At 44.3% G+C, this 139,875-nt stretch overlaps 1 protein-coding gene across 3 annotated transcripts; it reads left to right on the forward strand.

Moving 5' to 3' along the window:
- Positions 1–39,972: 39,972 nt before the first annotated feature.
- On the forward strand, positions 39,973–119,240 carry LOC117365120 (zinc finger FYVE domain-containing protein 1-like). 3 transcript variants are annotated; one of them, XM_033955098.1, is made up of 11 exons: positions 39,978–40,344; positions 46,273–46,774; positions 47,342–47,559; positions 48,981–49,084; positions 55,007–55,115; positions 56,244–56,341; positions 81,868–81,985; positions 94,927–95,097; positions 102,089–102,260; positions 109,754–109,855; positions 116,447–119,240. In XM_033955098.1, exons 1-11 carry the CDS (start codon positions 40,234–40,236, stop codon positions 116,677–116,679), a joined length of 1,938 nt encoding a protein of 645 aa, XP_033810989.1. In that variant the 5' UTR covers positions 39,978–40,233; the 3' UTR covers positions 116,680–119,240. The 3 variants fall into 3 exon arrangements, with proteins under 3 accessions (XP_033810990.1, XP_033810989.1, XP_033810988.1); XM_033955097.1 differs by having other exon boundaries at positions 39,979–40,344; positions 109,751–109,855; XM_033955099.1 differs by lacking the exon at positions 94,927–95,097 and having other exon boundaries at positions 39,973–40,344; positions 109,751–109,855.
- Positions 119,241–139,875: the final 20,635 nt, after the last annotated feature.

Genomic DNA, 139,875 nt, shown 5'->3' on the forward strand with positions numbered 1-139,875 from the left:
AAGAGCCCTAGCCATTTTAGCCTTTCCTCATAGGGAAGTCACCCCATCCCTTTTATCATTTTTGTTGCCCTTCTCTGTACCTTTTCTAATTCCTCTACATCTTTTTTGAGATACAGCAACCAGAACTGCATACAGTGTTTGAGGTACAGCCATACCATATAGCGTTACAAGGGCATTATAATATTTTCATCTTTGTTTTCCATTCCTTTCCTGATAATTCCAGCATTGTTTGCTTTCTTAGCCACCGCCACACATTGGGCTGCACATTGATTAACCACCTTTATGAAGAGATAATAATAATTTCTATAGTGCTACAAGATGTACACAGCACTGTACACATTATACGCAGGTACTTTCTGTCCCTAATGGGCTCACAATCTAAGTCATAAGGAAAAATATAAGAATATCCATACTGGGTCAGACCGAAGGGTCATCTAGCCCAGTATCCTGCTTTCAGCTGTGGCCAATTCAAGATTTACAACCCACCCACCCTTTTTATGAAGCCACATTAGGGTTTTTTTTTATCACAGGCCACGGTGGTAAAAATTCCGATACTCATAGAATTCCTATGAGCATCGGAGCTTTAACCACCACAGGTGGCAATAAAAAAAAACCCTAACGCAGCTTCATAACAGGGGGGTTAATAAGGTGGTGTACAGTTTAACATAAAACTTACAATTTTGTTAAAAGCATAACAATAGTAAAATTACCAAATAAATGCAGTACGGGCTCCTTTTACAACGCTGCAGCAGCAATTCCTGCGCAGCAAATGCAACACAGACCATTCAGTTCCTATGGACTGCTTCACATTTGCTACCACAGCTTTGAAAAAGGGGCCCTACATGAGATCAACTTGAAAACAACAAATTGAAACCTAATAATAGAACTACCATGAAACTAACAAAAATATGCATATTTAACAGCACTGCATTAAAATAACAGAGATATAATATGATGTCCGCATAATATTCATGAAACACCTAATAAACACGCATTAGAACATTCAGACATCATAGATATGATGTCAATGCTTTTCTACAATATAGCTTATCTTATAGTAGAGGGGACAAGAGTAGTTATATAGATGGGGACAAGATGGATGGTACAGTCGGTTGGGATAAATAGATAGATGGCTAAACTCAAGGCAAGTTCTTTGTACAGTTAAACAAGATATACGGAGCTGGTCTAAGTTGCAGTGTGTGTAGTTCGCTAGTCCAGGTGCAGAATGAGTGTATAATCCAGGGGTGGGCAACTCCGGTCCTTGAGGGCAGGAATCCAGTCGGGTTTTCAGGATTTCCCCAACCAATATGCACGAGATCTGTTCGCATGCACTGCGTTCAATGCGTATTCACTGGGTAAATTCTGAAAACCCGACTGGATTCCGGCCGTCGAAGACCGGAGTAGCCCACCCCTGGTATAGTCAGTCACCATTCTCCTCTTTTAACAAGCCGCGGTAGAGGTTTCTACTATGGCCTGGAGCGCTGAATGCTCTGATGCTAATAGAATTCCTATGAGCGTCGGAGCATTTAGCACCCCGGGCCACGGTAGAAACATTAGAACATAAGAATAGCCTTACTGGGTCAGAACCAATGGTCCATCAAGCCCTGTAGCCCGTTCTCACGGTGGCTCATCCAGGTCACTAGTTCCTGGACAAAACCCATGGAGTAGCAACATTCCATCCTGTTTGCTTTTTTGCCTGCTGCCGCACATTGGGCAGAAGGTTTCATCATATTGTCTAGGTCCACAGGGGTGTCCAATGTCGCTCCTCGAGGGCCGCAGTCCAGTCGGGTTTTCAGGATTTCCCCAATGAATATGCATGAGATCTATTTGCATGCACTGCTTTCAATGCATATTCATTAGGGAAATCCTGAAAACCCGACTGGACTGCGGCCCTCGAGGACCGACATTGGACACCCCTGGTCTAGGATAACACCCAGATCCTTTTCTCAGACGCTAACCTCCAAGGTGGACCCTACCACGTCTTAGTAAAAGAGGGTCCATGTGTATTAAAGGCTTGGGAGAAGAGCCAGGCATTCACCTGCTTTCTGAAGTAGAGATAGCTCTGAGATAGACATAGCCCTCTTGGGAGTAAGTTGCAGAGTGTGTGGGCTGCTCCTGAGAAGGTTTGCTGGTGGGTATAGAGACAGTGATGCTCTTTGAGAGGACCTTGGAAGTCTCAAAGGTGTGTAAAGGGCTAATATTTTCTCAGCCCAAAGTTCTCAGCCCAAAATTGGGGCAGTCTCCATTGAGGGCTGTACTACTAATTATTTCTGAAGGGCTACCAGTCATACGTAGCACTGTCTGTACACGTGGAGGAGCATAATCAAAAGAAATGTCTAAGTCCGATTTGGACGTAAAGGCGCTAGTCGCCCAAAGTTGGCAGCGCCAAAATGTCATAACAACATAAGAATAGCCTTACTGGATCAGACCAATGGTCCATCAAGCCCAGTAGCCCGTTCTTACAGTGGCAAATCCAGATCCCCAGTACCTGGCCAAAACCCAAGGAATAGCAACATTCCATGCTACCGGTCCAGGGCAAGCAGTGGCTTCCCCATGTCTTTCTCAATAACAGACTATGGACTTTTCCTCAAGGAACTTGTCTAAACCTTTCTTAAAAGAACATCTAAATATATTTTTTTTCCCAAAAATCATCTGTATGTCCAGGCGTTTGATCGTCCAGTCTGCCAGTACGTCTATCTTTATACAATATTCTCATCCAAAAATTCATCTAAGTCCCAAATGCCCAGAACAAGACCTTTTGGACATGGGAGGGGCTAACATTGTGATGGACTGGCCATCCAGACATAGCAACAGAGCAGTGGGGACATCTTACAGGGCACTGCTGTGAACTTCACAAAAAGGGTGCCACTTAAGCATCTCATCAGAATTTATAGATTATGATGAGCCCCCCAAAACAACTACTAGACCCACCTGTCTACAACCTCAATAGCCCTTATGGCTACAGGTGGCACCTCTATGGTAATACAGTAGGGTTGGGGGGGGGGTTTGATGGGTTCAGATGGTCCACCATGAATGTAGTGGTTAGAGTGGCTTATGGGCCTGAGTCCTCCTCTCTGTGGTTCATTAGCCCACCCTTGGAAAGCGGAGAACAAACAGCAAAGGATACTCTGGTGTTCAATACCTTTTATTAAGTATCAAGACTCAACATGATCGTGTTTCGACCCACAATGTGCCTGCCTCAGAAGTCTAAATATTTATAAAAGTAAAACATAAACATAATAAAATAACATATTAAAATAGCATGAATAATCAATAAAAAACATGCATATTAAGAATTATAAAACAATAATGATAATGAATGTATTGATGAATAATGAAAGGTATAAACTATAAATGCTGGACCAACATATCATACAATTTTATATCCTGCATCAAATCTAAAGTAAAAATGGTCATTAGAAAAATAAATTGATTAGTATGACCTTTAAAAATACCCAAAATAATGTACATACATATGCATCAAATATGAAATAAAAATTGAGGTCTTTTGTAGATTTTGCCTTTTATCTGTATCTTTATTTTCCGTTGTTTTACACCCACACATCCGGGGGGGAGCGGGGGGAGGGGGGTATATCTTTTGTTTTGGTATTATTCCTGATGGTAATGATAGATGGGGGAGGGAATTTTTATTTTTTGTATAGATATTGATTGATTATAAGTGCTTGGTTGATTATCATTATTTGTATATAAATTGTATTGCACTTTTTGTTGGCATTAAAAACTAAATAAAGTTCAAAAAATACATGAACATCAACCAGCTAAAAACACATATATTGAAATTTACAAAATGAAATTTTTGTCCCACATTATTAAAGTAAAATAATAAGAATTTTAAATAATAACATATAAAACCCATAAATACAATGTACATTGTAAGCGAACACAAAGGCCAACTGAACCAATGCCATAAAAAATAATGCTGTTGAAAAAAATGCTGTTAAAAAATAATATAGTAGTTAGAGTGGCTTATGGGCCTGGGTCCTCTGCTCTATGGTTCACTTGTCTACCCCCCAGACTACTTAAGCCACCTCTGTGCAGCTGTACTAGGCTTTCCTATGCCAGGTGCTGATGTTCTGGAGACAGGTATGTACGTTTTTATTCCAATTTTTATGGAGGTGTGTGGGGGGGGGAGGGGGTCAGTGATCACTGGGGAAATGTGTGGGGGTCTGAACTTTGTGTCTGCAGTGGTTATCTGGTCACTTTGGAGACCTTCTGGGCACTTAACCTGTTTTTGGATTGCCTAAGTCACAACGTATAAGTTCTGTCTAGGCAGTCTCGTTAAACTTTTGATCGGCTAAGTCTAGGTCAGCCCACATCCCGCCCTAACTGTTTCTACAAAAACGCCCCTTTCTGCTCTGGGCGCACAGCGGGATTCAGAGGTCTAAGAAGTCTCTGGATACGTCTAAAAACCCGTTTTGATTATTGGCACTTTGACAACCTGTCTTTTAGGTCATCCAAGTGCCAACTTGGGCGGGTTTTTAGACATATTTTTATTTCGATAATTGAGAGTCCCTTAGTCCAGTGATTTTTCACTTTTTCCATTCCATATTTTTCTGATGGAATGAAAAAAGTGGAAAATCACCAGACTAAGCATTTAGCCCTCAATAAAGACTGCCTCAATGTTTTTTGGTTGGGCTCACAACTTTTCAGTGGCCCCTCATACTGTGGCCCATTTTATCTGAGGACCCTAAGCTGTCCTATCCTACAAATCAGATGATAAAGGCTAACTAGAGTTAAAGGTACAGTCTCAAGACTTTTAAAATCAGCAGCACTCAGAACTGAAAATAACATTTTCAATAATTTGATTGATAGCTACAGGGGTCCTTGAGACTCTTGTTCCATTCTAGTTTCAGTTTAATGTGGGATGGTGGTATTGTTTTTTTTCAAATATAGCTGCTGCCAACAGTATAATTTCTTTTTTTTATTTTGTAACTTTGTGCTAATTACCATTTTATGGTGTGGTTAATCTCCCCTGATTCCAGATTACCTCAATCAAGGACTAAAACACAGGTTATGAAAAGAATAAAATGAATACATTTACAGTAGGTGACTGTATACAGTCGCTCAAAGTATAACAAATAAGATTAGAGAGTTAGATGATTAGAGTGCCTGCACTAAACAAAGATACTGACATAACAGGCATCTCAGAGATCCAGAGCTACCAAATTTATCCATTTCAGGAGAGAGAACGAGAGAGAGAGAGACTTTGTGGTCAGTCCTGGATTTCTGCCAACCACACCTGATGCATTATGGGACCTGCAACACTAATTTCAAGGAATAGAATCATGGACTACAAATACTACACTGCTTTGGGATGTAAGTTTAATAACAGAACTGGCCAAAAAGACTCCCTCCTGGAATGGTTAACTTGGCAACTCAGGAGACCTGGTGAAAAAAAAGATAACCAATGGAACACTGTGATACCAGAATACAAGAGTCATCAAAATGGCGGAATACATAATAACAATAATTTATTGTTTATATACCGCCAAAGCCAAAGTAGTTTGAGGCGGTTTACAACAAGATGAGCGGGACATTCAGTGAAAAAAAACAATGAAGTCTTTGAGTACTTGAATATTTGTAGGGAGGAAGGGAGACAGAGTAAAGTCACATTGTAGGGGTGGTTTACAATAAGAAGGGCTGGATATTCAGTGAGAGAAAAGCAGTGAAGTCTTTGAGTACATGAATACTGGTAGGGGGAAGGGAGGCAGAGTAAAGTCACATTGTAGGGGCATCTAGTACAAGTAAGTGAGATGCAGGGAAAGGCTTTAGGAATTCTTGGTCACAAATTGGTTAAACAGGTTGGTTTTAACTAGTTTTCTGAAGTTGAGGTAGGATGAGGAGTGCTTGATGCTGCTGCTTAGCCAGTCGTTCTTTTGACTTGCTTGGAAGGCAAGAGTTCTGTCAAGGAATCTTTTGTATCGGCAGGTTTTTATTGTAGGGTGGCTAAAGTTTCAAGTTTCAAGTTTTATTTAAATTTGATGGTTCGCTTAATATTTCTAAGCGAATTACATAAAATGTACAATTGGAGTAAAACATTAAAAATATTAATAAAATTTCTACAATAAATAACACAGGGCAATTTCAGACTGACAATACTGACAGATACTACAAAACTGGAATAAGGTGGAGAAAACGTGAGGGAAAAAGTTACAAAATTTTGATTCCTAGTGCGGAGAAAAAGAGGGTTGGAGGGGGGAGGTTAAGAACATTAGGATTTGGGTACAAAAATTCTGGAATTAAAATTTACATGGAAGGATAAGAATTTAGAGGTTAAATGCAGCTTTAAAGAGGAATGTTTTTAAATTATTTTTAAATGAGCTAAGATCTTTAGTATTTCTAATATACAAAGGAAGGGTATTCCAAACAAGCGGTGCCTTAACTGAGAAGATGTCGTGGCGTCTCGTTCCTATTGTTTTTAATGAGGGGACCATTAATAGATTTTGTGTATTAGATCGGAGAAAACGATTTGAGGTTTGTGGAATTAGAAGGCGATCAATGAACTGTGGTTCATTGGTAGTTGTTGTTTTAAATACTAGTAGAGCTATTTTGTATGTTATTCTTTGGTTAATAGGTAGCCAATGTGAATTTATTAGATAAGGCGTTACGTGGTCGTATTTCTTCCCGTGATGAATTAATTTAATGGCGATATTTTGTATAATTTGTAGTCGCCTTTGTTCCTTATGTGTTATGTTTAAATACAATGAGTTACAATAATCTAATTTTGAAATTATGAGGGAATGGACTAAAATGTTTAGCGATTTTGCCTCTAGATATTTAGACATTGACCGGATTAACCGTAGGCGATAAAAGCAACTTTTAACGATATTATTGATATGTTCCTGGTAGGTAAATTTGGCATCTAGTATTACGCCTAAGATCTTTAGAGATGGTACTAAATCGATTGAAGTGTTTTCGATTAAAAAAGGAGTGGAAAGCTTTAGGTCCTGTCTAGTTGGAAAGAGTAGTGCCTTTGACTTGGATATGTTTAAAGCTAATTTATTTTGAGTAAGCCAGTTTTTAATTTTTTCTAATTTTTGATTAATTTGAATTACTTCATTGGGATTTTCTGGGTTAACTATGTGAATTAATTGAATGTCATCTGCGTAGGCGTAAGTGGTAAAACCTATGGATTGACTTAAGTTAAGTAAAGGAGCTAAGAAGATGTTAAATAATAAAGGAGATAGAATTGAGCCCTGAGGGATTCCATAGTTGTGAGAAAAAGGATTAGAAGATGCATTCTTGAACCGTACAGTGGATATACGACCAGATAAAAAAGAAGTGAACCATTGAAGAGATACTTCACTAACGCCTATGGATTGTAGTCTGTTTAAGAGAAGGGAATGATCGATAGTATCAAATGCAGCTGATAGATCTAAAGAGAAAAGAATAACTGAGTTATGGTGATCCAGATTATATATGATGTTTGTCGTAAGTCCAATTAAAGAGTATTCCGTATTGTGATGTTTCCTGAAACCTGTTTGATTGGGGTGTAGTATGTTGGTGGAATTAACAAAATCTGATAGCTGATTGAAGATCACTTTCTCTGTGATTTTTGCCAAGAAAGGGATGTTAGCAATCGGGCGATAGTTAGTGGGGTCGTCGATACTAACTTTATGATCTTTTATTATTGGTAATATTAATGATGCTTTCCATTTTTCCGGTACTTTCCCGGAAGTCAAACTTTTTTTAATTAAGGAATGGATATAGGGTCCAAAAGCCGAAAAGTGTTTTTTTAAGATTGCCGGGGGTATGGTCTCAAACGTGGAGTTTTTCAGATTTAAGTTTAGAATAACTTTTTTGATTTCTAATAGTGTTGGAATGTTGAAGTTAGAGCATTTGGCGCATGGGATTTTAGAATTGTTAGTTAAATCAGGGGGGTTTGTATTTTGGTTAGGAGTGAATTTATTTCTTATATTAATAATTTTATTACAAAAGACATCTGCCAATGTTTGAGCTGAAAGTTTTGAGCTATTGTTATCATGTCGTGAATTAGAGTTAAAAGATTTCAAAATGGAAAATAAAATGGATGAATTTCTAGCTATTTTAATTTTGTTTGAATAGTAATTTCTTTTGGTTTTGTTAATTTTATTTTTGTAGAGTAGTGCTAGATCTTTAAATATTGTCAAGTTTGTAGTAGATTTATTTTTACGCCATTTTCTTTCTGTGGACCTAAGTTGTCTTTTGATGAGTTGGAGTTCTGATGTGTACCATGGGTTTTGAATTTGTTTATTAGTTATTGTTTTGTTGATTAAGGGAACCTCTTTTTCTAATAATAATTGAATTGTTTTGTACCATGAAGTAAGTTGAACCTCAATTGGATCAATTTCTAACAATGGGGGTCTTAGAAGAAGAAAGGATTCAACTGATGAGGTTTCTAATTTTGAGTAGTCGCGATATGTTATATTCTTGATTGAAGATGTTGAAATTATTTTCTTATTTAATGTTAATGTAAATGATATGAGATGATGGTCAGACCAGGGAACTGGCGTGTTTGAAATATTAGAGTAATTATGATAATCATTTTTTGTTATAAGAATCATATCCAATATGTGTCCTGCCTGGTGAGTTTGATCTTGAATTAAAGGTTCAAGGTTGAGAGTTTCAGTATGATTTAAAAGTTCTTTGGTGAAAGGATTAGAATGTTCGTCGAAGTGAAAGTTGAAGTCTCCTAAAATTAAAGGATTTTCAGAGGAAGAGCTGAAGTCAAAAATCAGAGTTTGTAAAAGAAATAAGTTATTCTGATTTATTGGTGGAGGAATATAAAGTAAAAGTATTCTGCGTGTAGACCTGGTGAAGCAATCTAGTTTAAAGTGGGAGACCAGGTATAGAGGGGCCAGACCAAGAATGGATTTGAAACAAAGGCAGGCGAATTTGAACAATACTCTTGCCTCCAGGGGCAACCAGTGGAATTTTTGATAGTATGGGGTTATGTGATCCCATTTCTTTATGCCAAAAATCAATCGCACAGTTGAGTTCTGTATGATTCGGGGTCTTTGAATGGTTTTCTTGAGAGACCCCAGTTAAATGATGTTACAATAGTTGAGTAGGTTTAAAATGGAGGATTGCACCAGTAAGTGGAATGATGTTGTGTCAAAGTACTTTCCGATGGTGCTTAGTTTCCATAGTATCGAGAATCCTTTTTTGATCAGTAGCTCTGAGTGCATATCTAGAGTGAGATAGCGGTCCAGTGTCACTCCCAGGATTTTTATGGTATTGACAATAGGGAAGTTCTGTCTATTCAGAGCTATTGTAGTATCTTTGATTTTGTCATTTGGGCTTGCCAGGAAGAATTTGGTTTTTTCAGAGTTGAGTTTCAGTTTGAACTCTGTCATCCATGTTTCGATTTGTTTTAAAATTAGTGCTAGATGATTCTTTGTCTCAGGAGTCAGGCTTGTTAGGGACAGGACTATGATGATGTCATTGGCATAGATGTAAAATTTGATTTTTAATTTTTGCAGTAGATTCACCAATGGGGTTAGGTAAATGTTGAACAGAGTGGGGGATAGGGGGGAACCCTGTGGGACTCCGCATGGGTTTACCCAGCTGGAGGATTGGATATTGTCACTATAGACTCGGTACGATCGTTTAGTCAAGAAGCCTTGGAACCATTTTAGTACATTGCCTGAGAGACCAATTGTCTCCAAGGAGTCAATTAGGATGGTGTGGTCAACTAAGTTGAAGGCACTGCTTAGGTCTAACTGAAGGATTAGTGCACTAGAACCTTGGCTGAATAGATTCAGGAGGGAATCCAGTAATGAAGCAATAACCGTTTCCGTGCTGAACCCGGATCGAAAACTTGATTGGTTGTCGTGAAGTATGCTGAATTTGTCCAGGTGTGTTACTAAATCCTGGTTTACCAAGCCTTCCATCAGCTTTACAAAAAAAGGGAATGTTTGCAATGGGTCTGTAATTAGATGTCAGCTTGATAGATTCCTTGGGATTTTTTACAATCGGTGTGATTAGTATGTGACCTAACTCCTCGGGAAATGTGCCCGACAGTAATAGGGAGGAGAGCCAATTGTGTAATGTGGCTTTGAAGGTGACTGGAGCAGCTTTCATGACGTTTGGTGGGCAGCTGTCTAATCTGCAGTACGAATTGACGTATTTTGAAAAGAATTTGCAGAAGTGATTCCAGGTAGGGATAGAAAAGTTGTTCCAGTACATGTCTACTCTGGGTTCGCCTATGTGTTGGGCGACTGGGTAGTTCAGATGGTTGGCTGTAGAGAGTGGTAAGTTGGATCTTAGGATATTGATTTTGTTGTTAAAAAATTCAACCAGCACATCAGCTGGTGGTGGGGAGTCTGTAGTGTGGCGTGAAAAGGCCTGCATATCGTAGAGATTGTTAACTAGTTTAAATAGGTTCTTGGTGTTGGTGTTGGGATAGTCTATTTTTTTGCGTAGAAATTTGTGCATTTTGTAGTTATAAGTTTTTTGTATTCTTTTAATTTTAGTCTCCAGTTTGTTCTTTCTATGTTATCATCAGATTTCAGCTATTGTCTTTCCAGTTTTCGTAATTCTCGTTTCACTGTTCCTAGCTCGGCGTCGAACCAGCCATCTATGTTTTTGTTTCTCATTTTTCTTAGTTTGATGGGGGCCATCTTGTTTAGAATCTGCATGCTCGTTTTGGTCCAGGTGTCTATAGAGAGGGAGTTTGAGTCTGATGAGATATTATAATGTGACCAGAATTCCACTGGATTTACCAAGCCTCTGGTGGCTGTCATTTTCCTAATCCTTTTTTTCTCCATGGGTTTGGTTGGGGAGCGTTTGGTTTGCCAGTTGAATTGGAAATTGTATAAACGATGGTCTGACCATAGAGTATCAGTCCAAGTGGTTTGGTGCCAGAGCATTTTGAGATGGGCTAGGGCTTTAGAAGAAAAGGTATTAAATATTGAAAATAATATTAAATATTGAACTAAGGCCAGTACTGGGCAGACTTGCACGGTCTGTGTCTGTATATGGCCATTTGGGGGAGGATGGGTTGGAGAAGGCTTCAATGGCTGGGAGGGTTTAGATGGGATGGAGTAGGTTTTAATGAAGATTTTGGCAGTTGGAACCCAAGTACAGTACTGGGTAGAGCTTTGGATTCTTGCCCAGAAATAGCTAAGAAGAAAAAATTTAAAAAATTTAAATTGAATCAGGTTGGGCAGACTAGATGGACCATTCGGGTCTTTATCTGCCGTCATCTACTATGTTAGGTAACTAGATCTATTGATGTCCTTTTAGATGCGTTCTATCAGGGGGTGGCACAAGGAAGTCGAGAGAAGTGATAAAGGATAGTAATTCTTTGGTGTCACCCTGCTCTACCTGCTCTAGGTGGATGTTCAAGTCACAAGTCAGTAGGTTGTAGGGGCCAGCAGTTGAGTTTGTAAAGAGGAATTCAAAGAAGGTGTACTTGGCAGAGGACCATTTCTTGGGAGGAATGTAAAATAGCGTGATGATTAAGGCCTCTTCTAATTTGTCTGACCAGAGTTTGCAGGAAAGGATTTCAATGTCCACTAAGGAATTCGAAGCTATGATGGTGGATTCGTATGAGTCTTTCACAATGACGGCTAATCCTCCCCTTCTTCTGGGTAGAGAAGTGATTTTGAACCCAGGTGGGAGGCACTCGCGTATGATGATGTCATTGTCAGCGATCATCCATGTTTCCGTTTAAAGGATGAAGTCAGGGTTGGTCTCCTCGAGCCAGTCCTTGACCAGTTGTGACTTATTCCTAATAGATTTGATATTAAGGTATAAACCTTGGACCTTATGAAAGTGGGGGGACTCAGTTGTTGCTGAGAAGGAGACTTTCCTCAGCTTCCGCTGGTATTTACGGTGAGGTCTGTTAGGTTTACGTGAGGGGGGTAAGACCGGGATTTGAAAAGGGCCCTTTACTGAACAGTTATGAATGAATGGAGGGGCAGGTCTCTGGGGTTCTAAGTTGGAGTGACGGAGTCTAGTGAGGATTGGGATTGGTGTGGAGTATTTGTAGTAGGACCAATAAAACATGAGATTGGGATTGGTGTGGAGTATTTGTAGCAGGACCAGTAAAACATGAGAAATAATATTAAATGTTAATTTATATGGAAACGGTGTTGACCTGGTACGATATATTAAGAGTTGCACAGAGTCAAGCAGAATGCAGTTTCTTCAGGAAATAAACTGGATTCTGAAAACATGCATGACAGGGAGGAGTATAGCAGTGGGGGTTTACACTATCCGCCTGACTGGGATTATGAAATACTAGCAGAGATTAAACAGGCTGCTAAACATGGAAACACAATAATGACTGTGTGATTGTCTTATCAGAGCACGTCAGGGAGCTTAAATGTCTAGATGCCATAAATAACTGCTTCGTAGGGCAAGCGGACCTAGAACTAACAAGGTGGGGGGATGGGGGGTACTAACTGAGATCTAATATTCATTGGAATGCAGGATCAGCAGCAAGGGGCTTGGCAATAGTGATCATAAGGAATTCAATCTGAGGTAATCACTGGAAGGAAAATAATTAAAACTATTGTAATAATATTTTGCTTAAACAAAAGAGACTATGATAAATTTTGGGAAAGTAGCTCTTTTCAATTCTTTCGCAAAACTTTAAAAACTGTTTTGTTTGCAAAATATCTTGGAAACCATTCACGTTAGTGTTTTTTTCCCTTTGACTTCGTTTCCTTTCTCCTTCTTCTGTTTTTTTGGTATCATTTTAAATTGTTGTTAACCGAGTCGAGCTCCATATTTGGTTGATGACCCGGTATACAAAGCTAAGGGCTCCTTTTACTAAGCTGCGGTAGCGTTTTTAGCGCACCCTGCAGATTAGCGTACACTAAACCCCGCGCTATGCAGAAAAAACTAACGGTAGCATTGTAGCGCACGCTGAGACCACTAGCACAGCTTAGTAAAAGGAGCCCAAACTTTTAGTTTAGTTTAGGGAATTAGAAGGAGCAGCTTTATAAGAACATAAGAACATAAGCGTTGCCTCTGCCGGGTCAGACCAGGGGTCCATCGTGCCCGGCAGTCCGCTCCCGCGGCGGCCCCCCAGGTCCATGACCTGAAAGTGTTCCCTACCTAACCTAAAATATCCATACCCTATTCGCTCAATGTCCTGTAAGGTAAACCTCTATCTGTACCCTGTTATTCCCTTTGCTTCCAGGAAATCATCCAGTCCCTTTTTGAACCCCAGAATTGTACTCTGTCCTATCACCTCTCCGGGAAGCGCGTTCCAGGTGTCCACCACCCTCTGAGTGAAGAAGAACCTCCTTGCATTCGTTATGAACCTGTCTCCTCTCAGTTTTTCTGAATGACCTCTTGTTTTAGTTGTCCCTGCTAGTCTAAAGAATCTGTCCCTCTCCACCTTCTCTATGCCTTTCATGATTTTATAAGTTTCTATCATGTCCCCTCTCAGTCTCCGCTTCTCCAGGGTAAAGAGCCCCAGCCTGTCCAACCGTTCGGCATATGAAAGGTTCTCCATACCCTTTATCATCCTCGTTGCCCTCCTCTGGACCCTCTCGAGTATTGCCATGTCCTTCTTGAGGTATGGCGACCAGTATTGGACGCAGTATTCCAGATGTGGGCGCACCATTGCTCGATACAGTGGCAGGATAACTTCTTTTGTTCTGGTAGTGATACCTTTTTTGATAATGCCCAACATTCTGTTCGCTTTTTTTGAGGCCGCTGCACATTGTGCCGCCTGCTTCATTGTGTTATCCACCAATACCCCCAGATCTTTTTCTTGGCTGCTTCCCCCGAGTACCCTCCCTCCCATCGTATAGCTGTACATGGAGTTCCCCTTCCCTATGTGCAATACCTTACATTTCTCCACATTGAAGCTCATCTGCCATTTTTTTGCCCACTCACTCAGTTTGTTCAGGTCGCTCTGCAGTTCTTTGCATTCCTCAACAGTTCTGGCCCTGCTGGAGAGTTTTGTGTCATCCGCGAACTTGATAACTTCGCACTTTGTCCCCGTTTCTAGATCATTAATAAATATATTGAACAGCAATGGTCCCAGCACTGACCCTTGCGGAACACCACTTGTGACCCCTATCCAGTCAGAGTAGTGCCCCTTTACTCCTACCCTCTGTTTCCTGTCCGCCAGCCAATTTTTGATCCATCTGTACACGTTCCCTTCCACCCCGTGACTCCACAGTTTCTTCAGTAAGCGTTCATGGGGCACCTTGTCGAAGGTATTAAAAGTTTGAAAGTATTAAAAGTTTGCAAGAGACGTGTCTCCTACAGACTTTCTAGAAAGCCCACACAAGGGGCCAGACTCTAAACAGAGAGCTGAAAAAATTGACACCAGAAACCCCCCCCCACACACACACACACACACACTGAGTGCTATTCCATAAATTATGCCTAAAGTTATGATTTATAGAATGTGCATAGCGATCGGCCCCATATCTAAAATTTAGGCAGGAACATTTATGCCACTAAAACCTGTCGTAAATACCAGCTAGGGTAACCAGGCTATCCATTCCAGAAAGGGAGACTTTTTTTTTTTGGCTAGGCCTGGTTTTAAAACTACATTCCAAAGCAGTGTAGTATTTGTAGTCCATGATTCTATCCATTGAAATCAGTGCTGCATGTCCCATAATGCACCAGGATGAGGCTGGCAGAAAGTCTCCCTTCTGGAATGGGTAACTTGGTCACCCTAATGCCAGTGCCTACATTCTGCATCGATTGGGTGTATTCTATAATAGTGTGCATAATTTATAGACACACTCACGGCCCTCCCATGGCCAAACACCCTTTTCAGATCTGCGCATTAGAATTTTTGTGCACCACTTTATAAAAAGCTGTGCACATAAATTCTAGCTAGTGCCGATAATTTCTGTTAGTGAGCAATAATTGGCTAATAAAACAATAAGGAGAAAGGTGTTCCACTAGTTACAAAAGAAGAAAAAGCATCTACACTTTTCCCTCCATATTCGCGGGGGTTAGGGGCAAAGCCAGCCCACAAATATGGAAAACTCACAAATAACTATTTCTATGTACTTGCCCAGACTCTGCTCAGTTTTGCACTCTTCGCTACCCGCCTTAGTCATCCGTACTGCGCTTTCTCTTTTGCTTGTCTCGGCGGCGCCTTCCAGCAGCTGTGTAAAAATCCAAGGACTGTTTCTAATTCCCCCTTGTGCTGCGGAAGGAGGAAGGGAGGGAGAGGGAGGGCGGAAGCTTTGCTGTTTGTCACGCACACCTCAGCCCTGTTCCAGGAGCAACCTGTCCATCAAGCGAGTTACCACAATGAAGGGGGCGGTGCCAGGGGTGGTTGCTGGCCAATCAGAAGAGGTGCTTGACAGGTGCTTGAAAATCAGAGCTTTCTGCAAGCCAAAGGCAAGAGTAACAGCATGCCGTCTGACAGCCAGGCCATGGAAAAGTAAGTTTATTATTGTGGACGCGGGACTGGGAAAGCCATCAAAACAAAAACCACGAATAATTGAAATCGCGAGTGTAGAAACCGCGAATATGGAGGGAAAAGTGTACCAGCTTGGCTAGATGGTGCTGTGAAAGAGGACACTAGAGCCATAGAGGTGTCTTTTTAAAAATGAAAGGCAGGACCTTCGTGAAGAAAACATAAAGCTACCAAGTTTCTAAGTTTTATTTAAAATTTGATATACCACTTAAAAAGTCATCTAAGCATTGTACAGAATCATAAAGAGTTAAAATCTTGGGGAGACATAATTAGACAATAACAGTCATAAATGACGCATTGAAACAAGAGGGATAGGGGGAGAAATACAATTTGCAATAGGAGAGAAGAACGATAAAAGTCAATACAGTAGGTAGGGAGTATGCTCTTCCTTCTTTGGGAAGTCTGAAGTTTACTTATCATAATCATCCATAAATAGGAAGGTTTTTAAATTTACTTTGAATTTGTCAATGTGTGTCTCTTCCTGAAGGTGAGGAGGTAGAGAGTTCCAGAGTGTAGGGGCGGTAACTGAGAAGATCCTCTTTCTGGTGGTATCATAGAAGAGACGGAGTAGAGAAAGGGATATTAAGGAGATATTGGTTATTGGATCGGAGTGTTCTAGATGAACAGTGTAGGATGAGTAATCTGTCTATAAATCCCGGGGTGTGTGTTATTTTAGTCTTGAAGGTAAGCAATAAGATTTTGTAAGTGATTCTGTGGGTAATTGGTAACCAGTGGGATTTTATTAGTAGTGGAATAACATGATCAAACTTTTTTTGCGTTGTAGATTAATTTGACAGCTGTGTTTTGAATAATTTGTAATCTTCAAAGTTCTTTATGAGTTATTCCTTGATATAGGGAATTGCAGTAGTCAATTTGTGAGATCACAAGGGAATGTAATGGAATGTTAAGAGATGAGGCTTCTAATAGACTGGTGACTGATCTGATCATTCTTAGTTGTAAAAACGTTTTCTTACCACTGAGCTTATCTGTTGATGGAAAGTTAATTTATCATCAATAATAATCATAATAAAGCTGTATAAACACTGGCAAATTTGATGCAACCCCATCAACAATGCAAGTCAAGAGAAAACCAAAGTTATAAAAAAATGGTTCAAGTATGTGAAAAAAAAAATATGAGGGAGTCACTTGGGGCGTATTCAGGGAGGATAATACCATAGCAGAAAAGCTGAATTAATTCTTTGTTTTGGTCTTTGCTGTGGAGATTCCCATGCCAGAACCATTTATTGTTGGCAGTGTCTGGAAGAGGTGCTAGTGTAAATTAACAAACTTACCCCCCTGCCTTTTACAAAAGCAAAGAAGAGGATGTTAGTGCTGGCTGGAGCACTCAATGCTTTGTGCAGCTCCAATGGTCATTGTGTTCCTGTGAGCGTCGGAGCAGCGCAGAGCATTCAGCACGCCAGCCAGCGCTAAAAACCTCTTCTGCGCTTTTGTAAAAGGGGGGAGAGAAGGTAAATAATAGCAGTTCACTAGGATCTGATCATCCCATATTTCTTTTTTTTTTAATATTTAAGTATTTATTGAAAAGAAACTTTTATATTTAACAATGCTCAAAGGCAATACAATATACTCAGTAGTATATATATACATCACAGAATATCATGTACAAACAGCAGATTGAGATCGCTATATGAAAAACAAGATATTATCATGTCAAATAAACAAACTCCCACATCCCCAATGTCCCAGCTTAATACAAGTTCCCCGATCATCCACAGTCCCCAACCCCCACCCCCACCCCATTCTTCCGGCAGACGACAAGGCAAGGGTCCCTAGAAGGTCCCCTACAGAGCATCCAATAATTCTTCCAACTTCCTCCAGGTATGAAGATAAACGGTATAGTTATGTCGTCTCTTTGCTATGGCTACCTCCATCTTTCCCATAGAAAGCAAACGAGACACCCATATAGCTTGAGAGGGAGCTTCCACATTTTTCCAGTGGTTGGCAATTAGACATTTCGCAGCTGCTAAGCCCCATCTAAGAAATTTAGTCTGCCAAGAATGATCCCTGATGTTATATAAACCCAAGAGACAACTCCTAGGAGAAAGAGCAACACATTCCCCCAGACATTCAGACAATGTACTAGTCACCACCCTCCAGAAGGGCTGTATGAGTTTACAATCCCACCAGATATGCATAAAAGATCCCCCTTGCAGTCCACATCTCCAACATAGGTCAGGCACTCCAGGGTAGATTCTATGCAGACGTTCTGGCGTATAGTACCATCGCGTCAGCACCTTGTATGCATTTTCCTGAACCAAGGCACAGGTAGAAGCTTTATATGCCTCCCTGCAAATCATTTCCCAATCTTTATCAGACATCCGGATGCCCAGATCCCTCTCCCATGCCAATCTAAAAGGGTAAGTAGCGGGTGCATATCCCCTCTTGAATTGATAGATCACCGACAGAGGTTTAGGAGCTTTCTGCAGCAACAACCTGAGATTTTCCAAGGGTTCCTTATCTAGCTTTAGCCCAGAACCCCAACCCTGTGTTATGATAAAATGCCGAATTTGTAAATATGCAAAACAGTCCCCATCTGGTAAGTCATAGTGTTGTTGAAGTATAGGAAATGGAATTGGCCCATCCTTTCCAATGAGATCACGAAACACTCTTAACCCCTTCTGATACCATCAGTGAAAGACCCTGTTATCTCTGCCTGCTGGAAATAAAGGTTCATGTTGTATCCCCGCCAATGTTGAAACCAAAGCCCCGTCACCCATCTGTTTACGCGTTTGGCTCCATAATCGTGCCAAATGTTGCAGAAAGGGATTAGACATGCTCTGGACCCACATACGTTGTGCCTCCGATGCCCACATCTTGCCATATTTCTAAAAAAATTTAATTATGTTTATTCAGGCACTTATATACCACCTTTTGCAATCCCATCAAGGTGTTTTTTATATTCAGGTACTCTAAGCAGTGGCGTAGTAAGTAGGGGCCACCCCTGGTGCTTTCACGGAAGGCACTGGCACCTCTCCTCCTCTCTGCCCCCCCCCCAGCGTATCTCCTTAAATGTTTGCCTCTTGGGATCAGGATGTGACATCAGAACGGAGTCACGACTGGCGTGAGCAGCAGGTGAAAGGTGTTGCTCGTGCAGGCAAATATTTAAAGAGGGGGGCAGGGGGCACCCCAGTGCTGGAAAGAGTAGGGGTGGGGTGTTCCAGCAGTGGAAAGAGTGGAGGGGGTGCTCAAGCGGTGGGGAAGAGTGGGGGGAGGGGTGCATAGTGCGACAATGCAGGGTGCCGGGGTGGTCATTATGCTGATGTCCGCACATGCGTGGATGTCCTCCAGCTCCCAACCCAGTCCTCAGGACACAGCTAGCCAACAGGTTGTCAGGATAGCCACAATGAATATGCATGAGAAAGATTTGCATACAAGGAAGGTAATGCATGCAAATGTATCTCATGCATATTCATTGTAGATATCCTGAAAACCTGCCTGACTAGGTGTGTCACGAGGACTTGGTTGGAAGACCCTGAATTAGGGCGGTAGTATATTGTGGCAGCTTGAGAATGGAAAAAAAAAAAAAGCTTTTCATACCTCTAGCATGTTCCTTATGGAAGAGAATCAAGAATTTGATATATTCTGTTTCTATGGATTTAGCTCATTCCTTTTCATTGGTAGCTCAAGCCAAGTTACATTCAGGTATATAAGCATTTCTGTCCCTGTTTCTGGCCAGTAAACATCCCATTTAAGAAACTGCTTGCCCTGGATCGGTAGCATGGAATGTAACTACTCCTTGGGTTTTGACCAGGTACTAGTGACCTGGATTGGCCACTGTGAGAACGGGCTACTGGGCTTGATGGACCATTGGTCTGACCCAGTAAGGCTATTCTTTTGTTCTTATGTTCTTATGTACTGAGGTTTTATGGAAACTCTGTGTAACACCATCATGCAAAAAGCACGGAATCACAAAAGTAGGATTGCCAGACGTCCGGGAAAACCCGGACATGTCCTCTTTTAAGAGACTTTCCAAAACCTGGCAATTTGGACGGCCTTCAACAAGCATGCGTGGAGGACGTCACACACATCTGCGCATGCTGCACGCAGCCCGGAGTTCAGGAAAATAGAGATGGGGCTTTTTGGGGGCGGGACTGGAGGTGGAACAGGGCAGGTTGGAGGCAGAATAAGGCGGGGCTAGGGCAGAACAGGGTGAGACCATGCATCTAGGTTTGTCCATTGTTAAATATGGTAACCCTACCCAAAAGGTACAGAGAAGGGTAACCAAAATACCGAAGGGGATGAAATAACTCCGTAGAGGGTGTAGAGAGTGCGAGAGCAAGTGAAGGTTCAAATGAGCATGCCAAACTCTATAGAAGTAGCCTAATGGGTAACATAGAAACATAGAAGATGACAGCAGATAAGGGTCATAGCCCATCAGGTCTGCCCATTCTACTGACCCACCCCCCAAGTCTACGATCCTAGGGATCCCACTCCTGGTGACAGGTTCCCTTGGCTTAACCCTCTAAGGGATCCCACATGGGCATCCCATTTGCTCTTAAATTCTTGCACGCTGTTTGCCTCGATCACCTGCACTGGGAGCTCATTCCAAGGGTCAACCACTCTCTCAGTGAAGAAATATTTCCTGGTGTCGCCATGAAATTTCCCGCCCCTGAGTTTGAGCGGATGCCCTCTTGTGGCTGAGGGTCCTTTGAGAAAGAGAATCTCTTCTTCCATCTCGATACGGCCGGTAATATACTTAAACGTCTCGATCATGTCTCCTCTCTCCCTACGTTCGAGTGAGTACAGCCGCAAATTTTTCAGCCTTTCTTCGTACGATAGATCCTTGAGCCCCGAGACAGTGGATTGAGATCCAGGGGAACTGGATTCAACTCCCACTGCAGTTCCTTGTACAAATCACTTAGCCCTCCGTTGCATTATGAACAAAATGATAAACCAGATAGTTGGGCTTTTTCTGCCTTCATCTCCTGTGTTACTATGGAACAGAAGGTTTGTTTGGCTGAAGTGTTTTCAACTTATATTATGATGGTGCTGCCTTAGCAACTCTGTTTTTTAAATTTCCAGTGCCACCCATCCCACTTCCTGCTTTTATAGACCCATCAGTGGGCAGAGATCAGATTTTCCTTTCTTAATGGTAAACAATGTTTGGCAAAGGGAAGTTGGAGAAGCTTTGGAGAAAAAGAATAAAAGCATTCTAGGTAGAAGTAAAAAGTTATATAGAGACCTTCTACATATCCCCATAGCTAGGGTGACTTTAACCACCTATGAGCCCTCCCTGGACAAACTTTTGTGGATGCCATCTCCATCCTCTCTGGTGCAGTACCCTTTCCCCCTCCCTCCCAGTCCAGGAGCGCAGCTTCCTCAACCCCCCTGCTAGCTGTGTAGTCTGTGCTGCCAATGACTCTTTTCATCCTACCCTTTTTGATATGACTTCCTGTGCGGGAGGGTGAAGTGGCACTAGAGGCTGAATCAGTTTTAATTTGAGAGGGTGAGAGTGAGGGGGAGTGGGAGAGGGGATCAATGCTAATTTGGGAAGGCTAAGAGAGGAAATCCTCTCTCCCACATCCTTCATTCACTCCTCTCACTGATGAGATCCCATCCCCCTAGTGATTCTTTCTCCTCTCCCCTTCAACCCCCCCCAAAAAGATCAAAATAAATTATCCAGACATATAAGAAATCTCAGAAAGTAACCAGCAGAAGGAGAATGAGAAGATATAGTGGACCATCAGGTCTTCAGGGGTCATCTTGGGTTCCAAGTCTCAGAGTGTTTTGCTGTTTGTTTTTTTCAGGTTTCTTTTCCATTTATTTCCACTGAAGTGTTGAAGAGGTGAAATAAAATGTTTTGTTTTGGTTTTTTACATTTCCTGTATTTGGGAATAATTCTATATGCATCTCCATGTATCTGTTTATAATTTGTGCCAGCAGCGTGCCAGATTTTAAGGCAAGATGGGACAGACATGTGGGATCTATCCGCAAAGATAGATAGGGAGGGTTATTGGAGTGGGCAGACTTGATGGGCCGTGGCCCTTATCTGCCGTCTATTTCTATGTTTCTATGTAAATGTATGCATTAATGCTAAATGTGTGCATTTTTAGTGTGCATTTTTTTCTGTACTAAAATTTCTATGAATACAGGAATAAGCAAATAAAAACCTATGCTAAAGTCAGTGTGCTTAATTATATTACTTCCCCCACTCCCTTTTTACAAAACTGTAGCACAGTTTTTAGTGCCGGCCACAGCGGTAACAGCTCTGACATTCATAGAATTCCTATGAGTGTCGGAGCTGTTATCGCTGCAGGTGTACAATTTTAAAAAGGGGGGAGGGGGAGTCAAAAAGAGGGGGGTGAGATTGAACCCCAACTTCTCTGAGTCACAGCCTGATGATCTAACCGTAAACCTCCACTGTATACATGATACTGTAGAACCATCATTGCTGTCATTTTACTGTGCTATGTTATGCACTTCCTTGTGTGGCAGTTTTTCAAAATAGTAGGTGATAACTTGTAATAAGTAAACACTGCCTGATATTGTTATGTATTGTATACATTTGATCAAATCTGCATAATATAAAAGCCATTCTGTAAACAATTCCACCTTAGGCCCTCTGCTTATGTTACTGGTGGAAAGCCACAGTTGAAGGGATGGGGATAAACGCTCAGTTTCTGAATAGTAAAAATAGACTTCAAAGCTCATATAGCACTGTTCCTCATCTATAGCTACAGAATTATATAGATATTGATTAAAGCTGGGGTGACATTGAATTTTCCATTGGAAAATATTATTTCACACACCCTTTTGTCACAAGCCTTATTATGGACCATGGAGGGTCAATTCTCTTGAGAAGTGGAATTTTTTTTTTTTTTTTGGGAGGGGGCTTTTTATTTTCTTCTGTATTTTGAGTATGTGATAGGAAGACTTCTCTGCTGCTGTATATTTAATAATCCAGATGTTCTGCCAGCAGAGCTGCAGTGCCACCTACTGACTGGAATTTGAAATGCCTTCCTATCTGGGATGAAAGGCAGGGATGAGCTCTCCAACATACAGTAGCTGGCTAGTTCTAGTTTTTGCACTAAAAGGATAATTATATTCTTTCATTGTGAAACCGTTCCTGTGTGACAAGGTGTTCACAACATTAAATTGCAAGGAAGGCATCAAACAATATTGTGATCAAAGAAAGCAAATAAAGGTATTATTGCACGGTCAGACCCCATCCTGATGAAACATTTTTATTATATGAAATGCTTCAGTCTTGTGATTCTTGTTTCTGAGCTGAATATTGTGACTTAAGAGCTGAAATACAGAGCCTTTAGAACTGGAAGGCTCATGGGATAGGGTTACCAGATTTTGTAATAAAAAAAAGAGGACACAAGGCCCTGCCCCATTCCGCCCCTGGCATCGCCCCATTCCATTCCTCAACCCTGGCCTCACACAAACCTTGTCTCTTCGGGGCCACTTCTGAAGGGCATCTGTGCATGTGTGCATGCATTGCAATAATGTAACACGCATGCATGTTACATCATCATGCCACATCTGTTCCTACGCAGATGCCCTCTAGATGCAATCCTGGGTCCAATGGTTTTCAAAACCTGGGTAAACTACCGGGTTTTGAAAACCCATCTGGATGCCTGGACAGTCTGCTAAAAAGAGGACATGTCCAGGTAAATCTGGTAACCCTATCACAGGATGGGCACAGGGATATACACAGCCTCTAGGACTTGAGGACATAAGAGATGAACATATAGATTTAGATCATGTCACTGGAGGACTCAGTGGATGGGCACAGGGACACAGAGCCCTGCCACCTCTAGGACTGTAGAGCTCAGGGGATGCACAAAGAGATACAGAACCTCTTACCTCTAGTACTTACAGGTCTTCCAATCTACCAACTTCATAGGTTTCAACTTGTTCAAAACCCTGCATTTTGTCTTCTATATCATTGTTTTAAATCTGACCACATTACCCCATATTTAAAACAGGAATATGTTCTCCCCATATCATATAGGATTTAAGTTAAACTTTCTTTCCTTTCAAATCCTCTCCGCAGGCCTACCATCTTTTCTAGCTAAGTTTCTGCTCTCTTCCACAAAACAGAGGAGCCTTCACTCTTAAAAAACAAAACAAACCCCCCCCCCAACTTTTTGAGTATTCCATCTTTTAGACAGGTGTTCCTAGACATCCATAGGAATGCTTGTTTTTCTGTTGCTGCTCCTACTCTGTGGAATTCTCTCCCGTTTTATCTTAGGACTGAATAATCTGCTGCAAACTTAAAATCTCAGCTAAAAGCCTACTATTTGGCACTATCATTTGACACACTTTCCTCTGATATTTGATTAGTTTTAACCTGATCTATACCTTCATGGTCCTTTATGAATTTTAATTAAGGAAGCTAACCCATCCATTTGTTCTATCCTTACCCAACTATTCTGGATAAATTGTAATGCTTTCCTATACCTTGTTTTTTCCTTATGTGCCAGTATGTTTTGTGTTGATTACCTTCATCCATTCTGTTGCCTTCAGGATCCTCACTGCAGATTGAATTCTCAAGTAAAGTTCTGGGTGTCATTATAGAGTCAACACTTTCATTCAACGACCATCTTAATCCTCTGGCAAAAAATGTTTCTTTAGTCTCCATATGTTGAGGAAAGTGAGATCCTGTTTCCTTTAACAACATTTTGCTGTCCTTGTTCAATCAATCATCCTTTCGAGGCTGGATTATTTAAGCTTGACCAAGAAAAACTTTCAAAGACTTCAACTGATCCAGAACACTGCGGCTAGGCTGATCTTTGCAAAAAGTAAATTTGATCAAGTCTCTCTGCTCATGCAAAAACTTCATTGGCTTCCAATAATTTCCAGGGTTTATTTTAAATGTGCCTGCCTAAGATTTAAGATCTTGCCTGGCATCCTTCCTCCTTTAATTCCCCTGTCTTGGAATTCTGTAAGATCTGACATTACCAGATCTACTCAAAGATTTAAAACTGTCCTTTCCTATGTTGAAAGGCGTGACCTACATTGGCAAATTAGGGAAGTCTCTACTTTTCAAAATTACTGAGCTGTGGAATAATTTTCCTATTCAGCTGCGTAATCTAGGCTCTTTCCAACCATTTCGAAAACATCTGAAAACTTGGCTATTTTCAAAGTTGTAAATTCCGCTCCTCTCCATACTATTCCAGTTTCATATTGTATCTGTTCTCTTTTCTAATTTCTTGTAAACCATGCCGAGCTCTACTGTTATAGAGAAGATGTGGGTTTAGTTTGTTTTATAGTTACAATTCCCTCCTTTGTCTCTTCTTTTGCCCTCCCTTTTTTGAAGCCGCGTTAGGCTTTTTTTTTTTATCGCTGGCCGTGTCAGTATTAGCTCCAATGCTCATAGGAATTCTATGAACGTTGGCGCTAATACTGCCACGGCCGGCGATAAAAAAGCCTAATGCGGCTTCGTAAAAGGGGTGGGGGTAGGGCTACCATATGGCTCCAGAAAAAGGAGGATGGATTGAGCTGTTCGCCTGCTCCTGCCTTTTGCCTGCTCTCACCATAACTGACATCTCTAGGGCTCTCAGGCCACCTCTCTTCCTCCGGGGCTCGGCATGTGAGCGAGCTCAGCCCCCCAGAAGCAGCCGGGAACCCTCCTGAACTGCGGCAGTTGAGTCGTTCGCCTGCTCCTGCCTTTTGCCTGCTCTCACCGCAGCTAACATCTCCAGGGCTCCCAGGCCACCTCTCTTCCTCCGGGGCTCGGCGTGAGTGCAAGCTCCGCCCCCCAGTAGCAGCCGGGAACACTCCGCTAGCTTCGGCCATGAATAGGAGCGACCCCCACGACCACCACCGCCATCGGGAGGCCATGGTTGGTCCGGACGGCACAGTCATCGAGGCGCCGCAAACGGTCAGAGAGGCGCGGGCGGTGCCTGTCCACAAAGGAGACAGATTCAGCGAATTTGGCATGCAGGAGGCGAGTGTGAATGTTTTAGACGAGTTGATGACCAGAGACACTGGATTTGGGGCTTCCGGTTTGCTGACAAGGATCGGATGACATCTGGAGAAGTTTGGCAGCCAAAGCAGTGAAGTCATTTCAAGCTGGACTTCAGTCTTGACTGTTTTTGTTTTTTATTTTTCACTTTCTTTTTAGTTTATGATATATTTTAAATCTCATTCATTGTTTTGCCACTTGTTTTTGTTTTTATTTTATTATTTAAATTTCATTTAAATTTCCCCAGAATTCTATAGTTTCAACGGTTCTCCCTTCTGCTTCTATTTCCTATCTCCCCTCTTTTCAACCTTTCAAAGTCCTTTAGATCATTGTAGTCTTATTAGAATGTTTATTTTCTTATTTTTCTCATGTCTCTATTTTTATTTCTTCATTACTCTACTAATTGTCATTTTCCCAGGTACTTTAGTTAGATTGTGAGCCTTCGGGACAGTAAGGGAATTTCTAAGTACCTATCTTACTTATAATTTTAATGCACCCTATTGTCTATTTTCTGTAAACCGCTTAGAATCCTAACGGAATTTAGCGGTATATAAGAAATAAATTACATTACATCCGGGTTTTACTTCCATTGCTTTCAATAGAAGTAAAACCTAGATGTTTCAATATGTCCTACTTACTTCCATTGCTTTCGGTGGAAATAAAAATCAGATGTCTCAAGCTGTCCTCCATTTTCTGAAAACAAAAATTCCACAACCAACAATAGCAAAAATCGAAAGAAAAATGGAACTCAAAATATAAAACTAAATAAATATACCCTCAGTTATCTAACATATTCAAAAAGTTAAGAGCTATAACGAATTATTCCATAAAAGGTTAGATGATCTGTGGCAAGGAGAAAAGGCCTCAGACCATATGTCCATTTCACATGCCAGCCTAATGGCCGTTTAGCCAGTACGGACAGAAGTTTCAATCACTGGCCTTCCTCCACCACCTCCAATTAATGTGCAAAATCACACTTTATACTGTGCTTGTAATGTATAAATAATACAAAATGTAAAAATCCACTTATCTTAGTGGTATCAGGCAACTCGTTCTAGAAACTGATTCTAATTCTGATTCTGACGAGCTCATTTCAGAGAATCAGAACAAACATCAAGTACTTGCAACAGCAGAACTGCGTTTCAAAGGCTCACTTAGCCCGTATCTTCCTATGAAAATGTTTGCATAATGGCGTCTGTGCACAAGTACCCGACGCCACGGGAAATTTAAACCCTGCCACCTTTTCCGGAAGCCATATGGTAACTCTAGGGGGGGGGGTTGTTAAATTGTAAACCACATAGATGTTACTCCTTTGCAGTCTATCAAATAAATTAAACTAAACTAAACTTAGAGAATGGACCCACCCAGGGACATAGAACCTGTCACCTCTAGGACTGGAGAGTAGAGAATGACACGGTGACAAAATTCATCACCGTCCCCGTCCCCGTGGATAACCGCGGGAAACCATCTTCATGTCATTCTTTAAGGAGAGAGGGAAGAATCGGAGTATGAATGGCCACAACCACTGACCCACAAGCTTTGCTTTGAAGAATGCTGGTGTAGAAAGACTGAGGATGAAACAGACACTACAGAATGACAGTCTCTGGTATCCAGAGCAGATATTGTGATGTCATAATGCCTCATTCCACCAGTGCCTAAGAGCCAATCACATCAGTGATGTCACAATGGCTTCATTATCCTTGGCTCACATAAGAATCAGAGTATGAATGGCCACAACCACTGACCCACAAGCTTTGCTTTGAAGAATGCTGGTGTAGAAGGACTGAGGTTGAAATAGACACTAGAAAATGACATGGGATTATTTCTCACGGTTATCCGCGGGGACGGGAACGGTGATGAATTTTCTCACCGTGTCATTCTCTGCTGGAGAGCTCAGGGGATGGACACAGAACCTGTCACATCTAAACTAAACTAAACTAAACCTTAGGTTTATATACCGCATCATCTCCACGATCGTAGAGCTCGGCACGGTTTACAGGAGTTGAGAGAGAAAGGAACTCCAATGAAGGTTAAAGGGTATAGAGAAAGGGTATAGAGAAAGGATGATTGGGGGGCTTACGATGCCAAAGATGGGGTGAGTATTACATTTTTGAAAACAGCCAGGTTTTCAGATGTTTGTGGAAGAGTTGGAGAGAGCTCAGGGTCCAGAGGGGGGAGGTAAGGTTGTTCCAGAGCTCAGTGAGTCTGAAGGGGGGGGAGGTCCCTAGTTTTCCTGCGCGGGAAATGCCTTTTAATGAAGGAAAGGATAATTTAAGTTTGTGAGTGGGTCTGGTGGTATTAAGATTTAAGGAGTTCCAGGAGAGTGGGATGAAGGGAGGGAGGATGCCGTGGAGGATTTTGAAAGTTAGACAGGCGCATTTAAAGTGGACCCTGGCGATAATCGGAAGCCAGTGGAGCTTGGACAGGAGCGGTGAGACATGGTCGAATTTACTTTTTGCGAAGATGAGCTTGGCTGCGGCATTCTGGATCCGCTGAAGTCTATGAAGGCTTTTCTTGGTAAGGCTTAGGTAGATTGAGTTGCAATAGTCCAATCTGGACAGGATGATAGATTGGACGAGAACAGTAAAGTGATTTTGATGGAAATAGGATCTTACTTTCCTCAGCATGTGAAGGCTGAAATAGCATTTTTTTTGCCAAGGAATTGAGGTGGTCGTTGAAAGACAAAGTGGAGTCGATGATGATGCCCAGAACATTGCTTGAGGACGCCAGCTGCAGGGTGGAGCCAGAGGACATGGGGATGGAGGTGGGGAGTTGGTCAAGTTTAGGGCCGAGCCAAAGTAGTTTAGTTTTGGACTCGTTCAGTTTCATTTTGACAGTATGGGCCCAGGACTGGAGGTTCGTTATATAGGAGGATATGTTCTCCGAGAGGTTGGCAAGGTTTGGGTCGGTCTCGAGGAGGACTAGGATATCGTCAGCATAAGTGTAAATTGTTTCTAGGGGTGATAGGTGGAGGAGTTTAAGGGAGGACATATAGATGTTAAACAGGATAGGAGAAAGAGGTGAGCCTTGCGGGACTCCACACGTTGTTTGCCAGGGAGCGGATGAGGTGCCATTCATGTTGACGGTAAGAGCGAGAGAGTAAGAATTTAGAGAACCAGTCTAAGACTGTGGAGTTGATGCCTATCTCGGAGAGTTGGTAGACTAGGATGTCATGGTGAACAACGTCAAAAGCAGCGGAAAGGTCGAATTGAAGGAGGACGGCAAACTTATTTCGAGAGTGGAGTAATTGGGCCTTAGAGATTAAGGAGGTCAGTAGGGATTCGGTGCTGAAATTGGGACGAAATCCATATTAGTAAGGTAAGAGGATAGAAAATCTCTCTAAATAAGATGCGAGTTGGGTGGCAATGATGGACTCGAGCAACTTGGTTAATAGAGGGATATTTGCTATTGGGCAATAGCTGGATGGTGTGGAGGGGTCTAAGTCAGATTTTTTCAGTAGAGGGGTCAGGGCAATATGGTCCATTTCTGGGGAGAAAAGGCCCGAGTGTAAGGCGGAATTGATGAGTTCGGTAATAGAAGAGATGGCCTGCGCGGAAATTTTCTCATATAGGTAGGAGGGGAATGGTCCCAGCAATAGTGAAAACTATTTCCAAGCGCTGACAATTAGGAGAATCACTTGATATGATTCAGATGTCTCTGTAGCCCACCATACATTCTTCACATTAAAATATTACTGCTATCTCTATTACCAAAGGGCCTTGAGAATTCAGGACAAAACAGAACTGCTCCCATCCCTACTGTTATTACTTACCATGTCTAAGTGCTTCTAAACATATGCAGCAGTGTAAGCAAGGCCGGGAGAGACAATCGCTGCTTGACAGAACTTGCAATCTAATCGAGAGAGACAAACAGGACAAATAAGGGATGATGGAGTTGTATGTGTTATGAGAATGATTAAAACAGCATGGGTACGCAGCGCTGTACATTTAACATTCAATAAACGGTCCCTGCTCAGAAGAGCTTACAATCTAATTTGGACAGACAGAACATCTCGGGGTTAGGGGATATTCTGGTAGAAGGAATGATACAATGAATTTGTGTATCTGACAGTGAGTGGGAGTTAAGAGTTGAAAGCAGCTTCAAAAAAAATGGGCTTTGAACTTGGATTTGAATACTGCTAGAGACGGAGCATGGCGTACTGACTCTGGGAGCCTGTTCCAGACATATGGTGGGGCAAGAAAGAAGGGACAGAATCTGGAATTGGCAGTGGAGGAGAAGGGTACAGATAAGAGGGACATACCCGATAAATAGAGTTTGTGGGGGGGGGGAGCATAGGGGGAGATAAGTGAGGAGAGGTATTGAGGGGCTACAGAGTGAATGCACTTGTAAGTCAGGAGTTTGAACTGTATTTGGAAACGGATGGGGAGCCAATGAAGTGACTTGAAGAGAGGGGTAATGTGAGCATGACAGCTGTCATGGAATACCGTAGTAGATAATGCCAAATTAGTTAAGTAGTACTCGAAAGGGTCCAGAGAAGAACGATTACTCGGACATAGTACTACTCGAAAGGGTCCAGAGAAGAGCAACAAAATGATTAAGGGACTGGGGGAGTTGCTGTACGAGAGGCTAGAAAAACTGGGCCTCTTCTTCCTTGAGAAGAGAAGACTGAGAGGGGACCTGATCGAAACATTCAAGATATTGAAGGGAATTGACTTAGTAGAGAAAGAGAGATTGTTTATCCTCTCCAAGGTGATGAGAACGAGAGGGCACTCGCTAGATTTAGAAGGGAAATGATTCCGTACAAACGTAAATGTCAGCCTAGCATTGCTAGCAGTCAGCATTTTCAGTTGGCCTAACCAATGTCAGCAAAGGCCTATGGGAAATTATATCAATCTGACTCTGGGATGTTGATGCAGATAGACCCTAAAGGCTCCTGCACAGAATTCACATACATTAAGCATCATTGCTAGCAGTCAGTAAGGAAGTTCTTCTTCACCCAGAGAGTGGTAGAAATCTGGAACGCTCTTCCAGAGGCTGTTATAGGGGAAAGCATCCTTCAGGGATTCAAGACAAGGTTGGATAAGTTCCTACTGGAACAGAACATACGCAAATAAGGCTAGACTCAAATAGGTCACTGGTCTTTGAACTAAGGGCCGCCGCGTGAGCAGACTGCTGGGCACGATGCACCACTGGTCTGACCCAGCAGCGGCAAATCTTATGTTCTAGTATGGTGACACAGACAGATACTGGAAAAGCATGTGTAACTATCTTAAAAAGTGGAGGGTAATTTGTAGGACATGCTTTGTAAAGAGATGTACATGTATTTCATTTGCAGCATAGGAGAGTGTGGCACAGTGGTTAAAGCTACAACCTCAGCACTCTGGGGTTGTGGTTCAAACCCATGCTGCTCCTTGTAACCCTGGGCAAGTCACCTAATCCCCCCATTGGCCCCAGGTACATTAGATAGATTGTAAGCCCGCTGGGATAGAAAGGGAAAAATGCTTGAGTACCTAAATAAATTAATGCAAACCATTCTGAGCTCTCCTGGGAGAATGGTATAGAAAAATGAATGAATAACAATACATAGTAAAATTTATACAACAATTATTCATGGTATGTGTCACATTAGGAAAAAAACTTGTACTGTAATTATGACAAATTGTAACCCATTAACTGTATATTAACTTGTAACCCGTTCTGAGCTCGTTGGCGATAGAAAACAAAATAAATAAATATGAATCGTGCATCTATGAGATGGGAGAGGGAGAGATGAGATCTTCTGTCCACCTAGCTGGGGTCCAGGACCATCCAAAATCGGGTGTCTGGTCACGCCCCTGGCCCCAGGTACAAAAACTTAGATTGTGAGCCCTCTAGGGACAGAAAAAGTGTCTGCATATAATGTATACAGTACTGTGTGTCTCTAGCAGTGTTATAGAAATGGTTAGTGGTAAAAGAAGTAGGATTGCTAATAGGTTCCAGAAGACCCTATTAGCGAGCAAGCTTTGTTAGCACTCTCTGGGGTCCTTTACTAAGGCACACTAATGGTTGGCATGCACTAAATTCCATGCAGCTCATAAGAATACAGTGGGCTGGGCAGCTAAATCCATTAGCATCCTTTAATAAAATTGACCCCTCTGTAAAGAGGCCAGAAACTCTCGATCACCCACATATAAGGGTTTGGTGGAATCATTCTTTCAGAAGGCTTGTTTTTTATTCCTTTATTTAGCACTGACAAAATGTACCCTTTTTCTCCAAATTGCTCAGGAATTACATAATCGCATTTAACGCTTGGCTAGATGTTGCCTAGTCTATTATAGTCACCTCAGCCCTGCCTCCTTGTTCTGAAGATGTTGAACAAAGGATCTGTTTTTTACCTATTTGCCTTACAATGGTGCTTAGCATCTTTTGGATGCCTCGCTGCATTACCCTGTGGCACAGAAGTGTTCCCTTAGCAGATACTGTATGTTTTTGGAGGGGGTTTTCTGCCCAGAGGTTTCACCTCTTTGGACTTTCAGCTTTGGCAGAACCAGAGTTGAGATCAAGTATAATAAGCCTTCATTTCCAGCTTACCAGGGATTTTCTGCCTTATTCATCTCACTCAGCTAGAGACCACAAACCATAGCTCTCTCCAAAACGTTGCAAATGTGGACCCTAATTCTAGCTACTAGGCATTGCCATTGCACTGTGGCTGTGCTGTCTCCTATGTACCCCACCCAGATGGGCTGTGAATGCTGCCTCTGCAGAATTGCCAGCCTCACCCAACCTGGGTTTGAAAAGACCTGAGCTCAGAGCAGATACCTTTATTTAGACTGGGGAGTAGAATGCAGCCTTACAAAGTCCTGAAGTAAAATATTCTTATGCAATTCTCTCTGCAGACTCTACAGAAGATCCCCATAGGTTAAGGGTGCCAACTGGATCCAGCTTTGCAGTGCATGCTGGGGCTTGAAGTCTCACTTTTCTAATGGAATGCAATGGGGAAATCAGAACTAGAAGTTCCTGCACTCAAACAGGTAAACCCAGGACTGTGTCAACCCTGTCCTACAAATCTGGATCCAATTGGCAGCCTTACTATAGGTGGAACATAAGAATTGCTATACTGGGACAGACCGAAGGTTCGTCAAGCCCAGTATCTTTTTCCAACAGTGGCCAACCCAGGTCTCAAGTACCTAGCTAGATCCCAAGTAGCAAAACAAATTATATGCTGCTTATCCTAGGAATAAGCAGTAGATTTCCCCAAGCCATCTCAATAATAGTCTATGGACTTCTATTTTAGGAAATTATCCAAACCTTTTTTTAATCCCCGCTAAGCTAACTGATTTTACCACATTCTCCAGCAACGAATTCCAGAGTTTAATTACATGTTGTGTCAAGAAATATTTTCACTGGTTTGTTTTAAATCTACTACTTAGTAGCTTCATTGCATGTCCTCTAGTCCTAGTATTTTTGGAAAGAGTGAAGAAGCGATTTACATCTACCCTTTCCACTCCACTCATTACTTTATAGACCTCTATTATATCACCCCTGATCTGTCTCTTCTTCAAGTTGAAGAGCCCTAGCCGCTTTAGCTTCTCCTCATAGGGGAGTTGTCCCATCCCTTTTATCATTTTTATCGCCCTTCTCTGTAACTTTTCTAATTCTGCTATATCTTTTTTGTGATACGGCGACCAGAACTGCACACAGTATTCAAGGTGTGGCCATACCATAGAGTGATACAAGGGCATTATAACATTTTCATCTTGTTTTCCATTCCTTTCCTGATAATTTCTAACAATCTATTTGCTTTCTTAGCAGCCACCGCACATTGAGTTTGGGTTTCAACGTATCCTCAACAATGACACCTAGATCTTTTTCCTGGGCAGTGGTTCCTAACACAGAACCTAGTATCATATAGCTATAGTTCTGGTTCCTCTTTCCCACATGCGTCACTTTGCACTTGCTCACATTAACTGTCATCTGCCATTTTGATGCCCAGTCCTCTTGCAATTTTTCACAATCCTCTTGCGAATTAACAACTTTAAACAACTAGTGAGATAATTAAATTTGCTAATGACACAAAGTTGTTAAATTGCAAGAGGATTGTGAAAAATTGCAAGAAGGTGGGATGTGGTAGAAGAGTATAGAAACAGAAATGCTAAATTACCCTATTTCAGGTTGGAGATTTTGAGACAGTCCCGGATTTCTGACCCCTTCTGGTGAATTATAAGACTTGCATCATTGGGCAGGATAAAGTACTACAAATCCCACACTACTTTAGGATATAAGTTCAAAACCAGGACTGCCCAAAATATCCAGCCAGAACTGGGTAGTATCTCTAGAGTAAGGTCTATGGAATTGCAACAGCAGAGATGCCAAGTTACTCAGTCCCAGGATGAAGATTTTGAGACAGTCCTGTATTTCTGACCACTTTATCTGATGCATTATGGGACCTGAAACACTGCTTTCAATGGGCAGTCACTTGTTTACTCCTTCCAAAAATACTAGGACTAGGGAGAACATATTGAAGCTACTACGTAATAGATTTAAAACAAATAGGAGAAAATATTTCTTCATTAAATGTGCAATTAAACTCTGGAATTTGTTGCCGGAGAATGTGATGAACGTCATTAGATTAGCAGGGTTTAAGAAAAGTTTGGATAACTTCCTAAAATATAAGTCCATAGGCCATTATTAAGATGTATATGGGGAAATCCACTGCTTAGGAATTCCTAGGATAAAGCAGCATACAATCTGGAACCCGTCGTCAGGATATGTTTTCTGTAGTAGCACCTCAACTCTGGAACTCTTTACCTTTACACTTAAGAGAAATAAATAACCTAAACGATTTTAAAAAGAATTTAAAATGCTTTTTATTTAAAGACGCTTTTAATATTTAAAATTATCCATGTGCTCTTTTTATATATCAAGATTCGTTATATTATTGAATTCTTATTTTAGTATATAATTTTTAAGCTAAAATTTCTGCAATTTTTATGATCTTTGTACCTTATAACTGTTAATTTGTAATTTTATATTTTACTATTATGTTTTTTCTTAAAACTTAATGTATAAATTGTTAAATTTTTAATATTTTATGTTATTTACTGTTTCAATATTGTGTTTACATATAAACTGTAATTCGCTTAGAAATAATCTAATTAAGCGATTAATCAAATATAAATAAAACTTGAAACTTGAAACTTAGGGCTCCTTTTATCAAGGCGCGCTTTGGGGGTTAGCGTGTCGGACATTTCATCACCCGCTAACCCCTGCAGCAAGCCAAAAAACTAACGCCTCGTCAATGGAGGCGTTAGCGGCTAGTGTGGAAGGCGGTTTAACGCGCGGTATTCTGCACGTTAAACCCCTACCGCACCTTGATAAAAGGAGCCCTTATTCTTTGAGATGTTGCCAGGTATTTGTGACTTGGGTTGGCCACTATTGGAAACAGGATACTGGGCTTGATGGACCTGCAGTCTGTACCAGTATGGCAGATTTTATGTACTTATGATCAGGCACTACGAATCCCGCACTGTTTTGGGATGTAAGTTTAAAACCTGGACTTGATCTATAATAAACTGGCAAAGTGTGCTTGTTCACATTCTTAAATGAACGGGGATTTTCAGAATGGTATATTAATAAGGGCTTCAGCTTGAACCCATTGATATTCCCTCCAAGCAGTAGAGTGAGTCTATCCTTGTGTGCTTTAAATCCTGGCATGCTTTTAATAATAATTGTATTCTTATATACCACCATACCGAAAAAATTCTAGGCGGTTCACAACAAGGTGAGCTAATACATGGGATACAGATAAAATACAAATTAGAATAATAATAATAATAACTTTATTTCTTCTATACCGCCATAATCTTATGACTTCTAGGCGGTTCACAGTGAAGAGAGCTGGACAGTCAGCGAATTACAGAATACAAATGAATCCCAGAGCTGATCTCATCGCATTGATCATGGACTTAAAAACAGATAAAGACTGAAAACATTTACATTATAATGCAGAAAATACCGGCATGGCAGGGAAAGAAGTAATACATAGGACAGATAAAATACATCAAGTTGAATATAAGGAACTTGATTGAAAAAATGAAGCAAAGTGCTTTAAGATACCAGCCTATCAAAGAGTTAACAATTTTCTAAAATCAAGATAGGAAGCGACCTCTTTTGGCTTCTTTGTGGGTCCTGGCATCCGCTTCCAATATAACCCTGTTTCATCCACATTAAAAATTTGCTCTGCCAGGTAACCCTCCACCTTGATTATTTCTTCTAAACTATCAACAAACTTTTTAGCTCCTTCCTCATCCACACTCGCTGCTTCTCCAGTCAGCCGAACATTATGCAACTGGAATCTATTTTTAAGCTTCTTACACCAACCAGTACTTGCCACAAATTCTTGACTGTAGTCTTATCCAGTATGTTCCTTTAAAGTCCCAAACAGATTTCTAGCCTTTGACTGTACTGTAAAGAGGCTTAAGGGCATCCGCTTTTGAATCTGATCTTCCATCCAAATGTTTAAAAATTTCTCCATTTCATGGATGGGCCCAGTACGTTGCTTCGTAATCACTGTTGACCGCAAAGGTGCAGAACCTTTCACAGCTTCACAAATTCTATTTTTGTCCTTTATAATAGCTGACATAGTAGAGTGTGATAACTTTATATCACATGCGATCGCATTCACTTTCTTTTCTCCTTCATACTATTTTATTATCATCATTTTGGTGTCCAGATCTATGGCTTTTCTTTCCTTTTTGGAAGGCTTCGTTTTCATTTTTACTGCATGAAATCACCAAAATAACAAGGCACAAGCTCACGTGAGGCAACACCCCTGTGTATGTTATCACGCTGCTTAGCGAGACTTCGGAGAGCGGAAGTTGCGTCGTAAGGTTGAACAGTTGTAACTTGGATAGGTTGTAAGTCGACGACTACCTGTAATATGTTAAATATTATACCCCCATCTTTTATTAAGCCACAGTAGAGGTTTCTACCGCGGACCACAACACTAAATGCTCCAATTCTCATAAAATTCCTATGAGCATCAGAGCAGTGTCGGAGAATTTAGCACCACGGCTCAGTAAAAAGGGGGATAATATGTTTGGGCCTCTTTTACACAGCTGATTACCGCAGGTTGGTGTGGTAAATGCGCCAAAGCCCACAAGGAATTAAAGAGGCCCTTTGGTTGTACCACAGAAAGGTAGTATACCAAATACATGATACATATCTATACTTTTTTATTTGGACTAACTTAATATCTGTGGCAAGCTTTCCACAGTTATCCTGTTTTCATCAATGCACTAAAGAAATGACGCAGTTATAACGGGGTTTAAAAAGCAGAGACTCATATGGGTCTTAAGCTAGCTGCACATTCTACACAGAGTAGCCACCCAGTGGTTAATGTAGTGCCCAGAGAACTGGGTTTGATTCCCACTATAGCTCCTTGGGACTCTGGGCATCACATAACCCTCAATTGTCCCCAGGTACAAAATACATAAGTACTTGTATTTGATCTTAACCATAGAAAGGCCGTATATCAAGTCCCAGTGGTGTAGTAAAGGAAGGCGGTCCGCATGTGGCCCTTCCCTTCCATTGTACTTCTTTAATGTTCATGGCGCATGCAGCAACACCAACACGCTGCTCACGTCAGCATCGGCTCTTCCTCTGATGTCACTTCCTGGACCCCCGTGCCTAGGAAGTGACATCAGAGGAAGAGCTACGTTGACGCAAGCAGCAGGTTGGAGTTGCTGCTCGCACCGGGAACGATAAAGAGGAATGGGGGAAGGGAAGGGGCGCGCCCGCACGTGTGCTGCAGGAGAGGGCAGGGAAGGAGCAGATAGGGTGGGGGAGAGGTGCATTATATGGCTTGGAGCATGGATAGAATCAGGGACTGTACATAACACAGTACAGTAAGATGAACAGTGCATGCTCACTATTTGCTGAGGTTAAGTTCCTAGAAAACCCCGTGAATACCAAAACTGCAAATACAGAAGCATTGATCCTATGGGAAAAGGGGGATTAGGTTCCCGTGCGACCCTGCTTGGAGTGGAAAGGGTAGATGTGAATCGCTTGTTCACTCTTTCTAAAAATACTAGGACTAGGGGGGGGCATGAGGTGAAGCTATTAAATAGTAGATTTAAAACAAACCGGAGAAAATATTTCTTCACAGAACGTGCATTTAAACTCTGGAATATGTTGCTGGAGAATGTGGTAAAATCAGTTAGCTTAGCGGGATTTAAAAAAGGCTTGGATAATTTCCTAAAAGAGAAGTCCATAGGCCATTATTGAGGTGGCTTGGGGAAATCCACTGCTTATTCCTAGGATAAGCAGCCTAAAATCTGTTTTACTACTTGGGATCTAGCTAGGTACTTGGAACCTGGGTTGGCCACTATTGGAAACTGAGTTTGATGGACCTTTTGGTCTGTCCCAGTACGGCAATTCTTATGTTTTTATGCTTATTGTACATTTTTGGTGCCTAACACCATAAAGTCATCATTTTGTATACTCTTCTTGGAAAGAACAGCTTGTTTATTATATTCTGCATTTTTGTGTAAAAGTATTTTTATACATTATTTTTTGTAAAAACAATCTTTTGGTGTAACTACTCATGCAGAGCTCTCTGAATATCTTTGGCCTCGTGGGAACACACTCTGCATGCCCATGAATAGGTGAAAATTTGATTTCAAGTTTCAATAGTTATTTATAAACTACTTATTGTCTAAGCGGGTTTGCATTCAGGTACTCAAGCATTTGGCTTTCTCCATTTTGCGCGAATAAGCAAAAAAATGTCTCATGAAAAGCAAAATTGGGTCACGCTTTATTTTATGTGAACTCATAAATACGGAGCACGCAAATAAAGAGCGCAGTGCGCTTTTAAACGCGGGACTGGTTGAGAAGTCTTCCTCCTGGAAACGGGCAACTTGGCAGCTCTAATGCCATTCCAACTCAGTAAGAGGGAATGGGGGGTGACAAATAGAAGCGATGCCACAGTGCAGTTCAGCGTTGCCAGTTTGGTGGTTTCCTACCCAATTGGGCTACTTTTTAAAGCCCTCGGCGGGAAATAAAAGGCTTGGGTGGGTGGTGGGAATGTGGGCTACTTTGTGAGGCAAATGAGCTATTTTGGGCAGGTGACGGTTCCGGACCTCCTATTGCTGAGGTTTATTGGGGGTGTTTTTTCATTGGCTCAGCTGCAGCAAAATGGGCCAATCACAAATGACCTTAGGAGCTCTGAGGTCGTTTGTAATTGGTCCATTGTGCCCCAGCTGAACCAATGAAAATTCACAAATCTCTAGACCAGTCCAGCAGGGATATTCCCTTGCTGCGATCAACTCAGCGGCAACATGATCCTCCAACTGAAGGAGTCTGGGTCTGGATTTCCTGAGTGTTGAACTAAGTTTTCTCTTTAATAAAATGCTGAATTATGTTTAGCTGCAGACCTAACTTATCTCATGTTCTAGCCTGCCTGCACTGGGTGTTTTAGTTTGGGCATTTTAGCTTCTTATGGTTATCTCAGCATACACAATATTGTATTCCGCCCTCCTGGACATGTAACAGAAAGACTGCAGGGCTTAGATAAGTGACCTGCTAGTGTAAGCTTAGGACCAATGATTGTTAAGAAAAGTAACACGTGAAAAGTTTTTTCTAGAATTCAGTTGTATAGCCAGAAAAATGAATAAATATCTCTGTAACTTCCTGGTTTTGGGACTTCTGAAGCTGCCAACTTGGTGCTCGGGAGTCGCTTTCTTCAAGTCTATGATTATAGTGTCTGAGTGACCTTTCACAACCAGCGCCTGCGACATGGACGCCGGTTAGAGAATTGTGGTTGTTAGGCAGGCTTAGGCATCTAACACAATTCTATATAGGACGCCTGTGTGCAGTTTCTGTAAAGCTGCTTAGGCGGCTTCTGAGACTGGGCGTCCTATACAGAATCCGTCCCATTAAGCCCAGAAGTTTCCAAGTTTATTTATAATTTTTTATACCGCTTAATCATATTTCTAAGCGGTGGACAGTAGCTTTTAATTTTGGGAAGGACTTTTATGTTGTGCTTGGTTTTTCTTGCGTTTTTCCTGAATGTTTTTGCATTTGGTCTTTTGTACACCATTATGGACGCTGTTTGATAAATTAGAGGCGTTTCCAGCAGCAATTGTTTGGGCTACTTTTTGCCATGAGTTGGGCTGGAAATTTAGTTTGCCATCCGGCAACCCTGGACTGCAGGGTCTTGTGCTGCCAACCTCTCTGCTTTGGATTCGTACATGTGAAAGGTCACTTTGGGCAGCCAAAAAATCTAGAGACTTGAAGAAGGCACAGATAGTTTATTAGCATACGTATGTGACTCCCGAGCTCCAAGCTGGCTTCAGAAGTGCCGAAAACAGGACGTTACAGAGATATTTATACATTCTTCTGGCTATACAACTGAATTCTAGAAAAAACTTTTCACGTGTTACTTTTCTTAACAATCATTGGTCCTCAGCTCACACTAGCAGGTCACTAGCAAGTCACTTATCTAGGCCCTGCAGTCTTTCTGTTGCATGTCGTTTATGCTGAGATAGCCATAAGAAGCTAGAATGCCCAAGCTAAAACACCCAGTGCAGGCAGGCTAGAACATGAGATAAGTTAGGTCTGCAGCTAAACATAATTCAGCATTTTATTAAAGAGAAAACTTAGTTCAAGACTTAGGAAAACCAGTCCCAGACTCCTTCACGTGCACCTCAGGTTTCCTTTAAGCGCCTTTTCTGCAAGGTCCCCTCTCTCTGCCTTGCTCTGCAGTGGCCCGGGCTGACGCTAGGTGCTGCTCTTCTTACGCAGAGACTCGAGCGAGCCGGGGCTTGTGGGAAAAAAAAAAAAAAAAGCAAGCAACCGCGATGGAAAGTGAAAGTGAGCAGCAGGAAAGCGTCCCGGAGCAGCTGGGCTGATCGACGCTGAGCTTCCCCCCACCCCCGGCCCCCATACCATGTCTGCACTGCTGCTGACACAAATGAAGCCCCCGTCCCCGGGAAAAGCACAGCTGGAGGAGGAGGCGGGGCGCAGCTTCCTGCTGGTGAACGAGAGCGAACATTTGCAGGTAAAGAAACTGGTCAACATGGGTTTGTTTTGTTTTTTTTTCCGCTGGCAGCCACTTGAGGCTTCCGTTTGCGGCTTCAGTCCACCCCCCAAAAGATGCAAACAGACGCCTTCCTGTGTGGCTTCGTGTCTGTCGTCTGAATCCTCCCCTAGACCAGGGTTTCCCCAGGGGCTGTCCTAGACGCACTCTTAAGACCGTAAGATTTTCAAAACTGGCACTGTCAACTCAACATGCGCGTGAGAGATCTGCCTACACTGGATGCTCCATGCGTGCAAACCCTTCTCATGCATATTCGTTACTGGTATCCTGAAAACCAGGCCAGTTAGATGTATCTCCTGGACAGGGCTGGGAGACTGTTCTGAAGCATAGTTACTAGATGGGATGTGGGGGGGGGGGGGGGGGGGTTCCAAAAATATTTTGATCACACCTAACTGGTTTGACATTCTGAGAGAAATAATCCCTGCACCTCCCACAAGAAATGAATGCAATAGGAAAAGGAATCAAAAAGCCAAGGAGTTAATATCAGCCAGCATTATTTCTGGATAGTCAATGCTGGGCCTCGTCAGGGCAACAGTATTGAATATCCAAGTGTATACTATCTCTTAGGTGGCTAAGTGTGATATTCAGCACTGTATAGGACTAACTTTTATGTGGCCTGATTTAACTCCTAAACTTAGCTGGTTAAGTTCTGACTCCACCTCTAGACCACCCAAAAAAATAGCACTCTGAGTTTAGCAGTCTGGAGATATTCAGCAGCTCTCGGAGCTGGCCCGGCCAGCTCAAGATACGGTGCCCGAGCCCATGTCCCGCTCCTTGGTCTATGCTCGTCCCCAGCCAGATCCCTCTTCTGATTCTACTGACCTATCCCAGCAGGATGTGCCTTCAAGGGGGTGGGGGGGGGGGGAGTGTGGCATAGTGGTTAAAGCTACAGCATCAGCACCTTGAGGTTGTGGGTTCAAAGTAACTTCAAATCCAAGCTGCTCCTTGTGACCCTGGGCAAGTCACTCAATCCTCCCATTCGCCTAGGTACTTTCGATAGACTGTGTGCCCGCTGGGACAGACAGGGAAAAAATGCTTTAGTACCTGAATAAATTAATGTAAACCATTTTCAGCTCCCCTGGGAGAACAGTATAGAACATTGAATAAGTAAATAGACTAGCATCAGAAGAGGGAAGTGTTGATACCAGCCCTCCCCCCTCACAGCTGGCCTATGAAACCACACCCAGGCAGGATAGCAGCATCAGGAGAAGGAGGAAAGCGGTCAAGCTGCAGGGTAGCTTAACTTATGAGCCAGTGACCTCACGGCCTTGGGCATTTAGCGCCACCGCCCTGGGCCAAAGCCTCACCTGGTCCATAGGTTAAGCCAGCCCTGGCAGCACTAACCAGTGAAGTAGCACTGAATATCAGTAGATAACCCCAAACAAGCAATTTAACTGGCCAGGAGCTGTGTCTGTCCAGTTAAAATTGCTTTAATTATCAAATCCAAAGTGTTCAAAAATCATCCTTCCCCATTATTCTGTCACCCTGCTTTCTACTAGGGATGAGCTATTTGCTGATAATATTTATTTTATTCACAAAGCTTGACATACCGCAAGAGGGGCCAGTAATGGCTTCTGTATGGTTAACCACCAATTTTAGTAGAAAGAGTGAAAAAAATAGACTGAATTCTTCTTAAAGAATGTGCCTTCTTTCCTCATTTTGCACGCATGCATGATGGTTCGTGCATGTGCAATCTCCTGATGACATTTGTTCTGGAATAAAAAAAACAACTAGAATAAAATGATATAACATTTTTGGCTTCTCTTTCCTGCTTTTTTCTGCTTGGAGCAATTACAGAAAGCCACACCATATATGCTACAAGCTGTAAAATATGTTTTATATCTGGGAAAAAAATGCTTAGCATACCTGGCCCGAAGCATTGATGAGCCACTCACACTGTTATCCTGTTATGATTAGCCAGGAGTGGGCATATTAACAAGAGCAGTACAGATGGCTTCAAATACACACTGGGGGTGGTGGTATTTGTTGTTCACAGGGCTTGGAAAATTACACAGGAGCAGCTTCCAAAGATCTGCAAAAGGATCATTTGGTGATGAACTTCTTTGATGGAGACAAGCTAAGTATTAATACTTTGGAAATACTGAAATGCTGCCTTCTTTGGAAGAGAAACCATGATGTTTTGGGGAAGAAATTAGAAACTTAACTATTTTCCCAATATGACAAAAAGATTAGATGGGATTATAGTGAATGAAAGTGGATAGAAGGATTGATATTAACATTTTAATTTAGGGCTCCTTTTACAAGGCCACGGTAGAGGTTTCTATCACAGGCCGGTGAGGTAAATGCTCCAACGCTTTACTGCGGTTTTGTAAAAGCCAGCGATAATTTTCTATGATGATGATCCCCTCCCCCCCTCCCCTCCCTTAGCTTCCCCGCCCTCTTTCCTTCCCACCCAACCTTGTCGCTGCATGTAACTGATACATTTCGGCAAAAATGTTCCAACATATCCTTCCTCGTTGCTTTAACTCGGATAAAATGTTGTAAATCCGTGTTCAGATCGGATCTTAATTAATTGATGTGAACCGCCTAGAATTCATTGGATATGGCGGTATACAAGAACATAATAATAATAATAAAATGATCAGTGAGGAATATGGATTATGATCTGGGATTGTTAGTTAAGGCAAATTAAGTACGTATTCTGTTGTACAATATTCTCTTTTCTTTTGTAAATCACTTAGATACTTATTGTTAGAGGTGAGACATAAATCCCATTTTAAACTAAAATGCAGGGCCAGCTTAACTTATGGACCAGATGAGGCTCTGTTCTAGGGCGCCAGTGAAAAAGGGTACCAAATGTTTGGGCCAGTGACATCACTGGCCCTATACGTTAAGCCAATGGTTCTTTCCCCTCCCCTCTTGCGTGGATATAGAACCTCTTCTCCTCCTCCTGCCTCAAGTCCAGCAACTCTTCTTTGGCTTCCCTTAGAGCTCCTGGACCAGCAAACCTGATCTTCACCAGCCCAAATTGAACTTGCTTTTTCCCTCTGCAGTATCCCACCTGTGCGTAAATAGGAATTATGTCAGAGAGAAGGAACTGGCTTGACTCGAACAGTGTGTTACCACTGCTGCTGCCAGTGAAGAACAGGTTTGCTGGTCTTGGAGTGCTGAGGGAGGCTGAGGAAGAGGTGCTGAGCTCGCAGGATGGGCAGTGAGGTTCTGGACCTTTGTTGGGGAGAGGGCAGCAGAGGTGCCAGCCCTTGGGTGAGGGAACAGGAGAGGGGGGAATATCAGACCATAGGAGGTAAAGAGAGGAGGACATGTCAAATAGTGGGGAATAGGAAGAGAGGAATACATCTGTTAGCAGGGGAAGGAGAAATGCTGGACTGCAAGGGAAGGGACGTGCAGGTGGGGGTGGGGGTGGGTAAAACCAAAATTTGGTTAAAGGTGCCACAGCTTCTTGAATCGGCCCTGCTAAAATGAAATCATCACTAGTAGAGGAGCTCCACTTTAATTCCTGGTTCTTGTTTTGTTCTTTTTTTCTTTCCTGTTCCTGGTGTTTTCTCTCTATGGTTCCGAAGTTTGGTTCCCAAATTTGATTTCTCCTCTTCCTCTCCAGCACTTTACCATTCTCTCTTTTCTAGTGCAGTAGGTGTGTCATTCTGGACAGTAGGGTATTCTCCCCATGCTCATGAGCCGTGCAGAAGGAATCCATTCCAGGTTTTCAGCTCCTCCTCCTTCTTCTGAGGGCTCTGCTTCCCCCTTCAGTTTTTTCTTCTGCAGCGAGCCGGAAGGTGTCTTTCTGATCTGCTATTTCTTTATTATTTTCGGTATTTTTTGGTTTGTTTGTTTTTTTTTTTGCAGCTGTTGGTGCACTAGAGCTCCCCAGTGAGGGAACAATGCCTACGTGGAGAAGAAGCAGTCTTTGGGTCTGCAGCCAGCAGGTTAATCCCTTGGGGCCCTCTTTGGCCAGCCTGCAGAAACTATTGTGAAGCTTGGAGTTCATATCCCTAGTAGCTTAGCTCACCTACTAAATCGCAGGGGTTTGAGTACAGGCTGTCTGGCATCCGCAGAGGGCTTAGTGGAGCTCTTCAGGGTGCTGGCTGCGATTTCGCCTCCCCTCCTTCGCGTGCATTGTTCCATGGGGGTTGAGGATCAGTCCAACTAGCAACTCGAAGATCTGGGCATTTTGAGGATTGGCTGGCTGAGGCAGGGATTTTTCTTCGAGATCCAGCTACTTCTTAGCTGAGACAGGTTGCAGCACCTTCAGAGCACATAGTGAGTAAGGCTATTTCAGCCTATGGGCAAAATTCTATTCTTATTTATATTCTGCACTATTCTCAATAGATTCTAGGTGGACAACAATAATTTAAAAAAATATTGTGTCCAAAATTTTAATTAAGGTATTTTTGAGCCATTTTTTGGTGCCAAGATGCTACCATGGCGGCCACCTGGATTTCCCCAATTTTTTTTTTTCCGAAGTTCTCCAGATCCTTCAAATCACCTCGTTTTGCTTCAAAACTGGCAGGGATGACATCTCAGGATCTTTTACCTCTAATTCATGCCAGTTTTGTTCTGGATGGACACCAGAAGAGTGCCCTTGTGCTATGTGCTGCGCAGCACATGAAGGACAGGTGGGAGTGTCTGGCTTAGCCTCTCCTTTGGTCTCTAGGGCTGAAGAACCTTGGGGGCTGTCTACCATGAGGAAATCTCTCCCGGAGCCCTGGAACAACAATGTACCTAAGCATAAGAGCATGGAAGCCGTGAAGCTCAAGAGATATAAGGTGGTGTTTGGCGTTTCATATCAATTAAGAGGTAAGATTGCCAGCGTTCTGACCACAGTGTCAAAAAAAAAAAAAAAGGGCAGAATTCTGAGAAAGCTGGATGTGAGGAGAGTCCTCTTATATTATCCGCAGGTCATCAATGAGTTCTGACTGTCGGACCATCTATTTGTGCTCATCATTAAAGCTAGATGTGGTAGACCAATGTCTAAGACTACCATCTCAAGATGTATATGGATGGCCATTTCGTCGGCATATATTGCCTATGGCAAGGAATTGCTGATCTCCTTGAAAGCACATTCCACAAGAAGTGCAGCTTCTTTGTGAGCTATTTTGCCTGGTGAGGTTCGTGGGGCAGTGACATGGTCCACTCTTTATACATTCTACAGAGTGGACAAGGCAGCACAAGAATACACTGTCTTTGGGTCCTCAGTGTTACAAGCAGGTGCAGAGATCCCACCCTAGATTTCTGGGACTGCATTAGTATGTCCTTACTATTCAGAATGACACACTATTGCACTAGAAAAAGAGAATTAGGTTCTTACCTTGCTAATATCTTTTCTAGTAGATAGGTGTGTTATTCTGGAACCCCCACCCCGTCAGTGTTTACTCCGCCTGCCTGCTGTCTCAATCAGGAAGTTTGAGTCAAAACTGAGATTTTGATATCAGATCTTAAGGATATGAAGAATAATCTGTTGCTATAACACATTGGGGGAAATATTTCCGATTTATTTCGATGTTTCGATTTTTCAATTAAAATGTTTAACATGTTTGTTTTACTTTCAGAGCAGACAGATTGGTAGTTCAGTGAATCACCCCTATCCCTCCTTCTTAATGTGTTCCTATACAGGGCTATTGCCTGCTTTGGTACAAACTTAAGGGGGCAGCAGAGCCCTCTAGAGAAGGAGGAAGAGTTGAAAACCTGGAATGGATTCCTTCTGCATGGCTTGCAAGCATGGGGAGAATATCCTACTGTCCAGAATGATACACTATCTATCTCATAATTCTGTCCTTTTTCATACTAGAGGTGTGCGCATGCAGTGGATGTGTTATGGTGGCTCTAATACATATTTAACTGCACTGGCTGATATAGCAAAAGCCTGGAGTCACTTTGTGTCTTATTTCTGGGGGCGTGGGTGTTTTCTAGGTAAAGGAAGATGAATTTCTTGAGAAGCTTGGCTGTCGAGACCACCGTCCTGTTAAAGTCCTGTCCATATTTGGTAACACTGGAGATGGCAAATCCCATACACTCAACCAGGCCTTTTTTGGCTGCCAAGAGGTGTTCCGGACCTCTCCAAGCCAAGACTCCTGCACTGTAGGGGTGTGGGGTGCCTATGACCCTGTCCTCTCTCTCATCCTCCTGGACACAGAGGGACTCCTGGGAGCCACAGAGCGCCAGAATCAGCGAATGCGGCTGTTGCTGAAGGTCCTGGCTGTGTCAGATTTGGTGGTATACCGCACACGGGCTGAGCGGCTGCACAATGACATGTTCCAGTTCCTGGGTAGTGCCTCCAAAGCCTACCTGAAGTTCTTCACTGGGGAATTGAAAGCACTGGTGAGCCGCTGCGGTCTGGAGGTGCCCCTTTCCAGCTTGGGACCAGCAGTCATCGTCTTCCAGGAAACCACTCGGACCACCCTGCTGGGGAATGGTAAGTGGCACAAGATCCAGTGTGTTTTAGTGTCATATGTTCATATGCCCCAGGATGCACATGTTTTCCAGACTGGAGGGAAATCTCAAGTTACCTAGAGTGTTATCTGATGTGACATGGATGTCTGGGCCATCGAAATATTGTTCAGGCCATTTTAACAGGGTTGGTGATCCTGCTGAATCGCCACTGGGGGAGAGAGTGTCCCGGTCACTATGCAAGAGCAACATCTTGGTCAGATATAGGTCCCTTGTTTGCCAGGCTCTGAATGAAGGCTAAGGGCATTGGCCCTCAGCCCCAGAGCCAGTTAAGCAGGAGGAAACTTCCAGGTCAAGAAAAAGAACCCTGAAGGGTGAGAAGAAATGGAGACCCTAGAAGGTCAGCTGAGAGGCAGAGAGGGCAGGGGATAGATTTTGGATTGTAAATGACAGATTGGGGAACATGAAGGATGTTCAGGGAGCGGAAGTATAAGCATTTACTCAGGTTGCAGCAGGGACAGAACTATTTGTAAATGGAAGGAAACAGTTCTGACTCGCTGCATGTTGTAAAATTCTTGACGTATTTTTGCAGGCAGTGGAACCCCAGGTGCGGCGGAAATGCAACTTCAAAAGAGGTTCCATGAGCTGCATCTTTCTGCAGAGGCCTTCAGCTCTGTGCGCTATGTCGGAGTCCAGACTGTGGTCCCCCCAACAGACTTCCTGGGGCTGCAGGTGGTGATCAAGCAGCAGACGAGGGATACGTCCACCCGCTCTCCCAGGCCTCCGAGTGTTGTGTACAGGGCCTTAAAGGTAACCAGGGCATTCATTTCTGTGTTAATGCCAGTACTTCTATCAAACATTGATTTATCCAATATGACTGAATTTTAACACACAAGCATTCGCATGACCCAAGTAAAGATGAAGGCAAAATATCAAACCCTTCCCCTTCCTCCTTCATGAACTAGAGAGTTGCATGGGAATAGAAATTTCACCCATCCCCAATGGAAAACCCATCCCCATCCCTAACCACAAAGATTCTTTCCATTTTACCTATCCCTATAATTAATCTCCTCCATCCCTACCTGTGCCCGCTAAAGTCAACGCTATTACTTACTTGCAGCCCTCCATTTCTTCCTGACCCCAACAGCCTCCCATGGGTTTTTGGATGGTATCCACTATTCAACCAGTGAGTGTTTCAGGCTTCAGTCTTGTGTTCCCGCTGCATCTCTCAGTGAATTTCAGGTCTCATTCTGGCATCAGCAGAGATTTTGATTACACTCCGTGGGAATCACATGGCAACATTTTCTGTTCCTGCAGGAATCCCACAATCCTCATTCCCATGTAGCTGTCTATTGTCAACTTCTTCTTCCTTCTCCTATTTATCCAAAGCATGAAGATAGTTCACAAACATTACTGTACTAGAACAGACTGAAAGTCCATCAAGCCTAGTATCCTGTTTCTAATAGAGCAGTGGTTCCCAACCCTGTCCTGGAGGACCACCAGCCAGTCGGGTTTTCAGTATAGCCCTAATGAATATGGATGAGAGAGATTTGCATATAATGGAGGTGACAAGCATACAAATCTGCCCCATGCATATTCATTAGGGCTATCCTGAAAACCTGACTGGCTGATGGTCCTCCAGGGCAGGGTTGGGAACCACTATAATAGAGGCCAATCCATATCACATGTACCTGGCAGGATCCCAAAGGAATAAAATAGATTTAATGCTGATTATCGCTGGAATTAACACTGGATTTTCCCAAGTCCATCTTAATGATTTATGGACATTTTTAGGAACTTGTCCAAACTTGTCTTAAACCCTGCTATGCTAACTACTTTTACCACATTTTCTGGCAATGAATTCCAGCGCTTAATTATTTGTTGAATGATGAAATATTTCTCCAGTTTGTAGCAGAAAGGGCCCTTTCTGTCAGTGTGCCCTCATAGACAGTCTGACAGGAAGTTCACACAGGAGGAGAGATAGACAGGTAAATGTTCAGTGACTCACAGACTTTATGCTTACTGCCATTACTGAATACAAGTCACAGTAGAGGACTCCCATCCTGCAAGGATGTGACCCTGTATGGACTTAGACTCATGAGCAGATGAGGTTGGACCTTTATGGACTGATCACTTTTTTGTCTGTTGGTAGTCATCAGACATTGTCCTACAGCTCAAACGAAATGAGAGAAGGTGCCTAGTTCTGCTGTTAACACACTCCTGTTTTTCAGGCCCTGAGTGACAGATTTTCAGGAGAGATCCCGGAAGAAGTGGGCCTGGTGTCGTTCTTCCCTGATGAATATTTCACATGTTCCTCCACTTGCTTGAGCTGCAGGTAAGTTGGCTCTCAAGCCTCACCTAAGGCACTGATACGGTTGCAAATTGTTTAAAAGGTTTGTCTTCCCTTGGAAACTAAATTCAATAAAACACTCTGTGTGTGCCCACTCCTGTCTGATTCCTGATGCTTCTGCATCCATTTCTGCCTATTACTTGGTCAGTGGTCTTCTTCATAGAGCCTCTTTTGAAAAGCCTTCGGGCTAGAGTAGATTTTAAATGTTTGTGCCTGGTTTTTAAAATATTTTATGGTTTTACTTCTGGAGTTAATCATTTCTTTGGTTCAGAATTATTCAAAGAAGTGTAGCGTGCAAATCTGACCATACATACAGGCTGATGTTTCCGTCTTTTAAGGGTGTCCATCGAATAAAGACTTTTTCTGCCCGTTCTTTTTCCTATGTGGCAACTTCTTTATGGAATAGGCTGCTTTTTTTTAAAAAAAAAATTTTTTTAAGGTTTCTTTATTAAAGATTTTTATATACACCATATACAGTAATCAGAGCATTTTGGAAAAAATATTCTCGATACAGAGCCATGATTGCAAGCAATATATCAGCATAAATCAAGGAGTGGAAGAAAAAAAAAAGAATGCAGTGATTCCCCAGCCCCGCCCCCCCCCTCCCAAGGGTCCTCCTCCGTTGCCAAAGATACAGGAAAAAAAGAAAATTGGTCAAAGAAAGACATTTAGGGGTCCTTTTACTAAGGCGCACTAGCTGTTTTAGTGCACGCTAAATATTAGCGCACTCTAATACGTCCATAGGATATAACGGACACGTTAGTGTTTAGCGCGCACTAAAAAGGCTAAGCGCACACCTTAGTAAAAGGACTCCTATAAAATGCCATGTGCCTAATTGGGGATTGCTGTTGCTGGACTTCTCACCAAGAAATGAATGAGTCCCAGATTTTATAAAAAGGCGCCATACGATCAGTCAAATTGGTCATCAGGAATATATAGTCCAATTTGAGGCTTGATTCTCCAGTTGCGTACTTATTTGTTTTTTGTTGTTTTTTTTTAAATTCTTTATTGATTTTGCAAACTTCAGTAGTGCAATAAATAAAATGTAACATATAATAATACACTTCTCCCTCCCTATTCGCAGGGGTTAGGGGCAGAGCCGGCCCGCGAATAGGGAAAAATCGTGAATAACTTGGCCGGCTCTGCCCCACCCCCTGACCTTACCTGGTGGTCTAGCGGTGACGCGGGGCAGGAGCGATCTTCCTACACTCCTGCCCCATGCTGTGAGTTCTCGTGGTCTCACGAGACTACAACAGGGAGTTCCTGTTGTAGTCTCGTGAGACCACGGGAACGCAGCAGTACAGCTCTGCATGGGGCAGGAGTGTAGGAAGATCGCTCCTGCCCCGCGCCACCACTAGACCACCAGGTAAGGTCCATGCTCCGATCGCCCCCCGCTTGGTCTGATCGCCCCCTGCCACCTCTGATTGTCTCCCTCCAAGTTCCGGGGCTGTTTTTTTTCGATGCCCATGGGCAATTCTTGGGGGGGGGAGGGGGGCTGGGGAAAAAACGCGGATAATCGAAACTGCGAACATCGAAACCACAAATAGGGAGGGGAAGTGTACAATAAAAGCACATTCAACTTACACTTATTTATAGCCAACCATTTACTCCCACCTACCCACTCAGTGATTATTCAATAAAACACAAAAACATAAATTATCGCAAAAACCTTACCCTAATCCAATTAATGATATCCTCCCATCCACCCATCCCCCACAATGTAAATACCCAAAGAACAAAATTAAGACAGAAATAATCCCCCCTTTCCCCTCCCTTCCCTGGATGTGCATGAAAGCAAACAAAAACTGACTCCTAATCAAAGACCTACTATAGTGAAGAAATGTAAGATGTCAGTGGACCCCAAACCAATCTAAATGAATTACTGTGCCCCAAACTATCGGCATTCATTCTTTCACATCTATAGTTGGAGCATGGATTTGCCCATGAGAAAGGGAAATTTAAACGATCATAATTCTTTCATTTTCGGGTTATCATCTGGATGGATTCTTTTTTTAATGTGAACTATTTTCTAGGGAAAATACGATATACAGGACTGAAGATTAGACTAGACTAGCATGCAGACAGACTTAAAGATCTCAGTATGGTAGAACGGCAAGAGAGGGGAGATATTGTTAGGTGCCATCAACTCGTGCTCGAGTCCTAGCGACTTGATGAATTGCAGATCTAAAAAGAAATTGGTTTTGTGTTAGTCTGGAAAAGGTCCTCCAGCATCATCCCCATGGTTGTTTCCAACATGTCCAGCCATCTGATTGCAGGTCGCCCTCTTCGCCTAGTTCTTTCGATCTTCCCAAACATGATGTCTTTCTCCAGTAATCTCTCTCTTCTGATGGTGTGACCAAAATAAGACCGTTGTAATTTCATTGTTTGGGTTTTGAGTTACATAGCTGGTTTGATCTCTTCCAGAATTGATTTGTTAGTCTATGACATGCCTAAAATCCTTCTCCAGCACCAAAGCTCAAATGAGTCAATCTTCTTTCTGTCTTGTTTCCGTAGTGTCCAGCTTTCGCATTCATAACCGACCACTGAGAAAATGAGTGCATAGACAAGTCTAATCTTTGTTTGGAGTGTTACCTTCTTGCTTTGAATACTTTGAGAGCCTTCATTGAAGATTGACCAAGTGTTAGTCTGCGGAGTATTTCCTCCCTGCTGGTTGCCTCTTTGTTTACAAAAGAGCCCAAGAGATAGAGTAGAAGTTGTAAAGGATTTCAGTCGCCTTCAAGCTCAAAATCTTCACCATTTTCCGTGTTCATGATCTTTGTCTTGTTTATGTTCAGTTCTAATCCCATCTTTGACTTTTCTCAGAAGATACAGCATGTCTTCTTTGCTGCTGGTGATTGTATCATCTGCATAGCGCAGGTTGTATATATTTCGGCCACCAACTTTGAAACCAACACTTTCTTCTTCCAAATTTGCTTTTCTGAAGATGGTTTCACTGTACAGGTTGAACAGATAAGGTGACAAGATGCATCTTTGTCTGACATCACGTTTTATTGAAAACCAATCAATGTTGCTGTATTCAGTTCACACTGCAGTTTCTTGATTTTCATATAGGCTCTCTATCAGCTGAGTTATGTGTTTGAGTATTCCAATTTGTTCTCCATAGTTTATTGTGATCCACACAGTCAATAGCTTTGCTGTAGTTGATGAAGCAAAGGGGAGAGAGATACTTAAATACCTCTTTCAACTGGAAAGAACCTTTGAAATGAGGAAGGTGAAGGTGAAAGGGGATAAAAACATAAGAATTGCCATATTGAGACAGCCTGAAGGTCCATCAAGCCCAGTATCCTGTTTCCAACAATGGCCAACCCAAGTCCCAAGCACCTAGCTAGATCCCAAGTAGCAAAACATATTCTAAGCTGTTTATCCTAAAATAAGCAGTGGATTTCCCCAAGCCATCTCAATAATGGCCTATGGACTTCTCTTTTAGGAAATTATCCAAGCCTTTTTTAAACCCCGCTAAGCTAACTGATAAGAACATAAGAATTGCCGCTGCTGGGTCAGATCAGTGGTCCATCATGCCCAGCAGTGCGCTCCCGCAGTGGCCCCCAGGTCAAAGACCAGCGCCCTAACCGAGACCAGCCCTACCTGCGTACGTTCTAGTTCCACAGGAACTTGTCTAACTTTGTCTTGAATCCCTGGAGGGTGTTTTCCCGTACGACAGCCTCCGGAAGAGCGTTCCAGTTTTCCACCACTCTCTGGGTGAAAAAGAACTTCTTTTCATTTGTACGGAATCTATCCCCTTTTAACTTTAGAGAGTGCCCTCTCGTTCTCCCTACCTTCGAGAGGGTGAACAACCTGTCTTTATCTACTAAGTCTATTCCCTTCATTATCTTGAATGTTTCAATCATGTCCCCTCTCAGTCTCCTCTTTTCAAGGGAGAAGAGGCCCAGTTTCTCTAATCTCTCACTGTATGACAACTCCTCCATTCCCTTAACCATTTTAGTCGCTCTTCTCTGGACCTTTTTGAGTAGTACTTTGTCCTTCTTCAAGTACGGTGACCAGTGCTGGATGCAGTATTCCAAGTGAGGGCGTACCATGGCCCGGTACAACAGCATGATAATCTTCTCCGATCTGTTCGTGATCCCCTTCTTAATCATTCCAAGTATTCTGTTTGCCTTTTTCGCCGCTGCCGCACATTGCGCAGATGGCTTAATCGACTTGTCGACCAGTACTCCCAAGTCTCTTTCCTGGGGTGTCTCTCCGAGTACTGCACCAGACATCCTGTATTCGTGTACAAGATTTTTGTTACCAACATGCATTACCTTACACTTGTCCATGTTAAACTTCATTTGTCATGTCGCAGCCCATTTCTCGAGCGTGTTTATGTCCTGTTGCAGGTCTTTGCAATCCTCCTGCGTCTTTACTACTCTGAATAACTTCGTATCATCTGCAAATTTAATCACCTCGCTCGTCGTTCCAGTTTCCAGGTCATTTATAAATATGTTGAAGAGCACAGGCCCAAGCACCGAACCCTGTGGCACTCCACTGGTGACGCTTTTCCAGTCCGAGTATTGTCCATTTACCCCCACTCTTTGCTTTCTATCTGCCAACCAGTTTTTGATCCATGTGTGTATTTCACCCTCAATCCCATGGCTCGCAATTTTTTGAAGTAGTCGTTCATGTGGGACCTTGTCAAACGCCTTCTGAAAATCCAGATATACAGTGTCGACCGGGTCACCTTTGTCTATCTGCCTGTTAACTCCCTCGAAAAAGTGCAGCAAGTTCGTCAAGCAAGATCTTCCTTTGCTGAAGCTGTGCTGGCTGGTTCTCATCAGATTGTGTCCGTCAAGGTAGTCATTGATGCGATTCTTTATCATCGCCTCCACCATCTTTACTGGTACCGAGGTCAGACTCACCAGCCTGTAGTTTCCTGGATCTCCCCTCAAACCTTTCTTGAAGATCGGCATAACATTCGCCACTTTCCAGTCTTCTGGAATCCTGCCCGATTTGATCAACAGATTGGCTATTAGTTGAAGCAGTTCAGCTATAACCCCACATTTCACCACATTCTCCAGCAATGAATTCCAGAGTTTAATTACATGTTGTGTGAAGAAATATTTTCTCTGGTTTGTTTTAAATCTACTACTTAGTAGCTTCATCGCATATTCCCTAGTCCTAGTATTTTTGGAAAGAGTAAACAAGCGATTCAATTTACCCTTTCCACTCCACTCATTATTTTATAGACCTCTATTATATCACCCCTGAGCCGTCTCTTCTCCAAGCTGAAGAGCCCTAGCCACTTTAGCCTTTCCTAGGGAAGTCATCCAATCTCTTTTATCATTTTTGTCACCCTTCTCTGTACCTTTTCTAATTCTGCTATATCTTTGAGTTATGGCGACCAGAACTGCACACAGTATTCAAGGTGTGGCCGTACCATAGAGCAATACAAGGACATTTATAACATTTTCATCTTTGTTTTCAATTTCTTTCTTAATAATTTCTAACATTAAATTTGCTTTCTTAACAGCTGCCACACATTGAGCTGAGGGTTTCAACGTATCCTCAACAATGCCACCTAGATCCTTTTCCTGGGCAGTGACTCCTGACAGAGACTCAGGAGTAATCTAAGAGATACGAGAGGCCGCTGAAAAGTTCTCAGCCTAACCAACAAAGCTGGGGCAATCTCCATCACTGGACTAAGTGTATAGCCCTTGATGGAGACTGCCCCAACTTTGTTGCTTGGACTGAGAACTTTTCAGCGGCCCCTCGTACTTCTTTACAGAAAGGATGGTGGATGTATGGAACGGCCTCCTGGTAGATATGATCTCTAAGGGAGAGGAAAGAATTGTAGAGCTTAGTAGTTGGGTAGACTGGATAGGTGTATTGTCTTTAATGCCATAATTTTCTGTGTTTCTGTGTCAGCCTGTCTCTGCCTTCCTCTGCTAGGGTGCGCTGCAAGAATGGAATGAACCACCTGAAGGATGGCTTACCCCACCAGGCTGATGGCTTGTGCCACTTTACTCATCAGTATAACAACAAAGTGCTGATATGCAAGGTGAGGGCTCTGGGCACTGCAGGGGATGAAAGTGTGGGGGGAGGGAAAGCACCTGTTGCAACAATAAATGAGAGGAAACAGATAATTGAAATACAATGCACTGTCAGATAGAACTCAGGTGGATTAATTAGGGAAGGCGCATGATCATATTTTAGAATGGTGATGTTATTAGAGGATACCGCTTGAACATCCTGATCTAGTTCCTCTCTGCAGGAAAGTTTGATTTCACTTCTCCTTCCCCCCCTAGGTTTCCCCACAGGTAAAGGAAACAGGTGATAGTAGTACTGTAAGTTGAAATGAAATTTTAAAAAAATAACTGAAAATAAGGAGCCTAAATAATGTATGTCAAAACATTTCTCTTTATTATGAGAGGGAGCCTTTGAAAGGAATAGCGACCAATTACTCCAGCAGCACACCAAAAGCCAAAAAGTTTATTTTAAGCCAAAAATAAAATCTGTGCTGTCCAGTGCGTCAGTCTGGTGACTGGTGACGCTGTTTACTAGTGATTCCTAAGCTGGGTTCCGTGAGCTCTTATCACAGGTTCCCCAAGTTAAGAAGCTGGCGGTGTGCTTCAGCCACCAACACTGGCATTCTCAAACTGGCTCAGTTCAGCAGTGCCGGTGTCGATGGCTGAGACACGCCACTGACTTCGTGCTGCTCAGGCTGCACAGGCACATGCCTCATTGGCTAAGTCAAAGCAAAGGTAGGCCCCACCAAGGCAGCCCAGGGTATTTGGGGGAAGGAGAAAGATTCTGCATTGAGGGTGTGGCAGGAGTGTGGTGGGGCTGAGAGAGAAGGGGAGATGCCAAATTGAGGGTGGGGTGGTGGGAGGGAAGAGAAAGGGAAAGACATTGGATCCAGAGATGATGGAGGGAGAGAGAGACCCCGATTAAGGAGGAGGGAAGAGGGATGGGACTTGGAGAGGGGGAGTGGGGGGCAAAGGGAGCAGAAACTGGATGGGACTCGAGGGGGGATCCTTAGTGTCTGAAAAAATATTTTCAGGGCTCTACCATTGTAAAAAGTTTGACAGTTACTACTGTAAACAGAATAAGAGGTGGAGAAGTCAGTGAGTGAAGCAGTCGGATTGGCTGATATGTTTTTGATGTATCCCATTCCCTTCTTTGTCAGAAATGCTACGAAAGAGGTCGGGAGGTCATTGTGATTCCTAAAACGGTGGCATCCAACGACAGCCCTTGGTTGGGACTAGCAAAATATGCATGGTCGGGGTAAGTGTGCCACCGTCTATGTGTAAATATATGGGGGGGGGTTCATTTGAATGTTTATTTCTCCAAGCATGTGTGTATGAATGGCTATCTACCTAAATATGACAACTTAGGCACTCAATTTTTTTCAACTACAGTGGTGCCTCACACAACGAACTTAATCCGTTCCAGGAGCAAGTTTGTTATGTGAAACGTTCGTTGTGTGAAACGCGTTTTCCCATAAGAATACATGTAAAACAAAATAATTCGTTCTGCAGCATAAAATATGCTAAGATGACATAAAAAAAGATAAATTTTTGGTTATTATTTTTATTTAGATACATCTAAAAACATAATTGTTTTTTAAAACAACACACATTTTTTAAATTTAAAGACAGACTAAGTAGAGTCTAATTTTACAGTGAGAGGGCAGAGTCTCAGCGGCAAAAACTGGGACTTAACTGTTCATTTTTTTTTTTTTTCTACCGTGTTTCCCCGATGATAAGGCAGGGCCATCAAATAAGAAAGCCCCCCCTTTTTAGAAAAAAATGTAAAATAAGGCACCCCCCCGCAAATAAGCCACCCACCGATACCTGCGCTTACCCGAATCGGGTGGTACGGTGGGTGACTCCGTGTGGTCCCTGGCACCCCCGACACGATCGGGGCAAGAGGGAGCTCAAGCCCTCTTGCCCCCCCGACTCCCCGACACGATCGGGGCAAGAGGGAGCTCAAGCCCTCTTGCCCCCCCCCCGACTCCCCGACACGATCGGGGCAAGAGGGAGCTCAAGCCCTCTTGCCCCCCCCGACTCCCCGACACGATCGGGGCAAGAGGGAGCTCAAGCCCTCTTGCCCCCCCGCCTCCCCGACACGATCGAGGCAAGAGGGAGCTCAAGCCCTCTTGCCCCCCCGACTCCCCGACACGATCGGGTCAAAAGGGAGCCCAAGCCCTCTTGCCCCGCCGATTCCCCAACTCCCCGACAATATCGGGCCAGGAGGGAGCCCAAGTCCTCCTGGCCACGGCGACCCCCTAACCCCACCCTGCACTACATTACGGGCAGGAGGGATCCCAGGCCCTCCTGCCCTCGACGCAAACCCCCCCTCCCCCCAACGACCGCCCCCCCAAGAACCTCCGACCGCCCCCCCAGCCGACCCGCGACCCCCCTGGCCGACCCCCACGACACCCCCAACCCCCTTCCCCGTACCTTTCTGTAGTTGGCCGGACAGACGGGAGCCAAACCCGCCTGTCCGGCAGGCAGCCATCGACGGAATGAGGCCGGATTGGCCCATCCGTCCCAAAGCTCCGCCTACTGGTGGGGCCTAAGGCGCCTGGGCCAATCAGAATAGGCCCGGGAGCCTTAGGTCCCTCCTGGGGGCAGGGCCTGAGGCACATGGTCGGGTTGGGCCCATGTGCCTCAGGCCCCGCCCCCAGGAGGGACCTAAGGCTCCCGGGCCTATTCTGATTGGCCCAGGCGCCTTAGGCCCCACCAGTAGGCGGAGCTATGGGACGGATGGGCCAATCCGGCCTCATTCCGTCGATGGCTGCCTGCCGGACAGGCGGGTTTGGCTCCCGTCTGTCCGGCCAACTACAGAAAGGTACGGGGAAGGGGGTTGGGGGTGTCGTGGGGGTCGGCCAGGGGGGTCGCGGGTCGGCTGGGGGGGCGGTCGGAGGTTCTTGGGGGGGGCGGTCGTTGGGGGGAGGGGGGGTTTGCGTCGAGGGCAGGAGGGCCTGGGATCCCTCCTGCCCGTAATGTAGTGCAGGGTGGGGTTAGGGGGGTCGCCGTGGCCAGGAGGACTTGGGCTCCCTCCTGGCCCGATATTGTCGGGGAGTTGGGGAATCGGCGGGGCAAGAGGGCTTGGGCTCCCTTTTGCCCCGATCGTGTCGGGGAGTCGGGGGGGCAAGAGGGCTTGAGCTCCCTTTTGCCCCGATCGTGTCGGGGAGTCGGGGGGGCAAGAGGGCTTGAGCTCCCTCTTGCCCCGATCGTGTCGGGGAGTCGGGGGGGCAAGAGGGCTTGAGCTCCCTCTTGCCCCGATCGTGTCGGGGAGTCGGGGGGGGCAAGAGGGCTTGAGCTCCCTCTTGCCCCGATCGTGTCGGGGAGTCGGGGGGGCAAGAGGGAACCAGGCGGAGAGAGGGCAGTTAAGCGCAGTGCCTGCGCGGAAGGATGCAGGTCGGGCGACTTCGTTGTGTGAAACGAAGTTCGTTGTACGGATCAAGACATAAAGTTCGTTGTGCGCAGCGTTCACTGTGCGAGGCGTCCGTTATGCGAGGCACCACTGTACTGTGTTTCCACCAAAATAAGCCCTAACAGGATTTTTGAGGTAGGTCTTAATATAAGCCCTACCCCAAAAATAAGCCCTAGTCCCGGGATTCGCCAGCCGTTCCCCTTCCCTCCCTCCCTCCCATCCCTTTTGCAGCAGCACCCTTGAGCGAGACCCTCCCCCGAGCACCCACCCCACCATGCAGCTGACCCCCATCCTTCCCTCCCTCCCATCTGAACCCCGCCGACCATGACCAAGTTCTAGTACATACCTGCCTAAGCAGCATCGGGCCGGCAGCACTCTAAACAGGTTGATTCGGCCCGTGAATTCACTCTGCTGCGTTACTGATGACACCATCAGTAACACAGCAGAGTGAATTCACCGGCGGACAAGGCCAAAGCAGCCTGTTTAGAGTACTGCCGACCTACGCTGCTTAGGGAGGTATGTAGGGCTTGCTCGCGGTCGGTGGGGTTCGGATTGGAGGGAGGGAAGGATGGGGTTTCGGCTGTGGGGGTGGATGCTCGGAGGGATGCTCGTTCAAGGGTCCTGCTGCACAAGGGATGGGAGGGAGGGAAGGGAAGCTGGGTAAGGGTCCTGTTCACGAGGGATGGGAGGGAGGGGAGGAAAGATGCTGCATATGTAGGGGAGAAAACAGAAAGAGGAAGAATTGGAGTGAAGGAGAGGAAGGGAGAGATGACATGTACATACCCCAAAAATAAGACCTAGTGCGTTTGTTGGGCCTAAAATTAATATAAGACACTGTCTTATTTTCAGGGGAAACACAGTAGCATGCCAAATTGTGCATGCAATTTATAGAATAGCACTGCATGGCATTAACTGCCAATAATGGCCCTGGAGTGGCTTTAATTGACACCAGTTTTGCAGTGATGCACATAAGTGACAGGCCGAAGTTCATAGCGCATAACTGTAAAGGGGGCGTTAACATGGGAGGGGCATGGGCAGGTCAGACACATGTTTACATTTGTAGAATACTGTCAGTTGCACACACAACTGACAGCATTTAGGGGTGGATTCTGTAACTGGTGCTAATATCGGTAGCTGCCTTAAAAGTAAATCGTGAGAATTTGCGGGAGCCAGTCAAAGAAGCCACTATGCGCCGAGCAGAGGAACGTTAAAGCACACTCCTGCTCAGTGGCAGAAGAAACCAGCCGCGACTGGCCGTGATGGCAGTGGGATGGGAGCCGGAAATCTCGTTCCTGCCCACTGCACCTCTGGACCACCAGGCCAGAGGAGGTAGGAGGATGGGGCAGAGTGCAGAGCGAGCGAGCGAAGGGGCTGGATGCAGAGTCTGACAGGGGAGGGAGGGAAGGGGGCTATATGCAGAACCTGACAAGGAGGGAGGGAGGGAGGCTGGGTGCAGAGTCTGGGGGTGAGGGAAGGGGGCTGGGTGTAGAGTCTGGGGGGGAGGGAAGTAGGCTAGGTGCAGAGACTGGCAGGGAGAGGCTGGGTGCAGGGGATAGAGAATTGGGAAGGCTGGGAGGACAGATACTCAGGGGTTTGGGAAAGACAGATACTGCACGTACTAGGAGAGGATTGGGAAGGACAAATGCACGGGTTGGGGGATGGTTAGGAAAGGAGGAAAAGAGAGATACTGCACAGGTGGAGTAGTGGAAAGGAAAAGAAAGAAATGCTGCCGGTGGGGGATGGAAAAGGAATGGAGGATTGTTGAACATAGGTGTGTGGTGTGAGAGGGAAAGAGAGATGATGCATATGAGTAAAGGAAGAAAGAGGGAGAATTGTTGGACATAATAGTGGTGGAGAGGAGGGAGAAAGAAATGTTACACTGGGAGGGAGGAGAGATGACCGAAAGAAAGGAGAGATGCCAGACTGCAGAAAGGAGAGGAGAGAGATGTTAGACCTCAGGAAGAGGGAGGGAAGGAGAGAGAGATGCCAGACCATAAGAGAAGAGAAAGATTCCAGGCTATGGGAAGGAGAGGAGAAAGATGCCATATGAGGGGGGAAGGGGGAAGACAGAGATGTCTCAACAACAATTTTCTTGACCTATTTCTCACTCTCTTCTCTTTTCAGGCCACTCATTTTGTACCTCTTGTAATCTTTTGTAAACCGCATAGAACTTCACGGTATTGCAGTATATAAACTGTTATTATTATTGTTATTATTATTATTATGGGAGAGGGATGAGATGGTGAATAGGGATGGAGGGGAAGGGGAGACAGAAGGAGGAGATGGTGTACAGCAATGGGTGCGACAGGGAAGAGATAAGAAGAAATGTTCCTTATGGATAGATGGGAATAGGGGAGAAGATGGTACACATGGATATGTGGGAAGAGAAGGTATGGAAAAGTAGATTTTGAGAAGAAAGCAGAAAAATGGAAGAAAGTTGAATGTTAAAAGTTTTGTGGTTTATTTTTTTTTTTAATTCTTTGTTCATTTTTCATCTTACAAGTGTTTCAAGAAATAACATTTGAATTTAAAAACATTTGGAATTTTATTACAATCAACTTAAATAAATGAATTATACCCCTTCCCTCCCATCCTTCCCATATCATATACATTCACATATATTATACAATATAATCCTTCCCAACATTTAATAAAGAATCAGAAATCCCCCACCCCTATCCCATCATATCAAATGTATTATATTATTGTATTATATTATTAAGGGAAAATGTTAACTACTTATTACAATAATCTGTTAATGGTCCCCAAACATCACAAAATTTACCAAAATATCCTTTTTATGTAGCTAATATTCTTTATAGATGTATATAGATGACATTGTATATAGATGACATAAAGAATTCCACCAAAAACTGTAATTTAATCTGCTCCAATTTTTCCAATTAAATGTAATCTGTTGAATGGCAACTCCGGTCATAATAAGTAAAAGCTTATTGTTTTTTGATGAAATCTGACTTTTTGCTCTCATTGTCATGCCAAATAAAATAGTATCATATGTCAAGGCTACTGGATTTTCTAACAACCTATTTATTTGGCCCCAAATTGATTTCCAGAAAGCCAAATTAAAAGGCAATAGAACAGTAAATGATCTAAAGTCCCAGCCTCAAGATGACAGTGCCAACATCTATTTGACTTAGAGCTATCTAATTTTTGTAAACGAACAGGGGTCCAGAAAGCTCTATGTAAAAGAAAAAACCAAGTTTGTCTCATAGATGCAAACATTGTACATCTCATCCTCCAAGACCAAATACATGCCCATTGAGACACCGTAACTTGATGCTTGATCTCAATGCTCCAAATGTCTCGAAGACCATTTTTTTGTTTTTATTCATAAGTCCAGATATTAATTTATACCACTGTGCAGCCTGGGCTCCCTCTTGCCCCGATGTCATCGGGGGGGGGGGGGTGTCGCGGATCAAGAGGGCTTGGGCTCCCTCTTGCCCCAATGTCATCGAGGGGGGTCGCGGTTCGATGGGGCAAGAGGGCTTGGGCTACCTCTTGCCCCGATGTCATCGGGGGGGGGGGGGGTTGCGGTTCAACGGAGCAAAAGGGCTTAGGCTCCCTCTTGCCCCGATGTTGTCGGGGGGGGGGGGGGGTCGCGGTTCGACAGGACAGGAGGGCTTGGGCTCCCTCCTGCCCGGATCATTGTAGGGAGGGATTCTGTAACCGGTGTTGTTTTAGACAGACACCGGTTACAGAATCCAGCTTTTAGGCAAAGGACTGGCTCCTCCTTCGCCTAAAAGCTCTTGTTTTGTACGTTTGGGGCTTAGGCTTTTTTTAGGTTGATTATATGGTGTAAGTTTAGACGTAGTGGTGGTCTGGGCGTTTAAACAGCTGAACGTAGAGGCAGGCCATTATTTTAAAAAAACCTCCTTTTGGACGCTTTTTTTTTTTTATAATGGACATTTTCCCTGCTTCTACTTTCAACGTTTAAGGCCTTAGGCCAAAAGGGGACTTAGACGTTTTTTTAATTATGCCCCTCTAAGGCTATTCTAGCGATTTTACTCATCCAAATAAATTTTGTTAGAATACTATTTAATTTTTTGTAGAAAGACCCCTGGAAAAAAACTGGTGGTATACCCATTTGGTAGCAAACCACAGGCAAGTTTGTACTCTCCCCCACCAGGACAAATGTAGAGGATTCCATTGCTCACACATTTCTATTACCTTCTGCAATAAAGATTTTTCATTTACTTTCATTGTGTCTTCCAGCGTATTTTTTTATCCATATTTCTAAGTATTTTAGTCCATCTTCCTTCCATACAAAAGGAAATGAATTAAACAACCCTTTTGCACAATATACATTTAATGGAAGAACTTCTGATTTACTCCAATTTATCTTATATCCTGAAAATTTTCAAAATTTCTTAATCAAATCAAGTAAACATGGAATGGTTGTCTTTTGGATTTCTCAAATGAAGAAGAATATCATCTGCATATGCAGAGACTTTATATTCTCGGTCTGAATAAGGAATACCCTGTATCTCCTTTACCTGCTGAATAGCTAACAACAAGGGTTCCAAAACAATATCAAAAAGTAAAGGAGATAAGGGACAGCCTTGTTTAACTCCCCTTTGCAACCTAAAGCGTTCTGAAAAATTATTGCAACAGGGGAGCTATATAATGTTTGAATCATTTGTATAAATCCTGAACCTATACCAAACCATTCCATTGCTTGATACATGAAGGTCCATTCTACACGATCGAAGGCCTTCTCTGCATCCAAGGACACAGAAAAGGCCAGATCTTTCATGGCTTGTGTTAAATACAACATATAAAAGGGAGAGCCTTAGCCAATCGTAAAGCCAATGTCTTAGCTAAAAGTTTACCATCTACATTAATTAAAGAAATAGGCCTGTAATTTGAAACCAAAGTGGGATCTTTATTTGGCTTTGGCAAAACTATAGTTAATGATTCTGCCGTAGTGCCTGTAATACAGCCCTTATTTAGTTGAGCCCAGTGGCGTACCAAGGGGGGGGGGAGGTCCGCCCCGGGTGCAAGGCCCAAGGGGGTGTACTGCTGGCCACTTACCGGGGAATAGGCTGCCACCGGGGAAAGGCTGCCATTGCCGTCATTAGAAAGAAGCCGGCGCCAAATTCTCCCTCCCTGCTTCTCTTCCCCGAGCCGAGCAACTCTAGCCGTCCAACGTCAATTCTGACGTCGGAGAGGATGTTCTAGGCCAGCCAATTGCTGCCTGGCTGGCCCAGAACGTCCTCTCCAACATTAGAATTGACATCGGGCAGCCAGAGTTGGTCGGCCCACGGGAAAAGAAGGAGGACGAATTCGGCACCGGCCTGTTTCCGATGGCCAGTGGCAGCATGGTGGTGGTAGCGGCGGTGGCATGGGGGAGGGAAGGGAGAAAGAAAGAAAGAGGGGGGGAGCCAGGGTGCCAGAAAGAAAGCAAGGGGGTAACAGGGATCCAGAAAGAAAGAAAGGGGCAGGGTGAAAGAAAGAAAAAAAATGGGGCATGGGGAAAGAGAGAGAAAGACAGACATAGAAAAAGAAAGGGGGCATGGAGAGAGAAAGAAAGAAGGGGGCAGGGTGAAAGAAAGAAATGGGGCACGGAGAGAGAGAGAAAGACTGACATACAGAAAGAAAGGGGGCATGGAGAGAGAAAGAAAGAAGGGGACAGGATGAAACAAAGAAAAAGTTGGGGGAGGGAATGAAGTCTGGAGGAGAGGAAGCATACAGGAGGCTGAAAGAAGGGAAGAAATATTGGATGCACAGTCAGAAGAATAAAGTGCAACCAGAGACTGATGAAATTACCAAACAAAGGTAGGAAAAATGATTTTATTTTCAATTTAGTGATCAAAATGTGTCCGTTTTGAGAATTTATATATGCTGTTTATATTTTGCACTATGGGCCCCTTTTACTAAACTGCAATAGCAGTTTTTAGCGCAGGGAGCGTCAAGAGCAGCGTGGGGCATTCAGCGCAGCTCCCTGCGCTAAAAAACGCTATCGTGGTTTAATAAAAAGGGAGGGGGTATATTTGTCTATTTTTGTATAGTTGTTACTGAGGTGACATTGCATAAAGTCATCTGCCTTGACCTCTTTGAAAACCCGTGGAATATAAATGATAATTAACATTTTCTCTGCGTACAATGTGCTTTGTGTTTTTAAAATTTGATTGTTGGTAGATCATTTTGACTTGGCCACGAAGGTAACGGGGAGGGAAGGAGGGGAGCTGCTGAAAGACTAATAGTAATCCTTGCAGGCTTGACTGCAGGGAATTATTTTTGTAAAATCATGTTTTGTTATGTGACTGGCATTATTTAGACTTTAATTTCTATGAATGAATAGAATGAAAATGATATAAAATTACTTGCTTGTTTTTATGTGCGTGCGCTGAAGGAAAGTGGAGATAGAGTGGGCTGAAGACACTGAAGGGAAATGGGGAAGAGAGAGTGGGGAGAAGACGCTGATTTATAAATTGACAATTGTACAGAATATTGTTTCTTTTTATACTTTAATATAATAAGTTCAATATAAAACAATTCAAGGCTTGTGTGGATGGAATCAGGTGGTTTGCGGGGATGGGGACTGAGCTTACGGGGATTAGTCCAATAAAATGGTATTTTCTTATTTCTCATTATTTGTTTTATTTTTATTTGTTAATTTGTAAAGTGGTGATTGTTATGTATCAGTTTTTCAAATTTACATCTACTGTCTATATTTTGCATAGTATTAGAGGACATGTATTACTGTTTTTGTGGTGTTGCATTGTATGCAGAGTCTGGTTTCTTGGCAGTTCAGTTTAACTTTTGTCTACATATTTCTATTTTTAGTTTGTGATTATTCCATATTGGGTGAGGGTGTATCTATGTTCTGTGTGTATGAAAAGAACATAGTTTTCAGTTGGCATTGACTGCAGGATCAATTGACTGGGCGGGATCTGGCTTGTTTAGTTTTACAATGTATGTGTTGGTTTTCTAGTGCTCAATGCAGTGTTTATAAGATGCTGCCTTTTCCTAGGTACACTCTTGTTGTGCGATATGTAGATTGTTACTAAAAATCATATTTTTCATATAGATGGGGGTGGTGGTGTCAAAAAATGATGGGCCCCGGGTGTCACATATGCTAGGTACGCCACTGGTTGAGCCTGATATAAATTTAACAAATAAGGCAATAGGGTATTTTGAAAAGTCTTATAAAACTCTACCGTAAAAACATCACCACCTGGAGCGGATCCAACTCTAAGGGATTTCAAAGCTGTTTGCAATTCTTTTAGTGATATAGGCTCTTCTAACCTTCCTTTTATATGTTCAGGAATTTCAAAATTCTAAATCATCTTTTCATTTATCTAAATAAGGCTCAGAAGAATAAAGAGCTTTATAAAAATTTAAAAATTGTTTTAAAATAGGTTCAACTTGATAATTAGTATCCCCTTTCTCATCTTTAATGGTAATTATTTTTGTTCTTTTTTTTTTCCTTTAAGATAATTTGCCAATAGTCTTCCCGCCTTATTTGAATTTCCATAATACAAAGCTTGTTGAGAAAACAAATCACCCCTTACCAACTTAGAAGAAATCTCATTATATTTACATTTAGCTTTTAAAAGATTCTGCAATGTAGAATATTCCCATTTATCCATCAATTTTGTTTCTAAAAGCTTAATTTCTTGTAACAGATTGGAAAATTGTTTGTTGACCTGTTTCTTAAGATATGCTGAATAAGAAATAATTTGTCCTCTCATGGTTGCCTTAAAAGCATCCCATAAGATTTCCATAGAGATTTCTTCTGTGGCATTGATTTGAAAATATTCATTTATTTTAAAAAGAAAGTCTTCACAAAATTTTGGATCCGCAAGCAATGTATTATTAAATCTCCATATAGGTCTACTAATATCCTGATCCGTAATTTTAAGTTCAGCCCACACCCCTCCATGATCAGATAAAATAATTGGATCTATGGAGGCTTGTGTTATCTGTTGTAATTGGTTTGAAATATAATCTGTTGTAATTGGTTTGAAAATATAATCTATTCTTGAAAAGGATTTATGAACATGAGAACAAAAAGAAAATTCCCGCCCATCAAAATGAAATATTCACCATATATCTTTTAAATCACAAGACTGTGCAAAATTATCCAATCCCAATGATTTCATGATTTTACTAGGTTTTTTATCCATCCAAGGATCCATTACAACATTAAAATCCCCAGCCACTACTAACTTAGAAGTAGCCACTGGTAGTACCATTTGTTGTAGAGTCTTAAAAAATTCATTTTGGTTCGAATTAGGGGCATATACATTGAAAAGCGCCATTGTAGTACTTCCCATTCTCATTTCCACATGTAACCATCTTCCTAAGGGATCTGAAGCCTTTAATTTAAATGAAGCAGTACATTTTTTATTAACTAAAATAGCGACTCCAGCCTTTTTACCAACAGCAGGGGAAAAAAACAATGTTTAACCCATCCGCCTTCCAGTTTCTTAGATTCTACATCTGACAATTGAGTCTCTTGGATATAACAAATATCCACATTTTGTTGTTTTAATGTTTTTTTTTCTCTTTATCGGATGGTTGAGACCATTAACATTTAATGAAAAAATCTTAAAATACATTATACCATTTATATTTGAAACTTAAAATTATTATCCAAAAAGGCAATTTATAATTGGTGCTTAATAAATATACATTTTCCCCAAAAGTAGTATCCAAATTATAATCCCACTTTCCCAACAAACCCAACCCCCCATACCATCCTCCCTTCCCTCCCAATAGTGAAAGCTTAGAAACGTAAATTGAGATCTGGTACAAGAGACTCCTTACAAGCTATCTTAACATATTATTTAGCTAAATTTAATAAGCTAACCATTTTATCCACTTTAACTTTGATTCTTAAGAAATCTAACAAATTCAACATTCAATCCCTTCATTAAAAATAAACAATTAAAATTAATCAACTCGTCAATGAAGTTAATAAATAAATATCATATTCAGAAAAATAAAATCTTATATAATTTATTAAATTCATTTTCCAATATGAATTAATATTGATTTATATCTATTTTCTTCTAATAAATTAGTTATATATTTCCTTCAAAATTAACTTAAATTTTAAGTATTGGGGGTTTTGTTGTTGTTTTTTTTAATTTTTAAGGTTTTAATCCATTTTACCTCTTCTCATGTACTAATTCCTAATCTTTTCCAATACTTTACCTAAGAATGCTTTTAACTTAATAAAATTATGTATTCTAATCTATCCTTCTGGAAATTAATAATATCCATTCAATCTCTATTTTACTTTCCTGTATGCAATTCATTAATTAGCGTTACATATGTTCCTTAAGATCTATTTAAACAATCCAGCAAGTTATAAATATGAAATTTTATGATGAATATTTATATTCAAAGATTAAAGATTAATTAATTAAATCAATAAATAGAATAAATTTATATCAAGATCGTTCACTTCTATAAAGATCCAAACATACATTACATAAGTGAAACATCAATCACAGTAAATTTGAGAAGATTAATATTTTAAACCCAAGTATATGTGGTATATCCAAATCAGCGCAAACAACGCCAGCAAACAAGAGTACGGCGCAAAGCTGCAGGAGTAGGAAAGCCATGACAGCGCATGGGATTCAAGTTCGACAGTCATCCGATACGAGCGAGAGTTATGCGCAAGCAGCTGGCAGCTCTTTTAATCAACTTTCAGAACACTGCTCACAACATATTTTCAAAGATGAACCCAGCCTCAACAACTTTCATTAATTTCATTCACAATGAAGAAGAGCTTTTTGTCACAATCGAAATGAATTACTCAGAGTACAATTCTTTCAAGATTCTTCTCTTCTTGGCTTAAACAGAATCACAATATATAACTGACGATTTCATGAACATTTGTAATTATTTTCCACTTCACCATATAAATGCTGCAAACTTTAGAAATCCCGCAATAGATCTTTTCCCATCAGCTTTCAGAACACCAAAGATGATTCTTCAGGCAGAAGTTAAGTTAAGATATCCAGGCCAGAATATTTCTCCAGGACACCCCCCCCCCCCCCAATCATTTTGTCATTGAGCAAATCCAGCCAATCAGGTCATTGACTAATATTTGCATACATTCTAAACCAATCCAAGACCATTCATAAGTACAATTACTTTCCCATTCAAAAACCTGAAAGGCTCAACATATTTAACTGTTATGTAGCCTGTTTAAATCTCCACTTCTTAAGAATTTATTATGTCAGAGTCTCCGTTTTACAAAACAGAGCAAATCACTCTATAATAGGTTAAAGGAAAGGAGCGTGAATTTTTCCCTCACAAAGATCTTTTGTTAAGTCAACCCACCACACTTAACCGAATCATCTCTGCATCTTTTAGATCACTCGTGCCAAGATTCAAATAATATCAAGTTTCAAATGAAGCAGTCATTCCATTATCACTGTCACTTTTCCTTCCGTTACTTTCCTCCACGATGTTTCCACAGTTCAGCCACATCACCACACAAAATGCAAATGTAACAAATAGTCCAAATTATAAATTAAGAATTAAGTAAAATAAAAATATGAGCTCTAGTGAAGATCCTTATTAGGTAGACATAGGCTGCTCGCACTGCTCCAAATACTCTTGCAGTTTTCTTGGATCAACAAAATGTAAAGTCTTGTTTGCGTGCATGACCCTCATTATTGCAGGGTACATTAAGCCAAATCTAGCACCCAATGACCTCAGCTGTGGACGTAGATCTAACATTTGCTTCCTTTTTATTGCTGTAGCCTTAGTGAAGTCAGGCACTATATGGATCCTCGAGTCCTGACATTTCAGATTCTTATTTTCTTTTGCTAGTTGACAGATTTCTACTACATGCTGGTACCGTAGCAGTTTAAAAATTAGTGTCCTGGGTCCTTTCTGTCTGTTTGTTCTTTGCGCCAGGATCCTGTGCGCTCTCTCGATCTCGAACGGGATTTTTGTTTTAATCGGTAATATTTTTAGCAGGAACCGTTCAAGAAAAGAAATTGGGTCGTTCTTCTCTACCCCTTCTGGTAGCCCAATAGTCCTTAAATTATTCCTCCTTTTGCGGTTAAGACAGTCTTCAAGATCTCTCTTTACCGACTCTATTTCCTTTTGATCTATCTAACTTTGCAGTATTTCTGTAACTATTTGATCTTCCTGTTTCTCCAATTGGTTTAGCTTTATATCGACCAAGTCCATTCTCTTAGTAAGGCAAGCAACTTCATCAATAACCACTTGTAATTGTTTAGCATTATCTAAAACGATTGCCTTAATTTGTCAAAGTTCTGTTATAATATCAGGATTTTCTTTTTCTTCTGTTGGCAATGGAACTTTGGACGGAGTTGCCGGCTCTGGTTTTGATCTTATCCCAGGACAAGCAGGCAGCATATTCTTAACGTATGGGTGACGTCACCGACGGAGCCCCGGTACGGACCTTTTTAACTAGAAAGTTCTAGTTGGCCGCACCGCGCATGCGCGGGTGCCTTCCCGCCCGACGGAGGAGTGCGTGGTCTCCAGTTTCTTCGTTTCCGCGGAGCGAAGAAGACGCATGTGCTTTTCAACGGCCGTTGAAAACTCTCATTTTGCCTTCCCGCTCGCGATTTTTGATCCACTTTTGGTTCTATTTTTATCTTTTGACTTCATTCTTCAAAAAAAAAAAAAAAAAATTCTTTTTCGTGTCTTTTTCTTTATTTTTGCAGCCGGCCCCGGCAGGGCCTGTTGTAATCATCCAAGCCTCCGGGTTTGATTTCGCGGAGGCCGTGTTTCCCTTCATGCCCCCTCAGCCGGGCTTCAAGAAGTGCCAGCGGTGTGCACGCCCGATCTCTCTAACTGACCCACACAACTGGTGCCTTCAGTGTTTGGGTCCAGAGCATCGGGCTGACACCTGCACCCGCTGTGCTACTCTCAAGAAACGCACTCTTAAGAACCGGCAAATACAGCAAAATATTCTTTTCGGTACCGGTTCTACCATGGATCAGGCCCCGACGTCGACGGCACCGCCTAAATCGGCACCGACCACATCGACACCGCCTGATCCTCCTTCGGGGTCGATAGCGCCAGGTAAGCCGGCTAAGAAGCCTTCCACTTCCCTTGAGCGACCTCCAGCTACAGCGGTGACCCCGGTCCTTCCGACGTCCCGCCGATCCCGTAAACGCTCCGCTCCGATCACGGTGAGTGCCTCGTCATCGGCCTCCTCATCGCCGGAGCGTCGAGCAGCACCTATGGTACCGAAGAAATCTAAAGCGGTACCGGTGCCCCCATTGGAGGACCGAATCTCGGCCATCCTCCAGGACAAGCTTCAGGAGCAGCTACAGAAGCAACTCCAACAGCTCCTTCCAACCTTACTGGCACCGCTCCTTCCGGTACCGGTCCAGCCCGAGCTTCGCACCGCTCCACCGGTATCCACTCCATCGGTACCGTTGAACACATCCATGCCGGTCTTATCTGCTCAGCCTACACTTCAGACTTGCTCGGCAGAGGACCCTTCCCAGGCCCCAGATCGACGCCGGTCGTCTCGGGATCGGGATCGGCACCATTCCTCCAGGGACAGGGATCGACGCCGGTCTTCATCCCCCGGCACCGTGTCCATGCGATCTGGCAAGTCCCTTTCTAAAACCCGCCATTCTGAGCCGGCTATCAGGGACCCAGACCTATGGGAACAATCCCCACTCGGTACCGAGGAGGATGCCTCTTCTACAGATGAGGAACCCTCCATGGCTGAAACCACTTCTAAGCCCGAGCAATCCTCCTTCACGAAGTTCCTTCGGGAGATGTCCGCGGCTCTCTCCATCCCCCTTGAGTCCGACTCTAAGAAGTCCCAGGCCTTTTTAGAAGCTTTGGACTTCGACCAACCTCCCAAGGAATTTCTTAAACTTCCTGTACATGATATCCTACGGGAAACATTTTATAAAAATTTGGAAACTCCACTTACTGTTCCAGGTGCCCCTAAAAAACTGGACAGTTTATACCGGGTCATCCCTATTCCGGGATTTGACAAACCCCAATTGCCCCATGAGAGCCTCCTTGTAGAGTCCACTCTCAAAAAATCTCAGGGCTCCAGCGTTTATGCCTCCACCCCTCCTGGCAGAGAGGGAAAGACAATGGACAAATTTGGAAAGCGCCTGTACCAGAATGCCATGCTGGCTAACAGAGCCAACAATTACACCTTTCATTTTTCATTTTATATGAAACACCTGGTCCAACAACTTTCTGCTCTAGAAAAATATGTACCTGAGCGTAAGGTCCCGCTCTTCCAACAGCAGATTTCCAACCTCCTTCAGCTCAGAAAATTTATGGTGTGCTCGATTTACGATTCCTTCGAGCTTACTTCACGAGCCTCCGCACTGGCTGTGGCCATGCGACGCCTAGCCTGGCTGAGGGTGTCTGACCTTGATGTGAACCACCAGGACCGTCTCGCCAATGCGCCCTGTCTTGGTGACGAACTTTTTGGGGAGTCTCTTGATACCACAACACAAAAACTTTCGGCTCATGAGACCAGATGGGATACCCTCATTAAGCCCAAAAAGAAAACTCCACCTGCACGACCATACAGGCCTCAGTCCTCTTATCAACGTCGATTCTCGGCCAGGCCGCTGAATCCTCCTCACCAGCAATCCCGCCGGCCTCGTCAACAACAACACACTCAGGCTCGTTCTCAGTCTCACCAGGCGACCAAGCCCCCGCCTCAGACAAAACCTCCTCAGCCCTTTTGACTCCTTTCTCCAGGGCATAGCCAGTCTCCAACCATCGTTGCCTCTTCCTCAACCGATCGGAGGCCGCCTCACCATTTTTCTCCAACGCTGGGAGGCCATCACATCAGACCTGTGGGTTCTCAACATCGTCCGTCACGGATACTCACTAAGGTTCCAGACTCTCCCTCTAGACCATCCTCCCGTAGAGTCTGCTTCTCACTCCTCCCAAACTCCACTCCTCCTCAGGGAGGTCCAATCCCTCCTCCTCCTCAATGCCATCGAAGAAGTTCCTCCAGACCAAAGGGGTCAGGGATTTTACTCCCGCTACTTCCTGGTACCCAAGAAAACGGGAGATCTTCGTCCCATCTTAGACCTCAGGAACCTCAACAAGTGTTTGGTCAAAGAAAAGTTCAGAATGCTCTCCCTGGCCACGCTTTATCCTCTTCTATCTCAACACGACTGGCTATGTTCCCTGGACCTCAAGGAGGCCTACACTCACATTCCAATCCATCAGGCTTCGCGTCGCTACCTCCGATTCCAGATTCAAAATCACCACTATCAGTACAAGGTGCTGCCATTTGGTCTCGCATCATCACCCAGGGTGTTCACCAAGTGCCTGATTGTGGTAGCGGCTTTTCTCAGGTCCTACAACCTACAAGTGTTCCCATACTTGGACGATTGGTTGGTGAAAGCGACTACATCTCCGCTTGTGCTGCAAGCCACTCATCAAACCATCTCTTTCCTCCATCTCTTGGGGTTCGAGATCAATTATCCCAAGTCGCATCTGCTTCCTACGCAGCGCCTGCAGTTCATCGGAGCAGTTCTCGATACCAATCAGATGAGGGCGTTCCTTCCTGCCGACCGGCACCGGACTCTACTTCACCTTTGTCGGCAGGTGCTCCTTCATCCATCCATCCCTGCTCGCCAGATCATGGTCCTTCTAGGCCACATGGCCTCAACAGTCCATGTGACTCCTCTGGCACGACTCCACCTCAGGATACCTCAATGGACCCTTGCCAACCAATGGTCACAGACCACGAATCTTCTTTCTCATCCCATCTCTGTGACATCGTCTCTTCAGCAATCTCTTCAATGGTGGTTGAACTCCTCAAATCTCTCCAGGGGACTTCTCTTCCATCCGCCTCCTCATTCCATGGTCATAACCACGGATGCTTCCCCCTATGCATGGGGGGCCCACTTAGGCGATCTCCGCACCCAGGGACTTTGGACCCCTCAGGAGCGTCAACATCACATCAACTTCCTGGAGCTCAGAGCCATGTTTTATGCTCTCAAGGCTTTCCAGCATCTCCTCTACCCTCAGGTTCTTCTCCTGTGCACGGACAACCAAGTCGCCATGTACTACATCAACAAGCAAGGCGGCACCGGATCTCGTCCCCTTTGTCAGGAGGCCCTCCGAATCTGGACCTGGGCCACAGCCCACAATCTTTTCCTCAAGGCTGTCTATATCCAGGGCGAACAGAACTCCCTGGCCGACCAGCTCAGCCGCATCCTGCAACCTCACGAGTGGACCCTGGACCCTCCTACTCTCCACTCCATCTTTGCTCGCTGGGGCACCCCGCAAGTGGACCTATTTGCAGCTCCTCACAACCATCAGCTGCCCCAGTTCTGTTCCAGACTCTTCTCTCCGCATCGTCTGACCCCAGATGCATTCCTACTCGACTGGACGGATCGGTTCCTCTATGCCTTTCCTCCACTCCCTCTGATGTTGCGGACCTTGTTCAAGCTCCGCAAGGACAGGGCCACCATGATTCTCATCGCCCCCCGGTGGCCCCGACAGCACTGGTTCTCCCTCCTGCTCCAGCTCAGCTCCAGGGAGCCCATTCCTCTTCCTGTGTTTCCTACTCTGCTTACACAGCAGCATCAGTCTCTACTGCACCCCAATCTGTCTTCCCTCCACCTGACTGCTTGGTTTCTCTCGGGCTGACCTCTCCAGTTACCCTGTCTCAGCCTGTCCGTCGCATTTTGGATGCCTCCAGGAAACCCTCCACGCTCCAATGTTACCATCAGAAGTGGACACGGTTTTCCTCTTGGTGCCTCCTGCATCATCACAATCCCACCTCATTGGCGGTAGAGACCATTCTGGACTATCTGCTCTCTCTGTCCGAGGCTGGTCTCAAGTCTACCTCAATCAGAGTCCACCTCAGTGCCATCACTGCTTTTCATGAGCCTATCCTCGGAAAACCTCTCACGGCTCACCCTCTGGTTTCCCGCTTCATGAGAGGCCTCTTCAACATCAAACCACCTCTACAGCCTCCTCCTGTCGTCTGGGACCTAAATGTGGTTTTGTCAGCCCTCATGAAACCTCCCTTTGAGCCTCTTGCTACTACTTCGCTCAAACTTCTCACATGGAAGGTGCTTTTCCTCATTGCCATCACCTCTGCCAGGAGGGTCAGTGAACTGCATGCACTGGTCGCCGATCCACCATTCACAGTTTTTCACCATGACAAGGTGGTTCTGCGTACCCATCCTAAATTCCTTCCTAAGGTGGTTTCAGCTTTTCACCTCAACCAATCGATTGTATTGCCTGTCTTCTTCCCAAAACCCCATTCTCATCCTGGGGAACAGGCGTTACACACACTGGATTGTAAACGTGCCCTTGCTTACTACCTTGACCGTACCAGGGCCCACCGTTCCTCTCCTCAACTTTTTCTGACCTTCGATCCCAACCGTCTGGGTCGTCCTGTCTCTAAACGAACGCTGTCCAATTGGCTTGCTGCCTGTATTGCGTTCTGTTATGCTCGGGCCGGCCTGTCCCTGGAAGGACCTGTCACGGCCCATAGGGTCAGAGCTATGGCTGCTTCTGTGGCTTTCCTCCGTTCCACACCTATTGAGGAAATCTGCAAGGCGGCCACTTGGTCTTCAGTTCACACGTTCACTACTCACTACTGTCTGGATACCTTCTCCAGACGGGATGGACACTTCGGCCAATCTGTGTTACAAAATTTATTTTCCTAATGGCCAACCATCCCCCCTCCCTCTCTGTTAGCTTGGAGGTCACCCATACGTTAAGAATATGCTGCCTGCTTGTCCTGGGATAAAGCACAGTTACTTACCGTAACAGGTGTTATCCAGGGACAGCAGGCAGATATTCTTACGACCCACCCACCTCCCCGGGTTGGCTTCTTAGCTGGCTTATCTTAACTGGAGACCACGCACTCTTCCGTCGGGCGGGAAGGCACCCGCGCATGCGCGGTGCGGCCAACTAGAACTTTCTAGTTAAAAAGGTCCGTACCGGGGCTCCGTCGGTGACGTCACCCATATGTTAAGAATATCTGCCTGCTGTCCCTGGATAACACCTGTTACGGTAAGTAACTGTGCTTTTTGACACTGCCTGACCCGGTTCCTCCTCCAACCAAATTGTTTTTGTTTTGCTTGCCCAATGCCATAATCAGTTGGATTTGACACTTTTAAACTTTAAAAACTAATTTTTGTAGCTTATCTTCTATAAATAAAGCTTGTCTTCATAGAGCTATTGCTTTACCCGACCATCCTGTTACGTGTCCAAGCCACGCCCCCTGAATGTTAAAAGTTAATGCTAAAGATGGATGTATACTAAGTCAAAAAGATTTGGGGTAAAGGTATAAAAATACCTCAAAAGGAAAATAGGGAGTGAAAAAGTTTATGTATATAACTAGTGTTTAAGCCCGTTAGATTAACGGGTGCTAGATGTCTCCTGCTTTTGAACTTGGGCAGGGGCAGAGGCAGAGCCGGGGCGGGAGGGAGTGACGGTGGGAGAGCAATTTCAAAGCCTCAGCAGCGGCGGCTCCTTGACCAATCCGCGCTTACAACGTCCACACACTTGCGGTCTGGCTGGCTCCCCCACCAAAGCCCTTCGCAGCGGCAGCCCCTCCCGCATCCGTCCCCACGTCCCAAGCCTCTCCAAAGACCGGCTCCCACAAAAATGGCACCCCTCTGTCCAAAGCCGTGGCAGCAGCCTCCCTCAAGACACATTTCAAATCTGACATATTGTAATCACAAAACAGAAAATAAAATTATTTTTCTTACCTTTTGTTGTCTGGTCATTATTCATATCATGTAGGGGTCCCAGGCTATGGTTGGCTTTTGATAACTCGCTTGCCAGGGCCCCTTCTTTCTTCTTCCCTCCCTCCATCCCGGCAGCTGAAGACAGGCACCTCCCCCAGTGGTCTGAGACAGGAGGGAGCAGTTAGGAGAGGGTCTGAGGGCAAAGAGGGGCTCAACAGCGCACAACCACCTTTCCTTCCCTCCCTCCATCAAGTGCAGTGCAGCTCCACCAATGTTAAAAGGAGCCGCGTCGAAATCGGAGGCCTGCCACTGCCGTAGCACATTCCCCTCTGCCTTGGTCCCGCTCCTTCTCTGACATATGGGACCGCGGCAAAGGGAACGTGTTACGGTGGCGGCAGGGCTCCAATTTCAAAGCAGCTCCTTTTAACATAGGCGGAGCTGAACTGAAGGGAAGGAACGGTGGGGCCGGGTGAGGAAGGCCGCCTGCTAGGTAGGGGGACAACAATGGTGCTTATGCTCAAGCCCCTGCCGCAGCTCCTCTCTCGATCCTGGTGCGGTTCGAGAGAGGAGTCGTGGCGGCGGCTTGAACATAAGCGCAATTGTTGTCCCCCTACCTAGCCGCGAGGCTGCGGCGGGGTTTCCATGGCAACCCGATCGCGGATCTCAGTGTAGGGCCGGGTCTGGCGGCGCCGTGTAGGGCGGAGGCGGGACCTCAGCACTGCACCGCCGGGCGGCTCACGCCGCCGGCCCCCAGGAGCTCGAGGCCGGTTGCGGACATGCCTGGCGTGGCATAGTGCAGGAGGAGTGATCGGTGGCGCGAGGTAGAGAGCAGGTGATGACAGTGATTGGTGGCGCAAGGTGGAGAGTAGGTGATGATGTAAAACGCGCGCATGCGCACTCGTGTTTTCGGGATGGATCAGGGAACACGTTTTTTTTAGTGCGCATGCGCGGCCTAGCATTTTATTATATTAGATGTCAGAACACTACCCCAAAAATATGCCTAAATAAAGCTTTAATAATGCTATACATATGTAAAGATCAGCTCAGAGACATGGAGGGGCTTTTTCAGAAGGGAACCCCCCCTTTTTTTTTACCACCTAATCATGGCAGAAAGGGAAGGAGAGAAAAACAGCAAATGGATAAGTTAAGATACACAGTTAAGAGCATAGACAGAAGGAAGTGCAGCCAGAGACTGGGAATGATAGTTTGAAAATCACCAGGCAACAAAGGTAGGGGAATGATTTTATTTTCAATATAGTGATTTAATTATGTCAGTTTTGAGAAATTACCGTACATCTGCTGTCTATATTTTGAACTTTTCAGGAAGAAATGCATTTGTTTCTATTTCTCTGGGGGTTGTACTACATGCAGAGTCTTGCATCTTAAGGTTTTGTTTGTATATATTAGTACTTTAGTTTCTGGTCCTGTATTTTCATAGGGGTTATCTGTGTTCTTCATGTGTGACCAAGGCTAGGTGTTCTGGTAGAAATGAATGTTGAGAAACATACAGTGTGCTTTGCGTAGTTTAATTTTGTGGTTAACCATTATGTATTGTTAATAAGATTATATTGTGTGTATATATGAAAAATGAATGGAAAAAATGGTATTACAATTAGTACATTATGGGGTGGGGTCTAGGGTGGAGCTTGCGCCCCCCCAAAAAAAACAAAAAAGTGTTCTGCTGCCTATGTTCTAACTTATCATAAGGGATCCATCCATATGAAGATGAGCACTCTATAGAGCAAGGGTGTCGAACTCAAATCACATAAGGGGCCGAAATCTAAAACGCAGGCTGTCATGGGCCGGATTTTTTATTAACCGATACTTTGCTGACGTGCAGTGTGGGCCCCAGAGTCGGTGGCGGCTCCGATACTCACAGGACTTCTGTGAACGTCAGATCAATCGCCGGCACCAAAACCCATGCTGCACGCCAGCAAAGGAGGGGGTTAGTCTTAGTAGAAGTATAGGGATGCAACCTCTCCAACCCCATGCCGGCTACAAAATAAATAAAAAATACTTTTCCTTTCTTTTAGGTCCTAGTTCACGATTGCTGTCTAACACCAGCTCTGGCAGGATACATATTTCAAATCTGACATATTGTAATCACAAAATAGAAAATAAAATTATTTTTTCTACCTTTTGTTGTCCGGTCATTTTGCTTTTGGTCCCAGTTTCTCTTTCTGATTTTGTCTATCTTCTAATTCTCTTTCCAGTGACTGCTGTTCATTTTTTTCCTCCTCTTCTCTCTTTCTCCAGTCCCTGTCTCCAACATATTGATTTTTCCCTTTCAACTTTTCTCCTTTTTTCTTTTCTTCCTCTGTCCACTCAAATCGTGCCCTCTTTCTCATCCTTTTCCTTTTTAAATTTTCAGCTACCTATCAATTTCCCATCTTCTCTTATTTTGTAGCTCTCCCATTTCCCATCACACTCCTTTCCCAGCTTCCTATTTCCTTCTATCTCTCCTCCTCTCAGTCCAACATTTTACTCCGTCTCTTTTCTGTTGTTGTTGTTCTTCCCTCCCCCCTTGATGCTAAACAATGAGATGGAAGGAAAAAAATAGAGACGCTGCATCTCTCTCTCCCTTCCACCCGCAGGCCTAACATTTCTCCATCCCCTTCCATCTCCAGATTCCACTTCTCTCCCTTTCTCTTCCCAACTGCCCCCCATCCCATCTCTCCCCCTGTCTGCCTGCCTGCCTCCCTCCCCCAGGTCCACCATTTCTCCCTTTCTTTTCCCAACAGTTCTCCCTTCAAATAACTTTTTCCCTCTTTCTCCACAGTACTCAGGTCCAACCTCTCTCCTTTCATCTTGCTCTCTTCACAGCTCGTCATGCCTTTCCCTCCAGCGCTGGTCCGATGTCGCTCCCAGGCCGGGGAATCTGCCAGCCTCGGCGATTCGAAGTGCTATGCGTGGCTCCTCCTCCTGCTTTTTGCTTGCCGCGGTCTGTCTCCAATGATGCACAACTTCCTGTTTCCGCCCAGGTAGACCACGGCGGACGGAGGGCAGGAGGGGGAGCCATGAACAGCATTGCCAAGTCGCTGCCGAGGCCGGCGGACTTTCCGGCATGGCGGCAGCGCCGTTGGACCAGCACGGAGGGGAGGACATGCTGGGCTCAGAAGGGGAAGATCGGGAATGTTGCCGTGGACCACGTAAAAAGGCCAGGCAGGCTGGATTCACCCCGCAGGCCTTGTGTTTGACACATGTGCTATAGAGCATCATTAGACAGTGTCAATTGGGAGTCACAAGCTTTCTGTGGCCACAGAAAGGTTGGTTAGCACTATTCTACCATTTGTCATTTAAGACGGACAGATATTATCTGATTGACTTTTTGCCTCTCTGGGGCCAATATATTCTAAGTAATTTAACAGGCCAAGAAGATTCAGTGCAGATGCACAAATATTCAATGGCACTCAACCAGTTACAGCCCAATTCTATAAACGACACCTAAAACAGCGCATGTCAAACTTCAGTTAGGCACCATTTATAGAATCGTGCCTAGCTGGTAGGTGTCCTAACCTTAGGTGCATCCTATTTATGCCAGGGTTTTCTTGGCCTAAATAATAATAATTTATTGTTTATATACCGCCAAAGCCAAAGTAGTTCGAGGCGGTTTACAATAAAGAAGAGATGGACATTCAGCAAAAAAACAATGAAGTCTTTGAGTACATGAATATTTGTACAGAGTAAGGTTACATTGTAGGGGCGGGTTTACAATAAGAAGTAGGTCAAGGCGGTTTACAATAAGAATGGCCGGTGAATTTGAACAATACTCTTGCCTCCAGGGGCAACCTGTGGAGTTTTTGATAGTAGGGGGTTATGTGATCCCATTTCTTTATGCCGAAAATCAATCGCACAGCTGAGTTTTGTATGATTCTGAGTCTTTGAATGGTTTTCTTGAGAGACCCCAGATAAATGATGTTACAATATTCGAGTAGGTTTAAAATGATGGATTTGACTAGGAAGCGGAATGATGTTGTGTCAAAGTACTTTCTGATGGTCCTTAGTTTCCATAGTGTCAAGAAGCCTTTTATGATCAGTAGCTCTGAGTGCATATCTAGGGTGAGATAGCGGTCCAGTGTCACTCCCAGGATTTTTATGTTATCAACAATAGGGAAGTTCTGTCCGTTCAGGGTTATTGTAGTATCTATAATGGAAGGATTGGTAAATAGCAGCGCCTACCAGTGCCTAAGTCGAAAACAGAAGCCTACATGCCAAACACTTGCACGATCCGCCCCCTAACCCCGCCTGCTTTCTGGTAGGCGCCTTGGACTAGGAGCCTACCTGAAAGAGGTAGGCGCCTACCGAGTTACATGTCTACCATCCAATTAATTTTAATTTAAGCCAATGATGAGGTGCTAATTGCTTGTTACTGGTGCCAATTAAACTTTTTAAATAATTAGATCAGGCACCTAAATCGGCTAGGTACACTAATCTATGCACTTAACTTTAGGAGAATTTTATAGAATCTGGACTTTAGTGCTGCTGAATATTAGCATTAACTGCCAACTACAAAAGCAGCCATTTTGTGAGCAATCTGGGGGTGGAGTCATCACTTGAATATCGGCACTTAACTGTATAAGGCGACCACATACTGTAAGCAGGACCACCTAAAACACAGTCCTATCTTTATGCAGTTCATCTTGCTCTGTTAAGTACAGTGGTGCCTCGCATAACGGCCGCCTCGCACAGCGAACGCTGCGCACAACGAACTTCTTGTCTTGATCCGTACAACGGACTTCGTTTCACACAACGAAGTCGCCCGAGCTGCATCGCTTAACTGCATCGCGCTACATATTTTAAACCTCCCCACGCCGCCACCGCATATGTTTAAACCTCCCCCCGCCGCCACCGCATATGTTTAAACCTCCCCCCGCCGCCACCGCATATGTTTAAACCTCCCCCCGCCGCCACCGCATATTTTTAAACCTCCCCCCCGCCGCCTGGGCCTGCGCTGATCTCTGAATGGCTGCAGTCAGCTCTCGCGGGACTCACAAGAACTAACTGCAGCCAGCTCTCGCAGGACTCACAGGAACTAACTGCAGCCATTCGGAGATCGGCATGGGCCCACACAGGCGTGCAGAGGAATTGCTCCTGATCTCTGCGCTTCTGGCCTGTACGCCACTGGCTGGGAAAGATGGGAGGAATTAAAAAAGGTACTGGGGAGTATGTGGGGGGTGATTATAATACACAGCAAGGATCAACAAAACCCCTGTCTCCCCTCCCCTTCACATATATCCCCTCTATATCATGCTAACAGCTCTAACAAGGTAAATTTATCTTTTTTTATGTCATCTTAGCATATTTTATGCTACAGAACGAATTATTTTTTTTTACATGTATTGTTATGGGAAAATGCGTTTCACATAACGAACTTTTCGCATAACAAACTTGCTCCTGGAACGAATTAAGTTCGTTGTGTGAGGCACCACTGTACTGACTATTTCACTTCAACATGTAAGTTTTAAGCAACCACATACAAGATATTCAGTGCCAGTGCCTGGACATGGTTCAGTATTGAATAGCCAGGCTTAAAGCTGACCACCACCAGCTGAATATCAAGCCCCCTCTATTTTTAGTTTGAGGTGGGCTAGGCGACCATCCTCCCCCACAGGTTCTTCTTCTGTTGCCCTGAACATGCCAGTGCCTGTGTCTCCAAGAGACTAACATATATGTAATTTTGATGTTTAGGTACGTGTTGGAATGTCCTATATGTGGCATCATTTTCCGCAGCCGACAGTACTGGTATGGTAACCAGGATCCTCAAGGTTCTGTTGTTAGACAGGAAGTGCGGCACATATGGCCAGGGGTAAGTTTTCTCTCTGCAAGGGGACTGAGGGTGCTCCTGTGTTGGGTTTTGGGTTCTGTGTGATCTATTACATGGTGTGGAGGAGAAGATGCGAGAGAGTGATGAAACTGGAAAGGGGATGTCTTATGGCAGTGTATCTCAAACTTTTTAAGCTCCGGCACACTAAACGGTGCAAATGTTTATCATGGTGTATTATAATTGAAACCAACAAAAAATTAAATTTGAGAGTTATTTGTATAAAGTTCTTTAAACCATGTATGGGCAATTGTAACAACGGTAAAACTAAAGCATATAGAATAGAATTGCTAATCAATGCGATGGTTGAGGCTTGTTTTTGAGTGAAAATTAATTCAAAATGCAGCTCAATAGTCGACAAGCAAACACGCATTTCATCATCTATCATCTACAGTTGTTCTCTCTTTTATTTTTCTTTATTTTTATTCATTTGTTACTAATTATATAACAAACTCAGAAATATCAAATTACAACCATCAACATAAACATTGTAAAGAAGAAAAATAAAATCATTCAACGATCTAGCCCACATTATCTGGCCACAAGTACCTTTCCTTTAGCAGATTAAATTTAACTCCTTAATAGGCAGAATGTGGCACCTATATATTTCTTCAATTATCCTCCCTAGTAGGAAAATAAAACCCCAAAAATATTAATTCTAGGATACTGTCTGGACAGGTTTATCTTTTAGAAAACCTTCTAACTGGACTGGATCTAAAAAGACGTATTTATCACTTGCATATGAGATAAGGCAGGGGTGCCCACACTTTATGGGCTTGCGAGCTACTTTTATAATGACTAAGTCAAAATGATCTACCAACAATAAAATTTAAAAAAAACACAAATCACACTGAAAGGCAGAGAAAATGTTAATTATTCATATTCCGGGTTTTTTCAAAGAGGTCACAGCAGATGACTCTATGCAATGTCACCTCAGTAACAAAATACAAAAATAGACAAATACACCCCCTCCCTTTTTACTAAACCACAATAGTAAGTTTTAGCACAGGGAGTTACGCTGAATGCCTCGTGCTGCTCTCAATGCTCATAGGCTCCCTGCGCTAAAAAACGCTATTGCGGTTTAGTAAAAGGGAGCCATAGTGCAAAATATAGACAGTAGATATAAATTCTCAAAACCGACACATTTTGATCACTAAATTGAAAATAAAATCATTTTTCCTACCTTTGCTGTTTGGTGATTTCATGAGTCTCTGGTTGCACTTTCTTCTTCTGACTGTGCATCCAATCTTTCTTCCTTTCTTTCAGCCTCCTGTATGTTTCCTCTCCTCCAAACCTCATTCTCTCCCCCAACTTTTTCTTTCTGTCTCCTTGTTCCCCCTTCTTTCTGTCTCCCTGTCTGCCCCCTTTCTTTCTTTCTCCGTGCCCTCCCCCAAGCCACTCGGTTTGCTGCCAGCGCCATCGGGGAACAACCCCCAAGCAACCGCCGTCCCAAGCTTTCCATGCAGAAGCGTCGCGCTGACCAGCATTCCGCTCCCTGACGTCAATTCTGACGTAGGAGAGGAAGATCCGGGCCAACAAGGCATTTTTCCTTATTCCATCCAGCCTGAGCCCCATCTCTCCTTGATCCAGCATTTCCCTTCTGTGTCTGTCAGAATTACCATTCCACCTATTTTCCAGCATCACCCTTCTTTGTGTCCATCTCACCTATATCCCTATCTCACCACTTTTTCAGAATCTTCATTTGTCTCTGTCCTTGTCTTTACCCCATGTTCACCATTTGCCCTTTCAATGTCTTTATCTCCCCCCCCCCACACACTTTTTCAGCATTACTTCTATGTCTCTATTTCACTTCCTCTTCATGTCCCCTCTGTATCTCTATCCTTATTCAGTAGGTCCTGCTTACTCTTTCTCTTCTTTGTGTCACTATCTCCATTTTCAGCTTTCCCCCCTTTTCCTTTGTTAATGCACCCTATAGCCAGAATCTTTCCACCCACCCTCCCTCCACTCCGGCCCAGCCCAGTATGAAATATTACCTTTTGTTTCCCTCCCCTCTCTCTTTCTCTCTCTCTTCTGCTCCCCCACCCACGAGTCCTGCATCTGGCCTTCTCCCTTCTACCTGCACCTAGCAAAACCCCCCTGTTCCGCGGCTCTCTTAAGCAACTCGTCAGCAGCGGTGATCAAGACAAGCTGCCGACATCGAGGCCTTCTCTCTACGAGTCCCGCCTTTGTGGAAAAAGGAAGTTGAAACAAGCGGGACTCGCAGAGGGTAGGCCCCGACGTCAGAAGCTTGTGTCGATCGCGGCTGCTGAGTTGCCGAAGAGAGCCGCGGAGCAGGGGGTGTGGCCGGAAGCAGGTAGAAGGGAGAGGGCTGCTGGAAGAGGTAGAAGTTCCGGAGTATGACACCGACCCGTGCCAGGATGATTTCTTTTTCAGGCTGTTGCTGCTGCCGCCGCCACATCACCACGCCCCCCCCCCCCGGAAATGACAAAAACAGCCTAATGCCCAGCGTCGGCGTCTTTGACGTCGGGGAGAGGAAGGCTGATAGGCCCGGTAGATTGGGATGGCAACCCGAGTCTATCACAGAGCCCGGGATGGGCTCTGCGATCGACTCACGTTGCCTTCCTGAGCTACCGGTCGATCGCGATCGACGCGTTGGGCACCCCTGAGATAAGGCGTTTACAAGGAAATTTTAAGAAGAAGGTCGCACCCACTGCTAAGGCCTTAGGCCTGAGTGCCAGGAACTGCTTCCTCTTCATTTGAGTCTGCTTAGAGACATCAGGAAAAATAAGAATTCGTTGGCCACAAAACGGAGCTTGTATTTTTAATAAAATATCCTATATAATAAAAGCCTAAGCGCACATGCGCACTTAGGATTTCGTGTTCCCTGCCACTGTGGTGTGTGATCCATGGCCGCCAACCCGGCGGCAGGGAACATTCTGGCCACTCCCCTCCTCCCACTCTCACTCACCATAGAAGCCAGGCAAGCTCTCTCCCTGCCCGTATCCTCGGCAGGGAACACACCTCCCGCCCTCACTCGCTGCCGCCGCCGCTGCTGCTGATCCTCTTCTTCAGAGCAGCCTGCGATGGTGGCCAGCTTTAGCGAATCTCGCAGGCCGCTCTCCATCCTCGGTAGCACGTTCCCTCGCGTCAGACGGAACGTGCTACCGAGTTGGAGAGCGGCCTGCGAGGTTCCCTAAAGCCGGCCACCATCGCAGGCTGCTCTTTAGAGGAGGATCAGCCACCACGATCGCCAAAAAGTAGAGTCCTGCATTTGTGGCAGCAAAGAGAATTTATAAGTGGAGAAAGAGAAACATTAGGAATGTGACATCACCCCATGACGGAAACTGTGAAGGTGATTATATATGAAGTTTGATTATACTCATGTAAAACCCTCTGCTAAGGGGAGGGCTCTGCTAAGGGTAGCCAAATCTTTTCAATTTTAGATCTAGGCGAGAAAGATGTTGCCAGACATTCATATCTGTGGGGGGACCTGGAGGGGAAGGGAAATACCGCTGCTGCTTCTGCAAAGGAAAGTGAGGGGGGGGGGGAGAGAGAAGGGAATGGAGGGTGGGGGAAAATGCTGCTACTACTTCACAGGGACCTGGAGGGGAAGGGAAATGCCGCTGCTGCTTCTGCAAAGGAAAGTGAGGGGGGGGGGGAGAGACAGAAAGAAATACAGACAGACAAAGGAGGCCAGGGAGAGAGAGAGACAGAAAGAAAGACAGACAGACAAAGGGTGCCAGGGAGAGAGAGAGAAAAATATCAGGAGGGAGAGAGACAGAAAGAAAGGAAGAAAGAGACAGGAGCAGGGAGAGAGACATAAATAAAGAAAGACAAACAGGCATATATTCTAGCACCCGTTAATGTAACGGGCTTAAACACTAGTAATTTCAAGATAGTTTGTTTCTCTAGCTCTGTTTTGAAAACTACCAAAAGTGTAGCACGTTTTGTAATTGTGTCTTTAGATGACTCAAGAAACTGAGAGCGATCTAAACTATCAGGTGAAACTAGTTTATCAATTTCCCCCTCAACTCCCTCCTTCTTAGAGGCCCTCAGAACATAATAGAGGTTATCAAGCTCAAATGTATCCACATCAGAATATTGCAAAATCTCTCTCATATACATTTCTTACTAGTTCCAATGAAGATAGGAAGTGTGTGATAGGGAATTTTTTTTTTTTTTTTTAAATTCTTTATTCATTTTTATAACTTATAACAAGTGTAATCGGAAATAACATATTAACTTACAAACATCACTTGAATTTCTGTTACAATCATCTTAAATTAATGAAATTCTGATTGGGAAATTTAAAAAGTGAAGATTCCTAACTCTCATATAGTTCTCCATTCTTTCTATCTTAGCATGAAATAATATACTCTCTTTAATAGTTGATAGATCCATCCTCTGTAAATTACCCACAGATTTATCCAATTTATCTAATTTGTTTCCTAGCTCTGTGTTCTCTTTCTTTTTTTTTTTTTTTTTCAATTTAATTTCTGTCAAAGCTGAAAATCCAAGTTCGCAAAGATAAGAAGATCCAAACAGTAACAAAGCCTTGATGGCTTTGTTGCTCAAGTTTGGATAACTATAGCATAAAAAATAAAACTAAAATTACCGATTTTCACGCATATAACGCGCGCGCAATACACGATTTTACAAACTGAGCATAACCATGCGCGTTATATGCGTGAGCGCGTTATACAATTGTTTTCTGTCTTGCTGGCGCCCTCCTCCATCTTCCTGCAGCGTTCGCTGAAAGCTGCAGCAGCGGCGGCTTCCATGTGCCTCCTGCGGCTGGGAAGCGTTCCCTCTGATGTCATGACGTCAGAGGAACACTTCTGGGTCAGCCGCAAGAGGCGCATAGGATCCGCTGCCTGCGGCTTTCAGCGAACGATGCAGGAAGATGGAGGAGGGCGCCAGCAAGACAGAAAACACCGCATCACAATAGAATAGGCATTACAGGAGCATGCGCGGTATATGCCTTCATCAACTCACATTGGCTCCCAATCCAAGAAAGAATCCAATTCAAATTCTACTGCATATTATTTAAAACCCTACACGGAGACAGCCCATCATACCTGAACAATCGCCTCATCCAAGCACCCACTACCAGACACAGAAAAACGCACTCCCCATTCATACCCCCCCCAATCAAGGAAGTAAAAAGAACAAAACTACACGACGGCCTCCTAGCCACTCAAGCCGCAAGGCTGGACAACCAGATCTCCAACCTTCTGATGACCACCCCAGACTATAGGACGTTCAGAAAAGAAATAAAAACCACACTTTTCAAGAAATTCCTGAAGCAGCAATAACACCACGACCTCTTAGTAACTCTAAAACTGACATTTGATCTACCCATTACTGCACTAATAATAACAAAAGAATCTCCACTACGACCACCTATTAACTCTCTTACAAACCACCTCACCCTCAACAACCCGCTAAATGTTCATAAGATCTACAACTTACCTCTCTAGCTAATCATTGTAACTCTGTTTTTATTTAAATTAACCTTTTGTAATCCGCCTTGAACTGCAAGGTAATGGCGGAATAGAAATCCCTAATGTAATGTAATGTAATATGCGTGGGCGCGCTATACCAAAATTTTCTTACATAAATTCCTTGTTCCCGCACGCTATACCCGTGTGCGCGTTATATGCGTGAAAATAAGGTACTTACTGTTAGTTTTCACGGACTAATCACGTCAAACAATGATACTTGTCTGGGTGGTTCTATCCTTTTTTTTTTTTTTTTCCTTTTTTTTTTTTTTTTAGTTCAATGATTTTAGTTCTATCCTTACACACACAGATGCTCATAACTTTGACAGACTCTTGTGCACACAACGTACATGCCATCTATTCTAGTGTAGGCAAAACCTCATTTACTGAGGTACTAAAATTTCAAAAGATAATCACCAAGGATAATGTGAAGCAATATACTTAATTAATATCCGATAGTCAATCATGTATAAACAATGCATCTAAATTTTGTCATGCTCAGAAAAAGGTTTTTTTTAGAGAGACAAGACTTAGAGCAAATAACCTCAGCAGTAAACTCTTCTCCTTTTCTCAATCATAGCACTTCATTACAGTTGCTACTATGTAGGAAAAAAATAATATGCGATAATATAAGAACTTATCTTGTGCTGGAGCTATATAAACTAGTACAGGTTTTGACACGTTTTGCATCAGCTTCTTTAGAACACCCGACACTGATTTTACATTGCTAGTCTGTGAAAAGACATAAAGGGGCTCATAATAATAATTTAAAAAACCCAAACCGTCTAAAAAGTGACCTAAATGGGTACTTGGACGATCAAAAAGCCTGATCGTCCAAGTACCCATAATCAAAGCTGGTTTTAGACGTATCTAAAACCAGCTTAAGCCTTTCCCCTGCCTCTAAACGCACAGCGAGAAAAGAGGCGTTTTTAGAGGCGGGGAAAGGGCAGGGGTGGGCGGGAGGTGGGCCGACCTACACCTAGGCGTACAACAGGTATAACCAAAACTTTAGGCAGATTGCCTAGTCGGCACTTATACGTTTTGACTTAGAGAAAGTCAAAACGGGTATAAGTGCCAAAAAGGGGCCGCTGAGCTGATCGCGGCTGGCGCAATCAGCTCAGCGGCCCGGCAACCTACCCACCCCCCACCGCAACCATCAGGGCAGGAGAGATGTCTCATCTCCCCTGCCGCAATAGCGATACCACCAAGTGCCGCCAAACGCGGCACTTGGGATCACTAAAAGCGGCAGGAGAGATGACCCATCTCTCCTGCAGCGATCCACCCCTCCCCCCTGATCCGATCGGGCCAGGAGAGAGCCCAAGCCCTCCTGGCCCCGCCAACAACAATCGGGGCAAGAGGGATCCCAAGCCCTCTTGCCCAGGCGGCACCCACCTTCCCCGACATGATCAGGGCAAGAGGGAGCCCAAGCCTTCTTGCCCCGTGGCACCCCCACCCCCCACCTGCCGATCACGAAGCCCTCCTGCCTGACGGCACCCCCACCTGCCGATCAAGATCGGGCAGGAGGGATCGCAAGCCCTCCTGCCCAGGCGAACTACCCCCCCACTCCCACTAAGATACGGGCAGGAGGGATCCCAGGCACCGGTTACTGAATCCAGCTTTTAGATGAAGAACTGGCTCCTCCTTCACCTAAAAGCCCTTGTTTTGGGCGTTTGGGACTTAGGCTTTTTTTAGGTTGATTATATGGTATAAGTTTAAACGTAGTGGTGGTCTGGGCATTTAAACAGCTGAATGTAGAGGCAGGCCATTATCAAAAAAACCCTCCTTTTGGACGGTTTTTTTTTTTTTATAATGGACATTTTCCCTGCTTCTACTTTCAACATTTAAGGCCTTAGGCCAATAGGGGACTTAGATGTTTTTTTTTTATTATGCCCCTCAAAGCTCTCAGTCTGTGTGCGCTTTAGTCATTGGATTGCCAATTCACATGACGTCATGGATCTCAAGTTCCTGGTTCTTGAGGCACCGCAGTTCCCCCATGTGGAAGAAAGAACAAGGGTGGGTTTTTAGATGGCATAAGGTGCAGCTCTTTGGTCTGAATAAGGAAGTGGAATGGTGGGCGTTTTTGCATAAGTAGGGGAGTTGATCCTGGTGGAGGGGGGGTTCATCTTTGCCCACGTTTTCAATGGTTTTTATATCAGCTGATATTTTTGTATCTATTCTGGTGTGTGGTTATAAAGGGAATTTTTAAAAATTAAAATTCTGGAATCTCTTGTGGCACACCTGTAGAATCTCTTTCGGGCACACAGTTCGAGAGACACAGTCTTATGGATTGCAGCCCTGGGCTTTTGGTTTAGCTTATGAACAGGGACACTTTTGATTTGCAATGTAATCCTTTTCAATTTATGGTATCTATAAAATTAACAAGATATATTCAAAGATTTTGTGGTCCATTGAGCTTTGAGACAAATGGACTGTTTGCTTGGGGACATCTGAAGGAAGGGCTTTTGTGGTTTCTGGAGCTCGCAAACCTCATTCAGTCTAGATCAGGGGTTCTCAACCCAATCTTCAGGACACATCTGGCCAGTCAGGTTTTCAAGATATCCACAATGAATATGCATGAGATTAATTTGCATACAGTGGAGGCAGTGCATGCAAATTAATCTTGCGGGGCGCTCAAGAGCCGAATCAAGATGGACATTTAGAAGAGAAGCTCCTGATTCCCACCGATACTTTTCATCAAATTACAGCCTTAATCGCAACATTTTCTTTTACATAAAGTTTTATCCTCCTACTCCTTTGATGGCAAGTAGCAAGCAATCAAAACCTGAAACAGCTTTCATGATGGGATCAGGCACAAAAAGATCCAAACTGGAGCCTCCTTCCCCAGGTAAAACAGCAAAAGATTCTGCCAAAACTGGTGGAAACCTTGCAGTGGTGTAGTAAGGGGGAGAGGTGGATTGCTCTGGGCCCTGTCTTGATGGGAGCGCCGGCACCTCTCTGCCCCACCGCGCCACACTCGCACCATCCCTCCCCCCCACCCTTTACCACTGTAGATCTGTTGCTCGCACTGGCCTGGTTTCCTTCTGAATCACTTCCAGGTCGCAGGGCCAGGAAGTGACATCAGAGGGAAACCCAATGCTGGCTCAAGCGGCATGCTGGAGAAACCACTCACGCTGGCTAAGATTTACAGAGGTACCTGGGAGGAAGGGAGAGCATGAGCTTGGAGTGGGGGGCAGGAAGGAGCGGTAGGGAGAGAGAAGGGCGTGGGGGGTGCCACCGCCTTGGGCGCCTCCTATCCTCTCTACGCCACTGAAGCCTTGCAGCAATAACAGAACAACTGCATCATATTATCAATGTACTCTTTGATAACAGTGCCGATGTTAAAACAATTAAATTAGATGTTGAGCAGATTAACTCATTCAGCACTGGAATCCAGATTCGTGTTATTTGAGCAACAACTCAACCACATGGAAGATCAAGCAGCACTTTGTACAAACAAAAACCAACCCCAGACAAAATGGCACTGAACCAAAGCCGTTTCTAGAATTTTCCCCTTTGTAAATGCCAAATTAAAAACTCTTCAGATGCACTAATTTGGGATCATCCCTTGATTAAAATTGGCTTCAACGGACCAAGTTCTCTGCGAGGAGAAACAACATCAAATGGGAACCCCTGGTGGGCCCCCAGAAGATGCTGATGCCACCACTGCACATTAAATTGGGCCTAATGAAACAATTTGTCAGAGCTCCAGATAAGGAATCAGTAGCCTTCTTGTACAATCACGCTGTATTCCTGGACTAGTGGGTTATTTTCCTACGGTCACCAGACAGCTTGTAGGGAGCCTCATTATACAGAGTTTTGAGTCCCTCCCTTCTTACCTCGGAACTGCCCTCCAGGAATCCAGTTTTTTCCTACAAGCTGGAATGTAGGAGCTTGACTTTTCTGCTTGTGTTTATTTTTCTTTAACTTTAGTATTTTTGTTCATGAATTCCGCCCTTGTGCTGCAGAGGTTCCCCATGGGGACAGCTCTGGCTGCGGGAGATCGCAGACTTTATTAAAAGTCTGTTTCCAGTAGTTGCCTGCCTGTCAGTGTACCCTTGGGACAACCTGCACTTTGATTCGGGGCTCAAGGACCATTCCCTTGGGAGCTTTCTCACCCCAGGTTTATCTGCTAGTGGGTCTAAGCGCAGGCTGCGTGGCTCCATGGAGGTGTTCCCAGGATCGGGGCTGACTGCGTTCCTCCACCAGGTCGTGTGTGTGGTGTGTCTGAGGGTGGCAGAAGACTTTGGCTGTTGGTGTCGGGCCAAGGGGGCAATCAAGATCAGCAGTCCAGTTGATCCAGAGGATCTCCATGTGAGCTGTTTCAGCTTCCATTGCAGCAGTACACAGCACCTCATGGCAAAGTGAGTATGGAGCTGACAGCCTGAATGAGAAATTTTGACGGGTCTTTAAAAAGGGTTTTTAGAAGGTTTAGGAGTGTGCCCTGGTTCCCCCCCACCTAAAATTAATAATTTTTAGGGGTCCTTGTGCTTTTCCCAGGCTATTTTATTCTAAAAATAGCACCTGCAGCAGCCATCTTGGATTTTCCCGATTTTGATTTAAAGCTATTTTCAGCCTCTACAAGCTTCATTTTTGCAAGAAAACTGCTCAGATGGAGTCCCCAGGGCTGGATTCTATGGATTCATGATTTATTTGCAGTGGATGGCTATCCAAAGGGTGCCTGTGTTCCACGCGCTCTGCAGCACAAGAGGGAGGGTAAAATTTCAGCGGCTCAAGTACCCTTGACCTCTGAAGGGGGTCCTGTTTCTTATTCTGGCTGGGGAAACCCAAAAAAAATCAACTGTGAGCCTTGAGGATGACACAGTTGTCATTCCCACTAAGTGCAGCTGTGATACATTGGCCAAACCTCATAAGTCCTCCAAGCCTGCTAAGAAGGGTCCACAGGAGGCAGCTCCTGCTGCTGCTGATGGGTTTTCTCCTGAATTTATTAACATGGTGTATCTGGCTTATTTGGTGATACCAGCTGCCCCTCTGCAGGTATCCTCATCTGCTGTGGGGGATACCTCCTTTCCAGGATGCGAGGATTGTGCCCGGCTCTCCCATGGTGGCTAAAACTACTGTGACGGCAGTTGCCATGGTCAACCAGGACGCCCTGACCATGCCCTTACTTACGCAGGCTGGCACAACCACCACAGGGATGTTGCAGCCCTTGCAGATCTCCAGGATCAGGATCCAGGTAGACCCCCGGATCTGGGTGAGGATCCCATGTTGCAGAGATTTTTTAACCCCACTCATCTGGTAGATTTTACTTTTGAGTCCCTGCAGGAGTTGAAGCTGGAGGTTGCTCCATCTGTCACCACTGAATGCTCTCTTATAAGTAATGAGAGACCGCAGGTGGCCTCTTTTCCTGATCATCCAGACATAGTCGAAATGCTCACAGACATTTGGGAGGTGCCTGAGGACCCCTTGAAATGTTCCAGAGCTATGGCAGATGCCTTTAACTAGAGTTTTGCATCTCGGAAAGTTGATTCCTTGGTGGCACAAGTTATTAAATGCATGTCTCTCCCCTGTGATGGGGGGAGGGGTGCTGAAGGATGTTCAGGACCACAGAGTGGATTTTATCCTCGAGCACATCATTGATTTGGCAGCTGCCAGGCTGAAGGCAGCGATGGCCTCTTCCTTTGTGGCCAGGGCCTATCATTCTAAGCTCCGTCATGATCTGGACACTATTGTGATCCGGAATCTCACCTTCCTGATCTCAGGGGTGGACTGCATAGCGGATACCCTGTACAACATGTTTAAAGTCTTTGGCAAACTTCGGCTCGGCGTGGAGGATGTTGTGGATCCAGCAGTAGTCTGGTGAGTCGACCTCGAAGACAACCTTAAGCTGGCTACCTTTTAAGGGGCAACTTCTGTTTGGCAAAGGTCTAGATGACTTCATGGCAAGTGGGCAGGACCGCAAGTCTAAATCCCTTCCGGGTAACAGGCCCTGACCCTCCAGAAGATTGGGGCGCTCTAGCTTTTGTCCCTTCAGATGTTCCCTCCAGTATTTTGGCAGCTCCTTTGGGCAGTGATCTTCCCAGTCTGCCAAGCAGAGGTTCGGTGGGTCCTGGTGCCAGCCATCAATGGAGAGCCATCCGGCGGCAACCTTTAATAAGATCAGGGGGTGGCTCTCTGCCTTTCAGGCAGAATGGCAGGCCATCACCTCAGACCATTGGGTCCTGGAGGTTCTTTAGGACAGCTACATGCTCGAGTTTCATCACCCTCTGGTGGATTATTTTCTGGATTCCCCCTCAGGGAGGCCAGAAAAGGTGGCCTAGGTGGAAGCCACTGTCTGCAGGCTGCTGGATATTGTGGCCATAGAGCCCATTCCGGAGCAAGACTTGGGCTCTGGCAGATATTCGATATACTTCATCATTCCAAAGAGAGGTTCTGATGACTGGAGACCGATCCTAGACCTCAAAGTGATCAATGCAGCACTGAGAGTGCCTCGTTTCCGGATGGAGTGCCGCATGGTCTGTACTGGGACCGGTGCTATTTAACTTATTTATAAATGATCTGGAAATTGGAACGACGAATGAAGTGATTAAATTTGCAGATGACACTAAACTGTTCAAAGTTGTTAAAACATATGCAGATTGTGAAAAATTGCAGGCAGACCTTAGGAAATTGGAAGACTGGGCGTCCAAGTGATAGATGAAATTTAACGTATTACTCCTCAATATAATCGGTTACTTCTCATAAGTCTTAAGAAATTGCTTAATTTGCAAAGAAAGGATACTACAAAAATAAAGTCCTTACTTTGAAAGGAAATTAAACATTTGCATGGAAACTTAAAAAAAAAAGTTGCACCCAAGGCCAGTACTTTATTAGGCTTCAAAGCCAAAAAAGCTTTCTGCCTTAATTGACTGGCCTTGGCTACATCAGAAAATAACATCATTTTTGCCCCACAAAAAACATCTTTTTTTCTTAAAATAAAGCTTCATAACCAAAGATTTATCAGACTCACTAATACATTTTACCAAAAGAGTAGATCTAGTCTGAATCAAGGCCCCTGATGATGTCGGAGGTGGACCCCTGATGTTGCCTGAAAGAATAGCATTGCTCCAACCAGGTTCTAAGTCACTGTCACATGGACCACAGTCACAGCTCCAACCATCAAAAAAATGCCCAGGTGTGCCTTCTCTCTTGCTCTCCTTTTATTACATTTCTATGTATTTCTTTTTTCATAAATAAGTTTGGAAAAATACTCAATAAACGTATTGAACTTGAAAAAAAAAAAATAATCTCATGCATATTCATTCTGGGTATCCTGAAACCTGAATGGTAGGTGTGTCCCAAGGACTGGGGTCAGAGCCCTTGGTCTAGATAATTCTTAATAAATGTTATCAGAACCTGCTGAGAGAATCCAGTTTCCTCCAGAACCAAGGCAGCCTTACAGACAGCTAGAAGCATTGCAAAGTCGGTTTTAAACCTTCCCTACCTTGTGGTTACTTTTCACTATAGAATGAAGCCCTTTGTCCAGATCATCACAATGCAGCTCGCCGGGTCTTGGATGGAATGAGTGTGGTGGTGCAGTCTGTATCAGAATATAGCGCCCAGCCCATGCGCACAGCCACTTCTTGGCTGATGGACCAGGTGGCACCTGCTTACTGGAGACCAAACCACGAGATCACAGTAAGTGCTGGAAAATGGCATCAGCCAGTGGATATATCAGGGTCTTATACCCAAAGATGCCAAGTTACTCAGTTCTAGGCTAGAAACTTTTTGGCCAGTCCTGGTTTTGAACGTACATCCAAAAGCAGTTTGGGATTTGTAGCGCCTGATTCTGCCCATTGAAATCAGTGCTACAAGTCCCATAATACACCAGGATGTCATGGTCAAAAATTCAAGACTGTGTTGAAATCTCCAACCTGAAACTGGGTAATTTGACATCTCTGTCTGTCCCCTTCTAAATCTCATCCCATTTTCCTTTCCTCTGTTCCTTCATCACAGTAAGACTCTTCCTCCTATCTTCTGTTCCATGCAATCCTCCAGGACCGGCGTTAGGGGGGAGCAAATAATTCAATTGCTCTGGGCCTCTATGCCTGCCTGGAGAAGCTGGAGAAGGCACAGCCTGCCAGTAGGCTTTAAGGGCCTCTTACCTAATTCCTGCCCTGGGCTGCAGTGTGTTTAACACCAGCTCTACCAACCTCTCTCTCAACTTACTCTCTAGAACAAGGGTGGGCAACTACAGTCCTCGAGGGCTACATCCCAGTTGGGTTTTTAAGACCTCCACAATTAATATACATGAGGTTGATTTGCATGTATTGCTTCCATTGTATGCAAATAGATCTCATGCATATTTTGTTGTGGAAATCTTGAAAATCTGACTGGGTTGTGGTCTTTGAGGACCCTGATTGCCTTTATCTGCTCTAGCATTTCAGCATCCTCATTCTCATCTTCCCCTCCATCCCCTCTCTGCCTTACCCTTCATATCAGAGCTGCCATGCTACCCATTCCAGGAGCCATAGCAGTGGAATGGGGTGGCCCAGCTGGGGCCACCAGCCTACTACTATTATACCGAAACCAGCATCAGTAACTAGAGTTTGGGGGCAGAGATGGAGATTGAATTGTTTGGCCCCTCCAACCAAAAGAGGTTGCCAGGTGTTCTTCTCTCTCTTCCCCTCCACACATTGTATCCTTCAAGAAGGAAACAGGCCGATGTGGCTGAAACACGTATGTGTTGAGTCTTGATCGATATAATAAAAAAATTGAGCACCTCAGGTTGCCTTTGCTGTTTTTCTTGGCTGACGGGTATGTGCATACGCAGGAGTTTCGTCAGCCGTAAGCCTGAAGTCATTATGCCATTGTATAGATCCATGGTAAGGCCCCACCTGGAATACTGTGTGCAATTCTGGAGGCCGCATTACCGTAAGGATGTGCTGAGACTGGAGTCGGTCCAGAGAATGGCCACCCGGATGGTCTTTGGGACTCAAGGATCTCCCGTACGAGGAACCGGCTGGATAAGTTGCAGCTGTACTCAAGGAACGCAGAGAGAGAGGTGACATGATCGAGACATTCAAGTATCTCACGGGCCACATCGAGGTGAAAGAAGATATCTTCTTTTTCAAGGGTCCCGCAGCAACAAGGGGGCATCCGTGGAAAATCAGGGGTGGGAAACTGCACGGTGACACCAGGAAATTCTTTTTCACTGAAAGAGTGGTTGATCGCTGGAATAGTCTTCCACTTCAGGTTATTGAGGCTAGCAGCGTGCCTGATTTTAAGGCCAAATGGGATAGACACGTGGGATCTATTCACAGAGAAAGGTAGGGGAGGGTCATTGGGGTGGGCAGACTAGATGGGCCGTGTCCCTTATCTGCCGTCTATTTCTATGTTTCTATGTGCAAGATGCAGGCACTGTTTATTACAATATTAATGCAGTATGGTGAATATACCACCTTATTACCAACCAGGGGACCCAACACGGTCTGTGTTTCGGACAACACCTTCCTCAGGGGTCCGTGGTGGATAAGGTATATACAAACCACATTGAACGAATCAAACAAGCACCGTGCCGGCGACATTGTCCTGCACTGATCTTTGGAGCCGGCACGGCACTTGTTTGATTCGTTCAATGCGGTTTGTATATACCTTATCCACCACGGACCCCTGAGGAAGGTGTTGTCCGAAACACAGACCATGTTGGGTCCCATGGTTGGTAATAAGGTGGTATATTCACCATACTGCATTAATATTGTAATAAACAGTGCCTGCATCTTGCACATGGTCTGCGGTTTTTGTTTTTTGTTTTTGCTTGCTGTTTGTTTACTGCAGAATCTGTTGGATTTTTTCTTTGTGTGCCTCTTGAAGGGTATGTGCATCAGACGGGAGCTGAGAGAGATGTGTATTGTCATGAGAAAGGGTTGAAGGGATGTGGATATGTTAAAGCAGGATTAATTCATAGGCAAACGAAGCACATGCCTAGGGCCCAAATGAGAATGGTAATGCTGGTAAAAAATGAACTAACCAGATGTTTTAATTAAAGGCAGACCAGCAAATGGCAGAATTTTTAAATTAGGACTGTTGAATGATTAAAATTTTTAATTGCAATTTATCTCACAATTAGGAAAATTTAATCTTCACCTCTGACCCTGCTTTCCCCCCTTACTACTACTACTACTATTTATTATTTCTATAGCGCTGAAAGGCGTACGCAGCGCTGTACATTTTAACATACAATAGACAGTCCCTGCTCCGAAGAGCTTACAATCTAATTTAGATAGGACATTTCAGGGTTGGGGAGGTTATACTGGGTATAGGTATCTGACAGCAGTGAGGGGGAGTTAAGAGTTGAAAGCAGTTTCAAAAAAGTGGGCGTTTAGCTTGGATTTGAAGCACGACATATTGATTCAGGCAACCTGTTCCCCCTCAACAGTTTGGAAGTTTTCTATCTCCCTTCCCTCCTCTCCCTCCAGCTGCTTTCTGAACTTTCCTGGGTCATGGGTGCCTCCAAGTTAAGCAGGCTTCCTTCTCCAACCCAAAAGCCTTCTTGTAGCCAAGCCCCATGTCCCACATCCTCTGATGCAGCTTTTTGTTCCTATGAGAGAGGGATACAGCTGTAGAAAAGCACTTGAAAGTTGGGACAAGTGGAGGAAGCCTACTTGCACAGCAAACACTGTTTGTGACCTAGGAAAGTGTAGAAAATGGCTGGAGGGGGGAAGGAAGAGAGAGAGAGCTGCCAGACCTTTTGGAGGGAGAGAGGTTGGAGGTACAGTGCTGAAAAAGTTAATGCATTAATCTCATTAGTTAATACAATTAATCAAGAGCCCACACTGGCTTCCAATTCCAGCAAGAATACTATTTAAATTGTACTGTCTACTATTTAAATCTGTAAACAGAAACAGCCCAGCCTACCTGAACAATCGCCTCATCTAATGCACCTCAACCAGACAAAGGAAAACTCACACGCCATTCACACACCCTCCAATCAAAGAAGTTAAACTGAAAAAACTATATGATGGCCTCCTAGCCACTCAAGCAGCAAAACTAAACAACCAAATCTCCAATCTTCTGATAACTACCCCTGACTACAAAACATTCAGAAAAGAAATAAAGACTATACTTTTCAAGAAATCCCTGAAAAAGTCTTAACACCACAAGTCTCCATCTGTCTTTCCACATTCACCTCGACTGCCATGAAACAACCTGCTCTACTCTTATCTTCCCTAGAAATGATCAGATCTTTTTGGAATTCCCTTTTTTTTTCTCTCTCTAACCACCTGAACCAGATATCATTTTGTAATCCAACGTTCATAACTCTTTTGTAATCTGCCTTGAACCGCAAGGTAATGGTGGAATAGAAATCCCTAATGTAATGTAATGTAAATTGGCACTATAACTTCCAGAGTCTGCAGCTTTACTCCCCTTTATATGGCTATGGTTCCTCCCTGGGCCTGACAAATCCATATATTCTCTCGTCATCTGCCGGCCTCAGTTCCCTCTCCCTTTCCCTCCCTCTTACACAGGTGGGATCAGTGGTAAAAGATCGATGTGAGAGAAAGGATCAGTGCTACTGGCAGAGGAGAATTTGAAAAGAGGTATCTGCACCAGATGGAAAAGAAAAGTGAGAGATGGGATACCTTCTTAATTGATCCCCAATTCCCTAGCTTAACTCAATCCCTGATTTCTCCATCATGTTTGTTTGTTTTTTAAATTTAAAGGAGACTTTTATTAAAATATCAAAATACAAGTTACTATAGACAACTGGTATCAAATGAACAGAAATGATTCCATGTCATGGATTATTAAAACTTCAGTGATCAGGTAACCACAAAGCTTATTTATCCGTACAAACCTCTTCGTAAAACAACCTCCAGTTTTTCACATTTTACTTTAATTTCCCCTCTTCTTCCCCCATCCTTCCCCATCTGTTTGCCATTACATTCCTCTTCCTCAGTCCTACAGGTCCCCCTCCCGTCCCCTCTCTTTTGCTTCCCCTCATTCCCTGTTTCTTATCTTACTACTACCACCTCCTGCTTCATCTTCCTATCTCCAATTTTTCCCTTTCTCCATATTCAATGTTTTCCTTCCTTCCCCATCTAAGATTGCATTCTCTACCAATCTCCGTCTGACCATTAAGATCTCCTCCTTTTTCTCACCAGAAAACAACTTCAGGTTTAATTAAAATCAGTTTTACATTATTTAAAATGCAGACCTGTGCAAGTCTGGCTAATATGCCACTGAAGTGTTGCAGAATGAATCTACCCCTGTGCTGTTGCAGGGAACTTTGTAATGCTAAACTGTGATTCATCCACCTGATCACTGGGTGTCACTGTTGCTATTATAAGTCTTGGTGCATTTTCCAGGCTGCAGAAGATAAGAAGAATATGGAATATCTGCCTGAGAAACCCCCCTAATGCCCCTAATTCTACAAATTTGTGCACCCCACTTTACTCTTATGCAAAATTGCACACACAATTTATAGAATAAAATCAGTTGTGTGCATAACTTAATATGATAATTAGCCAATAATCAATATTAACTAGCAATAATTGGCATGAAGTGGTCTTAACTGGCACCAGTTAGCAGATATGCGCATAACTGACCTTAGTTAGTATTACATAAGAACCTAAGAGTTGCCGCTGCTGTATCTCATGCCCAGCAGGTCGCTCACACGGCGGCCCTATTGGTCAAAGACCAGCGCCCTAACCAAGACTAGCCCTACCTGCGTACATTCTGGTTCAGCAGGAACTTGTCTAACTTTGTCTTGAATCCTTGGAGGGTGTTTTCCTCTAAGACAGACTCCAGAAAAGCATTTCAGTTTTCTACAACTCTCTGGGTGAAGAAGAACTTCCTTACGTTTGTACGGAATCTATCCCCTTTCAACTTTAGAGAGTGCCCTCTCGTTCTCCCTACTTTGGAGAGGGTGAACAACCTTTCCTTATCTACTAAGTCTATTCCCTTCAGTACCCTTGAATGTTTCAATCATGTCCCCTCTCAATCACCTCTGTTCGAGGGAGAAGAGGCCCAGTTTCTCTAATCTTTCGCTGAACAGCAGCTCCTCCAACCCCTTAACCATCTTAGTCGCTCTTCTCTGAACCCTCTCGAGTAGTACCGTGTCTTTCTTCATGTACGGCGACCAGTGCTGTACACAGTACTCCAGGAGAGGGCACACCATGGCCCAGTATAGCGGCATGATAACCTTCTCCGATCTGTTCGTGATCCCCTTCTTTATCATTCCTAGCATTCTGTTCGCCCTTTTTGCCGCCGCTGCACTTTGTGTAGACGGCTTCATCGACTTGTCTATCAGAACTCCCAAGTCCCTTTCCTGGGAGGTCTCTCCAAGTACCGCCCTAGACATCCTGTACATTCTATAAGTTGTGTGTCCAAAATCCAGAGCACACAACTGAAGGAGGATGTGGATCTGGGAGGGACATGGGAGCAGTGGTATAGTGAGGGGGTGGAGGCTCCCAAATCCACCCCCACCCCCTGGTAGGGGTTTCTTAAATGAATTCTTCCCCCTACCCTGTATCTCTTCTACTTGTCACCAACAATGAGCACGGTATCCTACCCGCTGCCCGCACTGGCCCAGCCTGCCCTCTGATATCACTTCCTGGTCTCATGAATAGGAAGTGACATCAGAGGAAGGCTTGAGGCCAGCATAAGCAGCAGGGGGAGAGCAAGCTCACTGCTAGTGACAACTAAAAGAGGTATTGAGAGGAGGAGAGATGTTAGCTCCCCCCAGCTCCCCTTTACTGCATGGAAAGGTCAGGGGTATGCCTAGTACTTATATGTATGTACCTAACTGCATACAGTTAGGCATAGGATTTACCTGGACATGTCCTCTTTTTAGAGGACTGTCCAGGCATCCAGACAGCTTTTCAAAACACGGCACTTTGTCTGGGTTTTGAAAAGCTTTGAGCTCAGGACCGCGCATGCTTGGAGCTTGAAGAGAAGAGGGTATTTTTTTTTTGGGGGGGGGGGCTGGGTGGAACTGGTCGGGGCTGGGGGGCCTTGTGTCCGGATTTTACTGTTGTAAAATCTGGTAACCCTAGTTAGGCACATGCATTTACATCAGCCATCAGTTCAGGGGTAGGGAACTCCGGTCCTCGAGAGCCGTATTCCAGTTGGGTTTTCAGGATTTCCCCAATGAATATGCATGAGATCTATTTGCACGCACTGCTTTCAATGCATATTCATTGGGGAAATCCTGAAAACCCGACTGGAATACAGCTCTCGAGGACCGGAGTTCCCTACCCCTGGGCTAGCATAAGGGCTCACACTTAAAGTTATGCGCATAACTGTGGATTTAAGTTAGTGTAGAACTGCTGTTACATACTTCGTGCTTAGTGTACATCATCCTGGCACCTAGCCTTCAGCAATCTTTTTGAAAATTACCCCAATAAGTGTGGTGTTACCCAGTTCCAGGAGGGAGACATTTTGGCCTGGCCTGGTTTTGAATGTACATCCCCAGTGCATTGTGGGTTTAAGAGTGCCAGATTCAATCCACTGAAATCAGTGTTGCCTCAGGATAGGATGATTAGAAATCCAGGACTGGCTTAAAATCTCCCTCTTAGAACTGAGTAACTAGGCTGCTGTGATGTACAGTAATAGTTTCTCATTGTTAGCTCCCTGACCTCTTTCAGCTCTGCTAACATCCTAGATTTCTCTTGCTGTTATCTTGCAGGCCTGCTTTGACTGTAAGAAGGTCTTTGACCCTGAGGAGCGGAAGCACCATTGTCGAGCCTGTGGCGAAGGATTTTGCCATGGCTGCTCCAACCAGGTGATGCAAGTGCCAGAGAGGGGCTGGGGAGCAAGCCCAGTGCGTGTCTGCAAGGCTTGCTACCATGCAGGAAGAGGTAAGGCTGGCCTTTTCTGGCTGCAGTAGTCCCAGGACTGTCCTGGGTGTATGCATCTCTGTAAGTAGGTCTGCTGCCCTGTAGGATTGTAGGAACCAAGCAGAGCTGGGTCTCTGGTTAGCACTTAAGTGAGTGGCATCCCAGGAGCACTGAAGGCTTTAGGAGGTTAGTGGTATGGTGCTAGTTACGACCACACAGAGCTAGTGCCCCGAATATCACTCAGCAAGGAACAGCACTGTTTCAAGTTTATTGAGATTTCAAGTTTATTGAGATTTTGATTTAAACGCAATATCAAGTATTTTCAATGCGTATAACAATAATAATTTTGGGGGACAAATAAAGCAATTTAAAACCATATTCATACAATTTTATCCATAATTAGATTAAAGATGCGTAAAGAATTAGAGGTTAAATTACATTTGATTTAAAATAAACAATTAAAATAGAATAACAATTAGGGAAGAACAATTTTTTATGAAGACTTAGTCTAAGAGTAATTGTTAAGGAGAGACCTGGTCTAAAAGTGAATAGGAGAATCAAAAGGATTGTCTGATTCAAGATTCATAAGCATCTTTATAAAGATAGCTTTTTAGATTACTTTTAAATTTTTCTAAGGAGGTTTCAGCGCGCAAATAGATTGGAAGTTTGTTCTAAAGCTAAGGTCCGAAAATAGAAAAGGTTGTGGTTCTTCTGGTGCCAATTACTTTCAATGATGGAATGGTCAACAAATACTGATCTGTTGATCTAAGAGATCTAACTGGGGAGTAGGGTATTAAATATCGATATAAGAATATTGGAGTATTAGTTTTCTGAATTTTGAATGTTAACAATGCAATTTTATATGTTATTCTATGTGAAATAGGTAGCCAGTGTGCTTCTTGCAAAAGAGGAGTGACGTGATCATATTTTTTAGAGTTAGTAATAATTTTTATTGCTGTGTTTTGTATAATTTGTAGTCTTCGTATTTCTTTCTGTGTTATGCCTTGGTATAATGTATTACAATAATCTAGCTTAGAAATTATCAAAGAGTGAATTAGGACATTAAGAGCTTTTGGTTCTAAGACTTTGGCTAAAGATCTGATGAGGCGTAGTTTATAGAAACAACTTTTAACTACAGAACTGATCTGATCATGATATGATAGTTCATGGTCCAATAATATTCCCAATATTTTTGTCGTTGTCACTTTTTGTAGTGGAAAATTGTCAAAAAAAAATTGTGCTGCAAATGTAATGTCCTTTTTCCATAGTAGGAACATCATTGAAGATTTAGATGGATTTAGTGCCAGCATGTTGTCTTTTAACCATCGACTAATTTGTTTTAACTTGTTATTTATGTTCATTATCTCAGTAGAATCAGCAGTGTTTAGTGGATGTAATAGCTGGATATCATCTGCGTAAGCATAAACAGAAAATCCTATGGACTGGCTTAGTGTGAGAAGAGGAGCAAGGAAAATATTGAATAATAGGGGGGACAGGAAGGGAAGTGCATCAGGCTCTTCCCTTCCAGGGAGCAGGAGAGGAGTTGCTACTGGAGTAGACAGAACAGAGCCACTCCATTACTGTGCTTTCTCCTCTCCCCCCCAGGCATCCTTGTAAGGCTTAGGCCCATGTAACTGGCAGGGATCCAGCCAGTTACATGGGCCAGCTGAAGACCTCCTCTGGAACCCCAGGGCTATCTGAATATTGTGACTATCAGCGGCCACACTCCTAGCCACCAACACTAGCTCCCCTTCTCCACAGTGCATACGCACATGCTCAATTTTTGCTCTTGTTCATGTATGAGGAGGGAGAGTGCCAACATTGGCAGTTGGGAGCGCTGCCACCAGCTGCCATAGTTTTCAGATGGCCCTGGGATTCCAGCGAAGGACGTCTTCAATTGGTGAGGCTTAGGGATCCCCATTGGCCAAGGTATCAATTTTTAACACTTGGTGGGTGGGAAAATGGGGAGAGGAAATACATGACCCACCCTTTCTGATCGGGGCCCTCTCAGAAATTGCCTTCTGGCTACACCACTGTCACATACCTCCTTTCATGTAGGAAAAAGGAGGTGAGGGGTCGAGGCTAGAGCAGAAAATAGCTACTGGGCTTCCTAATCCAACCCCTCCCCTCCTGTCATTCCACATAAAAGCTCCCCCACTGAACTACCACCCTCCCCAACAAGCCTAGCTGACTACTTCGCCAATAAAATTCTCAACTTGAAAACAACGCTCACAACAACCAGCACTTACCCATATATCCAACCACCCTCTCCAGAAAAGGAGGGCTCACCAGCAGACATGACCTGGTCCCACTTCAATAACCCAGACTGGAACCTATTCCTCAAGCTATACTCAAAATATTCCAAATCCAACTGCCTACTAGATAACTGCCCTCCAACCATCATGAAAACTGCCCCCCTCCCCTTCAAAGCAGAACTCTTCAACTGGATAACCTTGTGCATGACAACCGGCCACTTCCCACTGGAACTTGGACACATCCTCGTATCTCCAATAATTAAAAACCCCAAAGAATCTCCCTCCGTAATCTCCAACTACAGACCCATCGCCAATATTCCTCTCTTCCAAAAAATCATGGAAGGACTGGTCAATCACTACCTCACATCATACCTAGAGAAATTTAACATCCTCCACGAATCCCAGTCTGGATTCCGCACCAATTACAGTACGGAAACCGTTCTAGCTTCACTAACCAATCACCTCCTCCAACTATTCTCACTGGGAAACAGCGCACTGCTACTACAGTTCGACCTCAGCAGTGCCTTCGACCTAGTAGACCACGACATTCTGATTAACTGCCTTGACTCCATAGGCATCGCCGGACAAGTACTAACCTGGCTCACAGGCTTCCTAAAAAACCGAACCTACCAAGTCCATAATGACGGAACCTTCTCCCACACATGGAGCAACCCCTGCGGAGTCCCCCAGGGCTCCCCCCTATCCCCGTCACTATTCAATATCTACATGGCATCACTGGGACACATGCTATCGAACCGTAACCTGAAATCCTATATATACGCGGATGACATTACAATCATCATACCCATCACCTCACTGTCAAATGAGACTGAACAATTCATCTCAACTGTCCTCACCATGGTAGAAAACTGGACCACTCGCTTCAAACTGAAACTAAACCCAGAAAAAACCAAGTTCTTCCTTGCAAGTCCCAACCACAAACTAACATCCACCACCCTGCATCTTAATGGCATAACATATCCAATCAACTCTACTATAAAAATCCTCGGAGTCATCTTGGACCGATGCCTCACTTTAGAACAACACACTAACACCCAGGTCAAAAAATGTTTTTCCACCCTGTGGAAACTCCGCTCCATCAAACATTACTTTGATTTTCCCACCTTCAGATTGCTGGTCCAATCCCTAATTCTAAACTCCCTGGATTACTGCAATATCATATATCTGGGCTCTTACAAAAAAACCATTAAACGACTACGACTTATTCAGAATACCGCAGTCCGCCTCATCTACGGGCTCAAAAAATCAGACCACATCAGCCCTTTCTACAGGAAACTTCACTGGCTACCGTTCGAAGCAAGGATCATCTTCAAATTCGCCTGCCTCTGCTTCAAAACCCTAACTGGCTCAGCCCCGATATATCTTTCACGCCACTTCACCTTCCCAGGCTCTAACCGTACACGCAATGCACACCTGTTTGCCTACCCCTCCCCAAAAGGATGCATCCACAAAAGATTCTTCGATAAAACCCTCTCTTTCCAAGCTGGCAAATGGAATGACTGCCTGTCCACTCTCATCTCTCTTGCCCCAACTTATCAATCCTTCAGGAAATCTCTAAAAACATACCTCTTTGATAAATTCCTCTAACCCCCGTCCCCCCGACCAAACTAATAATCCCTTGCCTCCCTCCCTACCCTTCCCCTCTCCCCATGCAACAATTATTGGATCTTTTTGTAATTGTCACTGGTTTATGCCATATAATTGTTAACCAATTCTCTGCACCTACATTGTTTAAATCGCTCTGAACTGTTTTTCGATATGCTGTAACCTCGATGTAACTTCGCTATAACTAAGCTGTAACTTCGCTGTAAATGTACAGTCTCTTATCCTGTAAACCGCTCTGAACTGCTTTGTGGTATTGCGGTATAAAAAAATAAAGTTATTATTATTATTATTATTGCCTTTTTACCAGGGACAGGAGGGAATGGATCAGCGCTGGAAAGGAGAGAGAATGCAGCGGAGATTAGTCTGCTAGAGAGAGGGAATTAAGCCAGCAGATTGAAAACATTAGGGATCAAACTGACAGGACAGATAAGAGAAATAATTAAACAATCACAAGGGAAGGTAAGCTTGGATATCTATAAAGTAGGAAATATTGAGTGCAAGAGAGAGAGAGCCTGGATAAAGAGGGAACAGACGTAATGCAAGGGGAAGGGATGAGGAGAGAGTGCTGGAGGGTGAGGAAGGGGTGACGGTACCCAGGAGGACGGAGGAGTGGAGAGAGTGCAGTAGACTGAGAATACCGGAGATAGATGTAGGAGAGGAAAGAACAAGAGCCAGGTTCAATTCAGAGCATAGGCACCCTGCAAAGCTAAGCCTTCCCAGCCCCAAGCACTAACCCTCCCCTCCCTACTCGAGTCTGCAGCAGGAGAAATTAACCTTGCCTTCTCTGCCACTGCCTCCCTGACTCTGGAGGATGCAAAGAAAATTATGTTATGTTCTTATGTACATAATGTGCCCATTTATTTTTTTCATCAAAACAGGACATCTATTAATATTCAGTCTCGCCCCAAATCCCGCCCTAGCCCCACCACCATCTGCCTTGGCCCCGCCCCCAATTTATTCTATCATCTGCCCAACTGCCCCTCTCTCTCTCTCTCTCTCCCCCACTCTGAGCCTCCACCTCTCTCCCTTCTCCTCACCTTTCCGCAGGTCACCACTTACTCACATTATTCTTTGGAGAGTTTGCGGCCTGTAACCCTCCCCACCACCACCTTCTCCTGTTCCTCCGAGGGTTTCCGAACTCTGCTCCTCCACTTCTCCACCTCAGCTCCTCGGGGTGCTTGCAGCCCACACTCCTCTCCAGCTCCTTCTTCCCCACTTTGTCCAGGCCCTGCAGCCCCTCTACGACTTCTCATAGGGGCTGCAGTTTGTGGCACCCTTCGTGCCACCAGCTACTCCTCTTCCTCCTTCCCCACTGTGAGGGTTTCCGACCTCTGCTCCTCTACTTCTCCCCCTCAGCTCCTCGGGGTGCTTGCAGCCCATACTCCTCTCCAGCTCCTTCTTCCCCACTTTGTCCAGGCCCTGCAGCTCCTCTACAGACTTCTTGGAGGGGCTGCAGTTTGTGGCACCCTTTGTGCCACCAGCTACTCCTCTTTCTCCTTCACCACTGTGCCCAACACCTGCAGCAACCCCTCCCTCCCCCCGGCACTCCCTCTTCACGCATCCCGGAGCCACATCTCCAACAGCGCTCACCTGCTGCGGAGGCTCCTGCTTCCATCCCATAGACGCGGTGAAGAATGCTCATACAGCCAGCGGGTAGCAAGATAAGCCACAGCACCTGCAAGCGGTGCTCAGCCCAAAGCTTCCCTCTGATGTGAATTGCCCAAGCGGAAACAGGAAGCTGCGTGTGAGGGGAAGCTTTGGGCTGAGCACCGCTTGCAGATGCTGTGGTTGATCTTGCTGTCGATGGCGTGGTGGGGCCCGATCTTGCTGTTATCAGGGGGGGGGCCCGATCTTGCTGTCATGGAGGGGCCAATCTTGCTGTCATCGGGGGGGGGGGCCCGATCTTGCTGTAATCAGAAGGGGGGAGGGCCCGATCTTGCTGTCATCAGGGGGGGAGGCCCGATCTTGCTGTCATCGAAGGGGAGCCAATCTTGCTGTCATCGGAGGGGGGCCCAATCTTGCTGTCATGGCTGTTTAAAAAAAAAAAAGGGAAAGCTGACGGTGAGTGGGCCCTCCTCACAATTTCTGGCCCTAGGCAAGTGCCTCCTGGGCCTATGCGTTAATCCAGCCCTGACCATACCCCAATCTGCCAAGCTCTAGCCCCGCCCTGCCCCACTTAGCCTACTCAGACATCTGAGTCACCAATCACTGATGATTCAGAGAGTGCAGAAGGAAGGGTAAGGAGTGAGAAAGCAACACGAATGAGTGGAAAAGAGAGAATACAGTTGGACGTGAGGAGGGGAGAGAGAATATAGGAGCAAGCTGGATAAGAGAGAAATTGGAAGAGAGGAAGGATAAGTAGAAAAGAGTAAAGAAAAGTACCTTGCTGAAGAAAAGAGAGTAAAAAGATAAAATAAAATAGGAAGACAGGCATTTGAAACGGAAAAGAAAAAGGAAGGAAGAAAATGAAGAAGAAATTAGAAAAGCCAGAGATGACAAAGACTGAGATTGAATCTAAATTAACTCATGAATATAAAAGATTTGAAGATCGATTCAGAGTATCAGGACCTGTACGAATATCCCACAGAGAGAATTTGGAAACAGGAAACTTCTGCATTTAATTAATTGGTTTGATGTTATCTGATACACAGTTAATTTGCTTCTCTCAGAACATATCCTCCAGGCAGCCCAAAAGCTTGTACTGGATGCTTATCGGTATCAGAAAATTGATTATTTTCATTTATTTCACTGAATGTGTAGTCTACTGGTTCAAATCAAGTGTGTCCCAAGTAGGTTACGGTGAAAAAGTAATGCATATTTTTTCTCTGCTCTCCCTATACACTGCCTACACACAGCTATATATGTAACAACCTTGTAATGTTTGCAGTAAAGGTGGTATAGAAAAATTTAAATAAACCATAAATGTAGGGACAATTTTTAATGGGGAGGAGATGCATAAGTCTCAATTTGTGTGTTGTGGGGGAGAAGAAGAGGGTGATGGTGGCAGCAGCATGCCTGTTGGTAAGAGCCCTAAATCTTATAAGGACTTAGCAACGCCTCTGATGGACCTGCGGTATACACTCACCTTGAAACAGTTTTTACCGAGTGTCCTAGCATAGTGTTGGGGGATGAATTCATTGCCAGAGAATGTGGTTTGGATCATTTCTTAAAACAAAAGTCCATAAGCTGTTATTAAGATGGACTTGGGGGAATCCACTGCTTATTCCTAGGATAAGCAGCGTAAAATCTGTTTTACTGCTTGAGATCTTGCCAGGTACTTGTGACCTGGGTTGGCCATTTTTGGAAACAGGATACTGGGCTTGATGGACCTTCAGTCTGTCCCAGTATGGCGACTCTTAAGTTCTTATGATTCATACTTCTGAACCACCTGTATCTGTTATCCCCATCATTGCAGGGGAGGGGGGCTGTTCTCTATAAGCCAGCCTTGACTCAGTATCCCAGCACAGTGTTAGGCAGGGCACTTTTGACCCAGTTTCCCAACATGGAGTTAAGGTAAGGGGAGATACTGCAGGGAAAGAGGTTCAGGAGGAGATCCTGTTGCAGGGAATGAAGTAAACCAAAGCAAAGGGAGAGTTGCAGCAAGGAATAAATATATCTTTATGTCTCCAGCAGCTCTTCTTAAGGAAGAAGAAACAGGCTTCCTTGCTCGAAGAGTGACCGAGGTGGCCCAGAGCACCTTGGATGCTGTCTCTACGGCCATAGACTATCCACTTGGTAAAGAAATACTCTTTTCTTTTAATATGAAAGGACAAACTAATTTAAGAGAACATTCTAGATGTTCTGAAAAGATCAGCTTTTGTTGCCTTTCAGTTCTATGGGTGCTTGATCACTCTCGATATTTAGCAAACTCCTTCCCGGTGTCCAGTGAAGGGCAATTTATTTTGAATTTAGTACCACCAATCATTTTGAAAAGTTGGTTGCTATGCTTTTCTCCCCTTTCATTTTTTTTAATCCTGACAATTTATCATCTCATATTTGTACCCTTTCGCTGAAGTATGCTGTGGTTAAGGGACTAGCTGAAAACCTCCCAGCAATGGTGGCAGGAGTGAGATTAGAATCCAAGTCCTGGATTGGCTCAGCTTCCTGTGCAAACAGCATATGATTCCTTAGGATGGGTTATGTACCCCAACTCGCGAGTTGGATTGTAGAAGGCATCAATCATTTTGCTCAGCTCCGCCTCCTTGTCTCTTGGGCAGCATCCTCTGTCTTCAGTCTAAAATTCTACAAGCGAGTTGAGAAGGTGTTTTTTCCTCTGCTTTGCACAAGATTTGTTATTTTTAGGTATTAATCTGATCTTTCTTAAGGCAGCCCTGTGCTAAGAGTTTCCCAGTAGTCCTGGAACAGCTGTGCTTGGGAGAAGGGTCAGACGCTGGGGCCTGAAGCCAGGAGGACCACACTTTTAAAAGAGCACCTGCCTAGCCGGCCTGCTCTAATACTTGGAGCTCGGGAATAGGTTTTCTGGGAGTGGTGCTCACCCCTGCGGAGTCAGGCACTTGAGTGCAGGCTGATTAGACTCCGCAACTGGCCGGGAGGCTTGGTGGAAGGCAGCTGCATCCCCCCCAACCGAAGAATCATGTGGGAGCGTGAGGTGTCGAGGGTTTCAGGCTTTGGAACATGAATAAAAGACATGAGAAGAGACAAGGCACTGGAGCCACCCATGCTTGTCTCCATTTCCAGCTGGAGTGAGAAGCTGATGCAGGCATAGCATATGGCAGTTCTGTGAATACAGCTCATTACTGTCTATGGGAAAATTGGGTGGGTCAAAAATTGGTAAAACTAAGGTTTTCTGGGGTTATCCCAAGGGTCCCCCACCTCTAAAAATCCTATTTTCTGCATTTTTAAACTTTTAGTTTTGCCTCCATGGCCTGTTTTTTTAGCACCAAAACACTGCTGCAGTGATTATCTTGGATTTCTCGATTTTCTTTTAAAAGCCTCTGTGTGCCTCTAAAACACCTCAGTTTTGGTTTATATTGATTGTAAGGAACTCCTCAGGTGGTTTTACCCCATATAAAGCCAAGTTTGTGCTGGATGGGCACCTGAGCAGTGTCCGTGTACTGCATGCTGAAGGGCGCGCAAGGAAGGAGCAGGAGCTCTCACTGGTCCTTCTGCAGATCAGGAGTCACAGAAAGACCAAGAGCCGAGTCTCAAAACACTATTGGAGCCCCTAAACCACCACTTTGCTGCTTTGTAGAAGCACCTGACACTGAGAAGAGGCGAATTTCAGATCGGCAGAGGTTCCTGGTGGATCCAGGTCAGGTCAGTGACCCTGATGTATGCAGCCTACCAAAAAGAAAAACAAACACCTACAGGGTGTTGTTATCCAGAGGCCTTCTTCTCCACACAGAGTTGTGGGCAATACTAATGATGGATACCAGTCTCTTATGGCTTGTGTGGTCATTGCAAGGGTCACCCAGTGCAAGCCATCGCAGAAAACATAATCCATCAACATACTGAAGTTGAGAGCCATTTGGTTAGTTCTCCACTTTTTCCAGACACAGCTGAAAGGCAAAGCAGCCAGCGTATTCTCGGATAATGTGACAGCAGTGCCATATGTCAACAAGCAAAGGGGAGCCAAGAGTTCTTCTCTGAAGCTGGAAGCCCAATTTGTTGTTTCAGTGTGAGGAGATCTACCTGCAGTTGATAAGAGTGGCACACATATCGGGAGTGGACAGTGTCCAAGCCGACTACCTCAGCAGGCTATATCCTTAACTTTGAAATGATATGTAGAAATTATGTATAGCAATGTCTGTAATTATATTGTTTGTTATATTTGTCTCCCCAACTGATTTTTAATGAGATTGTACATCGCCTAGGAAATGTGATAGGCGATTAATCAAATTTTTGTAATAAACTTGGATAAACTTGGAATGGGTATTGTCCCAAAGAGCGTTCAACTAAATTGTGAGATGCTGGGGGGCCCCAACATTCAATCTCATGGTGTCGGTGGACATCAAGAAAGCCCCTCAGTTTTTCAGTTGAAAATTGATATCAGGAAGCGTCAGAATGGATGCTTTCATGCAGCCTTGGCCAGCAAGAGAATTGCTATACGTGTTCCCACTGTGGCCGATGATAGACTGAGTCATTCGCAGAATAACTATCCATAGGGAATTGGTAATCCTCCTAATCTTGGATTGGCCGTATTGCCCATGATACATGGATCTGCATCATGGCATTCTGTTGCTGAGGCCCATAGTATTTAGACAATCCAGAATGCTTTGGTTTTACGGCGTGGCTATTGAGCACACAGTCTTAGCGTGAAAAAGACTGTGTGACCTATGCCAAAGCATGGAAAACTTTCAGCATTGGTGTAAGGTTAAGCAGGTGGATCCTTTGTAGGCTTCCATTCCTGAGATCCTTTCATTCCTGCAGGAAGGATTGGAGAAGGGCTTGGCAGTTGGATGTCTTAAAGTTCAAGTAGATAGTCTTTCATTCTTCTGGGTTAGAGTAAATAGAGTGTTTCTAGCCTCTCATCCAGATGTTTCCAGGTTCCTGAAGGGAGCACTGAGGCTTCTCCCTCTGGTAAGGCAGCCGTTTCCAATGTGGAATTTTAATATCATATTACAGGCCCTGCCTATGACTCCATATGAACATTTATCAGAAGCATCTATCATGGATCTGACTATGAAGATAGTGTTTTTGGTCGCAATTACTTTGGCTAAGAGGGTGTCCGAGCTGCAGGCATTTTCATGCAGAGAGCCTTTTCTCAGATTCACGGAAGCAGGGAGCCTTTCTCAGATTCACTTTGCACACTGTGCCTTCCTTTCTGCCGAAGGTGGTTTTGACGTTCCATGTTAATCAAGAAGTGAGGTTACCTGCTTTTCAGCCCACAGGCAAAAAGAAACAGGACAAGGTTTTGAGGTTGCTGGATGTGCGCAGGGTGCTTCTCCGATATCTTGAGGTGGCAAATGATTTTAGGCTCTCAGACCATCTGTTTGTTTTATCCAGCTGTAATAGTTGGGAAAGACCAGCCTCTAAGGCTTCTACCTCCCTATGGCTTCACATGGTGATCTCCTTGGCGTACATTGGCTGTGGTAAGAAACAGCCAGTCGCTTAAAAACTCTGTCTTCTAGAAGTGTGGTTTCTTCTTGGGCAAAGTCCAGGGCAGTACCGCCTGATGAAATTTGCAGAGCACCATATGGTCCACTCTTCATACATCTATGAAGTTTTACAAGTGGACATGTCAGCACAAATGGACATGGCCTTTGAGTCTCTTGGTGCTTGTTGCAGTCTCATCTGTCCTACCCTAGACTCAAGGGACTGCTCTGGTACGTTCCCTTCTGTAAGGAACCGTATTCAGTTTGCACAGGAAGGATAATTCTCTTTCCTGTAGAACAGCATACGATTCCTTTCGCCCCGCTCTGACAGAGATGGATACAGCCTGGGTTGAATTTCCAGTGGCTTGGTTCATGGAAGCCAAAAGAGAAGAAAAGAAAATGATTGTAAGGCAGGGGGGTTATAGTTCCATTGCTTGCTACATGCTGCTTTCACAGAGCTATGCAAGTGTTCGTGATGGTTGCACACAGATAGGTGATAAGTTGATTCTACCTTTAGTTTTGCAATTGCAATATTTGTTTACTGTTTTTTGTTCTTATTGCAGAGCGGAGTAAAGTTAACGTTATCGGGGATTTCCCCAAACCCTCCTTGTTATCATTTCCTTTTTTTAGGAATTATTGTTTGCTTTGGTAAGGACTGAAAAGAGAGGAGACAAGGGAGGTGGAGACTAGAGAGTTGCGTGGGGACAGAAATCCCACCCGTCCCCGTCAAAGTCCCACCCGTTCCTACCTGTCCCCGTGAGGAATCCCTCCATCCCCACCCATCCCTGCGAGAATCCCCTCCGTCCCCGCCCATCCCTATAAACTTCAGAAATAGTTATTTCATTTAATTATGCTATTGAATTAAAGGCTCTGGTAGAAACCCATTTACAAATAAGCAAAGAGACTTTATTAATTTGGAAATATTAATTGGGAAGAATACATACTTTGTAAACGGGTTTCTACCAGAGCCTCTAATGTTTATAAATTTTTATCAACACAACTAATATACTACTTTATCCTGAAGCAAAAAAAATAAAAGAAATATAATTTTTTTCCTATCTTTGTTGCCTGGTTTCTGCTTTCCACATGTTCTCATTCAATTCCTTCCATCCACTATCTCTCTTCTCTCTGTGTCTTCCATTTGCTCTGTTACTGTGCCTCTCTCTTTCTCCCCCCTTCCAAATTGGTCTGGCACCCATCTTCTTCCCTCCGCTCCCCCCATAGTCTGGTATCTCTGTCTTTTTCCCTGCCAGCGTCTTCGCCCCACTCTCTCTTCCCCATTTCCCTTCAGCGTCTTCTCCCCACTCTCTCTTCCCCATTTCCCTTAAGCATCTTTTCCCTACTCTCTCTTCCCCATTTCCCTTCAGCGTCTTTTCCCCACTCTCTCTTCCCCATTTCCCTTCAGCGTCTTTTCCCCACTCTCTCTTCCCCATTTCCCTTCAGCGTCTTTTCCCCACTCTCTCTTCCCCATTTCCCTTCAGCGTCTTTTCCCCACTCTCTCTTCCCCATTTCCCTTCAGCATCTTCTCCCCAATCTCTCTTCCCCATTTCCTTTCAGCGTCCTTCTCCCCCCTCTGTCTTCCCCATGTCCTTTCAGTGTCCTTCTCCCCTCTGTCTTCCCCATGTCCTTTCAGCGTTCTTCTCCCCCGTCTTCCCCATGTCCTTTCAGCGTCCTTCTCCCCCCCTTTGTCTTCCCCAGTGCTTTCAGCGTTCTTCTCCCCCCTCAGTTTTACCCATTTCCCTTCAGCGTCTTTTCCCTACTCTCTCTTCCCCATTTCCCTTCAGCGTCTTTTCCCCACTCTCTCTTCCCCATTTCCCTTCAGCGTCTTTTCCCCACTCTCTCTTCCCCATTTCCCTTCAGCATCTTCTCCCCAATCTCTCTTCCCCATTTCCTTTCAGCGTCCTTCTCCCCCCTCTGTCTTCCCCATGTCCTTTCAGTGTCCTTCTCCCCTCTATCTTCCCCATGTCCTTTCAGGGTTCTTCTCCCCCGTCTTCCCCATGTCCTTTCAGCGTCCTTCTCCCCCCCTTTGTCTTCCCCAGTGCTTTCAGCATTCTTCTCCCCCCTCAGTTTTACCCATTTCCCTTCAGCGTCTTTTCCCTACTCTCTCTTCCCCATTTCCCTTCAGCATCTTCTCCCCAATCTCTCTTCCCCATTTCCTTTCAGCGTCCTTCTCCTCCCTCTGTCTTCCCCATGTGCTTTCAGTATCCTTCTCCCCCCTCTGTCTTCCCCATGTCCTTTCAGTGTCCTTCTCCCCTCTGTCTTCCCCATGTCCTTTCAGCGTTCTTCTCCCCCATCTTCCCCATGTCCTTTCAGCGTCCTTCTCCCCCCCTTTGTCTTCCCCAGTGCTTTCAGCGTTCTTCTCCCCCCTCAGTTTTACCCATTTCCCTTAAGCGTCTTTTCCTCTCCACTCCACCTTTCCTCCCTTTCTCCCTCCCTGCCCCTTACCTTCATGGTGCTTCCCCGCCCGCCCGACAACAGAACAGGCCCGGTCCGACAAACCTCCCTGCCCTGAATCCAGCTGCTGTATGAAGGTAATTTAGATTCGCGGCTACAGGGCAGGGAGTTTTGTCGGACCGGGCCTGTTGTTGGTCGGTCGGGGGAAAGCACCACGAAGGTAAGGGGATCTGGCCGGCTCTGCACCCCCCCCTAAGGCTGCCCCGGGGCGGGCCACCCCCCCTTGGTACGCCACTGCCTTGAATTTATCTTACCTGCCCTGCTGCAGCACACAGCCGACCGGAAGTCTTCCCGCTGCTTAAGTCCTCCCTCCGACGTCAGCACTAACATCGTGGAAGATTTCAGGGTCGGCTGTGTGCTGTGGCAGGGCAGGTAGGGAAAAGAAGATGAGCCTCGCGTCTCGAGTGCATCCTACCCTGCAGGAACCCCGCGATCCTAGGGGGCATCCCTACGGGATCCCTGCGACCCTAGGGGGCGTCCCCACGGGATCCCCATGACTCTAGGGGGCGTCCCCACGGTATCCCTGTGACTCTAGGGGGCGTCCCCACGGGATCCCCTTGACCCAAAGGGGGAACCTGTGGGATTCCCGTCGTCCCCGTTCCTGTGCATCTCTCTAGTGGAGACAAGGAGGCAGAGCAGAGAAAAATGATTGATGCCTTCTACAATCCAACTCGCAAGTTAGGATACGCAACCCATCCATAAGGAATCATATGTTATTCTACTGGAAAGAGGATTTTCGAGGTAAGAACCAAATCCTTCCTTTGTATGTGTAGCACAGTGGCTTCTCTAAACTCTCCCTTTCTTTTTCCACTTTCAGGTTTTGTGAAGGATGCAGCCAGACCTAGCTACTGGGTGTCTGATGTGGAGATCACCCAGTGTCAGAACTGCAGGAGAAACTTCACCCCCAAAATGTCCAAGCATCACTGCAGGGCCTGTGGGCAGGGCTTCTGCAACAGCTGCTCCCAGCTGCGCCGACCCGTCCCTTCCCGGGGCTGGCATCACCCAGTGAGAGTGTGTGACGGCTGCAGTGAGAAGAAGGATGACCTCTGATGGATCTTAGGAATACTGGGTTCTTGCTGCTATGTATGCTGGAGACTCTAGTGTCATATTTAGGCATCTTTGTGCCTTGCTGGAGCTTGCCTAATCCACCACCTAGGCTTCTCATCCAAACAGAAAACCTCTGTTTTCTCGATAAGGCTCACTAAGTGACAGGCCCTTGGGATCATTTCTTGCTTAGCTTTTAAAGATTCCTGCTTGGAATTTAAAATATTTTACAAATCAACTCTCATGGTACAGAACTGAGAATTCTAATTTTATAAAACTCTGTTAAGATGCAAAGGGAGGAGGAGGGGGTTAGTTGTAAGAGTGTGCTTTAGGGGTCTGAGAGGCAGGTAAACAAAGATGAAGGAGTGATGACCAATTAAACAATATCCTGGTGCATTTCGGGAGGGACTGGAGCTAGAGGAGAGATCTGTTTTCTGAGGCCAGTCTTTGCGTGATGATGATGGTAGGAGGCATGAGGTTTGTCGTGGATGGGTTCAGATCCCAGTGTGATCTACCCTACAACCTGCCAAGAGTGGGATCTGGTGGCTGAACCACAAGTCCCAGAATGCTGTTCAACTCCTGTTTATCAGAGCAGTTGAAGAAAGATGTTAAATGAGCTCAGGTGTTATTTAAAGGATTATTGGGGTGATTCTAAAAAAATTTCACTTTTTAGAAGAAGTTAACTTCCTCTCCCTGTACCATTTGTTGAAGGAATTGCACTTGGAATATGGAGATGATTGATGTATCTAGGACATGGAGAGCAGGAAAAAAGCAACATCTAAGAATGACTGTTTTTGCAGACGCTATCATGTTGAGCCCAAAAAAATATGAATTCCTGAGGGCAGTCTAAATATCTCAGATTAGAGCCTTCAGCGTTAATGATAGCTCAAGCAGGTGTGTGCATCAAATGTTTCAAAAAAACATAGAACCTTAAATCAATCCTTTTGGAAAGAAAAATTTGGGTATCCTGGAAAGATCAAATGCATCTCTCTCTAGCCTTTCAGAAAAGCTGATTCTTCAGATGGTTTACTTTTGCATGCATCTGGAAATAGATATAAAAAGTCATTTGTGAGTGGGGCTCTGTTAAAACTAATTCAGCATATTGTGGACTGGAGGAGGCTCCATCTGTTACACAATGGCAGATAGCACTTTAGAAAAATCCAACAGCTAAGAAGTTGGAAATCTCTCAGGAGGTTCATTTTTTCAGATCTAGGAGGTCTATATCCAGCTTCTATTTCGTAGGATTAGATACGATAAAGAAGCCGATTTTCCCAGTCACCTGTGGATGTAAGTAGACACAGGGTATCTGTGATCTTTCCCTGCTTACCTTTGACTAATTTTGGTAATATTACGTACTCTCTATTAGGGGCATTTTCAAAATTCTAACACATCCAAAAAATGGTATAAATTGGCACTTGGACATCCTGATTTTCAATGTTGTCTTTTTGGACATCTTGTCAGCCATTCTACCTACTGCGCATCCAAGAGTAAAGGAGGACATGCTCTGGGCAGACTTGGACGTCTTGCGGTGATAATCGAATGCTTCCCAGCGCATCCTAGACGGAACTTAGATGTTCTGATCTAGACCTGTTTTAAAAGCATTTTAAGTGTCACAAAGTACCCAAATGGACCAGATGACCACTGGAGGGATTAAGTAATGACCTTCTCCACTCCCCCAGTGGTCACTGACCCCCCCTTCCCACCCCCATAAAATCTGAATGAAACAGTTCATGCCTGTCTCTAGAACAGCATCACCTAGTATGGGAAAGCCTAGTAGAACATCACACAGGTGTCTTAAGTAGCCTGGTAAGTAGGCTAGTGAGCCATAGAGAGGAGGACCCAGGCCCATAAGCCACTTTAACCATTACATTCATGATGGAAAGTGAAGCCACCAAAACTCTACTATGTATACTACCATGTAGATGCCACCTGCAGCCATAAGGGCTTTTGGGGTAGTAGACAGGAGGGTATAGTAGCTTTTGGGGGAGTTTTGGAGGGTTCACCATACATTAGAAGGGGGGGTTATGGTGTGAAGTTCACAGCAGTGCCCTCTAAGGTGCCCCGCTGCTCTATTGACATGTCTATAATGCTGGCCTCTTCCATGTCCAAGTGGTCTGCATTAGGATGTTTTGAACTTGGATGGTTTTGTGGTCAAAACTGGTGAATAAAATTGGATGTCTTTAAGGGTTAGACTTCCTGGCGGCCAAGATGTCTAACTAGGCGATTAAAAACAAATTTTTGGATGTCTTGCAAGGCTGCCAGTTTCAAAAATGGTCATTTCTCCGCCTCCGACTTCGGATATCTTGTGGAAAATGTCCAAAGTCAGACTTGGATGTCCTACTGAAAATGGCCCTCTATACTAGCTGGAGCCTGGGAGGGGTTTTCTAAGATTCAGATTTGAAAGTTTTGCAGTTGTAAAAACAAAATCTTGCCAGATGCGGTGCTGGGGAGAAGTTTAAACCTGGAAAAACTGAACTTAGTTATTCAACATTACTGTGTGTAGAAACATTGTATGTTTTCAATAAAAAAAATCATTGCGTGTTTTCAATAAATCCCTTTCAATCTTGTTCCCGGAAACAGTTCCTTGCCCTTCCTCCTCCACTGGCAGCAGCTTGGTGAATCATGTGGGTTTTTATTAATTATTATTATAATTTTAATGTGTGTTTCCTTCAGACTTTTACAAATTCTTACTCTAGTTGTGAGACTCTTGCCTGAGGGCCGATCAGTGTCTTTTGAGAGGGAAGGGAAACTTTGATGGCTTTTCAGTCAAACTCAAGCTTGGCAATATTTTAAGAACTAGAGACCAGCTCAGTGATTGTGCTGCATACTGCCAAGTGGAGGGACCTGGGTTTGATTCTCTATTCAGATAATCCACTCCTTGGATGGGCTAGAACTGTCTATTAGTGCTGCACAATTAGCTTTCTAAAAAAAATCGTACTCACCAATTCAGTGAGTCCTGACACCTCCAGTTCTCCTAAAGCAGAAGCGGTGGTAGTGGTTGTCTGCAGGAGAAGTAGTGCTCTGAACTGTCTGGTCACCAGGACCTTCCCTCTGCTGTGTCACTGATGATGCGGCCGAGGGAAGCCCTGGTGGGGCAAGCCAGAAGCAGCTGGTTCAGAGTCCTGCTGGCCACCACCGCTGCTCCTTTGGGAGTCCCATATGTCAGATTTCACAGTGGAGGGGGTCAGTCAAGAGGTGCTGCATAGGGGGATAGGAGGGATGGATAGCTACAGCACAGAGGGAGGGAGGGATGGAAAGCTGCTGTATAGGGGGATAGAAAGCTGCTGTGCATGGAGGGAGGGCGAGAGGAAGAACTGTTGGACATGGGATGGAGGAGAGAAAGGGAGAGATGCAACAAAGAGGTAGGGGTGAGGGAGAAATCCTGCATAAGGTGGAGGGGAGGGAGGCATGCATGGAGAAGAGAGGGAGAAATGTTAGAGGTAGTGTAGAGGGCAGGAGAGTTAGTGCATGGGGAGAGAAAGAAATGTTACACATGATAATGGGAGGAAGAGAGATGCTGCAAGGAGGGGAATAGAGGAGTTTGACCCAGGGCACAAGGCAAGGAGAGAAAGATGGTAGACAGTGGGAAAGAAACAGAAATATTAGATATGGCAGTGGAAGGGAAGGTACAGAGATAGAAGATGGATGGTGAGCAAAGAGAGAGAGAAAATGTCAAATGGGCAGGAGACCCTAGCAAGCAAGTTAACAAGACAAACAAACCAGAGCCTGGGACCAAAATGGTTTGAATAATAAAATGACCAGACAAAAAAAAAGGTAGAAAAATGAATTTTATCTTCTATTTTGTGATTGCAATATGTCAGATTTGAAATATGTATCCTGCCAGAGCTGGTGTTAGTAAGCGTGAGCTAGGACCTAACAGAGAGAGAAAAAGTAATTTTTGTCTTTACACCACAGCACCGGCATGGGATTGGAGAGGGCAAAGGCGGGGGGGAGTGATGAGGCTACAAAATAAACCCGCCAGGAAGTTTGGAAAAAAAACCTATAACACCAAATTGGGCAGGAAAAGTGAATCAAATTGAAAAATCAGTTCAAAGGGCCAAATCGAATTGAAAACTTTTCCTGAATTGGGCAACACTACTGCCTAAAGCAGTGCTTTCAACCCTAATGGATAGGGTTACCAAATTTTACTTCAATAAAATCCAGATCCATAGCCCTGCCCCCAGGCCCACCCAGCTCCGCCCTGTTACACTTAAGCCACACCTCATTCCACCCTAGCCTTGCCCCCAGGAAAATTTGGACATCTGGTAACCCTACCAATGGACAAATGTGGGACCCAGGATTGCAGGATTCAGAAAGAGCCCTGGTGCAGTGATGATCTTTAACAAAAAAAATCAAACCCAAATGTACCAGATTAGCAGCCTTCACTCTTCCCCCTACTATTAATTATTTCTATAGCTTTACCAGACACGCAGCGCTGTTCAGAGTCACAAAGAAAACAGTCCCTGCTCAAAAGAGCTTACAATCTAAACAGACAAAAAGGATGTCATGGATACAGATAAGGGGAACAGTTAATCTGACTAGGTTAGTGGGCAGTAGGGTTATGGACTGAAGGCTATATCAAAAAGGTGGGGTTTAGGTCTGCTTTTAAACAAGGGAAGGGGGCAGCTAGATGAAAGGAACAAAAGTCTGGAATTGGCAATGGAGGAGAAGGGTACAGCTAAGAGCAGTTTATCTGAGGAATGGAGTTCTCTGGGAGATGTACAAGAAGAGAGGAGAGATATTGAGGGGCAGTAGAATGAACACACTTGTGGGTCAGATGCATTGAGAAATAGGAATCTATGTGAACTTGGAGAAGAAAATGCTCTTAATTGCACATGCAGGCTCATGGGCAATGACATAGCTAGATGTGCTATTTTGGGTGGGTCTTTCTGAATCCCTCCAAGATTATAAGGGAGGGGGGGGGGGTTAACCTTTCTTTTTGCTCCCAAATCCAATATCTTTCCTCCTTCCCACCCCTTCTGCCCTGCTCCTAAGCAGTCTGCATCTCTCTTCCCATCACTGTTTGCAGACTGGCATCTTGCTTCTATCTCTTGCCCCCCCCCCCCCCACCCTGGTGTACCTCTGTACTGTTGGCAACAAATTGGTCTCAGTGCCAACCCCCAGACATGGTTCTAACTGAACTGGAAGCCCATAAGAGCAGAAAGAAGTTGCTGAGTCAAGAAGAAATAAAGAAACCCAAACGAGGACTTGAGCTGCTTCCTGCAGAAGTTTCATGTTTACATAGATGTTATGTGCAATCTTATATCCTGCCGAATCCTTGCAGATAGGAGTTCTAGATGGGTTACAAGCAGCATATCGCTACATAGAATAATCCATAGAAACATGTAAACAATATATCACTCGGACAAATAAATATTTATTAATTATAAACAAATATCAATATTAAGTATGGAAAGGAGCTACATACATTTGATAGGAAAGAAATAGCCAAGTATTGAGAAGCATTTATGCGTAAGGAAAATTTGGGGCCTAACATTTGTAATACTTCAGTGCAGACTAGAGCTGCCCGATTCAAATCGATTCACCGATTCACTTCAGCTGATAAAGAGCTGCTCTGAGGGCCAGCGTTGTCATGGTCCGGGAACTTATCCACTGCGGCAACCTTCACAACACGTTGCTCTTGCTAGCATCGGGCCTTCCTCTCTGCTGGATCCTGCCTTCCCAGAAACAGGAAGTAGGCAGAACCCAGCAGAGAGGAATGCCCAACGCCGATAAGCAGCAAGTTGTGAAGGCTGCACTGCCGAAGGTGTGTGTTGTGGGCGGTGACAAAGAGGGGAGGGGGACATGGATGGAGGGTGCCAGATCTCAGGGGAGGGAGGAGGAAAAAAGATGCCTTACTATGGGGCAAGCAGAGAAGGAGATGGCCTGGAGATGAGACAGATTAGATAAGGCAGTGGGGAAGAGTGGGAGAGGCTGAAGTCATGGAGGGAGGAAAAGAGATGCTGGGACAGGGGAACTTCAAGAGCAGAAGAAAGAGATAAATAAGAGAAGAGTGGGATAAATACTAATAAATGGAGAGAACAAAATGGATGCCTTGGGATGAGGGGCGTAGGGAAAGCTGGACAGAAGGAAAGGCACAGGGGGAGGGATGGGGCCATAGTGGATGGAAAGGGCAGAGAGAGAGGGCAGATGCTGGATGGAAAGAAGAGGGTGATTAAAGCAGAAACAACAAAAGGTAGAAAAAAAGATTTTTATTGTTGCTTTATTGTAGCTGTATTGATAAATGTTTATAAATGGAAAACAAAAAAATCTTATTAGACTCATTTTAATACATTTTTTAATAACCATGTCAGGACAGGATACCATAACAGCAGTATTCTGTACTGACCTGAAGAATGAGGTTATGGCCTCTGACAGCTAATTAAAAAATGGACTAGTCTAATAAAATGGTATTTTTTTTTTATTTTCTATGGTTTTCTGTTAACATTGTCTGTGCAGGATCGATCTGTATTAATCTGGCTTGTTTAGTTTTACAGTAAAAACTGATTCAACGTTAAACTTAAAAAGTTGTGTCATTGAAAGCGAATCAAATTGAAAAATTGATTCAATAGGCCAAATTGAATCAAAAAAAATTTTTCCCCTGAATCAGGCAGCTCTAGTGCAGACCCCCAGCTTCAGCATATCCTTTGACAGTAATTCCAGTCAAGTATCACATAAGAAAAGAGAGAGGTGCCATACTGGGGAAAACCAATGTCCTCTAAGCCTAACATTCAGTTTTCATTGGTGACCAATCAGGGTCACTTGGAGGGCCATAATCAACAGAAACATCTAAGACCGATTTGGACATAGGGTGCTAGTCGCCCAAAGTTGGCACTGGTAAAATGTCCATTCTCAAAAAGTACATCTAAATGATTCCATTTTTTGAAAATCATCTCTCTGTACGTCCAGGCGTTTGATCGTCCAGACTGACACTATGTCTATCTTTATACCACATTCTTGACAGCAGGTGGAGAAAGTGGAGCAGGTGGAGAAAGCTGCATCCAAAGCTAGACAAATGGTGGGATGCATCCGTAGAGGTTTCGTCAGCCGGAGGCCCGAAGTCATAATGCCCCTGTACAGATCCATGGTGAGACCTCATCTTGAATATTGTGTTCAATTCTGGAGACCACATTATCAAAAAGATGTGGGGAGAATCGAGTCGGTTCAGCGAATGACCACCAGGATGGTCTCGGGACTCAAGAACCTCCCATATGAGGAAAGACTAAATAAACTGCAGCTATACTCGCTCGAGAAACGTAGAGAGAGGGGAGACATGATTGAGACTTTTAAATATATCACGGGCCGCATCGAGGTGGAAGACGATATCTTCTTTCTTAAAGGACTTTCAACCACAAGAGGTCATCCGCTGAAAATCAAAGGCGGGCAATTTCATGGCGACGCCAGGAAGTATTTCTTCACCGAAAGGGTAGTCGATCATTGGAATGAACTTCCATTGCAGGTGATTAACGCCAGCAGCGTGCTCGATTTTAAAAAGAAATGGGATATGTATGTGGGATCTCTAGCCGGGTGAAGTCTAATAATAATAATAATAATAACTTTATTCTTGTATACCGCAATACCATGGAAGTTCAATGCGGTTAACAATAGAAGAGACTGTACATTTACAGCGATGATACATATTACAGTGTTATTACATTTACAAAGATGTTACATAAATAGCAGTAATAAAAAGGCATATACTAAAGAAGAGACTGTACATATATAGCGATGTTACATGTTATAGCGGTGGTAAATGGAGGCAATGAAAAGGCAGGGCAATTAGATAAAACAGAGATTGAGAAAGAGAGGCCATAGTGGCTTGGGAGGGGGGCGTAGTCAGAGGGAATGGAGGCATGTCGAGGTCAGGAGGGTGCAGGGAAGGAGGGAAGGCAGCGTTAGCGGAATTTGTCGAAGAGGTAGGTTTTTAGTGACTTCCTGAACAGGGGTGGGCCATTAGCGTGGGCAGACTTGATGGGCTGCAGCCCTTTTCTGCCGTCATATTCTATGTTTCTATGTTTTGACCAAAAATTCGTCCAAGTCCCAAACGCCCAGAACAAGACCTTTTGGACATGGGAGGGGACAGCATTGTGATGGACTGGCCACCCAGATATGGCAACAGAGCAGTGGGGCACCTTATTTGGCACTGCTGTGAACTTCACAAAAAATGCCACATAAACTCCCTTATAGGTTATGGTGAGCCCCCCCAAACCCACTATACCCACCTGTCTACAACCCCAATAGCCTTATGGCTGCAGGAGGCACCTATATGGCACTACAGTTGGAACCCAAGCACAGTACCGGGTAAAGCTTTGGATTCTTGCCCAGAAATAGCTAAGAAGAAAAATAAAAAAAAAATTTTTTAATTGAATCGGGTTGGGCAAACTGGATGGACCATTCGGGTCTTTATCTGCCGTCATCTACTACAGTAGGGTTTGGTGAGCGCACATGTTCCACTATGAATGTAGTGGTTATAGTGGCTTATGGGCCTGGGTCCTCCTCTCTATGGTTCACTAGCCCACACCCAGGCTATTTAACAGACCTGTGTGCAGCTGTACTAGGCTTTCCTATACTGATGTTCTGGACACAGGTATGTATGTTTTTATTCCGATCTTTGTAGGAGTGTGAGGGGGGTCAGTGAACACTGGGGGAGTGTGTGTGGGTCTTTACTTTGTCTCTGCAGTGGTTATCTGGTCACTTTCGATAACTTTTGGGCACTTACACCTGTCTTTCCATCATCTAACTCACAACGTATAAGTTTCACCTAGGCTGTCTCGTCAGATCCCTGCAGGATGACTAAGTCTAGGTTGGCCCACATCCTGCCCATACCACTCCTTCAAAAATGCCCCTTTCAGCTCTGGGCACACAGCGGCATTCAGAGGTCTAAAATATCCCTGGATATGTCCAAAAAACCGTTTTGATTATCAGTACTTGGATGACCTGTCTTTTAGATCGTCCAAGTGCTGACCTGGGTGGGTTTTTAGACGTATTTAAGTTTTGATTATGAGCCTCTTAGTTTTTATTTATTTATTTATTTAAAATATTTATAATCCACTTAATTCCTAAGCAGCTGACAATAAAACATAAACAGATCTTTAGAGGATGTATATTCTCTATCGTTTACTCAGAAATATGACCTGGAGGAATGCAAATCCGTCTGCTCTTTAGGAACTTGTTCCAGTGCCATTTTAAAATTCAGTTACGCTAGCAACCTTGACCACATCCTCCAGAAACAAATTCCACAGCTTAATCGGAGCTTCCAAGGTGGAGCACAATTCAAATGAGAAGTTCTTAGCCCTGGCCCTGACTTGCCCCACTTTCTGGTAGGCCTCTGGTCTGCTACTTTGACATCGGAAGGGAGCTGCAGGTTCATGCCTCATGGCTGTCGTATGTCTTGGTGGAGGCTTGAACCTGCACTAGGGCAAAGTGCCAATATAGAGTCAGATGCAGCAGAACATACTCCATTACACTGGGTGGGGACAATGTGAAATGGATTTATGAAGAGAAGGCTAGCTAGTGTAGTAGAGACTGTGCAAGTCTGGCTTAAATATGCATTGACTAGAAGGAAAAAAGCTTCATGGACTGAGTGTCTACTAGTCCTAGGATTTTTGGTGGAATAAATAATTGTTCCCTATTAACTTTAAACAGACTTAGTGATCTTGCCAGATACTTGTGATCTAGGTTGGCCACTGTTGGAAACAGGATACTGGGCTTGATGGACCTTCGGTCTGTCCCAGTATGGCAACTTTTATATTATGTTCTTAAGCATTGCAGTGATGGCAGGGTGTGGGTGTGTCTGTGTACTGGGGACAAGGGAGGGATGCAGCTGCTGTTCAAATAAAGCCCTTCTGTGCTGGGAATCTGGCATTGAGAACAGGAAGGGGATCACAAGGTGTCATTTTTAAATAGATTTCGTTAGCAAAGAAGAAAACCAAAATCCCCAAACCTGCTGAACAGTAGAGTCACCATTTCTTGTCCTGGTGTTCAGTGCCATGCTGGAATGGAGTTGGAGAGGGAGGAACACCAGCTGCATTGGATTAGGGAAGGCAAAAGATGGCATAATACAATATACAAACCAAATAAATTGATCAACTCTACTTGTGTATTTGCATCTGTGTATTATGTGTCCATAGGTATACATGTTTTCATATGCGTGAGTCCATACATGTGTGTACATAGGCCCTGTGGTGTACCTAGCATATGTGACACCCGAGGCTCATCATTTTTTGACACCCCCTCATCTAGATGAAAAACATAATTTTTAGTAACAATGCACACATTGCAAAACAAGAATGTACATAGGAAAGGTGGCATCTTATATACTGCAGTGAGCAGTAGAACATCAGAACACCCATTGTAAAATTAAACAAGCCAGACTAGTACAGATTGATCCTGCACAGTCAATGCTAACAGAGAACCATGTCTTCTTAGGTCAGTAAAGTATACTGCTGTTACAATATCCTGTCCTGACCTAAGGAAGGGGGTTTTGGTCTCTAAATTAGTCAATAATGTATTATAATTAGTCCAATCACCTTATTTCCATTTTCTATTCATAAATATTTATCAACACAGCTACAATACTACTTTATCCTAAAACAAATAAATACTTTTTTTTTTTCTATCTTGGTCTCTGATTTCTGCTTTCCTCATCTTGTCACTCTCTTCCTTCCATCCACTGTCTGTCCCGTCTATATGGCATCTACTCTCCTTCTATGCCCCTTCCAGAAACTGTCTGCCTCCCCCTTCCATCTCTCCCTCACCTCCCCAATGGTCTGGCATCTCTCTCCTCTCCTTCCCTTCCTTTTCCCACACTCCATGGTCTGGTATTTCACTCTCTCCTTTCCTTTTCTTCCCTCATCTTCCTTCTCAATTTATTTTCTGCATCTGTCTAGATTAAGTTCTTTCAACCCTGTCATCAATTGCCCTTTTCACTGTTTTCCTACAGCTTGCCACCTCTTTCCCTCACCCCCTCCAGTATTTCACTAACTTTGTTTTTCCTCCCATCTAGCATATGCCCTTTTTAATTTAGCCCCTCCTTCAATCATGTGCCCTCTTTCTCTACCCCTTCCATCCAGCATCTTCTCCTCTCTGTCCATTTCCATCCGTCTGCCCCCTCTCTCCACTTACATTGTCTGCTCCCCTCTTTCCTCCCTACTTCCTTCCTGCATCTGCTCCTTTCTTTCTCTTTCCTCCCCACTTCCATCCAGCATCAGCTCCCTTCTCTTTCCCAACCCCATTTCAATCAAGCATAGACATCTTGTTCCCACTAACATCCAATGTCTGCCCTTTCTCTCCATCCACTCTTCCATCAGCATCTGCCCCTTCACCCCACTTCCAGCAGCATCTACCCCCTTTCGCTCCCTCCAACCCAAGTCCATCCATTATCCTTCTCCCTTCTGTCTCTACCTGTACACCAATTCCATCAGCATCTGTCACCTTTCTCTCCCTCCCTTTCTTTCCCACCCTTCCATAGCAGTCTCCTGCTCCCTTCTCTCTCCCAATGCTAGCGAGTATCTTGCTCCCTCACCTCCCCATCGATGCACTATGTTTTCCTAAACCAGCAGTAGTGGATGTAAACTTGAACACAGTCATCACGGGGCCTTGCCACACCTCCTAGCGGCTGCCAGCTCTGCTCTGGAACAAGGAAGTGACGTCGAGGGGGGTGGACAGGCAGCCATGGGGAGGTGTAGGGAGATCCGCGATGACCGATTTTAAAGTTTACTGCTGCTGCTGGTTCAGGAAAGCAGCAGAATAGGGCGGGAGGTTCCAGACTCGGTGTGCTGGCTGTGCACCCAGGGCAGACCGCCCCTTCCGCCTTGCTCTTGATACGCCACTGTATAGGCCCTGATTAAATGGCACCTAGATCAGTGGCACTTAGCCAATTTTCACATGGAAGTTAATTTTTTTAATTGGCTTAAATAGCGTGATTGAAAACGCCATTAAAAAAACAAAGTTTTACGCAGAAATCGGTACAGAGCCTACAAGTGGCTAAACTGAGGCACCTACCCATGCCTATGGTTACCAGACATCCGGGAAAACCCAGACATGTCCTTGTTTTAGAGGACTGTCTGGGCTCCCGGATGGACTTTCCAAAACCCAGTGCGCTCTTGCTGTATCTGGAGGGCCTCTGAGCATGTATAGATAATGTCACACACATCCGCACATGCTTCAAGCCCTTCAGATACGACGAGCTTGTTCGGAAGAAGAGAGGAGGCTTGTGGGGATGGGGCTGGAGGGAGAACAGGATGGGGCTGAAGGTGGAACTGGGCGAGGCTGGAGGCAGGACTGGGCGGGGGCCGGGGCAGAGTGTGGTGGAGCTGGAGGTGGAACAGGGTGGGCTCATTTGTCCGGGATTTCCCAGATAAAAATATGGTAACCCTACTCATGCCAGCCGAAAAAGTAGGCATGGTATGACTTGGGTGTCAGTAGACGTTTGTGTTAGGCACTAGTAAAATAGACCAGGAAAACCAGAGTTAAGCTAAATGATACTAAATCAGACCCATGGTCAAATCCATGAGGAGTTCCACAGGGGTCTCCACTATCACCCATTCTATTTAATCTCTTCATTTCCTCCCTTGGTACCACCTTAGACAACCTAAACGTAACATCTTTCAGTTACGCAGACGACATAACTATTCTCCTCCCCTACGATATCCAAGACATCACCTCAACAGGACACCTGGAAATAATATTGGAAGAAGTAGAAAAATGGATGACAAACCACAAACTGAAACTAAACTCGGACAAAACCAAATTCCTAATGCTAGAAACGGACAAAAATCCATCCATAACAGACCTGGAAATTAAAGCAAACAAATACCCAATCCAGACCTCACTCAAAATCCTGGGAGTGCTGATAGACAGATGCTGCACAATGCAGACTCAAATCAACAAAACTACCCAAAAAGCATTTTTCACAATGCGCAACCTAAGAAAAATAAGAAAATTCTTTGACAAAGAACAATATAGGATCATAGTTCAATCCCTTGTACTAGGTCTTGTAGACTACTGCAATATCCTATATCTACCATGCCCCACAAACATGATAAAAAAAATACAGACCGTTCAGAACACAGCTCTCAGACTAATCTATTCCCTCGGAAAATTTGACCACATCACCAATGCCTACCTAGACTCACATTGGCTACCGATTTGAGCTAGAATTTAATTCAAACTATACTGTCTACTCTTCAAAGTAATTAACGGTGCTGCACTATCTAAACAATCGCCTAAATCGTAACCTTCCACCCAGAACAAGGAGAACACTGACCCCATTCTCCTACCCACCACTCAAAGGCACTCATCGCAAAAAGCTATTTGATAACCTCCTAGCAACGCAAGCAGCAAAACTTGAACTCTCCATCTCAAAATTGTTAACCACAACATCTGACCTCAAAGCATTACGTAAAGAAATCAAAACACTTCTATTCAAAAAGTATATACAATCTACTCAATCTCCCCCTCCTCCAATTCCTCTCTTAAACTTGACCAAGTACCATTCCTCAATCGTCCCCCCCCAAAAAAAAAAAGTAACTGGAAACCCAAGTAATAAACCTGAAACCTAATATCTCCTACCGAAACCAGCTGTCTACCAATGTAAGGAAGCAGAATATTTTTCTATGTAACGTAACCTGAAATAATTTCCAATGTAATTTAATCTGTATCCTCAATTTGTACCTGTACCAGAAATTCTCCAATGTAATGTATCCTTCTGGAAATGTCCAGCTCTCTTCTTATGTAAAACCCTGGTCTAATATAATGGCACATAAGTCGAGTTAGGCTATCAAAATTATTTCGGGCTCCAAAAATTTGATCATGTCACCCCTTTGTTACAAAAAGCTCATTGGCTGTCTATTTCACACCGGATCACCTATAAAATTGCTCTTTTAACCTTTTAAAACTATACAGACTAACACCCCTGCATTCATAAATAGATTACTGATTCCCAGAACTTTAAGATCAGCCTCTCAACATTCCCTTAATGTCCCATCCTTAAAAATAATTGGTACTCGTCGTACTCTCATTTTCTCAATCACTGCCCCATTAATTTGGAACTCCCTCCCTCTATACCTCAGAGCCAAACAAAACTTGCAGAAATTTAAAAGTAGCCTAAAATGCTTTCTCTTTAAAGATGCCTATAATTGATTTCTTACATATGTATTAACTTCAGCATTACTTAATTTGTCTCCCTTCCCTATTGTATTTTCCTTTTATGTATTCTTTTGTAATAAATTGTAGTTCTTCCCTTTTCTCCCAATATTTTCATGAGGTATGCAGGCAGATTAATAGAATAAAGAGCTATATATCCCCGGGACCAGATGGCATCCATCCGAGGGTCATCAAGGAACTGAAAGGGACCATAGATGAACTGCTTCAACTAATAGCCAATCTGTCGATCAAATCGGGAAAGATTCCGGAGGACTGGAAGGTGGCGAATGTTACGCCAATCTTCAAGAAAGTTTCGAGGGGGGATCCGGGTAACTACAGACCGGTGAGTCTGACCTCGGTACTGTGAAAGATGGTAGAGGCGCTGATAAAGGACCGCATCATTGATCACCTCGAAGGACACGGTCTGATGAGGACAAGCCAGCACGGTTTTAGCAAAGGCAGATCTTGTTTGACGAACTTGCTGCACTTCTTCAAGTGAGTAAACAGGCAGATAGACAAAGGCGACATGGTCAACATTGTATATCTGGGTTTCCAGAAGGCGTTTGACAAGGTTCCACATGAACGACTATTTTAGAAAATTGCAAGCCATGGAATCGAGGGTGAAATACTCACATGGATTAAAAACTGGTTGGAGCATAGGAAACAGAGTGGGCAGTACTCGGACTGGAAGAGCATCATCAGTGGGGTGCCGCAGGGGTCGGTGCTTAGACCCATGCTCTTCAACATCTTTATAAACGATCTGGACATAGGTATGACAAGTGAGGTGATTAAATTTGCGGACGATACGAAGTTATTCAGAGTAGTGAAGACACAGGAGGATTGCAAAGATCTGCAAAGTGACATAATCAGGCTCGAGAAATAGGCATCGACATGGCAGATGAGGTTCAACGTGGATAAATGTAAAGTGATGCGTGTCGGTAACAAAAATCTCATGCACGAATACAGGATGTCCGGGGCGGTACTTGGAGAGACCTCCCAGGAAAGAGACTTGGGAGTTCTGATCGACAAGTCGATGAAGCTGTCCGCGCAATGTGTGGCGGTGGCAAAAAGGGCGAACAGAATGCTAGGAATGATAAAGAAGGGGATCACGAACAGATCGGAGAAAGTTAGCATGCCACTGTACTGGGCCATGGTGCACCCTCACCTGGAGTACTGCGTCCAGCACTGGTCGCCGTACATGAAGAAGGACTCGGTACTACTTGAAAGGGTTCAGAGAAGAGCGATTAAAATGGTTATAGGACTGGAGGAATTGCCGTACAGTGAGAGACATAGTAACATAGTAGATGACGGCAGATAAAGACCCATCCAGTCTGCCCAACCTGATTCAATTTAAACTTTTTAATTTTTTTCTTCTTAGCTATTTCTGGGCAAGAATCCAAAGCTTTAACCGGTACTGTGCTTGGGTTCCAACTGCCGAAATCTCTGTTAAGACTTACTCCAGCCCATCTACATCCTCCCAGCCATTGAAGCCCTCCCCTGCCCATCCTCCACCAAACGGCCATATACAGACACAGACCGTGCAAGTCTGCCCAGTACTGGCCTTAGTTCAATATTTAATATTATTTTCTGATTCTAAATCCTCTGTGTTCATCCCATGCTTCTTTGAACTCAGTCACAGTTTTACTCTCCACCACCTCTCTCGGGAGCACATTCCAGGCATCCACTACCCACTCTGTAAAGTAGAATTTCCTAACATTGCCCCTGAATCTACCACCCCTCAACCTCACATTATGTCCTCTGGTTTTACCATTTTCCTTTCTCTGGAAAAGATTTTGTTCTACATTAATACCCTTCAAGTATTTGAACATCTGAATCATGTCTCCCCTGTCTCTCCTTTCCTCTAGGGTATACATATTCAGGGCTTCCAGCCTCTCCTCATATGTCTTCTGGCACAAGCCTCCTATCATTTTCGTCGCCCTCCTCTGGACCGCCTCAAGTCTTCTTACATCCTTCGCCAGATATGGTCTCCAAAACTGAACACAATACTCCAAGTGGGGCCTTACCAATGACCTGTACAGGGGCATCAACACCTTCTTCCTTCTACTGACTACGCCTCTCTTTATACAGCCCAGCATCCTTCTGGCAGCAGCCACTGCCTTGTCACACTGTTTTTTCGCTTTTAGATCTTCGGACACTATCACCCCAAGGTCCCTCTCCCCATCTGTACATATCAGCTTCTCTCCTCCCAGCATATATGGTTCCTTCCTATTATTAATCCCCAAATGCATTACTCTGCATTTCTTTGCATTGAATTTTAGTTGCCAGGCATTAGACCATTCCTCTAACTTTTGCAGATCCTTTTTCATATTTTCCACTCCCTGTTCGATGTCTACTCTGTTACAAATCTTGGTATCATCTGCAAAAAGGCACACTTCTCCTTCTAACCCTTCAGCAATGTCACTCACAAACATATTGAACAGGATTGGCCCTCTTCTCCCTCGAACAGAGGAGATTGAGAGGGGACATGATCGAAACATTCAAGGTACTGAAGGGAATAGACTTAGTAGATAAGGACAGTTTGTTCACCCTCTCCAAGGTAGGGAGAACGAGAGGGCACTCTCTAAAGTTAAAAGGGGACAGATTCCGTACAAACATAAGGAAGTTCTTCTTCACCCAGAGAGTGGTAGAAAGCTGGAAAGCTCTTCTGAAGTCTGTCATAGGGGAAAACACCCTCCAGGGATTCAAGACTAAGTTAGACAAGTTCCTACTGAACAAGGACGTACGCTGGTAGGGCCAGTCTCAGTTAGGGCGCTGGTCTTTGACCAGAGGTACACTGCGTGAGCGGACTGCTGGGCACAATGGACCACTGGTCTGACCCAGCAGCGGCAATTCTTATGTTTTTATAAATATGTTTGGTTTGTTGGTCTATGTTTAATTATTTAATGTTTGTCTCTTATCTATTTTAAATTAATATGTACAATGCTTTGTACCTCTGGAGAAGCGTTTAATCAAAATTCAAATAAACTATGAAACTATTTATAGAATCAGGCACAAATTCTATAAGAAGGGGCCAAAAGTTAGGCGCTGTAATAGGCACTGTTTATTGTGATTCAAGTAAAATTGGGTGCTGTTTAGTAAATCACGCTGAACGGCACCTATTTTGGAGACGCCCAGTAAATAGGCCAGTTCTAGGCTCAACTGAAAGTTAGGCCCCTATAAGAGCACCTAAGCACGCTTAAGAGCAGCGATTCTGCAACAAGGTGCCTAACGCATAGCCACGCCCACACCTAACATGCATAGCGCCTATTTTTCAGAAGGTCGCCTAAATTTTTAGAGGCGCCTTATTGCAGATTTGTTCTTTCTTAATAGGTGCCTAAGTTTCAATTATTGTTGATTAAAAAGCTTAATTGATATTGCATAGGATTTTTTGGACCCCCAGTTCGGTTGCAAAATTTAGATAGCTCTAGACCAGTGGTCTCAAACTCAAACCCTTAGTGGGGCCACATTTTGGATTTGTAGGTACTTGGAAGGCCGCAGAAAAAATAGTTAATGTCTTATTAAAGAAACTTTGCATGAGGTAAAACTCTTTATAATTTATAAATCTTTCCTTTAACAGTTAAAGGAAAGATTTATAAACTATAAAGAGTTTTACCTTATGCAAAATTGTCATTTCTTTAATACAACATTAACTATTTTTTCTGCGGTCCTCCATGTACCCTATTTTTTCTACAGCCCTCACATTTAAAGTTTAATATCTTTCCTTTCTCAAAACTGACACATTTCAATCACTATATTGAAAATAAAATCATTTTCCCTACCTTTGTTGGCTGGTGACTATTTTTCTGTACTTTTAACTGTTTCCAGGGCCTTCTTGTCCTTTGACTGTTTTTCTCTCCATCTTCACTTTCTGCCTTGCATCCATCTTTGGCATTAACTTAATATTAAATTTTTCTGCTTTCTTTTCAAAATCTACATTTCCATGTCTTACCTTCCCTTCTATCTCTCTCTTCTTCTGTCCCTATTTCCATAGTCTGACATCTCTTTCTTTCCTTTCTCTCTCTCCCTCCTTCCTTCCTTTCCCCTGGTCTGACATCTGTCTCCTTCCATCCCCCAACTTTTTATTTCTTTCACCCTGCCCCCTTCTTTCTTTCTCTCTCTCCATGCCCCTTTTCTTTCTATATGTCTGGCTTTCTCTCTCTCTCCGTGCCCCCTTTCTTTCTTTCTGTATGCCCGCCCTTTCTTTCTGTCTTTCTCTCTCCATGCCCCTTTCTGTCTGTGTCCTGTCTCCCTTCTTTCTTTATTTCTCCCTGCCCTCCCCCAAGCCACCACCATTGGGGAACAGGCCGCCACCGCCGCAATTGGGGAACAGGCCAGCGCCAAGGTCTTAGCTCTCCCTGCTTATCTTCCCCAGCGCGGGGCCGACCATTTCTCGTCACCCAACGTCAATTCTAATGTCTAGGAGGACGTTCCGGGCCAGCTAGGCAGCAATTGGCTGGCCCAGAACTTCCTCTCCAACGTTAGAATTGACGTCGGGTGGCGAGAATTGGTCGGCTCCGAGCTGGGGAAGATAAACAGGGAGAGCTAAGACCTCGGTGCAAGCCTGTTCCCCGATTGCGGTGGCTTGGGGGAGGGCAGTGAGACAGGAAGGGAAGCAGATTGGGGACCCCTGCTTTAGGCGAGCCACAGTCGTGGTCTGTACTGTGGGACCGGGATCCTGGCGAGGCCTAGTAGCTCCGCAGAATCCTAGTCTTGGCGCGAGCGTAAAGGTGGTGGAACACAGCTTGCCTGGTGTCTCCCATAAATTGCACACCAAAATGGCCTGGTTTGTCCAAATATTACACTTTTATTGAACATCAATGAAAGTTCCAAACAAAAAGGTCAAAATTTGGCATCAATAAAAAACCCAAACATTCCAGTTTTCTCTGCTGCTTCTTTTCTCATACATGCAAGTTCCAATCCCAGCACCGGCTGTGCTTTCAGAGATAGGTTCAAACAACAATAATAATACAAAATACAGTCCATCCTATATGCCACCTTCAAGGTAAGATAGAATAGTTCCTGCCTCTGGTAATAGTTTAGGATATAAGGCTTTTACCAGTACTAGCTCTAAAGCTGGTTTGGAGTAACCTGGAACAGCAGCTCCCCCTAATAGCAGGAGCAGAGAGGCCGGTTCTCCTACAGGTGTTGCCACTCTTTCCAATCATCTAAGCTCAAGGTAAAATTCTGCAGCTTCCAGCACAGGTTCAAAACAGTGTACAAAAATACTTTCAAAACACAAAACTCCAAAAAGGAAAAACCTTTCACAAAGGAAAAGAAAATTCAGGCTTTCCAAACCTACTCCCATTCCATGGGGTGCTCTTCCCCCTGAGGCATAACATTGTTCTCCAGCCAGTCCATATCACAAACCTCAGACTGTACTTCAGGATTTTCCATTTCCCAATCCTTGTGAGAACTTTCCTGTGCTGGCCATAAGTTAGCTGCTCCAGCTGACTTCCTTCTCAGCTTCCAGTCCCAGCTGCCTCTCCTCTCCTTCTGACAAGGGAAGCTCAGAAAAAGGGAGACTCGGCCAGCAACCACGCCCCCTAACAGCAGAGTCAGCTAAATTCTTAAAGAGCCCTGTCCTTCTAGTTCCTGCCTGAGCTCTGTGAACTTTTAAAGGGGCAGGGTCATTCTTGACATTGTGCACAGGATTTCCACTATACCCAGGATGTTTCTTCCACTTAGTCACTGGAACTTTAGTGATACTTACAGGAGCTTTTCCCTTGGCTTTATTAGGCCTAGCCGGATCCCTGTCACAGTAAGCGATTGTCCTCTCCACAATCAGAAAACTTGTGAATTGGAGAGGACAGATTGCGGACTGCAAAATAGTCCCTGGGGGGCTGCGTGTTTGAGACGCTGCTCTAGATCAAATAAATGCTGGCACTGTCATGTCATAGGGACCTTAGATCATCTGTTATTTTTTTGTCCGCTGATATTTAGTTTTTGGAAATCAATTTGGGGACAAATAAATATAGTCTTAGAATCGGATATTCCATTAACATACAAAGCCATAATTTGTGGTACTATTTTACATATTAAACCTCCCCTTGATAAATTTAAAAGCCGTCTTTTCTTGATTTTAACTGGAATTGCGGTTCAAATGATCACAAAAAATTGGAAAAGGCATGACAGATTAAATTATACATTTTGGTGGACAAATGTATACAATACATGTAGATATGAGAGAGTGAACGCAGAATGTTTAGGGTTTAGTGCAGGGGAAGGGGTCCTCGAGAGCCATATTCCAGTCGGGTTTTCAGGATTTCCCCCAATGAATATGCATTGAAAGCAGTGCATGCAAATAGATCTCATGCATATTCATTGGGGAAATCCTGCAAACCTGACTGGAATACGGCTCTCGAGGACCGGAGTTCCCTACCCCTGGTTTAGTGTTTTATTTAACAAAATATGGAGTCCATTGGCTTTATTTGCTGTTTCGCATTAAAAAATAATATATTGCCTTCTCAGTTCTTTCATTACACATCTGGGATTGGATGGGGTGTAGGGTAGGGAAAGGTACTGAAAAAATGGATATTAAATCTTCATATTAAAGATGTTTAGTATTATCAATATTAATAATTGATGGAAGGGGGTTGGGCATAGTTATGATTCTATATATTATTTGTTTGAAATAGTGTATTCTCTGTAATATTTTGCTATTTTCAATTAAATATTTACACTATTGTAATTTAATAAAATAATAAAAAAGTTTTTTAAAAAAGCTTAATTGAGCTTATTAATTAATTTAGATAGGCGCCTATCTAGTTGGGCGGCTCTGAAATAGGTGCCTAACATTAGGCGCTGGTTACAGAATTTGGGCCTTAATGCCGGCAGGGATCTCAAAGTCCCTCCTTGAGGGCCGCAATCCAGTCGGGTTTTCAGGATTTCCCCAATGAATATGCATTGAAAGCAGTGCATGCACATAGATCTCATGCAAATTCATTGGGGAAATCCTGAAAACCAGACTGGATTGTGGCCCTCAAGGAGGGACTTTGAGACCCCACTGCCTTAAGGTGACCCTGGAATCATTTATTTATTTTTATCTTTGCACATGGAATTATTTTTCACTTGAATCAATGCAATGGAAATGTGACCTCCTCGCTGCTTTCCAGTTTGGGGATTGCCAGTCCTGGACTTCAGGCTACTCCCCGGTGTTAGCTAGGGCTGGGGGCAGTAGAAGCATGGGCCACACAAAGCCCAGCACAGGGCTGAGCTGGTGCTAATTAAACACTTGAAATCATAAAGAGTGATTGCTAAATTAAAACTGAAAGCTTGATCATTCTTTGTCTCGGCTGTTCACAAGGAGAGAGTCGACATCTGCTTTTTTAGAACGAGCTGAAGACTGGCAGAGCTGGAGACGGGGGTACTAGGGTCCCAGTTCAGAGCGCTTTGGAGTGTGACTGCCTGCCGGATATCCCCAGGCAGTTCTTGGTCTCTGTTAGGCTGGTACAGCTGAGACCTGTTTAATCAGACCTCTGGGTGGCAGAGAAAGTATCCTATTTTTTTATCAGGGTGTCAGGTCAAAAGCGCGCCGGGACAAAGGCGCGAGCAGACAACTGAGCACAGCGCGTACGTGCGTGCCGAAGAAAAAGACTTTTTAGGGGCTACGATGGGGGGCGTTGTGGGGGGCGCACCGCATTGTGGGGGGTTGTAACCCCCCACATTTTACTGAAAACTTAACTTTTTCCCTGTTTTTAGGGAAAAAGTTACATTTTCACTAAAATGTGGGGGGTTACAACCCCCCAAACCCCCCACAACGCCACCGCGATCTGTATTAAGTAAAGTGGGGGGGGGGCTCCCCAATAAAAAACCCCCGTCGCAGCCCCTAAAAACAGTCTTTTTCTTCAGCGTGCGCCTCCGTCTTGCGCTCAGTTGTCGGCGCGCGCCTTTGTCTTCCGCGTTACTGTCTATGAACCCTTTATCAGACTCAATGTTGTGTCTAGGTCACAGAAGCACTCGTTGAAGGTGATGGCACTTGACTTTATTGATCTAGTGCAAAATCAGCAGCTTTCAGCATCCTCTAGCTCTGGGGTGCCAGATCTGATGAGAAACCTCGGGCAGCAAGTACTGCCTTGATCGCATGCTGGATGATACAGTTACAGCTTGACCAGGACCTGGGAAAAATGATGGTATTACAAAAAAAAAAAAAAAAAAATCCACATCCCTCACTTTCTCTCATCAGATTCTAATCGGTGCATTTAGGACTTTTACTATTTGTGAGGTCTTCACCGATGAGATCTTGCATATCGGTAACGGAATATTCAATGACTAAAATGTCTGCATTTTGTAGTGGGGCGGTAGGTTTATGTCTTTGGGGCTAATCAATTCAAACCTGCACAGAGATATGTGGAGGGGCATTTTTGTTAGGATGTCCAAATCAAATTTGGATGTTTTGGGGAAAAATAACGTCCAGAAATCAAGTACAGAAAATGTCCATTTTCAAAACAGCCAGAGGTCTATCTTTTGGGGCATTTTCAGAAATAAAAATGTCCGCATCAAAAACACACAAAAGCAGGTTTTGCAGACGTACCCAACTACCGTGCCTGATTGCGGCAGGGGAATCCCGATCAGCTGACTCGGTTCTGGGGAGTCGAGCTGGCTCAGCTGAGGGGGGATTCCCCTGCCGATTCAGCTGATCCTGAATATCACGATATCCGTGAAACCGGCTCATCTGATCAGGATTCCCCTGTGATCAGCTGATGGGAAGCCTGGTTTTTTTTCCCCCCACTCTTTGGGTGGTGGGAGGGGGTCATGACCACTGGGGGAGTAAGGGGGGGAGGTCATGCCTTAAACCCTCCAGTGGTCATCTTGTTAGTTTGGTCACCTTTGGGGCACTTAGACCTGTTTTACATTCATCTAAGTCCCAATGTGTAAGTTTTGCCTAGGATGTCCTGGGAAAGCCTCAGGACGTCCAGGTTTAAGCCCACCCATAACGCACTTCCCAACACACCCCTTTGAGCTCTGGATGCACAGCAGCTTAGAAGTGCCGGTGAACATCCAGAAAATTTGTTTTGATTATTGGCACTTGGACATCCCTCCTATTTAGCAAAACTTTTG

This window comes from Geotrypetes seraphini, chromosome 8 (genome assembly GCF_902459505.1).
Source record: "Geotrypetes seraphini chromosome 8, aGeoSer1.1, whole genome shotgun sequence".
NCBI lineage: Eukaryota > Metazoa > Chordata > Amphibia > Gymnophiona > Dermophiidae > Geotrypetes > Geotrypetes seraphini.

Bases quoted from the DNA above. Each gene is read 5' to 3' on its own strand.
- LOC117365120 (XM_033955097.1), top strand. From the start codon at position 40,234: ATGTCTGCACTGCTGCTGACACAAATGAAGCCCCCGTCCCCGGGAAAA. The intron at 95,098-102,088 runs GTAAGTGCTGGA...GTTATCTTGCAG, and splicing joins GACCAAACCACGAGATCACA to GCCTGCTTTGACTGTAAGAA. The intron at 102,261-109,750 runs GTAAGGCTGGCC...TTATGTCTCCAG, and splicing joins TTGCTACCATGCAGGAAGAG to CAGCTCTTCTTAAGGAAGAA.